The sequence below is a fragment of the Muscardinus avellanarius genome (assembly GCF_963383645.1).
Source record: "Muscardinus avellanarius genome assembly, chromosome: 12".
NCBI classification, from domain to species: Eukaryota; Metazoa; Chordata; class Mammalia; order Rodentia; family Gliridae; genus Muscardinus; species Muscardinus avellanarius.
In genome coordinates, this window is record NC_137798.1 from 98,609,338 (window position 1) to 98,752,385 (window position 143,048).

General features: G+C 50.7%; 2 protein-coding genes across 7 annotated transcripts; one reads left to right on the top strand and one right to left on the bottom strand.

Annotated features, from left to right (window-relative positions):
- Positions 1-16,089: 16,089 nt before the first annotated feature.
- On the bottom strand, positions 16,090-69,549 carry SYNE3 (spectrin repeat containing nuclear envelope family member 3; the record flags this gene model as incomplete). 6 transcript variants are annotated; one of them, XM_080708037.1, is made up of 17 exons in its annotated part: positions 16,090-16,293; positions 28,449-28,487; positions 29,526-29,675; positions 34,250-34,408; positions 36,117-36,246; positions 36,688-36,860; positions 37,619-37,774; positions 41,766-41,900; positions 43,055-43,198; positions 44,544-44,726; positions 48,569-48,743; positions 50,606-50,739; positions 51,578-51,925; positions 54,323-54,484; positions 62,312-62,621; positions 63,758-63,930; positions 69,406-69,549. In XM_080708037.1, 17 exons carry the CDS (start codon positions 69,547-69,549, stop codon positions 16,090-16,092), a joined length of 2,919 nt encoding a protein of 972 aa, XP_080564163.1. The 6 variants fall into 6 exon arrangements, with proteins under 6 accessions (XP_080564163.1, XP_080564164.1, XP_080564162.1 ...); XM_080708038.1 differs by having other exon boundaries at positions 34,250-34,396; positions 37,613-37,774; XM_080708036.1 differs by having other exon boundaries at positions 37,613-37,774.
- A 58,720-nt stretch (positions 69,550-128,269) lies between these two features.
- On the top strand, positions 128,270-135,412 carry GLRX5 (glutaredoxin 5; the record flags this gene model as incomplete). The annotated part of the gene is made up of 2 exons (XM_080706902.1): positions 128,270-128,613; positions 135,234-135,412. The coding sequence occupies exons 1-2, from the start codon at positions 128,325-128,327 to the stop codon at positions 135,410-135,412; spliced, it is 468 nt and encodes a 155-aa protein (XP_080563028.1). The 5' UTR covers positions 128,270-128,324.
- Positions 135,413-143,048: the final 7,636 nt, after the last annotated feature.

The following is a 143,048-nucleotide window of genomic DNA, read 5'->3' on the forward strand; positions in this document are numbered from 1 at the left end:
TCTTTCTTTCTGTCTTTCTTTCTTTCTTTCTTTCTTTCTTTCCTTTTGGCACTGGGGATGGAACCCAGGGGCATTCTACCTCCAAGCTACACCCCCAGCCCTATTTTTTAGTCTTTATTTTGAAACAGGGTCTCACTGAGTTGCAAAGAACCTAAGTAGTGGAGGCTGGCCACGAACCTGGATCCTTCTGTCTCAGCCTCCCACCTCCTCAGCTTTTCTGGTTAAACATGAATGACCACACTGGGGCTGTAGGACATTCTTTCAAGCACCCAGGTGACTCATCCAGGGACATCAGTAAGGAACATAAATGTGTAAAGGGGTTTACTATCAAGCCCAGCACGGTGTCTTTCATACATGCCATTGGTAGTTATTATAATTTTTATTCTGATTGTTGTAGCACAATGATCCAGGACAAACTATTCCAAAATCCAATGGCTTAAAACAAGAAACACATATCTTAACTAATGACTACATGGGTCAGTGATTAGGCTGGGCTCAGCCAGGTAGTTCTTGTGGTCTTGGCCGGGCTCATTCACAGGCCGGTGTTGACTGGATGGTGTTGACAGTCGGGGCTGATGGGCCACACCTCTCTCACCTCCTCAGGCTAGTCTGGGCAGTGCTCTGGGGGCAATGGAGGTAAAGTGCTTTCAGTTATTGTATGCCAGGCATTGTGTGAGGTGTTCTGTATACATCAGCTCACTCGGTGCTCACAGTGAACCTATGAGGTACCGGCTTAGTTTCCTATGGCTACTGTCACAAGTGGCTTAAAATAACACAAATCTTATGGTAACAGATCTTAAAATAACACATTATCTTATGGTTCTGGAGATCAGATGCCTAAAAATGAGGCTAAAGTCAAGGTGTCTGCAAGGCATGTTCCTTCTGGAGGATCCAGTCACAATCCATCCCTTGTCTCTTGTAGCTTCTAGAGGCTATGTGTATCCTTTCCTTGATGGCCCGCTTGCATCAGGGGGGATAAATGCGTGGATGGGTGGATGGGCGGGTGGCTGGGTAGGTGGGTGGATGGACAAATGGATGGGTATATGAATGGGTGGATGGGAAGAAGAGTGAATGGGTATATGAATTAATAGGTAGATGAAAGATTGGATGAATGGGTGGATGGATGGGTGGACAAATGAATAGACAGAAATCTGCAGATAGATATATTGACAGATCAATGGATCAGTGGGTGGAGGATCAGATAGATAAATAGGTGGATTAATGGGTATATGAATGGTTGGATGGATAGCTGGACAGACAGATTGATGAATGGACAGACAGATGAATGAACAGATGAAAAATGGATGGATCAATAGATGGATTGGTAGATCTATGGATCAATAGATGGGTAGACGGATGAGTGGATGAATGAAATGCGTGCATGCATGGATGGATGGAAGCTCAGAAAGTCTTCTGCCTTCTCTATTTTTTTTTTTTTTTGGTGGTACTGGGGTTCCTGGAAGCCCGTCTACCTCCGGGCTACACTCCCAGACCTCTTTTTACATTTTATATTTGGAAACAGGGTCTCCTAAGCCAGCGCACACAGCTGCCTCCGAACCTGCGCGATCCTCCTGTCTCTGCCTCCCAAGCGCGGGGATTACAAGCGTGCGCCACCACGCCCGGCCTAATGCCTTCTCTATTTTGAGAACAATCACAAAGCATCCTCTCTCCCATCCCAACCCTTAGAGCTGTCAGGTTTTTTTCTACCTCCATCAGCATCAAAATGCTTCCCACTTGGCTTCGTGGGTGAGAGTCTATTCTCTTTCCAAACCTCCCACAGCACGAGTCCGCTCCAGTTATGAGAAAATAAGTATGTCGCTTAATCACCAGTGATGTCAGTCAAGGAAACTTAAACAAAGCGATTAGCTCTGCTTTTCTTTGTTGGTACAATGGAGAGCATGAAATATTTAACAGCATCATAATGTGGAACAGATGGGAAGGACACTGGCTTTCAGGACTGCTCCATCTCTCCCACCTTCTACCAGAGCCAAACCCGGCGGCCCTTTAGGACGATTTATGGGCTGGACAGCGCCATGGGACTGCTCGCCCAGGCTGCAGGTACAAGCCCATCAATAACGCCTGCTGGGTTATTCATTGAAGTGGATCAAGTTGCAATCCTTGGGAACACTGGGAATGCCACGGTGGGTCTAGATGTGACACTGGGGTCAAGTCTTCACACACTTTATGCATCTATCTTTATTTTCCCCATGAAGTACTGATCGCGTCATGGAATTCCCACCCACAAAACCCGAAAGCTTTCAAAAATCACCCAGGATCAAATTTTGATTTCGATATATGCTGTGCAGCCTTGGGCAAATCAGGAATATCTCTGAGCCTGTATTTTCAGCTTAAAAAAAAAAAAAAAAAAGGAGAAGAGCTGGCTGGAAGAGGTGTTGCTTAAGTGAAATCGTGTGTGTAAAAACCTGATACACACAGGGCAGGGGTTCAGACGAATCTTGGGCCGGGGCGGTGGGAGAAGTGACCAAATCTACAACTGTGAGTCTCTGGAGAAACACTTTTTTAAGTATACTTTTATTGGTAACTATACATCATAATGAGGTTCCCAGGGATAGAAACATACAGACACACAGCACGTGGGTGCTTTCCTTCCATAACTCCACCCTGCTCCCTTCCCCTCCTGGTACGTGTTACCTGAGATTTGATAAAAGAACACTTCAAATAATGCTATAACAATTATCAACATTGAGAGACAGTTTGATGCACGTGGCCAATGGATCTGCAGCCCCCACAGAAGTCTAGAATTTTTAAACCAAAACTTGCAAAGTGACGGCCTAAGGGCCACATTCAGCCTGAAGATTTGTGTGCACACACACTGTTCGCACAGGTACTTTTTACATTTTGAATTTATTGCTACGTTAACATAGGCTTTGGGGGGTAAACATTGAAATCTGAAATCTTGATTAGAGAAGTGTCTTCTGGTTCAGTAGCCCAAAGCTCACGTACCCACATGGTAGTGACTGGACAGGTTCCCACCTCCCTACATGGTATCCTGGGTCTAGACTTCTGTTTGCATTTCCTGTCTAGCTTCTATACGCATATGAGTTTGTGGATTCATGTTGAGAACGATCCCCTCACAGGTAAAGAAACTAAGGCTGAAGGATGGACAAGACCGTCCCTCCCGCTGCTCACAGTAGACATCTCGGGGAGATCCTACAGCTCTTTCCTCCACCAGAGCCCCAGAGTCCTTTTCTCAGTGCTCTTGGCAGTCACTTAGTTAACCTACCAGGTCCTCAGGGCTAAGAGGTTTTGTTCAAGATTCCCTGACTCTGCTGTGTCATCCTAAAAGCCCTGCTGTTCCCTTGGCAACCAGCGATCCTGAGAGTCAAGGGGAGAGATGCCAACGGTGAGCTTGCCTTGTTGTGTGTGGCAGGTTCTTGATCTCACGAGGGATCACAGGAGAGCCGGACTGGGGGCTGGGGGCCACTTTCTGGCTGTGACCCTGGGGAGCCCTTCCAGCCCTCTCAGCTCTGTTTTCTTCTTCAGTGGAACAAGCAGATGAAAACTTAGCCGGCTAGGGCGAGAGGCAGGTGAAGCACCACAGGTGGAGGTGGCCAGCAGGCGGTGCCTGTTGCCTTTCTGCTTTCTTCAGCCTGGTGCGCGTCACCCCACAAGCCAAAGGCTCCTTCCCTGCCTGCCCCATTCCAGGATAACTTAGGATTTGGACACATAGAAAAATGTAGCTTGTGGGAGATGTTTGGTATTTGGCCTCCTGGGCCTGTGGCCAGGGTGGGGACATGCCTTTCAGCAAGAACATGACTATACAGAGATGTTTTGTTAATTAAATTCTCCCTCTTTCTTTATAGCCCCCATTATCAACCCCCATCTGACCCCAAAGCTCTGCTTGTGGCCGCTCAGATGCCTGCCTGGCTGCTCCAAGCCCAGCTCCTCCTGACCCCCACAAAACACTGCTTAACCCGGCGAGTTTCCCTTTCAAATCCAGTTGTTATAAAAGAACAGAGCCCATTCTCCTTCCCTGGCCCAGAGTAATCCCTGAATTATGCACAATATCCGGAACAGAGAAATGGCCCCAAATTTAATTTTCTGGTTTCTGAAAAGTTGACTTAATCAGACCAAGCCCAGAGGCAGCAGTCCCCAGGCGGGCGCCCCAGAACCGTGCTGCACCTAGCCTGAGCACCTGCAGACACAGTCACACCACCTGGCAGGGCGAGCCACCTGCAAGCGTCTGTGTGCACCGTGGGTGAGTGCACGTGTGTGCTCTGCATGCATGGCAACTGTGGACAGTGAGTGTCTTACCTGTACATATCTCTGTGGTATCTGTGTGTCTGTGTGTAGCACATAGTATGTCTGTAGTGTGGCGTATGTGTGCACCTGTGTTTGCTGTGGGGGTGTGCATACATGCAGGTATTCATGCAAAAAAAATGTAGGCATCTGTGATGTGTTTCTCTGTGGGTCTGCCATGTGCATGTGTGTGTCTGTGTGTGGTGTGATACATGTGGCTATGTGCCTATGCTGTGTATCTGTGTGTGTCTGTGTGATATGTGTGTGCATACCTATGTGTACGTGTGGCCTGTGTGCAAGTGTGTACATGTGTTTATGGTGCACAGCGGGTGTGTGTGTGAGCACCCATGTGTGTCTGCATAGCACAATGTCCATGCCAGGTGGGGCCAAGCATGTGCTCAACCCGGGCTCCTTGGGACCTCCCGGTGCGCGGTTCTATGTATTTCCTGTGGTTGTGCAGAACCATAGTTTGAAGGGACACGGCGGTGCTGTGTGATATTCTAGGATGATTGTCATCCACATACTGTCTGAGGTGCAGAGAGGGGAAGAAGCAGGTGCCCACTGCTGGGGCTGCAGCCTCTCCTGACTCCCCGAAGTCACCGAGCAAATTGATACCCAATGCGTCATGAAGGGGCAGTGTGGTCCAGGACTGGAGCTTCTCCTGAAATCTCAGTAGAGTCTACTCCCTTAACAATTTTGTGAGCCGCCGAGTACCCTAGGATAAATCCTTTCTACCCTAGGATAAACTCTCCTCCATCAGCTAGTCAGAGTGGACTCGGTTGTCTGCATCTGAACCTGGTTGGTTCTAGAATCTCCCTACAGTGGGCATCCCCAGGACCCTTGTTAGTCCAGAGTGGAGACCCCAGACTCGTGGATGTGAGTTTTCAAGGAGAGGGAGGAACTTCCCTGAGATCCAATTTCCTGTAGCTATGATCGCTAGAGCCAAACACTGATCAGGCGACCCTGTTCCTAGAACAGATTCTTCATCATTTTAATTTTCATTTTTATTTTTTTATGCTGAGGGTGGAACCCAGGGAATTTCTGCCACTGAGCTCCATCCCCAGAATTTTCTTATTATTTTATTTAATTCTTTATTTTTTGTGGTACTGGCAATTGATCCCGGGGGCATTCTACCTCTGAGCTATACCCCTAGCCCTTTTTTTTTAAAAAAAACATTTTTGTTTTTAATTTTAGAACAGGAGCTTGCTAAGTTGCCGAGGCTGGTCTCAAACCTGTGATCCTCCTGTCTCAGCTTCCCAAGTACTTGGATTATAGATGTGCACCACAATGCTATTTTTTTCTTCCCGGTTTTGTTTTGAGATTGAGTGTCACTAAGTTACAGTCCTGGTCTCGAACTTATTATCCTCCTGCCTCAGCCTCCCAAGTTGCTGAAATTACAGATCTGTGCCACCATTTTAAAGAAAGCCAGTAAGGACTAAAGGAGAACCCTCCCATCTTTCCAAGCTCATAAAATCCATATTATCAAAGTTAAAGTTTTGACCTGAAATAATTTTAGAAAAGTTGTAAAAGTAGGACCAAGTCCCGATGGACCCAATCTCCCCTTACACCTTACATACCCACAGGACAGTTGTTAAAAGCATGAGAACGTTAACACCGGCATAACTGCAAAGGTTTTAACTGCAAACTTTGAGTTTCATCCTGTCTTTTCTTTTAATGTCCTTTTACCATTGCAGGATGCAGCCCAGGCTGCCATGTTGTACTCTGCAGCTGTGTGTGTGTGTGTGTGTGTGTGTGTGTGTGTGTGTGTGTGTGTTAACCTTTCTCTTTGTTATCCTATCACCTCTTTCCAACAGAAAAGTGCCTCAATTATTTGCACATGCTCAAGGCCGGGAAACACGCTTGCAATATGAGACGGGCCATGTCTCAGAACAATTTAGGGCAATTTCCCCCCACGTCCAGCGCCAGTGGAGCCTCCTGTTAGAAATTGGCAGGGGGAGGCCACGGTGAAGACCACGCTGGAGCAAGATGCGGGACGCATGCCAGAGAGCAATTGCCACACACCACTCCAGCCAAGGAAGCGGGGAGCAAGCCGGGGTCGCTCCCCCGGAATCCTAATCGAGGGAAACAGGCTGGAGAAGGTCACTGCAGGAGCCGTGGGAGCCAGGCTGGCGAGAAGGTGACAGGGGAGGTCAAGGCCAAGTAGCGGAATAACGTTCTCAGCAAGAGGGTTCCATGAGAAGATGATGAATCTCCCCACTTCAACATGTCACCGATGGGCTTGGAAGCCACAGATGAAAACAGAGGTAACATAATTATTTCCATGGGCCGCCTGGATGTGAAAAGAAAAAAGAAAAAAAAGAAAAAAGAAAAACACCACAGGGTCATAAAAATGAATGAATCACCCAGCCAGGGAGATGAGAGAGCTCTGTAAAGATTTAGAGAATTCGTGTGTGTTTAATGTTACTTTCACAGCGAGCTGAGTGCCCTCAAAAGGTGCTAAATTAAAACGAGACAGGCTGAGTCCAATTTTCTCACTAAAATGGTTTTTAGCACTGAAGCTCCTGACCCAAGGTTCGATGCTTCCACTGTAGGAAAAACACATGTATACCCGATTTGGCTCATAAAAACGGCGAACAGCACACCTTTCTGTCTTACGGAGGAATGCTCAAATCCACCTAATACTGCCCTGCCATAACCAATTCCATACAGGCCCAGGGGCAGAGCTCTGCCTTTCTTCACAGAATATGTTTCGTTTTTATTTTTCAGACAACTAATTAGAAGGCAAGGGGCCTCCTTATTCAGGGCCACAAGACTCACAAAGGTTTCTCGAGGGTATTTGGCAGTATTCTAAGACTTTAGACAAGGGAGCCACAATGCTGGGCCAAGCCCCCCTTTTCAGTTGAAAATTATTTTCAGCAAACATGAGTCTCACTGCAGTCTGACCAGAAAGCTCATACACTGCTGCATGAGCCGCAGTGTGGACGGCTTCCCTACGTCTCCTACGCATGGCTGGCTGGGAAACCAAGGTCCCCTTCCCTCCTGACGGGACGGACTCTGGCTATGCTTAGCGCTTCCTCTGGAACCTCTTCACCACGTCAGATCCAGGTGTGTGATGTTTAATTCCAGGGTATGTGTGGACCACGTGGCACCGAATCTAGAAGGTTCCACGTCTTCACCACTCACAGCCCCGGATGAAAACCACCCAACGAGGGAGAGAAGAGACCTCAGACATGACGCTTCCACCAGGGGATTTCTTCTCTTTCCTCCCAAAGGGTGAGAAGGATCTCTAAGATAACAGATATAAAAGCATTATTAAGATGATGCATAATATATAAGACACATTATTAAGATGATGGCAGATTTTTTTAAATCCTCTTTTTTTTTTAAATTCTCATTTTGGGAAATAAATGATACAACACAAATCCTATTTATTTATTTATTTATTTGCGATACTGGGGATTGAACCCAGGGGCATTCTACCTCCAAGCTACCCTCCCTAGCCCTATTTTTTATTCTTTATTTTGAAGCAGGGTCTCACTAAGTTGCTGAGGCTGGCCACGAACTGCAATCCTCCTATCTCAGCCTCCCAAGGACTGGGACTACAAGCACGTGCCACCAGGCCCAGCTTCCTTTTTATTTTAAATCCTTCTACTGGTAGGTATTCTAAACTAAAGTGTATACCTCTCTGTACCTTTGTAAGCAGAAGATTCTGGACAGAAAGCCTCCTCGTCTTGGCCAGCCAGGCTGTCATCAGCCGGGGTCATCAAGAGCCTTCGTTAACGGGGCAGAGCTGGGTTCACGTGAGGTTTCTCCGACCTCCCTGCCCACGCGAGAGCCAGCTCCTCTTTGTCTGCCTCTGACAATGTTCTTTCTCCCCTCTGTTTTTGTAGCTTACAATGCACTGGGGGTTGGGAAACCAGATCTTCAAACCTGGAATTGTTTGATAAACGAATCGTCATAGTGAACTTTGATTCACAGGGTTGGGACAAAGGAAAGCTCTGATTTCATCTCACTAGTGCCTGGACCTGGCCTGGGCCTGGGTCTCTGAGCTGTGCACTTTAGAATTTCCAAAGTCCTCATGGGGACTGTGGCTGAGGAGGCCTAGGAGATGCTGGGAATGTTTCTGAAGATGCCCCCAGGGGCTGGTGATGTTCCCCTGGGGTCTTGTCTCTGTGGCCTAGAGTTCGGCCTCTGCACAAATGCCGACTAAGGCCATCTGGAAGCGAGGATGTAGTCAGCAGCCAGCCCTTGTTCTCCTCACGACTGCTTCAGATAAACCCCTTGACTTCAGAAAAGGAATTGCCAGACCACACAATAGTTCATAGACCAAAATAGAAATTTTTATTTCCAAACATATAGCAGATACTTAAAAAAACATAAACAACAATAACAAATCAAACCATCTTTTAGAACACTGTTACTTCCAACTTGAACAGGAGAAGAGGATTGGGAACCTGGATATAATTTTAAAATAGAGCACTGAGAAAAATCGAGGGGTCTTCGTGTCCCTCCCCACAAAGCCAGGAAGGGGAGGAAGCCCTTGGTCAGCTTTGGACTTGATATGACCCGAGATAACACACACACACACACACACACATGTTCCAAGCCCATCACGTGGCTTCAGCGCTGCTAGTCTGCCTCCCGAGAAAGCTTAATTCATTGCAAATGTGTGCTCCATAATTACAAGCACCATGACAAGAGGATATGGTCCCTCCGCACACTGTTTATATAACAGAACATTTTAAACAATTCAATTCGTTTTTGACGCCAAAACCCACTTATGCAGCACCTGCACACAAGTACCCCCCCACACACACACACTCTCCTCCTCCTGGTTTGCACTGCATGAACCACACCATTTTAGCCACATGAACTGGTCAGTATCAGGTTAAGAGTGACCAGAAGGTGGGGCAGAAGGTGGAGTGGATCCAGGCATGGTGGCGTGCACCTGTAACTCCAGTACTTGGGAAGCTGAGACAGGAGAATCACAGGTTTGAGACCAGCCTCAGCAACTTGGAGAGATTCTCAGGAACCTAGTGAGAGCCTGTTTCAAATAAAAGAGCTGAGGTGTAGCTCATAGGTAGAATGCCTCTAGGTTCAATCACCAGTACCAAAAACATCAGAAAGAACAAAAGAAAGAAGAAAGAATGAATGAAAGAAGAAAGGAAGGAAGGAAGGAAGAGAAAGAAAGAAAGAGAGAGAGAATGTTTGCTCCTGTAGACTTGGCTGAGGGTGGAGTGCGTGCCTTAGGGAATGGAATGTCCAGGTTGGTTCTGGGAGACGTGAGGCTCTGTGGCTACTGCACCTTTTCTTGGGAGGAAAGACAAATGAAACTAACCAATCCTGTGGGGTGAAATCTTTGGAAGGAGAGGGCTGGCCTCTTGGACTTGGAATGAAGGAGAAAAGTACTCATTCTTCCACACTAGTATTGAGGGGAAGGGGAAGGAGAGGGAGAGACGATGGAGGGAGGGAGGGAAGGAGGGAAGGAGGGAGGGAGGGGAATACACACACACACACACACACACACACACACACACACACACACACGGGCAAAATTGGGACTCACAAAACCCTCCTTTATAAGCAGGTTATTTGAGAAAAGAAGGCAGCATTATTTCTGCACCAGCCCAAGGAGGTTTCCAGGTAACAGAGACCTAAGGTGTCAGTCGCCCTTCCCTGGTTGGAGAATGTCAGGGCGGACGACCTGCTCCGAGAAGATGCATCCAGTGCTGGACTTGCAGAAAGGGTCCAGGGTCCTCGTGGTCTTCCCGAGTTCCCACTGACTGGGGTGGGGGCTCTGTTGCCCTCAGGCCCAGGGCTGGGAGGCAAGGCTGCCGGCTGGGCTTCTGCATGAGATGTGTGTCTGGTACATGCACATGTCACATGTACACACAGTGCTCGTGAGCACATGCAACTCTCTCTGTCCACTTCCTCATCCCAGTGAAACTTCTGGAACACACACAGCCATTGCCTGTTTGCTCCCTCCACGAAGGAGCTGGAGCCACGCAGCAGGGTGTGACCTGGCAAAGCAGACTCTGTTCTGCCCTTCCCTGTGGGCAGTGGGCTGTGTCTATCTCCGGGGGAGGCAGACGGTGTCCACATGCCCTCGCCCCTGGCACGCCATCCCAGTGCTGCCAGCTCCTGCTGGGGCAGGAGTCACGGTGCTGGTTGGTGGGCATGGGCCCGGGGAAAGAGCCCTGCAGCCCTGCTCTGGTGTGACACCGCCAGCTAACCAGCTGCCTAACTAGCAGTGTTCCGTAGCCTCCAGAGGAGAGAGCAGTTCATCAACAAATGGGTCACTGTACACCAACCCAGAAAGTCCCAACTTGCTATTCTCAACCACAGTATATTGTCATGGTTCTAGACTATTTTTGGGGGGGATACAAATTACAATCAACTCTGCAGCATTTAGGGGCTTGCTCACCCACAGCCCTGGGCCTCCTTCTACGCCTCTGCTCTGAGACCCAGCACAGTCCTCAGAGCCTAGCATGTGTTTCCTTCTCCTTCTGCCAAGCCCAGGTCCTTTCCCTGTCCTGCCCAGTGCCCTGGCCGCCCTGATCCGCCTCCTCTGCCTGTATGGCTCACAGCATCATAGCAAGACACCCGGGGGCTGCAAGATGCCCTCACGCAATGCCCTGGCCTGGCTTGGCCTCTTCTAGGGTGCAGTCCTGATTTCTGGTCTGTGAGCTGCGCCAAGAGCAGAGCTGCGCCAAGAGCACAGCCTAGATTTTATCTATCCTAAATTTTCAAGTGCAAAGCCCAGCACAGAGATGGGTCTCAGAACACCTGTCACATGGAATTAGAATGAAAAGAGGATTTGGATATTTCTGTCCATAGGAAGAGGGCCACGGGGACAGGGTGGGTCACACGAATGGCCAGCAGGTATGCGAACCAGTGGGATCCATTGCTTTCTCCAAAGGCCCTCTTTTTTCTCCCCTCCTCCCCCAGGGTCCTGCACAGAGCATGACTTGAGGCATTCCTCCTCCCCACCTTCTCTACCAGGAGTTCCTGAACCCGAGCACTGTGTGTTCTTCTAGAAAGAACACTCAATTTCAGGGTGAAACCAACATAGAATCAGGTATTTTTAAATTTTGTCCAACCTGGACCCAGAAGACAGGATATAAACTGTAAAATCTCTCCCAGCCCCTCATTTCCTAAAGGCCACCAAATGCCACTTACTGCAGGAAGGACGGAATCTCAGAACACAGGAGCATCATTCAGATGAAATTAAATCTTAGGTAAGGAAAAACTCAAGGTGTTTATCCTGAATTTTTCCTTTTGTTTTTGGGTAGTAAAAGCTTTGCCACTGGGCTTTGTCCTTGAGTAAAAGTTGGGAGCTCTGAAGGTACAGGGTGACAGTCTCTGTCTCTGTCTCTCTCTCTCTCTCTCTCTCCCACCACCCATCTTAACTCATCATAAATATGGCATAAAGTTGCGCATCTTAACTACTTCAGTGAAGGCTCAGTGGCACTGAACCTGACCTCGACTCTGGCCTCCGATTCTTTTCCACTTCCCTGTTCTCTCCAGCTAGACCCGCTCGCTCCAGCGCAGACCTTCACATCCCCACAAAGCATTTTAGTCACCATCAGGCCCTGCCTCTCATGGAATGGATGGAGGAAGGATCGCTGGTGCCATCTCACAATCAGCGGCCTGAGCAATCCTGCCAGGCAGGATGGTCCCAGGCCTGGGCGCCTGTCATTCCTCTGGGCCCCCAGGCTGCACAGGCCAGGCTTCCTTCTCCTGAAGCTGCAGGTATAAGCATTATTTGACCCCTCTGGGAAGTCTGAGACAAGTAAGGCCTAAGAGATGGAACTGGGTCACATTATCCAGAGCCCATTTCCTCTGTGCCCAGGAGCGCACCAGGCATCTAGAGACACTCGCCTCTGTTTTCAATGCAATTCAGCACACACAGCTGAAGTTGCTGCCCCTGCTGGGTGTCATTCATGACCATGGGCCTCACAGTGGGCGGGAAGTGGGATGGTGTGGGATCATAGATGACCTGCTGAAAGGTACTGCCCATGGTGACCCTCTAGGGGCTGAGGGCCAGGCTGCAGGAAGCTGGTCCAGAAGGCTCTGCCTGGTCCCACCCACTGAGGTCCTTCCTTAGAGGCTGCGGGGATTGCAACCAGCAGGGCCAGCTGAAGTCCTGCCTTTCAGCACAGGCTTTGGAGCCAGACAACCTTAGGTTCAAATTCTACTTTGGCCTGGGCAAGTGTCTATCTCTGAGTCACATAGGGCTAAAGTTCTTTCAAACCCTGGGGGGAGGGAGGTTGTGCAAACTAGCTACCATCAGGCCCTGCCTCTCATGGAATGGATGGAGGAAGGATCGCTGGTCCCATCTCACAATCAGTGGCCTGAGCATCCCCTGCCAGGCAGGATGGTCCCAGGCCTGCTCACAAAGCGCCTCCACCAAAAGGGCAGGCGTGCGGCACGCTCTTTGTTCTTGTGGTCAGCGTTCCCGCTGCCCCCTCTGCTGGGCACCTCCAGGCTCTCCTGGCCTCACCTGCCCTCCTTACCTTCCCGCCCCACCCACTCCCACCTCTATAATCACTGGGTCCTACAAGAGCCACTCTGCACCTGGAGAACAGATGACTACAAAAAGGGAGGGGAGGCCGGGCGTGGGGGCTCACGCTTGTCATCCCAGCACTCGGGAGGCTGGAGGATCGCGGTTCTTGGACAGCCTCAGCTACTTAGCGAGACCCTTCACAACTCAGTGAGACCCTGTTTCCAAATAAACTATAAAATAGGTCTGGGAGAATAGCCTGGAGGTAGAAAGCCCCTGGGTTCCACCCCAAGTACCAAAAAATTAAAAAATTAAAAACTAAAAAAAAAAAAATAGAACTGGGATGTTGCTCAGAGGTACAGTGCCCCTGGGTCCCATCCTCAGTACCAAGAAAAAAAAAAAAAAGAAAGAAAAGAAAGCAAAGGAAAGGGAGCAGCAGGGACAGATGAGAGGGGCCACCATCACCAGTGATCTTCCTCAGCCGGCTCACACACACACACACACATGCATACACGCACGCACATACCCACACTCACACACATGCTTGGACCAGGCTGTGATAGTCGCAGGTCTTATCAACTCTAAAAATCCTGTCTCTTTAGGGCCGGGGAATAGTGCACACACACAGGTTCCACGTGGCACCTTCCTCTACTGGCACCTTAGCTCACAGCGTGGCTATCATTAAAGAGGCCACAAAGTCATGTCATGTCAAGAACAATTGTCTGCATCCACTTTAAGCAAAAGAGATTACACTTGTCAAGCACCTGTCAATGGGCTATTGTAGCATATACAACTGTTTATATAAAAGTAATGAAAATACAATTCTCTTTTTAAGAAATAATTATACAAAAAAGTAGACTTTAGGGCATCATTATCAAAGTTTAAAAACAGACAGACCTCCCCACTCCCAGGTCTCTTTCTCTTTCTCTCTCTCTCTCTTTTGCAGTGCTGGGGACGGAGCCCAGGGCCTCACCCGTGATAGGCCAATGTTCCACCAGCAAGGCACACCCCTGCCTTCTCTCCTGGAAGGTGCTGAGGGGGCAGGATTGTGTTGGAGAGAGCAGGGCTCCCCCTGTGGGCGGGCCTCAGTGACTGGGTCAGCTCTAGTGGAGCAGCCTCTCGCTGTGTGGCCATGGGTAAGTGCCTTCCCCTCTCTGGGCCTCAGATTTCTCATCTGTGGAGTGGGAGAGCAGCAGTGGAAGCCTCCAGAGTCCCCTGCCTCAGTTGGACCAGCCAACTCAGTGAGCACCTGGGCTCAGCCGCCTGGGCTGAGGTCCAGGTTGGCCAGCCTGATTGTCCAGCACAGTTGGCCTTGTGGCTTGGTTTCCAAACATCTGGAGGAAAGTGTGCTTTCGGAGTCAGTGCCGGGACCCCTCCCTGCAGATACCTCCCTCTTCGCTTCTGGGGCCACTGAGAGAGCTGTGCCTGCCATCGCGGGGCCTGATGCTAGGAAGGGAGGGACCTGCCTGTGTGCGAAATCAGTGCTCTGGGACTCAGGACCCTCTCGAGCCTCAGTTTCCCCTCTGTATAAAGTGCCTCTCTGGGTTTTGAGCACTGCATGATTCCAAATCTGATACAAGCCTGAGGAACTGCCCTCTGGGTGCTTATTCATAGCTGAGCGGATAAAATCTATTTGTAAGCGGTGGGCACTATGTATTTTCTAAAGAGAAAAAGTTTAGTGTCCACTTAGGGAATCATGCTCAGTTTGAAAGCATGTAGGGACCCTTCCAGAATTCCCTGGTAAGGAAGAGCCAAGCGTTTGGCCTTGGTGCCCAACAGGAAGTCACCTGGCTCCTTCCCAGGCTGCCTAGACCTGGCTGGAAGGGGGAGATTGGATGGCCTGGGCCCTGGCCCCTGAGGGGTGCTGGTGGGACACTGGTTGCCAGGGCACCTCCTGTCTGTACAGGCCCTTCTGGGGAGGGGAGGGAGCCCTGTAGACAGGCCGAGCTCTGTCTCTGTCTTGTGCCCTTGACCCCTGACCCCTGACCCCTGGCATGGCGGGCACTTCCTTCTGCCCTAGGCTCAAGGTCTGGCACGATGGGGACAGAAGTGTTGTGTTTCTCCCCGGCTCTGCCGGGGGCTGCTGCACACAAGATATGCTTCATCTTCTTGATGGATTTACTTATTTACGTATTTTTTTAATTTAATTTTTTGTGGTACTGAAGATTGAATCCAGGGGCATTCTACCCCTGAGCTACCCTCCCAGCATTTTTAATTTATTTTTTTGTTTTCAAACAGGGTCTCACTAAGTTGCTGAGGCTGGTTTAGAACCTGCCATCCTCCTGTCTCAGCCTCCCAAACGCTGGGATTACAGGCTTGCACCACCGCACCTGACCTGATAGAAATTTTAAAAAGTTCATCTCCTCCCCTTTCTTCTTGAACAAAACACATAAACCAAAATCTAACTCTTTCCTAGACTGGGTGCCAGGATCATGGGCATTCAGCAGCGGCCCGAGCAGGGCCTGCGAAGGCTCTGCGCGCAGTGGCACCGTTCCACGGCGCTTTTGTGGTTCTATGCTCTTCTCTCCGGTTCTTCTTCTCCTCCCTTCATGCCTCTGTCTCGTCTCTTGCTGTGTCTGCCTCTGGTCAACACGTTTCTACCTTTATCCCTTTGTGGTTTCAAAACCTGGACACAAGCAGGGCATGGTGGTAGACCACTGTAATCCCAGTGCTTGGGAGGCTGAGGCAGGAGGATTACAGGTTTGAGGACAGCTTCAGCAAGCACTGAGAGAGACTGTCATCAACCGAAAAAGACCCTGTTTCCAAATTAAAAAAAAAAATTGGCCTAGGGTTATAGCTGGAAGGTAGAATGCCTCTGGGTTCAATCCCCAGTACCACAAAAAATAAGATAAAATAAATAAAACCTGGACATGTATATTTGTTCTCATTCATGTGTGAAGCAAGAGCCCCTGGGCTCTGAGTGGGATTCTTGCTCTCCCATGCTGGGGGATCTATGCTAACATCCGGGTTCTGGGCTGGCTTCGGGTGCCATAAAAGTAACATGACATTGTTCCCACTTTGCAGGGTCAAGATACAAATGCTATCAAATCCCGCTGGAGAAGCGCGCTGCTGGGAACTTTCTCAACTACAAATAGACATCAGGTATGAAATTAGAATACTGGGCACTTACAGAAAAGGATATAAAAATCCTATACATTATTCCCCAATCTTACATAGTACACATTTAGTATAAATACAAAGACAACACTGTATAAAAAGTGAGTTCGCTCTGGGAAGCCCGACACAGATTCACACAGCTGCAGCTCTGCTGGTCTCCGGCTTCCAGTTTACCCAGCGGCCACCGCAGGAGGGCCCTGGGTCTGCAGGAGCTTGAGAGAGAAGGTCACCTGCGTGTCCCCGGTGGGCTAGGTGGGCGGGGGGCCGTTGTAGCGGAGCATGAGCATGAAGGAGCGGGCGAAGTTGTTGGCCAGCGTGCAGCTGCGGTCCTCGTCCCCCACGGGCAGCAGGAAGAGCAGAAGCAGGAAGAGCAGGAGGAGGCCCTGCAGGGGCAGCGCCACGCAGCAGGCCTTCCGGAGCAGGGAGCAGGGGCCCCGCCAGCGCCGTCGAGTCTGCAGAAACAGCACAGGATGTTAGGGTCCGAGAGTCGCCCCCTTACCCAAATAACGAAGGACACACCAAGGTTGCAAATCACAAGCAGAGTTTATGGCGCTGCGGCTCTTACTGGCAAGCCAGTGGTCGGAACGCCTTCACTGGCTTGCCTGTCAGTAGAGGAATTGCCCAGCAGCTACCAGAAGGAGCCTCTGGCCGAGCTAGCGTTCAGCCTCAGTAGACAGCAAAGAAAGTGGTCAGAGCTCGACCCAGAGCTCACTCCAGGGTCCAAATTTATAGCCCCAGAAGGGAGTGGTCACACATGTCATGGCCCGCCAAAATTAGGATACGACCAATCAAATAAGAAGGTAAAAAAGTACAACCAATGATTTTAAAAGCAAGCACACACACACTTGAATCACAGCAAATGGTTTTAAAGAACAGCCTTTCTACGTCACCGCCCGCCAAGGAATGACTATCTCCCTCATGCAGGGTATGTGCTCGGTTACCATGGTAACCTCTAGCCCGGGCTATGAACCGCCAGATGTTTGCTTGCAGATAAGACGGTGGCAGGCTCAGAACTCATTTCCAAGAAAACTAGCTTTAGGTTCTAAAACATTTTAAAATACTTCAGAAATATTTCAAACTCTAAAGAAACGGCTCTTTAACATCAAGACAAGAATCTTAAAAGACAGGTTTAACCTTAAAACAATACTTAACAGCAAACCAGGCTCTTAGATTAAAACAACTTTTAACATACAAGTAAATGAGGCATAAGCAAGCAGTTTTACAGAAGCCAGAACTTGAGCAGGCAGTTATTAGAAGCAGGAACTTGCAAGTTTATTCTAAATAATTCTAAATCCAAATATCTTAATTCTCAAAAATAACTCCTAACATTACTAACATTACTTCGACTTAATTCTATATCTTAACTCTATATCCTAATATCTTAATTCTATAAGGGGAGAGGGATTTTCCTAACTTAATTCTAAAAAGGGAGGGGGATGTTTTTCACAGCACTCTTACATGGACAGACATGAGGGCGGCCAGGAAAGACGCACTTGACCCCTGTGTCGTCGCATGCATCTCAGTTTGCCCATCTGTGATATGGGGCTAGTGCAAGTTTTTCCAGAAACAAAGATCTCCACAGTGTTTTCAAGTCACTTGAGATGTGAAAGGAAGAAAATGAATAAAACCCCAGCCTTTGCCAGCGATGGCGGGGATCCTTACCTGGCGCATAGGCCAGCTTTAATTTATAGTGATCCGACTTAAAGGTTTTTCAGCATTAGAGTGGCGTGAAAGGGATACACAGTCAGTAGAAACCATATTTTAGTTTCTGAATCTTGCTCTTTTCCTAGGCTAGAGGCACGTGGTCCCTCGGTCCCTCAAGCTGTTGGGCAGCAGCAGCGGCAGCCAGGTGAGCTGACGGGCGCTCCCCGGTGCGCCGTGTGGCTGAGCGGGATGTGCAGAGGGCAGGTGTACTACATGCATTTTCAACTTGATGTTTTCAACTTACGATGGGTTTATCAGGACATAAACTCATTGTAAACGGAGAAGTGTCTATATAAGAGCGCTCGCTGTGACTCTTGAGATTAACTTCTTCAAATTAAAATTTCCCACCAGGCATGGTGGCACACTCCTGTAATCTTAGTACTTGGGAGGCTAAGGCAGGAGGATCACAGATTCAAAGCCAGCCTCAGCAATTTAGTGTGACCCTGTTTCAAAATAAGGGCAATGGGCGTGGGGTGTGGCTCGGAGGTAAAATGACCCTGGGTTTGATCCCACGTACAAAAGAAAAAAAATCCAAAACTCCCACAAATTTCTCATCTTGAAATCGGGTAATAATGGTAGTGACTTGATGTGATGATTACATGATACAGACCCTGGCAGATGGCAGGCCCTCCAGAGCTCCAGCCCTCATTAGTGTGTGTTATTAATGTCCCCACCATCTGTTACAATTTGGATATAATGCCACCCCGAAGAGCTCAAGTGTTGGTAATGCAGAAATGCTCAGAAAATCATTGAAACAAGGATCTGACTCATCAGTGGATTCATCTGATGGATCCTTCTGAATGGATTTCCTGGTAACTGTAGGCAGGTCTAGTATGGCGGGGGAGGTAGGTCACTGGGGGTGTGGCCATGGGGACTACATCTGTCCCTGGTTCCTTCTGCTCTCCTCTGCTCTGGCTGCCCTGTGAAGCTCTCCCCGTCACACCCTGCTGCCGTGATGTCTCTGCCTTGAAGCCAGCCCACCATGGACTGAATCTCTGAAACCGTGAGTCAGATCAATCTTTCCTTCTCTAAGTTGTTCTTATCAGGTATTTTGGTCACTACGGGACTAATACACCATCCAAATAATCACCATCACCACTGTCTCCAGGATAGGTAACATCATCAGCACCATGTCCATCCTCCTCCTCCTCCTCATCATCATCCTCATCATTTCCTTCCTTACTTCCTCCCATCCTTCCTTCCTTTTACTGTTTTTCTTCTTCTTCATCAACATCATTACCACCACCAGTATCACCTGAAGGCCATCTCACAAGCCCAATGTCTTGTGGACTCCTCTGCTACAACACCCATGGCAAGTCCCAAAGGGCATTTCAGAAGTTCCACAGGGACTGGCCAGGTTGGGGCTTCACGAATGTTCTGACTGTCAAAGAGTGGAGGCCAAGAGCTGGTCACTTGGGAAAGTGGAGGCTGAGCTTCAGCATGGTGCAGGGCAGGGACCATTCCTTCAGACCTGGCAAGGTGGGTACCAATCTAGATTCCACTGCACATTAGCTATGTGACTGGGCAAGTCAATAACCTCTCGGAGTCTCCATTTCCTTCTCTAAAAAATAGGGATAAAACACCTGCTCCTCACTTGCTGGGTTGTAGTGAGGCCTCACCAGAGTATATTGATACCACTATTAAAAGCTGTGCCAGCCGGGCATGGTGGCGCATGCTTGTAATCCCCGCACTTGGGATTGTAATCCTCGCTGGCTTAAGAGACCCTGTTTCCACATAAAAATGTTAAAAAAAAATAGGTCTGGGAGTGTATCCCGGAGGTAGAAGGGCTTCCAGGAACCCCAGTACCCCCCCCCCCAAAAAAAAAGCCGTGCCAGCTTTTACTATTAGTAGTATTAGTAATAGTGATAATAACACTATTGGTAACTATTTGTGCTATTATTTGCTACTAATATGATTAATAACAACAGCCTTGGTGCTATCATTATAGAATATATCTGCTGAATCCCCAAAGAAACAAAGGCTCATCCTCTGGAGAAGCAATAGCCAGTGACCGGTGCTGATGGACATGGTGGGGATGATGGCACTGCGCTTGCTGGTGGTGGTGATGGGGATGGGGATGGTGGTGGTAGTAGCGGTGATGGTGATGATGATGAAGTCAATGGTGATGGTGGTGAGGTTCTTAGAGATGAAGATGATGGGGATGGGGGTGATGATCGTGATGTCAGTGGTAATGGTGGTGGTGATGATGATTAAGACTCATTGCTAAACACAGGTATTTCTGTGACATTCTGAGCTGAGCACTTCTGTCTCTCTGCCTCTCCTGAGATCTCATCCACTCTCCTGCCCCAACTATATCTTCCAAATAATAACACTGGTCCCTCTGCCTCTAGCCTCAAACATTTGCACCCACCAACACCCATAGACACTAATTTTGTGAAAACAGACTGCTTATCACCCAAACAATAAACACTTACCTTGGCTAAAGTTACTCAGTAGTGACTTCAGGAGGGGTGTGTGTGTGTGTGTGTGTGTGTGTGTGTGTGTGTGACATTGTTTAAGCAGCTGAGCGGCCTGAGTTCACAGAGACAGCAGCTCTCCCCCAGCAGCTGGGCTGGATGGGACCTGGCTGGGGCCTGCCCACCTCAGTCTTGGGAGGCCCTAACTTCACTCCTTGACATTTCATGAAGATTTTGCCTGATTGCAAATCTCTGACTCATCCAGGAATGGGAAGGATTCGGGTAAGGGGCCTAAGACAACAGGCTGAAGGCCCACCCCAGCTTGGGTTTACACCATGACCAACACCTGCAATTGCTGGCCTCCCAAATGGAGCACCTGTCTACAGTTGTCTTCCGTGCCCTCCTCCACCCCCAGGCCGACCCTCTGCCTATTCAAGTAAGTGACTCTGCCTTGGCCATGATGCTCTAGGGAGCACATTTTTGAAGGTGCAAAGTGTGTTTGCACTTATAGGTATTGGCAGGGGTGGTCTTCAAGGGACAGGCTGCCCGCCTAGCCACTGTTCACATGGAGCTCACCTCTTCCCTCACAGTCCTAAGTTTTAAGTGACCTTTGAGACACAAGACACATTTGAATATAATTCTCAAAGGCTCAGGACACACACACACACCAAGAAACAAAACAAAAAAAAAACCCAAAACAACAATAACAACAACAACAACAAAACCCAAAACGCCTGAACTACCTTCTAAGAAGCCAACAAGGAAATTGACAGTCTCTGCTTTCCCCAGTTCCAAAAGTTCTTCTGTGCCTTGGTTTCTCCACAGAAAGCATTATCTGTCCCTTAGTCAGAACTATACAAAGAGAAAAAGAAGTCTTCCTCAGTCTGTGATGAGCTCCCTGTCTCTCCAGGCATAGGAGCGGAGTGTGGAAGAGTGCATGGTGGCAAAATGGCAGGCTGGGTGGTGTAGAGGTAAACAGATCATGAAGGTGCTGACCTCATTCATGGGTTACTCCATTTGATGTATTTTTACCGCCTAGGAGCTTGTAAAAACTATAGGCAGGTAGGGCAAGGCCGGAGACTGTGGGTCACTGGAGGCATGACCTTGGGGCCCTGGACACTTCCTACCCCGGCGTGTTCTCCCCCCCTTCCCCTTCCTCCCCTTGCTTCGCAACTGCCATGAGCTGAGCACCTCTCTTACGCCACAACCTCTGCCATGATGTTTCTGCCTTGGAGCCAGCTGACCATGGATTGAATCCTCTAAAACCAGAAGCCAAATAATTCCTTCCTCATGTTGGTTATTCTTGTCAGCTATTTTGGTCACAGTGATGAAAGGCTGACTAATACTTCTGCTGCACAGAGGGTTCTTGGGACCCAGGTACACATGTACCAGGCAGAGGGACCTGGGACTGAAGCTAGGAGAGACCTATATTGGAGGGGAACAGAGAGATGGGGTGGCCCAGGGGTGCTGTATACAGCCACAGGAGTAGACAGAGCTGCCAGCGAGACCATGCACCATGAGGAGATGGCGTTATGGCTCTCAGTAGTCCAAGGCAAGCTTCACTAATCCAGTGTCTAAAGTCTGACCAATCCTGGGATACCACCAGTGAAGAGAGAGGCACTGTATTTCCAGTGCTTCATGTAGCTCCCCACAGGTTACTTACTACCAAAGAATTGACAGTGACTTCACAGGAGAGACCAGCAGGATGTTACCATGTTAGCTGAGTGCTCAGAGCTGCGTGGCCCGTGTTGGGCACATTGGCATCATGAGCCTCTTGATTAGACACAAGAAGAAGACCCCCGCATGGCTCCTAGACATTCCTGCCAAAGCGGCATACCCAACCCAGTCACAAGAAAACACCAGGAAAATCCAATCAGAGGATGTTCCAGAGTCTCTGCCTCCACTTGAAAAGGTCCAGGTCAATTAACAGAAAGAATACCTTAACAGGTCAATTAACAGTAAAAAAAAAAAAAAAACAGTAAGGGACCCAGCTCAGGGGAGACCAACAAGGCATGCGAGCTGAACGTAATGTGCAATTCAGGACTAGACCCTGGACTGGTAAGTAATCTATAACAGGGGCTCTACGTGGTCTGCCCAGACTATGTGCTGTCAAGATTAGCTAGTCCTGAAAACAAGGGGGAGACTTACATGTACACTGTTGAGTATAACATTCTGGAAAAAGCAAAACCATAAAGACTGAAAAAAGATCAGTGGTGTCCAGGGGTTGGAGGAGATGGGGAGGGATACCAGTGGAGCACCAAGGGCTTTAGCCAACAAAACGATTCTGTATGATAGCAAAGGTGGATACGTCATCACTGTCCATTTGTCCAAGCTCCGAGAATGTACAGCCCCAAACTGCCAACTAATGACTTAATGACCAATATTGGTTCATTTGTAACGAGGGTACCACACAAATGCAAGATGCTAATAAATGGGGAAAATGGAGAGGAAGGATGGAAGAAGAGGGAGTAAATGAGAACTCTGTACATTCGGCTCAGCTTTCTATAAATGTACAGCTGCTAAAAATGTAGTCTACTAGTGAAAAAAGACTACTGAGACAGCTTAAGAATTGTGAATATGAACAGTGCAACGGTTAGACAATCATGTTTCTTCAACACTGGGTTTTATCAGCACATTTAAATAACTGAAAAAAATAAAACAGAGTAAGAGGCACCAGGAGAGTCTGAGAAGAGGAATAGGAAACAGCTGTTGGAGGAACGTGGTCACCGCCCAAGGCTGCCCAGAGGCCGGGGAAGATTCGAACAGAAATATACCCGCCGGGTGGAGGGCCGAGACAGCTACTGGTTACCCGGGGTAAATTTCAGGAGCGCGGGTGGAGGGCAGACTAGAAAATGAGAGGGTGAAGAAACAGGAAGGGCAAGGGAGGATAACCTTCCTCTGGGTCTCAGTAGTCAAAGACAAGGTTCAAACATCCAGGGTCTAGCATGCATATTTATATAGAGAGCTGCACAATGCACCACTGTCAAACTGTGGAGCCAGCCAAGATGTCCATCAACAGATGAGTGGATTACAAAACTACGGGATATGTACACAGTGTAATTTTAGTTGGCCATAAAGAAGAACAAAAGGGAAATAGATGGAACTGGAGGACATTATGCTAAGTGAGATTAGCCAGTCACAAAAAATGAGAAGTCAAATGTTCTCTCTAATATGCAGAAGCTAGGGAGAAAATGGGTCATAGGAGGGACTCTAGATGAAGAAGGAGAAACCTTAGATGAGTGAAGAAAGCGGCATAACTGAGGGAGATGGGTGGGGGGAGAAGGAAGCTCCCTAAAGCACATGATACACAGTCACAGACTTTCCAAAGTCAGCCACTGCGCTGAACAGGAGAGGGAGGGAGCGGGAGGGAGCAGGCTGGGAGGTGGGGAGGGCTAAATGAGTTCTGTGTGCATGTCTACCTCCACCATTCTATTCCTCATGATGATGTATGATTGCAATGCCCCGATAAATAAAAAAAACAAAAAGAATAAAAAATAAAAATCCAGTGTCTAAAGTTTTAGCACCAACACGTTCATAAATCAGCAATGCCCAGTTGCCTCTGGACTCAGGAGTGACAGGGTCCTGGGATGCTGACATAGTGCACGGTCTGATGTCTGTCCTTGGCTCTCCTCTTTCAAAAGTCAAAGACAGCATAGCCCCAGTCAAGCCCAGGCCTTTGGTCGTGACCAGGGAAGAACCAGAGGAAGTTGTCTCCAGAGTTGCAAGGAGAATTTCTGTGCTACAAAGTCATATCCTATTTATTAGCTGCAACCTGGCCCTGGACGGTAGCTGAGCAAAGAGGCCCAGGGGCTACTGCCTCCCCCTGAAAAAGAAGAAAGTGGTCATGAACATTAAAGACCAGACGCATGGGCATCTATGCCAGTGTCAGATGTACAGGAGGATTTTTTAAAATCATGGTTGTGAGAGCTCACTAATGCTTTCTGAGATGTGATATGATAGTATGTCATCCAGTTTAAGACACCAATTAAAAGGAGCACCATTAGCCGGGCGTGGTGGCGCACGCTTGTAATCCCCGCACTTGGGAGGCTGAGACAGGAGGATCGCACAGGTTCGAAGCCAGCCTCAGCTACTTAGTGAGGCTCTCAGCAACTTAGTGAGACCCTGTTTCCAAATAAAATATAAAATGGGTCTGGGAGTATAGCCTGGAGGTAGAAGGCCCCTGTGTCCCAGCCCCAGTACCACCAAAAAAAAAAAAAAAAAAGGAGCACCATTATTTTACTTATCACTAAATAAGAATAATAACTACCACCAAGACAGAGTGTCTGACTGGGAAGCCCCTATAAAGCTGGGTGCGTGGGGCGCCACCTTCAGGGTAGGGGATGAGGAATAAACTCTCAGAAAGGAGAGGTAAGGACGGGTCAAGCCTTATCTTGGGTAGGTTGAAGGAGGGGAACAAAAACGTTCCTGAGAATATGAACTACAGGCTAGCGCCTCCCCAGGATGGTGGTCTAAGTTTGTACCATCAGTGTGGTCTGGGGAAAATCAAAACAAAACCTGTAAGCAGAGATTTTAAAGAAATCTCAGAGTCGGGAGTGGTGGCGCACACCTGTAATCCCAGTACTTGGGAAGCTGAGGCAAGAGGATCACAGGTTCGAGGATAGCCTCAGCAAGTATGAAGACTCTCAGGAACCTAGGAGACCTTGCTTCCAAACAAAAAGTAAGAAAAGGGCTAGGGGTGTAACTTGGAGATAGAATGCCTCTGGCTCAACAACAACAACATTAAAGAAATTCAGGTGGGTTGCATCCTAAGTAGAGAAGGAAAATAATTGCTAGAAGCCTTAGGCTGTAATAAGATGCCCAAATTGCAGAGATGCAAAACTGAAGAGTCTCAAATCTATGAAATATAGTCAAGAGATACAATGTGACCCTCAGGGGCCCAGCCGCGGTCTGTGTATGGAGAGCCTGCTCTATGCACTAGGTGGCAGGTGTCTGTGCCCCAGTCCTGCATCCTCCCCGCCTTGCTCAGGCAAGTGGCAGCCTTGGCCAATCTGCTCCTAAGTGAATGTATGTCCAGGGAGGGCAACGCCACTTCCCAGGCCAAGGCGGGACTTTGGTTAACTCACAGCCCACCTGCAACTCCAGTATCAGTTATGCTTCATGGATCTGAGAGCTGCAGGCAGCACCGGCGGCCCTGAGCTGGCAAGTGCAGAGGCGGCTGTGGATTTAATAAATCTTAATTATCCTGTTTATATAAACAAGCAAGCTGAAGCCTCTGCTGTTGCTGGAGCTTCCAGTGACTCTGGGCCCAGAGAGAGAAAAAAAAGCATGCAGAAGCGACTGCTCATAAATAATTAGCTCAAGAGCGGACTTTTTCCTTCCCTCTGGACTAAAAATAATATGTGGAATGTTTTTAAGTTGGCAAGATTACAACCTCTGCAGACAGCCCTGTCGGGCCTGTGCGTGTGTCCGTGCACGTATGCATAGTCACACACATACATGTTCATACTCTAGCCAGCGAAAACAAACAAACACAACCTACCAACATCAGGATTGTTAAAGTTTGAAACTGGAATGCCCCCAAAGGCCTGGTCTCCAGGGTGGCACACTGGGAGATGCTAGATCCTTTAAGAGGCGGAGTCTAAAGAGAGGCCCTTAGGTCATTGGGGGCATGTCCTAGAAGGGGATTATAGGACCCTGGCCTCTTCTTCTTTCACTTGCTGGCCGTAAGGTGAGTGGATTTTCTCTGCCACCTGCTGCTCCCTGTTACGATGCTCTGCCTCGTCACAGGTCCAAACCATGGGCCAAACGACCATGGACTATAGACTCCCAAACCACAAGCCAAAAACATCTTTTCTCTTTGTAAGTCGATTATCTCCTGTATTTTGTTGTAAGTGTAAACAATACATAAAGCCGACTAACACAGATCAACTAAACACAACCAAGGACCAAAGCACAGAAAGGCTTGCCCTCTCTGAAAGTCATGGCTTCCCCTGCTGCTAGAAGGAGAAGCAGGGACAGCATCCTCATCTGCGTAGCAACAGGGAGCCTACTGTGTGTCAGCTGTTGCTGTGGGGACTTTACTAATGGTCAGCTTGGGCAACTCTTGTTTTATTCACTGGAAGATGGTGGTTAAGTGATTTGCTAAAGGCCATGCATACTAAAGACTGGATATGAATCCAGAACATAAAGTAGGAGTTTTTAAAGTGTGATCCCTAGACCCCCAGCACCGGTCTCACCAGGATACTTGTTAGAAATGCAAATTTTCAGGCCGCTGTAGCCCTGATGGGTCAGAGCTCTAGGGACGGGCCCAGCCACGTGCTTTCCACACGCTCCCTTGCAACACAGCTCCTGTCAGCTCCTTGGCTTACTTCTTCAGAGCAGGCTGAGGTCTCTTTATTTTTATTTTATTTATTGGTGCATTGTATTCATACATCATAATGGGGTAAAAGACTTGTGTGGACATGCCTGTACATATCACCCATTTAGGCTGAGGTCTCTTAGCTCAAAAGCCAGTCAACACCAAAGTAAAAACTTTAGCTACTTGTTATAAACATAGCCCAAGGAAGCAGACTGTATAGCCACCTAGGACCTTCTTGCTTGTGTACCCCCACAAAACTGCGCCCAATATCTGCTAGCCATAGATGAGCTGAAACTCAGGGATGGAAACCTTGCGGCTGCCCTTCAGAGCTCTCCGACCCAGAGACTCCACCCTGCTGCAGGAACACTCGGACCCTCCGCCCAGCCAGCCACATGGTCGCTCCTCTGTTCACTGATACGTCAGAAACACTAAAACAGAGCTTGACACAAAGTCAGCACTCAGTAAATACGGGTGGAATGAATGAATGAAAGAGGAGACAGCCAATGAACACACACCTTCACAGGCACCACAATGGTGTATTAAATATGGGCTGCAGGGGGCCTGGGTCTGCACTGCAGGGCTGATGTCTCCAGCCAAGGTCACTGCTCTAAGGTATTTAGTGAGTGCTTACCATGTGCTAGGGACCATGGCCAGGCACCAGGAGACTCACAAATGACTCCTGCACGGACCCTGGCCTGGGGGCTACATAGGTGGGGACTTAGAGCACAGGAACTAGAGGCAGGCTGGATGCCTGGTCCTGCGTCCCCTCTCCCCAGTCCCATTAGAAGCCACTTGCTGAGCTGTATGGGCCACCTGTCCTTCCTGGATGCCCTGCTGTATTCTATGAGGAAGCTGCTGTTATTCTAAACTACGGGGAGAGACCAGGGCTGACATTATAGGACGCACTTGTGCTTCTCAATATAACTGTTCATACAACCTCCAATATTAATTTGGGAAGTAAAGTTGTGGTAATGGTTTCATTTTACAGATGGGCAAAGTGATTCCCCAAAGGCAAAGCAACTTGCCCAGTGACATCAAGCCAGTTGGCGCTGGGCCCAGAGCACAGCCTGGATCTCATGATGACCCTACTCAGTACCCCTAGGTCACCCACTCTCCTGCAGATGCCAGACATGACGCCAGCCCAAGTCAGGGATGATTCTGAGTGTACAGAGCATCCCGGAAATGCAGATACCACGGAGTGAGAGATCTCAAGCAACTTGGAGCTTTGGACTAGAGCCCGCCAGGGTGGGGGTCCTGTCATTGCGGAGCAGTTCTTGGCAGGAAAACAGGAGCGTGCCTTTGGAAGCGGTAGCACTGGGGACAACCATTGACAATTGGCTCTTCCAGAAGTGGGGAGATTGATCCTCCCGGCCAGGAGGTCCCTATTGCTGAAGGTTAAAACGTGGGCTTTGGAGCCAGAGGCCAGACACCAGGCCGGAGCTGCAGGCCCCATGGACCAAGTCAGCTCAGCTTGCTGCATCTGTTTCTTTGGGTTTGAAGCTGAGAGAAGAGTGCTGCCTGGGTGTCAAGGGGAAGGTGAAATGAGGTGCCCTAGCCACTGTGAGCACACGTGCGCGTGCACGCGCGCGCACACACACACACACACACACACACACACACGCACGGGCGGCCAATGTTTCCCATCTAGAGCAATAGGATCTGTCCCTTTTTTTGGTCATTACTGCCATCACTGCTGTGGTTTCATCCTGCAAACACCTGGGAGGCGGCTCTGAGCTGTCTCAATGCGCAAACACCTGTGCAGGAGAACGTGAAAGTCTCCGCCAGCCCCATCATGTGCCCCTGGGCCCCAGGCACCCCTCTATCACCAAGGCAGCCACACGGCCTAGGTTCCTGGGACGGTCCTGACTTGCGCCTGTTGTCATTCCCCAGTGGGCTGGTTCAGGAGGACAAACTCCAGGGCCCCTTGTTCATCATGTTCCTGCTAAGGCTGTGCACTCAACACAGCCCGGCCTGTCACCTCCCCTCCCCAGCCGGGGCCCCTGGGCAGATCAAGAACCCCAGGACCCAGCCTGTGTGGCCCACAGCTGATCCCCACAAATGCTCCTTAGACCCCACAGAACCTTCCAGGAGGCTGCCCCGGCGACACAGGCACGCCAGCCCTCCAGGATCCCCTTCCAGCCATGCGCAGCAGATGGCCCACAGGTACCTTTTGGAATCCAGTCGGCTCCCCAGGAGAACTCGGTGTCTGTTATTTTAGAGAAAGAGAAGGCAAGGGGAAACCAGATGAGGTGCATGGCGCTTGAATTCCAGCAGAGCCCGTCAGAGAACATGTGTTTTGTCAGGGAAGCGCTGCTCTAAAATTCCTGGTCACCAGGAAGGACCGCCAGCAGGGGCCTCCATCTAATGGGCGTTTTACCACACTTCAGGACAAGGCTGCGCCGCCCTGTCTCGGGGCATGGCCTGCCTGGCTTGGCCTGGCCTGACACCTAGTGGCTAACACAGCTGTTTTGGGGCCAGGAAAGCCTGCAGGCCTCAGACTGGGCTGGTTTGAGGCCTGAAGGGGGCCGAGACCACCTCACCTACTGCTTCCTGGGGCTGGAGATGCTCAACTCTGTGTCTCAGTTATGTCCTTGGCTCAGACAGTAATAGCTATCGCCTTTACAGGGTTTCTTATAAGGACTCAGCATTTAATAAGGGATATTATTGCTAGTATAGCTATATTATTATTATTATTATTATTATTATTATTATTATTAATTATTATTTTGTGTAGGAGATACAGGGGCCCTAAGGGGAGAGTACTTGCTCCAAGTCATAAGGAAGCCAGTGGGGGCGTAAGGCTGGGTCCCGGGGCTCCTGATGCACAACGCCCTGTGTCTTTACCCCACGCCGATGTCTCAGGGTGTTTTGAATGCTGGCTCTGATGTGTGACCTTAGGAAAGGTTTTTAGCTTCCCAGGGCCTCAGTTTCTCCTCTGGGGACTGGACATAGGGCGTCATAGGGACTGCATGGCGCTGTAGGCATGGGAGGCAGCAAGTGCTCCCACATGATAGGAACCATGAGGTTTCTGCCATTGTTACTGGGATCGCAGCCTCAGAAGAGGCGGCCCAATGACATCACATAAGTCAAGCACCTGGGACCCCGGCATCTCCCTCCCCTAGGTCAGCCCAGTTGCGGCTGCACAGGGCAGAGCGCACGCAGGCCGAGCTCTGTTTCCCCAGGTGGGTCTGCACCCGGGCATGGTCATCCCAGGGTCCAGGACCTGCGCGTCCTCAGCACCTACCAGCAGGTGGCCAGAGTCCTTGAGCTTGGACTTGTACAGCATCCAGCGGTAGCGCAGGTCTTCCAGCTCATCCGAGGTGCCTCTTGCTGGCCAGAGATGAAGGAGGTTCTCGAAGAGATGCTGGCCTTCTGGTACTCGAGCCTCCAGCTCCTGGGGGAAAGGGCAGCATCGATGACAGTTTCCTACTGGCCAAGCCAGCCCACCTGCCTGGTAGGGATGGGTCAGTCCTGACTTACTCGACAGAACTGCACACTGGGAGGTGAATGGGACCCATAACATGGGAATTTCACCTGTGCCAACTCAAGCATCCAGAATGTTACAGAATGGCCTTCTGCATGGGTGGGGCAGAGGACAGTGGACCACAGTGGTCACTTCCAACTCTGACACTCGGGACCAAGTCCTCCGAAGGCTTGTCATAGGTGTTCCCATCCTTACAAAAGCGAACTCTGTTGAACATGCCTTCCCACTGGAACTTTCTAGCTTGGCAGAGTAGTGTTGAATTGGACATATTTTTCTATCAAAATACAGTACCATTTTCCCCTACGATAATACCTTTTATTCTCAGGATCCTGAGAGGCAGGTGCCTGGAGTTAAACCCTGGCTTTGGACCCTGGCTCTGCCCTGTCCTACTAGCTGGGCTATATGGGACAATTTGCTTAGCTGCTCGGAGCCCACAAGTATGTGAGCTGGTCACATCAAAGGGCTTCAGTCAGTGACCAAAGCAAAGGTCAGCAAAGGCTTCAGTCAGTGGATCTAAAAGTCCTTTCTAGCAAGGTGTGGTGGTGCACACCTGCAACTGCAGCACTTGGGAGGCTGAAGTAGGAGGATCACAAGTTTAAAGCCAGACCCAGCAACTTAGCGAGGCTCACAGCAACCTGGAGGGACCCTGGTTTCCAAGTAAAAAATAAAACAGGGCTGGAGGTATAGCTCAGAGGTAGAATGCCCTTTGGTTCAATTCCCAACCACACACACGCACGTGCGTATGCACACACACACAAACACACACACACACACACACACACACGTCATTTCTGACACGGCTGAGGTTGGGTGGTGGTGATAGAAACCAGAGGAGAAGCTGAATATGAGATAAGAGAGAGAGAGGTGGAAAAGACTTCCTTGTAATAATGGTCAACTGGATAATTGAGACCAAACTCCCGCTGAGGACAAAATATTTCATCTGAAAGTCATGGAAGGCTTAAGAGAAGAATGAGGCACATGAAGAGGGGCAGGAGGTAGGGTTTGGTGGTGGAGCACTGGCCTACAATGTGCTTGGGACCCAGCTCCAGCACTGTAAAAACCCAACAACAACATCAACAACAACAACAAACCTCCCTGGGAAAGGAGAAGAGCACAGAGAAACAAGCCTGGTGTTCAGGCCTGTTTTTGCCCTTAGGATATCTGCCAATCTGAGTGCAGATCTGAACTTCCTGCAGCCTCAGGAGGGCAGAGGACAAAGGTCAGAGTCTGGGCTCTGCAGAGGTGGAGACTCTGATGGACAGCCCCCCACCCCCTTTGTGTGTGTAGTACTGGGGATTGAATTTAGGGACATTCTACTTCTGAGATACACGCTCAGCTCTGTTTTTTTGTTTTTGTTTTTTTTTTTTTCCCCAGTACTGGGGATGGAACCCAGGGGCATTCTACCTCCAAGCTACATCCCCAGCCCTATGCTTTATTCTTTATTTTGAAACAGGGTCTCACTGAGTTGCAAAGGGCCTCACTAAGTAGCTGAGGCTGTCCCCTAACCTAGATCCTCCTGTCTCAGCCTCCCAAATGGTGGGATTACAAGTATGCGCCACCCCGCCTGGCTCTCAGTTCTATTTTATTGTTTTATTTTGAAACAAGGTCTCATTAAGTTGCTGAAGTTGGCTGTGAACCTGTGATCCTCCTGTCTCTGCCTCCCAAGTATTGAGATTATAAGCATGCGCCACTGTAGCTGAGACTCCTATAGGCTTCACCCTCAAAGTAAAGGTGACCCAGGAGTAAACTTGGGCCTTGTGGACTTGCAGCCCAGCTCCAAGTCATCTCAGTGGTCCAGAGAACTGGAGCCTCGAACCTGGATTCAGCGGCCCCAGAATAATAGAGCCCTATTTCTTGGCAGTAGGAAACAAAATCCTCTCTGGTGGAAGAGATTATCCTAAATCTCAAATTACTCTTAGACACATTTTGTCAAGCACAATGTCCAACACACAATCAAAGCAGTTTCCTTCAGGTAAAAGACTTCAAGAGCAAGAAGTGGCAGAAATAAAACACGAGAAAATCATTCCTAAAATTCCTGATATATTGGAATTATGGGACATACTGTAAAACAGGTGTTTACCCTATTCAAAGAGAGCCTAAAGATTTAAGTGGGGGTCTGGGATCCAGACGAAGTGACTGAGAAAAAGACCAAATAGAAGTTCAAGAACTGAGAATTACAATAACAAAAGTTAAGAACTCAACAAAGCTGGGCGTGGCGGCGCACACCTGTAATCCTAGTACTTGGGAGGCTGAGACAGGAGGGTGGCAGGTTTAAGGCCAGCCTCAGCAGCTTAGCTAGTCCCCCAGCAGTTTAGTGAGACCCTGTTTTGAAATTAAAAATAAAATGGGGCTGGGACTGTAGCTCAGAGGCAGTAGGCACCTGGGTTCAATCCCTACTACCACAAACAAAAACAAAAACAAAATCAAAACAAATAGACACAGGTAGCAGCTAAAGAAGCAATAAATAAACCGGAAGGTAGGCCAGAAAAAAATACTCAGAATGAAAAATGCACAAGAGAGGCCAAGGGACATAAAGCACATTATGAGAAGGAATGCGTGCTTAAATGACACTGGAGAAAGAGAGGGAACGTATCAAGGCAGAGGCAATATTTTAACAGATGATATCAGAGAATTTTCCAGAAAGACACAGATCACAGCAGTTTATGTGAATCCCAAGCATGATAAGTAAAAAGAAACGCAGACCCTAATATATCCCAGTGACATTTCATAAAAATAAAAAAAGGAGAGGTTGAGAAAACTCTTGCATGATAAATGTGGGATTTGAACTCTACACTAAAATATGCTCCCCTGGAAGACAGGTCCATTTTGTGATTCTGAAGGGTCAGGCTGGCGGCAGAACAAGCCATGACCTGGGTCGGGGGCACAACAGGAAACTGCGAGGGGGGTGGGAGATGAAAGGCTATACCTATGATCGAGGTAAAACAGGGAGAAACAGAAGCAAAAAGTACTCAGGTAGAATCCAGGAGGACCTGGGGGCTGCTATGGTCCAATGCTCGTCCCCTCCCCAATTTAGATGGGTGTTTAGTTGCTGTTGTAGCAGTATTAGGAGATGGGCCTTTGAGGTGACTAGGCCCCGAGGGCCTCAACCTCAGGGGTGGGATTAATGATGTCAGAAAAGAGTTCAGCCCCTCTTGCCTCCTTGCCCTTCTGCCTTTTTCCAAGTGAGGTCCTTGTAGGATTCTGGCACCTGGATCTTAGACTTTCCGGCCTCCATTATTGCGAACCCATAAATTCTTGTTCATCATAAATGACCCAGGCTCGGGTACTGTGTTATAGCAGCAGCAGCAGCAGCAAATAGACTAAGACAGCAATTAAGCAAATGTGGGAGAGAAGGAGAAAGAGTCAGGGCAGATCAGTTACAAAAGTGGCTGCGATTCCCTCCTCTGTGCCTCCCCTGCCATCTCCCTGCTCTTTGTAACATGACTCTGCAGTATGACTTTGCTCCCTTCCCTTGCAGTCGGGGCTGGCCTTGTGACTGTCCCATAGCCCCTCATCTAGCCTTCCCCTGGATCCCTCAGGCCCTGCCTCTGCCAGAGAATCTGGCTGTCACACAGGAAGAGAGATGTGTGGTCCTTGTCACTAGCAGAGCCACCTGACTGACCTACGACTGACCCCAGGCCAGGGAACCCGGCAGACATGTCTTGGCCCCTAGCACTGGCCTAATCCCAGCTGACCTCAGCCTAGCTCTCCAAGAGTCAGAATCAAGAGTTAGATACTCAGCTGTTTTTTTTAGCCACGAGCTGCTGGGGTGGTGTGTTACGCAGCAATAGCTGGCTGATACAGGGACCAAGTGACTGGTGCTGACATTTTCCACAAAGAGAAATACAGAAGGAGGCTGAACAAATGAACAGGTAAATGAACGGATGCAAGGAAAAGGCTTACAATATTTGAATCGAAAAGGTTTCAAAACGAGCCAGAAGGAGTTGTGCATGGTGGCACATGCCTATAATCCTAGGACTTGGAAGGCTGAGACAGGAGGATTACAGGTTTGAGGCCAGTGTTCAAAAACTTAACATGACCCTGTTTCAGATTAAAAAATGAAATAGGGCTGGGTTGTAGCTCAGAGGTAGAACCCTGCTGGGTTCAATCCCTAGTAACACCAAAAAAAAGTTTAATAATTATTATACCCAAGTGAGAACTGCTCACCAAGGGCTGCGTGTTTGTGTTCCTGTTTTTTGTTTGTTTGTTTGTTTCTCAGTGTTTTGTTTTTTGTTGCAGTACTGGGGATTGAACCCAGGGTCATCCTAATTCAAGCTACACCCCAGCCCTATTTTTTGTTCTTTATTTTGAATCAGGGTCTCACTAGGTAGCTGAAGCTGGCTGCGAACCTGCAATCCTCCCATCTCAGCCTCCCAAGTGCTGGGATTACAAGCGTGCACCACCACCATGCCCGGCTTCTGCTTCTTTGTTTGAAGAAGGCCCCAGTGGTCCACACAGCTGTGAATCATTCCTTGGGAACACACCTGGAGCTTTGTCTCTCTGGTCCTCCAGTCCTTGGCTGTGGCAGCTCTCATGGCGAGGATCCGAACCAGCTTGGAATTTTCCACTTGCAGCCACTGCTCAAAGCTCCGCAGGAGCCGGGAGAAATCCTCCTGGCGGCCTGCCTCTTCCTCTCCCGCTAGCTGGGGTGCCTGCGGGGATCAGCAAGCCCGAAGAGGCAGGGGTGAAAAGGCCCACCGGCCACATGTCCTGGGGTTCCACTGAGGCAGAATGTGGAGACCAGGATCCCAAAGGGTAAGGGAGAGGCCGGGGGCGGGGGTGAGGGACACAGCCACGTTTAGGGGCCACTGTCACCTCTGGTTCCCTAGTGGAGGCCACTATCCCGGCTCCCCAGGGGGCTCTCCAGTGGTCACTTCTACCCCTCTGTGACCAGAGTGCAAGGCTATCCGGCTTAGTCCTCTTGTATATACTGGTGGTTTCCCGCGCATTCCCAGAGTGGCCTTACAGCCTCCTGCTCAGGCTCTGCGGCCTCTGAAAGTCAGGCTGCCTCCTCTCTGGGGGCCAGAGGCTGCGGCATGCCTTGCCCCTGAACTTGAGCTGTGTCTCGGGCTCTTTGCACACACGGTGGCCCTGCCTGGAACACAGCCCCTCCTGTCCTCCACTCCCACATGGCCTCTAGGGCTCAGGTGAGAGCTGGCTGAGCCTGGAGGGCCGCCTGTCCTGGAAATGGGTGCCAGCCGCTCTGCTGCAAGCCACCTCCGCATCTGGCACATCTGCGCACGGGGACCACGCTGTGTGTAAACCATCATTTAACTGCCTGTGGACACTACTCCTGGTTCCTCAAGCTGTGCTGCGAGACCCAGCAGCAAGGTCATGTCCTAGCAGCCCAGGACCATGGGCCCCGGCCAGGCTACTGGATCAGAACCTGCATTTGTGTGTGCGTGGTACTGGGGATTGAACCCAGGGGCATCCTACCTCTGAGCTATACCTCCAGCCCTTTTTATTTTTAATTCTGAGGCAAGGTTTTCCTAAGTTGCGGAGGCTGGCTTTGAACCTGCATTCCTTCTATCTCAGCCGCCCAAGTATTGGGATAACCTGCATTTTAATCAGGTGTACATTTCAGCCTAGAAAGCTCAGCACCGCACTCGAGTTCTCTGTGGTCCCAAGTGTTAGTCACAGTTATACCCCAGCTCCAAGCCAGTCTCAGGAACACAATAATACTCAATAGATGTGCTTTGGATGCCTGAAGGAAGGAATGAGTGGGAGAACGGATATTTTTTTTTTTTTGATACAGAGTCTCGTAATGTTTCTCAGACTAGTCTTGAACTCCCGGGCTCAAAGGATCTTCCTGCTTCAGTCTCCCAAGTAGCTGGGACCACAGGTGCACCCTACCATGCCCTGCTTTGATGGATTGCTTTTGAAGAACAATGAATAATGTTCTTTTTGGCATGATTCAATTGTTTTAAAGGCAGTAAGAAGATATAATGATGGTATCACATATTAAGCTCTTTAAAAATATATAGCTATGGAATGAAAAGTTACCCATCTTCAGTCACCTGACATGCTATCTCGGGCCAGGGTTGAACTCTTAGCCCTGCTCCTCTCCTCCCAGCAGTGGTGTGCTTTTGTCTTTGGGCAGCAGGATCTGCTAGGGATTCAGCGAGGCCCAGGGATGCTCACAACCTTCTCCTGTGGCCTGGCTCTGCAGCCTGGGACCCAAGTTCCTCTCTGCTGTGGGTAACATTGCTCCCGGGACCACAGTAGGAGTGAGTGAAACAGGACTTGGCCAATCCTGGGAGCTGACCATTTGGTCGTGGGCAGGAAGGGGGCTGTGCCGGAGACCCTCATCCCACTGTTTGATCCTTCTCAGAAGCCCTGCCAGATGCTCACCCGATGGCGATGCCTGGGGATAGGGTCCATGGGGTCGATGAGAAACCCAGACTTTGGGATGTTGTTGGTGAAAACCAGTTTCTTCCCTGAATCCACCTCTGTCCTCTGCAACTGCCGGTTTCTGATGAGGCTGCGGAGACAGGGCTCAGGTCACTCAAGGCGGGGGTGTGATGGGGACTCATCAGGGCACAAGAGAAGTAATAGCAGGGGCATCAGGGTGGCAGGAAGCGCCCGAGTTTCACTACTGATTATGAGTCAGCAGCCACCCTCGGGTATGTCAGAATGCTCCCGAGTCTTAACTCCCACCCGGTTTCTTACTTAAGTCCCTACCTCCCTGTTACAAAGACATGCATACCCATTGGGACAGATGACAAAACTGAGGCTCAACCAGAATGAGCTGGAGGCTAACTCCCCAGCCTGGGACATTTCCCAGTGGGACAAGACATGAAGATGCTTACGGGCTCCTGGGGCCACGCCTGGCACACAGCCCTGCCATCTGCTCTATGGATGCTTGGAGCTGGCAAGGGGTCATTGTCCGGGACAAGGCTCAGAGCTGGGGAGGGCCCCTCACCTCAGCAGGCTCTCCTCCAGCAGCCTCAGTGCCCGCCAAGACTCTGTGAGCTCCTTCAGCTCCTCCTGGATCATGGCCGCCCCCTCCGGAGAAGACTTCTCCATCACCAGCTGGCCGTGCGCTTCAATCAGGGCCAGCTGGGCCTCCTTCTCTGGGATTTCAGCCAGCAGCCTCTGCAGGACACAGGGACACACAAACACAACACACACACACACACACACACACACACACACACACACACACACACGTCCCAGGGTGAGTGTTATGGTTATGTAAACGGTCCCCTGAAGCTCACCTATGAATGTTCACAGTTGCTATAATTAAGTTGTGAGTGTTGTAATCTCATCTGTGGATGAATCCAGTGTAATGACTTACTGGGTGGTAACCTAGGCAGGTGGGGCAGGGCTGGGGGAGGTGGGCTCCTGGGGTGTGCCCTCAGGGACTCTGCTTTTGTCTCTGAATCCCTTCCTCGCTCTCTCTTGCTTTGGTCTCTGTGATCTGAGAGCAGAGCTTGGCTTTCTCCCTCTCTTGGCTTCTCACCACCATGCTCTGAACTCTGCACTCAGCCTAACACGAACCGAACCTATTAATCTCCAAAAACTGTGAGCCTGCCCGAGACTATGTATATACATGTGAATATAACACTGTGAACCTGGACACTCGTTATTGGGAGGGAGGGGAATGGGGGGTCCACCAACTACTGTGTGAACACATGTCATTGGCAACATGATCTACATTATGATGTGAGACTGTAGTGCACCAAAATAAACCAAAACCTGTGGCCATATAAGTCTTCTTTCTTCTAAGCTGTATGGTCAGGGCTTTTGGGTCACAGCAATGAGAATGTGGGCTAAGAGTGAGGAAGGTTTCACCTTCCCAGGTGAGGCTGCTCTGGGGGGATGAGACGAGGGAACCAGCACCTTACCTCCACCTCAGCCTCCCGTGCCTCTGCATCCCAGGGACCCACATGCCCCTGGTAGGATTCCAGTGTCTGGGTGACCACGGAGATCCACTGCCGCAGCTCCAGCAGCTGGTGGCTAAAGGTGCAATGCTCCCGCACGCTCTGCCGACGCTGGTCCACGAGGTCCTGCAGCACAGCGCCGGGGTTTGGGGGTCAGGGCGCCCTGAGCGCTGGTGGAGACAGGCCCCGGGTACCACCCTAACCCTGCCAGGCCATCTATTTCCTTATGCAGCAGGAATGCCACAGGTTAGCCCTCTCAGTGCACAGCACAAATCGGCCAAGAAGATCAGGTCTGGTTGATTTATTTTTTTTCGGGTCTGGGGATGGAAACCAAGGACATTCGACCTCCAAGCTATACCCCCTGCCCTATTTTTTTTTTATTCTTTATTTTGAAACAGGTCTCACTAAGTTGTGGAGGGCCTCACTAAGTAGCTGAGACTGTCTGCAGATTGCAGTCCTCCAGTCTCAGCCCCCCAAATGCTCGGATTACAGAGTTGTGCCGCCATGCCCAGCTCAGGTCTGGTTTAAAATCCCTCTTGGCTGCTCTGACTTCTATGGGACCACCAGGCCCAGGTGACTCTCGTTCACCTTGACACCCTGTGAATGAACTGGTACCAGCACTTGGGAAACCTTTGCAGGTACTGGAAAATGGAACACAGGCACACCTTCTGACTCAGCCGGGGCCCCCGCAGAAGCGCCGACTTGACTTCTCCGGAGGCGCGCCTGTGACATCCCTGTTCTATCTCCCAACAGGAGGTTTCCCGAGTGCCCGTCAACAGTAGAAGGCCTGGGCACGAGGAGGTAGATCCACTCAGAGGAACACTCCACGGCGACAAGAAGCGTGTGCAACACCAAGGAAGAATTTATAGCCATCCTGTGGAGGGCTGGAAGCCTGACACACAAGAACATTCTGTCTGATCCCATCGGAGGTCGGCGTGAGCCTGGAAGTTTGGAAGTGGTGGGCGGTCACTAGTGGGCGTGGAGGGCTGGTATTGCTCTGGGTTCCAGTCATTTAATTTTTTTTTTTTTTTGTACTGAAGATGGAACCCAGGGGCATTCTACCTCCAAGCCGTACCCCCCAGCCCTATTTTTTAATATTTATTTTGAACAGGGTCTCACTGAGTTGCAAAGGGCTTCACTTAGTAGCTGAGGTTGGCCATGCACGGTGATCCTCCTGTCTCAGTCTTCCAAATGCTGGGATTACAAGTGCATACCACCACGCCTGGCAACCATTTAATTTTTAAAAAACTACTTAGCTGCCCTCTTCATGCTAACTTCTCTGCATGTGATTATACTTCAATAGAGTTTTTCAGAACAGCCGCGCTATTTTTCTCCTTTCCTGGGTCCTGTTTCCAGAGCCAGTCTGTTGCTCAGTTCTCTGAGACCAGGGCTGTTCCCTGTCTCCTGGGCACTGTACCTAGAAGGGCAGCCATTTTTCAACCTTGTGGTCACCTAGCTTGGGACCCTGTGAGCCCCTTCTTCAGACCCTAGGGCCTACGGCCCTCTTTCTTCATTTGCCCACTAGCTTAGGGCCTTGTGGCTCTTGGCTGGGCCATGAAGGACCCTGCCTTCTGGCACTACACACACACACTGGCTGACATGGCAGGACCCCAGGCCTGCCAGGGGCTGGGGACCCAGAGAGGGACTCAGCAGCCTCTGGGTCTGCGGAGAATGGGCTACATCTGTCCCCAAAGGACCATGAAATGAGGGCCTGAAACATTCCCTGAGACCCCACTCCTCTAAGCCTTCCCTACCACCATTCCCCCAGCCCTTAGGTACCAACATCAGGCCATATGCTTCAATGGCTCCCTGTTGTACAGAGCTGTGACCTCCAACAAGGGGTACACAGCCCCAGACAGACATGAAGAGCCCCTCTGTCTGTGGGAGAAGGGAGTACTAAGATCTGGACTAAACAAGTACTGCATAAATAACAAGAGGGACAACTTCTCCTTAAAGAAGTGTAAACCATAAATTGGGCAGTGTGGTGGAACTGGAATGTCACCTTTTCGCAGCTCCTGATGATGCTGGGAAATCTTACGGTGATTAAACTAGCTCCTCCTTTGGTGGGGTCATTGGAGCCAACTCTTGCTGCGTCTATGGGCTTCGGTGGGCTCCTGAAGGGTGAGGCTGCTTTCTCTTTCTCTACTCCCTCGCTCTCAACCTGGAGACCACCGGCTGCTAGTGTACTGGGTAGAGTTAAGGAATCTATCCAGACCGTGTGCTTTGGTGAGACCAGGGCCTCTACGCGTGATGCTGTTTCCTGGAGGTGCGTAGAGGCGCCTGGCTGCTGGGGTGACGAGGACGTGGGTGGAGGGTTGCAGGTACAGTGAGTGATGGGTGCTCCCAGACCACCCAGGGAGGACCACGCCCTCCAGGACGGTCTCCTCTTCTACCATCTTTACCACTGAAAAGCCTTTTCATCTGACCTGGGCTTAGACTGCCCCATTTCACACACAAACATGAAGAGTTTTGCAGGTTGAACAAAGGATAGGAATACACCTATCATCTGGGTAGATGGAAGACAGTGCTTTGCTTTAATCAAAAATATATCACATTCCAGAAAACTGCCTCCCTGTAGACACCCTGGCCGTGGGCACTGGTGTGGCATCTGTGACCATGGAATGGTGGGTACATTTTGACCACATCCTCCTGCCCTAAGTATGACTGTCTGGGAGCACTGAAGGACACTAGCTGATTATGACTACTTTTATGAAATCTCTCTTTTCTATTCTAGAACTTTCTAAGTTGTCTGCGAGCAGAACTTTTATTTATTACCTATGAGCTTCAGGATTGTCAAGGAGGTGTTGGAAATATCTGCTATTAAGACAGCGTGAGCAAACGGGGATTGGCGGCATATGTTATAATGCCAGAACTGGGGAGGCTGAGATAGGAGGATGGCGGGCTCGAAGCCAGTCTCTGCAGCTCAGAGGGATCCTCAGAAACTTAGTGAGACCCTGTTTCAAAATAAATAAAAAGGGATGTGGGGTATAGCTCGAGATAGGATGCCCTGGGGTCCAATCCCTAGCACCAATAAAAATAAAATAATAAAATAAAATAAAACAGCACAAAGCAGGCTCACACACACTGTTTTCTTGAGGCATGGCTGCCAGAGACCGGCTTCTACTCCTTGGGCTTAATAGAGCCAGGTAGACCCAGGTCTCTGCCTAATGGGATCAGTGTGAACCAGAGTCTACATTTTAAGTTGTCTCCTGCCAGGTCTTTCCTTTTCTTTTTCTTTCTTTCTCTCATTATTTTATTCTTTCTGGGTTTTTTTTTTTTTTTTTGGTACTGAGGATTGAATCTAAAGCATTTTACCTCCAAGCTATACCCCCAGACCCACACCCCCATTCTATTTTTTATTTTTTTTATCTTTATTTTTGGTGGTACTGGGGTTCCTGGAAGCCCTTCTACCTCCGGGCTACACTCCCAGACCTATTTTATATTTTTATTTGGAAACAGGGTCTCCTAAGCCAGCACACGCGGCTGGCTTCGAACCTGCGCGATCCTCCTGTCTCCGCCTCCCAAAGCGCGGGGATTACAGGTGTGCGCCACCACGCCCGGCTCTATTTCTTATTTTGAAACAGGGTTTCTCTAAGTTGCCGAGGCTAGCCTTGAACCTGTGATCCCCCATCTCAGCCTCCCAAATACTAGGGTTCCAGGCATGCACCACTGCCCTCCTGCCAGTTTTGAAGGAGCTGAACACAGGCCCAGCTCGAGTGGCCACTAGGGGGCACTGCAGGCGAGGCTGTGCGGCTGCTAGGGCCGGGCAGGCCTGGCACAGCACACTGCCCGCTGCCGCTGAGGGTCTGTTCTGAGGCTCTGCCCTTGCTGCGCCCTCAGCATGGTGTGGATTCCTGCGTTATTTTGCTTGCTGATTCATTCTTCATCTACCCAACTAGAATGTGATTCCCAGCAGAGTGGAGGCCCTGGCTGTCTTGTCCACCTAGAACAGTGCCTGCATACAGAAGCTCGGCAATCATGTCACACAAATGAGGAATGGAATAAAGGGAGGAAGAAAGGAAAAAGGAAGGGTTGGAAGAAAAGAAAGAAAAAGCCGCCCAGTGTGCGGGATTCCCGGCGGGTCTCTGCAGTGACGCAGGCCCTGGTAGCCTCTTACCTCCAGCGCCCTCTGCAGAGCCTGGTAGTCAGAGGAAAGCTGGTCCATCTTGTGCTGGTGGTTGGAATTGCCCTGGACGAGCGGCCTTGCAGCCTCTATCTGTGCCCCCAGCTCCAGCCCCTCTTCCTGCAGCCCCTGCAGAGGAGAGAGGTGCAGGTGCATTATCCTGTCTGGGCAGGAGAGTCTGGGCTGGAGGGGGCCCCCACACACCAGTGGCGGGGCCCCCACACATCAGTGGCCGCACACTATGCGGCTAGTCTGATGGTCTTACTATCCGGGTTGGTAAAATTTTTGGAATCACTCAAAAATATTCTAGAACACCATGGAAAGAAACTTGGTGAAATATCAGATAGCAGCTTGAGGGACAAACTTGTATCTGGACTCTCGTTTGATGACCGCCTCTTCTTATGAAGAGTCACATCCCAATCTCAGGCTGAAAACCCCACAAGCACCATGTCTGTGGCCTTCCAGGGAACATTCTCAATCTATGTATGAGCCGTGCTCAGGTTTGAAGAAGATGAGGGTTGTGGCACATGCATTTTGAAAACCAACAAGCTCATTATGCAGCCGGCTATTATCACTGATGAACCTACTTACAGTCTACATGTGACTTAAGACATGCATTCTTTTTTTTTGTTTGGTTTTTTTGCAGTAGGGGGGATGGAACTCAGGGGCATTCTACCTCCAAGCTACACCCCCAGTCCTATTTTTTAGTCTTTTTATTTTTTTGAAACAGGGTCTTACTGAGTTGCGAAGGGCCTCGCTAAGTAGCTGAGGCTGTCCAGGAACTGGGATGCTCCAGTCTCTGCCTCCCAAATGCTGGGGTTACAAGCATGCGCCACCACACCCAGCTAAGACATGCATTCTTAATCTCAAAATTAGTTTAGTCAACTGAAGGCTGCTGGACTAATTAGCAATAGTTGTCAAAGCAAGTTTAAAAAACAAATAGCAATGTTAGACTTTGCAACTGAGGGGTAAACAAGTGTCAATTTGGAAGGCCTCAGCATGGGCACTCTGGGGGTGCTCAAGAATCTGCTGAGGCCAGGAACCATCAGATAAATAAAAGGCCCTACAGAGACCAGGACCCATCAGATAAATAAAAGGCCCTATGGAGACCAGGACCCATCAGCTGAATAAGCAGAGATTCTCCTGGGGGGAATTCAGATCTCCAGTAGGCGTCTAAGCTCTGGCTGAGCACCCCGTCTCTTTGCTCTTTGCTGCCCGAGGAGAGCTGCTTCTCTGCCCAGCAGAACGCCTGTACGGGGGGCCTTGGCCCACAACCTGCTTACCTGCAGCCTCAAGAGCTGGGCCTGTTTCCCGGGAAGGTTCTTTTGAAGCCCTTTCTCAGCTTGGGTCCTGACTTGGAGGCTCAAGAGCTTCCTCTGCAGAGGTTCGAAAGCAGCCCCAAAGTCCTTGTGCTGATCCAGCAAGCTCTGCAGAGACACACGAGGGGGGGCTACGGGTTAGAGCCTTCCCCGCGGACTCCAGACTTGGCCGCCTGTGCTTCCGGCCAGCTAATGGGGCCGCCCCTGCAAAAGCCTTCCCTGATCCTTGGTGGGATGCAGTGCCACCCCTGAGGGTCATCACAGTGACCTTGCATGACACGTCCTCACCTCTCCAGAACAGGGGTTGGCCAACCACTCTGCCCCACAATCCCACCAGGGGCTCATGGGAGTAGCTCTGTTGGAACACGGCCTCCTCTATACTGACCGCATTGCTCAGCAGACCCCCGCCCTGCATACCCTGACTTGCCTAGCGCCTGGCCCTTACAGACAGGATGTGCACACCCTCGCTCTCCAATGGCACCTGGTAAGGGCCTCTCCATCTCCACTACCCGGCTGTGAGTGTTTGGGCACGAAGCACTGGCTTCCTTCCTTTGTCCCCACACCTCCTGAAACCCTGACTGGCCCCGTTTTAGAGGCAGCAGAGCACGGGTGAGATTTCAGGCTTGGAGTCATGTGGTGTGGCCCTGATCCCAGCCCTGACACCTCTGGACCTGGAGCCATTTACTTGAGCTTATGAGTTTATTCATCAGCCTTTCTTTTGTTTCGTTCTTTTATTTTCTCCCCCTGCCCTTAGGTGCTAGGGATTGAACCCAGGCCTCTCAGCAAGAGAGGCACACTCCTCTGAGCCACACTCCTAGCCTGAGTTTACTCAGCTGTAGATAGGGAAAATAATAATACCTCCCCCATAGTCTTGCTGTGTTAGATAAGATCATGGGCGTGAAGCTCTGGGCAAGTGCCTGGCCCGCAGCCAGTGCTTGTAGATTGCAGCTATTATCATCATTAGCTGCTCAGCAGCCATTTATTACCCAGACACAAGAGGCTGTCCACTGTATGCCAAGCTAGGTCTTTGATTTAGTATAGTCAGTGAGAAGTGTGTGTGTGTGTGTGTGTGTGTGTGTGTGTGTGTGTGTGTGATTAGCAACACTGGCTTCCAATGTCATGGTGGTTTAAAGTTTACAAGTGCCCTTATCTGAACATTCCTGTTTACCCTCCATCAGCTCTCTGCAGAAGATAGTTCACTTTGATTGCAGTGCGGAGAGGGTTGTGGGGATAGTCAGGGGGCAGACAGGTGGACAGGAACCAGTTAGAGGGAGCTATACACCAGTTATACAAATGCAAGTTATACACCAGTTATTCATAAAGAGCATGAGACTGTGTGGCAGAGGGCCACATCTGGGCCACAGGAGCACGTAGCTGGGATTATAACACCGTCAGCACCGGCCCCATACCTGTGGCCAGGCTCCGGCGCCGAGCACAGGCTGCCAGTGCTCACCTGCAGTTTGCTCTTCCTCTGCAGAAGACTGTTATGCAGCAGGTCTCTGTCCCTCACGGAACTCGCCACCTGCTCCAGGAGGGTCTCGGCTCGCTCCTGGCCAAAGACGCTGCTCAGCAGATCCGTCTTCAGCTGCAGCATCCCCAGCTGCTCTTTGAGGCGAGAGCTTTCCGCCAGGGCTGCCTGGGGGCGACAAGACCTCCAGTGAACCACCAAGCGGGTCAAAGCAGGACCAAGCCCAGAAGCGGGCCAGGAGCATGCCTGTTCTGGCAGCTGCATCTCCTCGCAGGTGTCCCGGGAAGAAGCCAACATGGTAGAAACCAGAGTTGGCAGGAGGGTATCGGGAAGACCCTAAACTTCAGGGTCTACTTTGATTCTCCTCTCTCCAACCTCTATCCATCTTGTTACTGACGCCCAAGTAATAATTCTACTACCTCTTACCTGTCTTAGAAATCGGTCTCCTCTCCATCACCGTGGCCACCAACCGAGGCATGTCCTCAGCCTGGCTCAGCTGGACACCCGGGTCCCGCCTGCCTGTGGCCTTCCTGTTGCTCCCACACGCCACCAGCCTGATCCCCGGCATCTCCATGATTGACAGACACCCTCCTCCAACCAGTGTTTCAGGGGTGCCTCTGGGAGCCAGAAGGAAATCGAGAAGCCTTCCAAGAGCAGGCGGCTCCTGGGGGACTAGGGTGTGGGAGCTTACCAGGCACAAGGAGACTTGAGGGGGACTCAGAAGTAGCCTTGTTTAATGGCAGCTGGCCTCGTGCACCCTGTACCCTGCCCAGCCCAGGCCCCGCAGCTCCTGGAGGCGGCTCTGACCACCTCCCTGACTCCCTCCCTCCTCCTGCCCCAAAGCCCCACACCTCCTCGGGGCCTGCCGCTCCCTGGCTGTTCTGCTTTGGCACTTTTTGCCTCTCTAAGGGGCTAAGGTTCTGGGAGCTGGAGGATGCTTCTGCAGCTGGCCAGAGTCCTTCTGTTTTATACCTGATGATGGTACTGGGACCCCACTACTGGGCTTAAGACCTCGAGCACCACAGGGGCTAACAGGGAGAGGATAACACCCCAAGGCAGGCAGGGAACTGCGGTCCAAGGTGGGAGGCAAACCTCGAGCAGGGGCCAGGGTGCTCCAGGCAGAGGTGGAGACTCCTGGCCGGGGAGATTGAGAGGCTCCCTGGAGGAGGCTGTGCTGACGACAGCCCTCCCTGGAGGGGCAGACATGTTCCTGCAGTAGGGTCCTATGAAGGCAGCGAGCATAGCTGCACTACATAACCTACACGTGAGCATGTGGTCTGGATAAACCACGGTGGGACCACGCCTCAACTGTAGCCTTTGTGTCCAGCCCCTTGTCACCGAAGGTAGATGTTCTAGCACAGAAATAGAGAATGCGGTGCGGGGCTGGGGATGCAGCTCCGAGCCAGAGCTCTTGCCTAGCATACCCAGGTCCCTGGTTCAATCCCTAGTACTATGAGAAAAGAAAAGAATTGAGTGTGGAGGTGAGTACAGTGGTGCAGGCCTATAATCTCAGTATTTGGGACGCTGAGGCAGAATGATCGTGAGTCTGAGGTCAGCGCACAGTAACTTAGCAAGACACTGTTTCAAAGTAAAAATAAAAAGAGCTTGGGATATAGTTCAGAGGTAGAACACCCCCAAAACACTCCTGGGTCCAATTCCTAATACTATATGCTCACTCAAAAACACACATACAAGAAGAAGAAGAAGAAAAAGAAGAAGAAGAAGGAGGAGGAGGAGGAGGAGGAGGAGGAGGAGAAAGGGAAGGAGAAGGAGGAGAAGGAGAAGAAGGAGGAGGAGACAAAGGGAGGAAGGAAGGAAGGAAGGAAGGAAGGAAGGAAGGAAGGAAGGAAGGAGAAGAAATGATTTTTGGTTGGGGAGAGGAGGCTTTGAATAATTCAGACCTCAGTTTCTTCCTTTGTAAGATAGGCAGCCACACCTGCCCTTGGGTTGCTATGAGGTTTAAATGAGATATCATATAACATTTAACATGGTGTTCTGCCCACGGTGAACACACAGAGAAAGGCGGCTCTTTTTGGCCCTTAGTACTTAACCAGCTGTGATGGGTTGAGCTGAGTCTATCTAAGATATGGCAGAGTCTGAACACCGCCCAAGTCCTCAGAATGTGGTCTTGCTTGAAAATAGTCTGAATAGAGCTGAGTTTAAATGAGGTCATGAAGACGGGCTCTCACCCTGCATGCCCGGCACCCTCAGACAAAGGGGAACTTGGAACACAGGCATTCGCAGAAGGGAGAGGACAGCAAGCACGTGGAGAAGGCAGTCATGGATGACAGACCCCGATGCTGGGATGAGCAGCCTACAAGTCAAAGAACACCAAGGGCCCCTGGCAAACTCCAGCTAAAAGGGGCAGGGACAGCACCTCTTCAGAGCCTCGGAGGGAGCACGCTCCCCCGACACTTCATTTTTTTAAGCCACCTAGGTTTTGACACTTTGCTATGGTGGCTTCAAAAGACAAAACACTGGCTCAACGTGTGGGTCTCAAAGCTTCAGTTCTGGAATCCACAGAGCGCTCTGACGGCGAACTCAGGAGCCAAGGCGGGAGCATCCTGAGAGGGCGGTGTGGGCCGTGGCCTGTGACAGCCACCCTGCTGGTACACGTCAGCCAGGGTGACGCAAGATACGCTCTCACACAGCTGATACATCCAAACACCAAACACAGACAAAACAAAGCTCCTCCTGCTCCCTCCTGAGGCTACGCTAGGAAGACGCTGCTTTTCTCTCCGGCCTCGCAGAGGTCTCAAAAAATATGGAGGGAGAAAATAAATTCTTGCTCCAACCCGAGCCCCACCTGGGAAATCACAAGGTTAGATGCTCCAAAGTGCCGGCGCTGGTCTATGGCCAATAGTGTTCCCCAGGGCACGCGGGGCCAACTCTGCCAAATTATTCTTCTGGTAATAGTGAATTAGACCGGGGGAGGGGGGGTAATAATGGAGAAAGGATCACTGCGTGTTAACGGTGATCTAATTGCTTATGGGATTGCTTATGGGATTGTGGGAGCTTTTGGGTTCTTCTTCAAAAATCCTTACGTTCTTTAAGTAGGAATACCTTTTATGTTAGGAAGGAAAATTAATATGAAATGAGCTGACAGCTGACACATTTTTGTGTCTCTTCCCATTCGGTGGGTCTAATAATCTGTGGAGAAAAAAGGTGACTTCTAGGCTTCAGGGCTCAATGGCCGTGGGCAGCAGACAAACAGGAGCCTCTCTGGACAGGCACGGTGGCGGACGCTGCCCACTGACCACCCCACAGCCAGTCTTCCTTCTTTCATTACACAACCAGCATTTTGTCTGGGGAGCAAAGTGCCAAACTGGGGCTCCAGGGTTATTGGATAATGGCTTCAAGCCAATCATAGCCACTCCATCATCGCCAGCCAGTGATTGGTCCAAGGGTGGTCATATGACCTTGTCTGACCAATGAGACATGAGGGGAGTGTGCCAGGGCTTCTGGGAGGGATTTGCCTCCTTGTTGACAATGGAAGTGGTGATGGAGGAAGCCCTTTTGTCCCACATAGTTCCCTCCGTGACAGATGTTGTTCTTGGGTAGAGTGGCAGCAGCCATCGAGGGCCAGGAGGAGAAATGAGTCTTTGAGCTAGAAAGAGCCTGGGTTCTGAATGACACTTCTGGGCCTGAACATCTCCGCGTTTTAAGTCACCATTGGTCAGGTTTCTGTCACTTGTAGCCATAGTAATGACAATGGCCTGATACATTGCTCTCTCACAGAACGGCTGATGCTCCAACAGAGGACTGCCCGCAGTGGGGCCCCAAAGGAGAAGGAGACACTTCTGAGTGGGAGGGAGTCAGTGGGGAGTCCTGGGCCACACTGGCCTTCTATCCAAGAATGAGGTGACCTTTGTCACCGATAACAAGTGGTGACATTTCCTATGCACTGAGGACCCAACCCAGCAGTGAGTTCAACCAAGATCCCTGAAGGATCGCAATAGGCCAGCAGCCCCCAGTCATAGGAGCTGGTCCCCCGGCTGCAGCCCACCTACCTCGATCTGGGGCAGGAAGGTGTGGATGGAGGACAGGTCTGGCAGGCTGGTGGTGACATCCAGGAGCCGCTGGGCCAGGGCCCTCCACAGCAGCAAGTCCTGCAGGGGCCGCTGGAAGCGCTGCCACAGCTCCGATCCGGTGGCGTTGCGGAGCCTGGTGATCTTCCCCTTCATGCTGCAAGGACGGAGCCAGGGACAGACAGACAGAGGAGAGGTGGGGTCAGCATGGACGGAGCCTCTGCCCACTCACCAGGGAGCCCGGCGGGTGCTGCTCTGGGGTGGACCCCCTCCTACCACAGGCTGCTGGACGTGCCTCTGGCAACGGGCATGGGTATGAATGAAGGGACCTCGGTTAACTCTGATTTGAAAAGGCACTGGCCATCCCTAAGGTCTTCCTGAGGACAGATACCAGGCACCCTGGGACCTGTGGACTCTTATATAAGTGAGACATGGGCATGTCCTCCGAGTCTGGGGCAGGTATACAGGGCTGGGAGTTTGAAGTTGGGCAGACTAGTCATGTGACTTAGTGACTTAATGTCATGGATTCTGTTTCCTCACCTGGAAAGGAGGGGAACACAGCAACGTTTCCTAGCACCCCAGTAAGTGTTAAATGAGATAATACCTAGAGACTTCTTCCAACAACAGAAGAATAGTTAATTCAGACTGGACCTCCTAACCAGGACCAAACAACAAAAGCTGGATCTAACTTTAAAAATAACAACAGAAATGTGCATCTAATATCCAAAACTACTCTGACCCTGAAAGCTCAGCCAATCAGGAATAAAATAGCAGCCAACCTGGGCTAAGCTTTGGTAGCCCTCCCCCCCAGAGCAAGGGAGCACCAGAGGTGACAGGTTCTGATAATTGCACCCCCAGGAAGCTGGGACCCCAAAGGTCTATGCTTTCAGAATAAAAGGGCACAGCAAGGGAGCCAGTTCTCAAACAGACTGGCGGCCCTGGTGTTGGGTCAGGGCCTGCAAACCTCAAAGCCAGTGAGAGAGATCTACCAACCGGCACAAGTGCTGCCCTGGCGAAGCCAGCACAACCCTTTCTTAAGATGCCATCTTCTTAGGCCCAACTAGATTGTGTGTGTGTGTGTGTGTGTGTGTGTGTGTGTGTGTATTGGGATTGAATTTGCAATCCCAGAGGGGCATATCACCTCTGATCTATACCCCCAGTCCTTTTTATTTTAAAATAGTCTCGCTAAGATGCTAAAGGTCTCATTTAGTTGCTGAAACTGACCTCAAACCTGCAACCCTCCTGTCTCAGCCTCCCAAGTACTGGGATTACAAGTATGCGCCACCACACCTGGCTCCACCCACCACACCTGGCTCCAACTAATTTCTTGAAGTAGTTTTTTGGACATGAGGTCCAGCAACCAGACATAGAGACCCAGCCTGGAAACCTCAGTAAGACCTAGCAGAGGCGGAGGAAGCCCCGTGGGCACCCTATCCCTCTGCCTACTTTGTACCCAAGAAACCCACTCCACCCCACCCCACCTTAGCATCCCACAGGGAATCCAGGCCACCATCCCAACTTTACAGATGTGGGGTCTGAGCTCAGCTGTGGGGTGAAAGACACATGCAAAGGTGGGGCCCCTATGCTAATATGAAGTAGCCGCCATATTAAGCAGAGGCCAGTGGGCAGCTGCGCTGTGTCCAGGCACCTTTGCATAGAGCAAATAGGTACTCATTGAAGCTGGCATGTTGGGAATCGGCAGAGGCTTAGGTCTCAGGGGGCTCAGAGGCAGGGGCCTGGGGTTTATCTATTGAGACGCTAAACTGTGGGAAGAGACTGGGTGGAATCAGGGGAATGAACAAGGAGACAACAACTTGTGGTCTCTTTCTGGGAGAAAACTAGAAACTAACTCCAAAGGGGACAGTACCTATACCGAGGGAGGGCCGGCCGTAGCCGGTCACTGAGCGGGGCAGGGATTATCTGAGTTACCAGGCTGCAAGAAGGAGCCAGCCCACTTTCTGGGGGTGGCATGAGGGTTCGGCATGCCCCAGTCCCACCCGCCCTCGCCTTCCCAGGTACCTCTGATACTCCTGGATGGCGGCTACCACGCTGTCAGAGAGCGGCTGCAGGTCAGGGAAGGCCAGGAGCCCCTTCAGCTGGGCCTGCAGGCGGTCCGCACGGGGCTCCTCAGAGGCCAGCGCGGCCCGTGTCGCCTGCAGGACATGACACCCAGGGAGTGGGTGAGTGTGACCAGGATGGGGAAACCTGTCCCCAAGGGCAGGGACGGGGCCACCTCCAGTTCTGTTGCCTGGAACCTGGCCTTTCCCGCCACTGTGCTGCAGGTTTGTGCTACAGGGTCACCTGCAGCACTGTAATGACAAATGCTAGTATCTAATAAAGGAAATACCCAACACAGAGGAACATTGCCCTGCCGAGGGCTCTGGGGCCCTGTCCATCCAAGCCTTGCCATGAGCCTGGAGGGATCTCTGGATCCTCATGTTCTATACTAGGAACTTGGACTCAAAGGGGTTTTGTTTGTTTTTTTCAGTGCTAGAGATTGATTCCAGGGCACTCTACCAATTAGCTAAACCCCTGGTCCCCCTCCCTGCATGGGCATCTGCTGCTCACCCCCCCCACCCCCACTAGGGTTGTCCCTCGTCATGTCTCCCCCTTCTGTCTAACATCCCTGTTCCCCTCTGGAGAACCCGCCCTTGCCCCTCCGCTGGGCAAGGGCCAGGCGAGACCCCAGCCTGCCTGCCTGTCTACCTCTGGGATCATTCACTGGGCATCTCATCATGTGACCTTGGGAACAGTGGATAAGAAAACCAAATGAAAACCTCACCCAGCCTCAGTTTCCTCATCTGGAAAAATGGGGGTGAACACCCACCTGTCTACCAGCCCTCAGGGAGCTTAGACCCCAAAGATCCAGGGAAGCCCGAGGGGGTGCTGAGGCTTAGTGGGATTCTCCCGGCCTGTGGAGGGGCTCCGAGGGGCAGCCCCACGGCCCTGGCACCCCTGGGCTGCTCTGTGGCTCGGCCAGAGCCTGCTTACCGAGTGGAGCCTCCAGCGGGCCACCAGCTCGTCCTCGGTCCCTGTCCTCGCTGCGGGCTCCAGGCCTTCCTGGGCCAGCCTCCGAAGGCCCTTCCGGAACTCTGCGAGCTCAGCCTCCAGCCGCCCAATCTGCCCCTCACAGGCTCCCTGGGACTCGAGCAGGCCACTCAGCCTCTCCTCCTCTGCCTCCCAGAGGCCCCGCAGCTTCTCCAGAACCTTCCGCATCTCCTCCAACTCTTCCAAGATCTTCTCTGCGCCTGAAGGAGAGGTGCTCTGAATGACGCCCACAGACTGCTCCTCCAGCCTCTTCAGGGACTCCTGGCCCTGTGGAAAATCCTTGGCGATGTCCTGGAGCGGGAGGGGAGGGGGAGGGGAGTGGAAGGGGGAGGGGGAGGGGGAGGGAAGGGGAGGGAAGGGGAGGGGGAGGAGGAAGGGAGGGAACACCAGAGGGGAAAGCAAACGTTTGCTGGGTGTCCACCACAGACCTGGATTGCCACAGAAACACTGATTTCTGGGTTCCGAGGTTAGAGGCAGGGAAAGGCCTTCCCAGGGTTGACCGTCTGCCCAAGTGGACTTGAGACGGGAGAGGTCTTTTTCAAGCTGTTTGATTAGTCAAGGAAACATCTCTGCTGGTCGCCTCTTTGTCTTCAGCATTTTCTGACATGTGTGAATCTCTTTTTTTTTGTTGTTGTTGTTGTTTTTGTCTTTGGTACTGGGGATGAGGTATTTTCTCTCTAAGCTGTACCCCGAGCTCTTTTTATTTTTTTTAATTTGAAACAAGGTCCCACTAAGTTGTTGAAGCTGACCTCAAACCTGTGATCCTCCTGTCTCAGCCTCATAATACTGAGATTACAAGCATGTGCCACCATACCCGGCTAATCCTCCTTTATTTTATTTATTTTATTTTATTTTATTGTACTGGGAATTGAACCCAGGGGCATTCTACCTCCAAGCTATGCTCCCAGCCCTATTTTATTTTATTTTATCTTGAAATAAAATTTCACTAAGTTACAGAGGGCCTCACTAAGTTTCTGACGCTGGCCATGAACCTGTAATCCTCCGGTCTCAGCCTCCCAAATACTGGGATTATATACCTGCACCCCCATGCCGGGATCTCACCCTCCTTTTTAACAAACAGGTGCAGAGCCATCAGTAGAAGCTAATGGTACCATGTGTTTTCACCATATTTATCTGCATTATGAATGTTGCTGGAGCTGGCTTTTTCATTTAGGACAACATAAGCTTCCTTTTTTTTTTTTTTTCTTTTTTTCAGTACCGAGGATTGAACTCAGGGGCATTCTACCTCCGAGCTGCACCCAGTCCTATTTTTCATTCTTATTTTTTGAAACAGGGCCTAAGTAAGTCATAGAGGGCCTCACTAGGTAGCCAAGGCTGGCTGCAAACCCGTGATCCTCCTGTCTCAGCCTCCTGAGTAATGGGATTACAAGCATGCATCACCAAGCCCCACCTAACCTTCCTTTTTAAATAATGTTGATCAGTTTTTAAAAGGTGAGTCAATTTGAACACAGAACTAAAGAAATAGCTCGGGTACTGTGCAGATATTGCAAATGTGACCCAGAGGCTCTGAGATTCTGAAGAAACTGACATACTCGCTTGCAGTGGGGTGGAGGCCTCCAAGGGCTGGTATAGACCCTGTGTCTCAGGACTGAGGGCCCACTAGGACTCTTCACCCAGTGCTCTACTGACATTTGGGCTGAGTGATCCCCTGCTCTGCACAGTCCTGGGTATTGTGGGGTGTTTAGCGTCATCCGTGGCCTCCACCCGCTAACACCCATCCCCAGGCACGACGAGTAAAAATGTCCCCGACCTTGCCACAAACCTGCATTTGACACTTGTGCTTCCCTTTCTTTCTTTCTTTCTTTCTTTCTTTCTTTCTTTCTTTCTTTCTTTCTTTCTTTCTTTTAATTGGTGCATTGTAGTCATGCATCTTAATGGGGTACAAGATGGTGGAGGCACACATGCACACATCATCCAATTAGCCCTTAACCAATTCCCGCCCCATTCCGCCTCCCTCCCTCCTGCTCATGCTTGGCTTAGTGATGGACATTGATATGTCTATTAAGGTACATCATGTGCATTAGAGCGTTTCCCTCTCCCCCTCCCATCCCCTCAGTTAGGTCGCCTTATTTGCTCATCTATAGTATCTCCCTCTTCGTCTAGAGTTCCTCCTATGACCCATCTCCTTCTTCATCTGGAGTTCCTCCTATGACCCATTTTCTCCCTAGCTTCCGCATATTAGGGAGAGCATCCGATTTCTTAATTTTTTGTGACTGACTAATCTAATCTCACTTAGCATAATGTCCTCCAGTTCCATCCATTTCCCTGCAAATTATGTAATTGTGTTTTTCTTTATGGCTGAGTAAAATTCCATTGTGTACATATCCCATAGTTTTGTAATCTATTCATCTATTGATAGACATCTTGGCTGGTCCCATAGTTGGGCTATGGTGAACTGTGCAGAGACCTGTAGTTTCTAGACCACGCTGCCGTGGTCCTGAGCGTCCAAATTCCCCACTGGCTCAGGGATCTCCATCAAGCCACTGACACCTGAAGCATTTTGTACTGGTTCCTTGCTTCTGCATTGGGGAGGGTCTGTTTGCCCATGGAAGTCTGTATCCTACCCGGCACCAGCACCGTCCTAGTAAAGAAGCCGAAACTTCAAACCTGCCGCCTGGGGTGCATCCTCCGTGGTCCCCAGACTCCTGCCAGGAAGCAGTGGCTCACCTGCAGCGCTGAAAGGCGGAGCTTGGCTGGCAGCTGGCAGCCCCTCCCCAGGCAGCCCTGCACCTTCTCCACCACCATCCTCAGCCACAGCTGGAACTCCTCCACGCTCGCCTGGTACTGCTCGTGCTCCTGGGCCACCCGGGCCAGCAGGTCCACCCGGTCCTGCAGGAGGGAGATCACAGGTTGTGAGGGTCCCCGCGTACATCCTGGCCGGGCATGTGGTGCGTGTGGAAGCATGTTAGAGATGAGCCGTCACTCAGCCCCTGAGCTGGAGACTCCCTGCAGGCTTTGGAGATCCACCCTCGCCACACTCACACCCTCCCCTCCCCTCCTCTGCTCCTGCGTCAGGAATGGCCCCCCTGGGGCGCAGCAGCAGCAGCATTACTGCAGCAGAGCACTCACTCCGCCCTCAGTGCACCCCGACACTACTGGAACCTCACATGGCCACCCGAGGCGCCTCACATGGCCACCCGAGGCGCCTCCGTTATTATTCTGCTTTGACAGAAGAGGACACCAGGGAGCCGGCGTGGTGGTGCACGCTTGTAATCCCCGCGCTTGGGAAGCTGAGACAGGAGGATCGCGCAGGTTCGAAGCCAGCCCCAGCTACTTAGTGAGGCTTTCAGCAACTTAGTGAGACCCTGTTTCCAAATAAATATAAAATAGGTTTGGGAGTGTAGCCCGGAGGTAGAAGGCCCCTGGGTTTCATTCCCGGTGCCGCATGAAAAATAAAATTAAAAAAAAAAAAGGACACTGGGATTCAGAGGTGAAGAGACTTGCACAATGTCCTTGGCTGGCCAGCGCCGAGAGGCAAATCCAGGAGGCAAGGCAGGCGCTTATAGCCCCATACACAGTGTCTCCTGGGTTTGCAACAGAGGCCAGGCCACTTTTACCCCATGAGTATGGTGATGCCTGTGTACAGGTTAGGATCTTCTCCGTCTTTGGTCAGTCCCACATGAGGTCTAAGCACCCAGGGGCAGCATGATGTCCTGGAGGTGGCCGATACTGGGGGAGATGACAGTATCCCACCTGTGAGGCCTACTATGCACCCATAGACTGTTTCTTTTTCTAAAATATCTCCTGATTGAAGCGCTTTCTCTTTGACCCCCACCCGCACCCCACCCAAAGCAATGACAGTATGCCGGCTGTGAGGCCCACTAGGAACTCAGAGATGGTTAGGCTTTCCAAAATATCTCTTGATCAAAGCACTTTCTCCTCAACCCTATCCCCCAAGGCTCCCTACGGACCCAGGCTCCCGTGCAAGTTGAATCCTGGCGTTCAAAGGCAGGTCCTCCCCATCCGGTGCTACGGTCCAGCGCTCACGACCCTGGCCTCACCGTGGGCAGGGGTCAGGGGCCAACTCCTCTGTGTCTGAGTCTCCTCTTCCTAATAGCAAGACCTGCACTGCTGGGGTTCAAGGAGGTGAGAAGAGCCAGTGCTTGTACCACCCCAAGAACAGTGCCTGGAGCTCATAAGCACTTAACAACTGTGAGCCGTTCCTGTCTCCTGCTTCCCTCTGCTGTAGTCATGGGGCACAGCAGGTGCTCCCCCAGCAGAGCTAAGTAAGGCTAGGCTCACCTTTCTCTGAAGCTCCGGCCTCTGGCCCAGGCTGAGCTAGCTGCTTTCCCTCAGTGTTTCACCATTCTATCCCAGCATCCCCTATCGAATCGCCACCTGCCTGGGGAACCCCTCTGGGATAACACTGCCCCTTGCTTCCTCTGCCTGGTCCAGCTCAGGAAAGGCTCTGTGCTTGCTTTCTTGAGTGTCTGCCATCTGAGGGGTTTTCAAGGAAAGTCAATAAAAGGGAAAGATACGTTTAAAATAGTTATGGCATTAAAACAGGGGGACAGGGGAGACTCTTATTGAATAGACATTTGTCCGTGATTGGAACTTAACAAGCATCTTTAAAAAATTTGTTGTTGTACTTGGGATTGAATCTTAGAGGCACTCTACCTTTGAGATACACCCCCAGTCCTTTTTATTTTGAAACAGGGTCTTGCTAAGTAGCCGAGGCTAGCCACAAACCTGTCATCCTCCTATCTCAGCCTCCCAAGTACTGGGATTATGGCAAGCATTGCCACGCCCGGCTGTAAGCATCATCTTTAACACACAATCAGCACAAAACACACCCTCCTGCCGCTGTCCAAACTGGACTTGGGAGGTCATGGAAATCTTTTGGGGCCAGAAAGTCGAGATTCAAACAGCAAAGGAGGTTCTGGTGTCAGACTCCACAATCCTCACTCAAGATGGGAAGTCAGGGGCTCACAGCCTGTTCCTAGCAAGCGTTTCTCACTTCGCCCTCTGTATGGTTCTGTTACAATTATTCAACCACTTCAGGGCTATTTTTTGTTGTAGGACATAAGCAGCCATAGGCACTGTGTAAAGAATGGCTATGTTCCAATAAAACTTTCCCTTTGGACATGGAAATTTGGATTTCATGTCATTTTCACACCTCATAAAATATTTGGCTTTTAAATTAAAAATATATGCAAAAAATTCTTAGCTCATAGGCCATGCAAAAACAGGTGTGGGGCTGGGTTTGTTGCATGTGCCGGAACTGCTGACACAGGCTTTTGGCCACGGAGCAAGGCTATGTCCAGGAGGGCCCAATTTCTATGAGGGCAAGTCAAAAGGTCTCAACTGGGAAGAGAAGACAGGCATAAGGACTTGAGACTGTCCGCTAGGAATTTGTAACATGTATCTCCTCCCTTGGGATGCTCCTCACACGATCTAGAAATACCAATTCATTTACACTGTTGAAGCCCGGCATGGTGGTGCACACCTGTAATCCCAGTACTTGGGAGGCTGACACAGGAGGATCTCAGGTTCGAGGACAGCCTCAGCCAGTAGTGAGACTCTCATCAACCTAGCGAGACCCTGTTTTCAAATAAAAAATAAAATCAGGCTGGGGGTGTAGCTCAAAGGTAGTTCAATCCCTAGTACCATAAAAAATAAAAATAAGACCTTTGAAATAAGCAGGCAAACTCTCTACCCCTCCAACGGAGGGAGCCCAGGCTTGGGACCAAGCCCTTCAGAGAAGAGCCAAGTTCTCTGGAAAAGGTCTGAAAGTGGACCCTTGAGGGGAACTGTCCCTTTATTTCTGGCCCGTATCCCTGGCAGGTGCTGGAGTCTCCCCAGTTCCCTCATTGGCTCCTCCCACCTCAGAAGGATTACTTGCATCCAGCAGAACCCTGGAAGGGGCCCCCTGTATCCCCAGGAAAGGCTCATCCGTGGCGCACAGTCAGTAAGTACAGTAGGTCTGAACTGCCAGCAGAGGCTAATCTGGCCCCTGGTTGGCTGATGGTGATGGGTGTGGGGGAAGGAGAGCCCTGCAGGCCTCTGTGAAGGACGAGGTGCTGGCGCTCACTGAAGTCCAGATAAATAAAAGTCTCTGTGATCGGGCGCAGGCGTCACAAGGAGCAGGGCAGGGATCCAGAAGAGATGGTGCCGGGCCCAGCGATCACAGAGCACAGTCTAGCTCTGGCCCTGGGAGGCTGACAGTGATGGATGAGGGCGAGTTCCGCCTTCTCGTTAGACCAAACAATTAAACCATCTGTGGCCAGCAGAGCTGCCAGAGATGTCACAGCCCAGCCAATTAACCACGTGGATTTATGTCCTGCAAAGAGCTGCAGAAACAGCTCTGCCTTGTGGCCTGGATGTCAGACAGATGCCCCATCTCTGAGAGATGCCGGAGACCAGAGGAAAGAGGATGCTGCTATTTGGTGCTTAGGAAAACGGAAGTAGTGGATTAAAAACAAACAAGACGTTTGGGCACCGCCTGTTGCCTGCACTCTCCTCCCTTCCAATGCTTTGGGTTGCAGGTGCCGCTGTACATCTCTTGGCTTAGCCTGATGCCCTGACCGAGGACCTCCCCCTAGGGTGGGCTCACAGAGGCCACAGCCCAGAGGTTGCCGTGGTCCCACAGCATCAGAGGCTTTGCTAGTTCACATGCTCCACGTCAGGAGCAGATATTTTTAGGCAAAACAGGGCCTGTTAACTAACAAGGGCATCGTGAGAAATGGGGTGCCACTGGTGAACGTGTCAGTACCTACTCTCCACTATGAGGTGGAGAGTACTCTCCACCATGAGGGTAGGCCTGGTCCCCACAGGCCCACCCCGTCACTGGGTGGCACTGCCTTGAGGGGGCCCTCTGTGAAAGCTAGGATGTCACCAGGCATGCAGATCAGGTGACCAGGAGACATCTGGGCCACCAATGACCTCTGGGGACACTGGATACGCCCACTCCCCACTTTGCTTGGCTTGTCCTTGTGTCCAGGGCTGGAAGGCTGGGTGTGCCAAGGAGGTAGGTGCCTGGGACGAGATCCCATGTGGGCAGGAGGACCTGGGAGCGTAGAGATCACCCCCTTAGTAGCTTCTCCATGTTGTGCACGTCACGGTGCCCTCCAAGGATCTGATGGAAGCCCTGGCTCCTCCCTGACCCAGAATGCTCGCTCATGCAGTACTTGAGTGGAACTTTAGAGCCCTGGAGGGCCTGGGGCAGCCCGCACAGCAGCTCAGGGAGACGCAGGGAGCAGTTCTGGGGTGTTCCATATCCCTCCCCATCTAAAGCCAAATGAGCTCTCTCTGTAGGAAGGTGTCCCCACATCTCTGGGGTCCAGGAAGAGGAAATCAAGACCCAAGAGTTTGAGCCAATGGCTGAAAGAGCCAGAGAATTCGCTTCTTGATGCAGGACCCAGTTATTCCTGCATACCAGCACCCCATTTCCACATCTGGGTCAGAACTGACCAGCTCACCGACAGCTAAGGGAGCTTCCACTGGGGACGCAGCCTCCTCCCCGTACCACTGCTGCTGCTGGTCCTCCCTGGAGGGAGAGCCTGCGCTCCTGTCCCCCAGGCCCCTGTGAGCTGGGCCTCTGCCCTATGACACCCCTGGGAACAAGTGCTCCCTCTTTCAGGAGCCCCAAACTCCGCACCCACTGTGGTCTTTTGCTTTCTCAAGCTGACCCATAGGAGCATGAGATCCCTGGTTCTTTGCTGATGGGCACGGGTGCAGTGATGTGCCCAGGACCTGAGGCCCAGCTAAAGGTGGAGCCCCAGGTAAGAGGAGGAAGAGGAGGGAGAAAAGGGGGAGAGGAGGAGGGAAGGAGGGGGAGGAGGGAAAGGAGGGGGAGGAAGAGGAGGGGGAGGAGGAGGGAGACAAGAGGGAGAAGAGGGGGAGGGGAAGAGAGGGGAGGAGGAAGAGGGGGAGGGGGGACAGAAGGGGAGAGGAGGGGAGGAGAAGGAAGGGGGAGGAGGGAGAGGAGGAGAGGGAGGAGGGAGAGGAGGAGAGGAGAGGAGAGGGAGGAGGAGGAGGAGGAGGAGGAGGAGGAGGAGGAATCAAATGAGGTCAGAGACAGGAAGAGTCTTAGAGAAGACTGTGCTTGCTGATGAGAGCTGTGATTTCTACAATTTTATGGGTCACATGACGGGAGAGGCCCCTATGACAACGAGCCTGTTTGAGGTGATGGTTCTGTGTCTGGGCAGAATGGCAGCTGGCCCAACGCCCTGGCACCCGCCCTCCACAGAAGCTCGCACGCCACCCAGCACGCCACGCTTGCGCTCTCCTCACCCTATGCTGGGAGCCCTCCGTTGATTGGCATGAGCAGCTGTTTGCTGACCAGTCCCCACAAGGAGGCTGTGGGCCAGGCCCCTTCTCTTCCAGGCCCCAGGGTCAGACATGTGGACAGAGGGCTAAGCTTGCCCTGACCACTTGAGAATTGGCAACACCAGACAAGGCCAACTGGCTGCCTCTGCAAAGCCACACCCGATACCCACCTCCATTCTGACCCCAGTGCAGCTGCCCTGGAAACCTCTTGCCACCACCCAGGGGGGAGGCCCTGGGGGTGCTCGGCTTCACAATGCAGGGGTGAGGCTCTGTATTCAATAAATAGCCCTGAGCACCTGCTATATGTCAAACACGGACACCGTTCCTATTTATTCCCATGGCTACCGAGAGCAGAAGCGGTCCTTCCTGCCAGGAAAATGCCGGCCAGTTTTGGAGAGCTGGCAGGTAACTCAGTCAGACGGCATAGTGCAAGCAGCACGTGGACACACAGCCGGGATGCAGCGGAGCCTGGCACCGAACCCAGTCCCCACCCGCACACTCAAGAGCCAGCATCTCGATCCTTGTGGATGCCCCATTTCTACTTCGTACAGAACTTATTTCCCCTATACCATGAGCATGAGGAACTCAGGAAACTTCCAGTCCCAACGTGCCCACGGGACCATCAAATACCTCCCTCTATGCCAGCAGGAACGCGAGGAGGATGGGGCAGGCCTTGGGCCTGCACACCTAGGGCACCACCAGAAGGGATGTCCCCAGACAGGAAGTACTGAGCGAAGGGGACCATCCGTCACACGCGCACGGGCCTGGCATCTTGGGTGCTCGGAGCTGGGGCTCACGCTCAGGTTGGAGTGGGAGGAGAGACCCAGAGGAAGCAGAGACCACAGAAAGGCAGAGCTTTGGAGATGCTGACGCCTCCACCAGCCAGCAGGGAACCAGAGCAGCACACCTCCACAGACAGCGTGAGCAGAGGCTTGTGTGTCTTTTTAGCCTGAGCTTAAAAACCAAAACAAACCAGATACCTTTTGGCATATGGTGCTAAAGGCCTATTGCATGTTTTGGGCTTGGGTTCAAGTGCAGGGAATCCACCTGATTCAGGACTGCCTAATCCACTACACGGACGTACAAATAGGAATAGGTGCTAAGTTCCCGGGGGGGGGGGTCTTGCTAAAGGCACCCCACAGGTGTGCTTCAGCCGCGGGAGTGTGCAGATCCCTGCTGGGGGTGAGCTCACAGCTCGAACTCACAAAGCCCCCAGGAGACACAAGGACAATAGCACCAGAGGCTGAAGCTTCAGGCACCCAATCAACTGCTGTAGACCCTCACTAAACTGCTTAGAGTGGCTGAGAGGTGATCAGGCTGGCGCAGTGGTGCACACCGTGATCCCAGTACCTGGGAGTCTGACACAGGAGGATCGCAGGGTCAAGACCAGCCTTTGCAACTTATCCAGACCCTCAGCAGCTTAGTGAGACCCTGTATCAAAGTAAAAAAATAAAATAAGGCAATAAGGCTGGGTTGTAGCTCAGAGGTAGAATGCTCCTTGGTTCAATTGCCACTAAAAACAACAACAAAAAGAATATAATCGGTATCTGTGCGAAAGTTAAACTTCAGGTAATGTTTTAAAAGAAAACAAACAAACATTATAATTTCTAAAATATAACATTGGACTCTGTGAGCCATTTTAAAACCAAGGGAAGGATGAGGTGAGGGAACGCAGGCAATGGAGGGGCAGAGGGACCGGGGCGTGAGCGAGAGAGAGAGCAGAGGGCCAGCCAAGTGGGCTGGTGAAGGACTAAAGCGGGAGAGGAGGAAGGAGGGAGGGAGGGAGAGAAGAGAGGAGAGGAGGGAAGCTGTGTGGGTAAAAAATGAATACCACAGTCCATGGGTCAGTCGGTTGGTGTACATGTGTTAAGCTTCCATGTTTGTATTTAGCCCTGAACAACTCTGAGCGTGAGGGTGATGGGTGGGTGTGGAAGGACAAATGTAGGTTAGATGGTAGCTAGGTGGTGGGCAGATAGCAGGTGGGTGAGGATGGAGAGCAGGCAGTGAGTGAGCAGGCGTTGGGGAGGAGTCAACGGGGAGAGGCGGATGAGTGACGGGTGAGGGAAGATGTGGAGGGGGGATGGAAGGTGAGTGGTAGGTGATGGACAGGTGGGTGATCAGCTGATTGAGCTGGAGACTAGGAGACTGGCTAGTCTAGGGGGGTAGATGGATGAGCGAGTGGACAGATGATAGGAGAGTAGGTGGATAGCTGGTTGGGTAGGAGGTGGACAGGGAGACTAGTGGGTTTGGCTGTGTAGAGGAAGTTGGTGAGGAGGAGGCAGACATGGTTAGGAGGGTGGCTTGGTGGACAGTGGGCAGTGGGTGGCTGGACAGGGAAGCTGGGTGGACAGGTAGGTGGGTGGACATTGACAGCCCCCCACGTCTCACCTGGGCTTTGGCCTTCACCGCATCATACTCGGCCTTCATCCTCCTCTGGGCATCCTCATCCACACTGGGGTCCCCAATCCTGTTGAAGAGGGAGGCCGCCTCCTCCAGCAGCCGGTCCAGGAGCACGGCCTGGTTGTCCACGTTGCTCAGCAGCACCTGGGCATGGCTCAGCTGCCACTGCTTCTCCTTCAGGCCCAGCTGCAGCTCCACCCGGGGCTCCAGAGTGACCAGCATCTTCTGGAACCAGCGGTAGAACTCATCTCGGGCCAGCAGGTACTCGCTCCAGTGAAGCCACACCCACTCGATGCGGCTGTGGGCACAGAGACCGGAGGCCGTCAGGGAGCTGCCACCTGGCTCCTGGGCCGGGAGGACATGCCACTACCCTCCCCAATACCAGGGCCGTGTAACAGGGCACAGTGATGCCCTCTCTGAGCCCAGAGAACCTGGGCAGCTGGTTGACACTCCAGATGCCAGACCCTGCCTTGGACCTACAGGAAGAGACCCTTCCTGTCCTACAAGATGGACCCTCAGAGCCCCCAGCAGCCCCACTCCTGGCTCTAAGCTCCCACTACCAATGCAGGATCTTTCCACCTACTCCTCTCTGGCATTGGGACTCAACACATAGCACTAGGCCCTTACCACCTGGCACCCACTAAGTCGGGAGGAGACTGGGCCTGAAACGTGCCAAGTATGGTTGTATCTGTGGGTTGTTAGTTACCAGCTAGTAGGGATGGAAGGCTGGGGCCCTGCTTGTGGATTCTGGGGTGCCATCTGTGACATGGGGATGGTTCTATCTCTCCAGCCAACATCAATCTACTTGGTTTGAACGCGGCTGCAGAGTCCTTCCAACCTCCGCTCACATTGCTGCCTTCTGAAGATGGGAGGGAGGGCTGCTGGCCACGCCTGCTCAGTGAGGCCTGCTGGGTGCAAGCACCGTGTCTTGCTCTCCATACCTGCCACCCTCCCATCCTCCTAAGTGCCTTCTTCAAGGAGCACTTGATTAACGCACTGACCAGAGGCTCAGAGAAGTCAAGTCACTTTCCCAAGGCCACACGAGAAGTAATCCATAGGGCAAGAACTAGTACCAGGTCTGACTGTCTTGTCTGTCCTCCCTCGCTCCTCCCCCTGAATCTGGCTCCCTAGCGCAGGCAGAGAATCTGGCTAACTTGCCAGCAGGGCCAGGCCTGTTTACTCCAGAGTCATTCTGCTGGAGGCATACACATGGGCTGTCTATTAAGACTTTGTTGGCAAAACGGGATGGGTTCCCAGTGTCTATTATCACCATTAAGCTTGATGATAATTAGGAAGAGGCAGGCAGAGCTGGCCTGGTCCCAGAACAACATCCTGTTCCGGGGAATGGGAGGACTGCAGAAATGTGTCTTGGACAGAGGTCGCAGCCAACACGGTGGTGGGCGAGCTGACGCCCAGGCCTGGTGGGGGCCCCACCTGTGACAGTGAGTCATGTAGGTGACCGTCTCCTCCCACTGTGCCTTGATGTCCCTCAGCCGGGCCAGGATCTCCGGCTTCTGGTCCTCTCCACAGCACGCCAGGAGGGCTTTGGCTGCCCGCAGCACCAGGTCCACCTTGACGCGCCCCTCCGGCTCCAAATGGCAGATTTTCTGTTGTGGACACAGAGGTCGGTTTCCCGGGATTAGACCCAATGCAAACAATGGCACGTTGAGAAGAGACTGGCAGCTCGTGGCAGGTCAAGGAGCCAGGGCTCTGGGGCCAGAGGAGCTGGGGTCATCTGTGACCATGGACAGCCAGCTAATGGCTCCGGGGGGGGGGCACCCGGGAGGCCACTGGCACTGCCCAGCCTCGCCCACTGGGCCTGTCTCTTCCTGTGAGCTCAGATGTGTCTCATTTCCTCCCCTTGCCCTTGGTTTTCTCATCTGTGAAATGGAGGCACTGGTGTATCTACTTCTCAGATTCTTTTTCAGGGTATAGTGGGTGTCACAGTGTGTGTGGCTGCGGGAAGCCACCTCTCAGGTCTGCTGCGGGGGACAGTGTGGCCCGGTGCCCGAGCTGAACTTCAGGAATCAGCAACTCGCCAGCCGGCCACCAAGGGCCCAGGCACGCCATGGCAGGGCCATTCCTGGGAGATGCAGGAGTCACAAGGACACCTTGGGCCTTGCCTCACTCCCGGAAACCCGTGGAGGCCTGAGCTGCTGCTGCCAACTCTCCTCTCTCCCTCCTCCTGGCTCTCCTGGCCTGGGGTCCCTCTGTCTGCCTCTCCCAGCTATCTCCGTCTTCCTGCTCCCTGCTGGTTCTCCTGGGTATTTCCTCTACCACGTGCTATGCACACGTAATCTCATCTGGGCATTAGCTTCTTGGAGAATACAGACTGGCTCGCAAGGTCCAGCAAATAGTAAGTCTCTAGCTAATGTAAGCTATTGTCATTATTCCACTATTCCAGTCTGTTGGCAGCTAAAGTATACTCACTGTAGTCAGATATGACGGTATTCCAGTTCCGGACCCACTCCTGCTACCTGTGTGACCTTTGCACTGGACTTAGGCCTTCCAGGGCCATGAAGGGGGGTGGTCAAAGTTATGGCCTAGAAAGGAGGGAAGGCCACAGCTCTGCTGACCCACACTGAGCTCACTAATTGTTCACCTTTACGTAGTTGACTTGTGTTTATTGGCAGCGCTCATTTGCCTAAACCCCAGCTCAGCTCCCCAGCCTGCCTCGCTGGGGGCAGGCGGTCACTTTTCCCAGACGGATGGCCCAGTGGCCTGGTTGCCTCTGACCTTCTCTGTGAACGGAGCGACAACCGGCCTCCTGAGGTGTCAAATGCAGCCTCGCTGGCCTGTGTGACCCAGGGAAGCCACTGGCTCCCTTGCCCTAAGACAACACGAAGAGAGCCTTCTTTGTCCTCCTCATGTATTGATAGAAAAAGTCTCATTGAAGTCGGCGCAGTGGCTTGGGAGGCTGAGACAGGAAGGCTGCAGCTTTGAAACAAGACCCTGTTTCAGAACAAAAACTAAAATATAAAATAAAAAGTGCTGGTGTATCTCAGAGATAGAACACGCCAAGGTTCAATCCCCAGGACCAACAAAAATAAAGACCTTTTTTAAAACATCATATTGATTAAAACGTGGATATGAGTACTTGGTAAACTGTTGAGCAGTTATGTAAACGTTTCCCCGACGTGTGCAAATGAGCAACGGCCCCAAGCCCATGATGATGGCCAGCGATGGGAACCACGAGGATGGTGTGGAGGGAGCTCCCCGTGTGATGGTCACCATGACGACGGCAGTGGGGATGATGATGAGGAGGAGGTGCAGAGGGACCTCCCCACCTGCGTGTTATCAAGATGTGAAGCTGAGTGAGCTCCCCACCGGCTGCTTTGTGTGCACGAGAGGTGCAGGAACGGGGGCCCCATGACGGAGGAAGAGGCTTTGTTGTGCCAAGTGGCAGGATTATGAGTCCCCTGGGGCATTGGCTGCAGCAAACACCCAGGCAAGGACCCTGTGTCCTGCTCACAGCGAGCAGCAGTGTGGACGACAAAAGTGCCTGGTGGCCAGCGGAGACTGAAGACTGGGGGCTACTGCGGACTGCTTCAAACTGAGCCTTGTTGCCCTTCTCACCACGACAGTTCACAACACCTGGCATCCTGTGCCCACCATGTGGCGGAGGGTGAATTTTTGCCATCCAGAGATTTGATTATTAATAATAACTAATAGTTATTAATTATTTATGATAACTACTAGATATCTCTGACTCCCAGGCTTGTGAAGAGGACTGCATGCTCCCATACTAGCAAGGTGGGTAGGATGGTAATTCCAGTTTAACAAAGGAGGGCTCCGGGGGCCCCAGAGATTCATAGAAAGACTGTCAGAAGCAGCCAGAGAGGCTCCGGCTCACCTGCCGCTCAGGTCCAGCTCAGGGGGACCACAGCTCTGTAACTCAAGGCGCCAGCAACTTGGGGAAGAAGTGAAATCTGATTTCTCTCTGTTTTTGTTTGTTTGTTTGTTGTGTTAGAAATTGAACTGAGGGGCATTCTACCTCCAAACTACAACCTGGCCCTTTTTATTTTGAAAATCTTAATAAGTTGCTGAAGCTATCTTCAAAACTTGTGATCCTCTTGTCTCAGCCTCCTAACTCCTGGGATTACAAGTGTGTACCACCATGCTGGGCGAAACTGTCTCTTGCCACATCTGGCTGGAAAGATCCACCAGGACTGAAAAGTCCTCATAAGGACAATGGACCCTTGCCCAAAGCTGAATGTTCTGATCACGTGATCTCCCCTGGGCCTCTGGGCCTTTGTCCTCCTCATTCTTCATGAAGTAGGTATAGGCTATACTTGGGGATACCTAGAGACCCCAAGATTCTCTGTTCTTTTCAAATGAGTAAGTCTAGTGCTGACCTGCAAAGGAAGAGAAACTGGCTGGCTGCCAAGGAAGGCAGAGCACCAAGCCCCCTTGGCCTGAAGCAGAGACCCCTGCCCCCAAATGTCAATGAGTGTGATGTTTGCCATGTGCCTGGGGCAGGAGAGCCCAGAGGCTGTGGCAGAGTTGGCAGAGTCAGATGGGGAGAAGTCCACTAACTTTCCTTGGCTGCCCTCCCATTATGCTCTTTGGCCAGTGGGAGGTTCTTTTAGAGTCCATCACTAGCAAGGGTGTGTTCTAGGGATGCTTAACAAGGCAACCCTCAGCGGCAGCCACAGTTATTCCTATGGGAAGCAGCCAATGAGCCCAATATGGAGAGAAAACCCTCAACTAGGAGGAGAATCAAGACACCAGGAAAGCTGGAGGAATGGGGGTAATCATAGTTTCTCCTCAACCTAGCTGAGATCAGCTGGTCACCAGCTGGGCACTGTGCTGGACACAGGCCCAGACCAAAATAGAGCCTGGCGTTTCCAGGCTACACAGTGGGATGGCTGTGGACCAGAGTCCAAATGAATACAAAAAGGGCCAATGGAAGCTCAAGGAGAGATCTTTATGGATTGTTAGAGTTTGGATCTGAAATGTCCCCCAAGGTCTTATGTGTTCCTGGTACAGCAATGTTCAGAGGTGGGCCTTTGGGGAACTGCTAGGATCCTGATGGCTATGACCTTACCTGTGGGTTAATCTTTGGATGGCTGAATGCCACTGGGAGGTGTGACCCAGGTGGAGGAGGCCTCTGGGAGCATGCTCGGGGAGAGTTTATCTTCTGTCCAGCTCCTTCCCTCCCTCCCTCTCTCTCTCTCACTCTATCTCTCTTTTTCTTTCTTTTTCTCCTTCCTGACTGCCATGAGCAAAACATCTTTCCCCTGCCACATGCCTCTGCTTCCCCAGACTCAAAGGAATGGAGCCAGCTGACTGTGGATTGAGTCCTCCCAAACTGAGGGCCAGTCAACACCTTTCCTCCTCCAGGTTGTTCTTGTAAGGCAACTGACAGGGACACAAGGCTGACCAACACAGAGGAGGAGGATGTGGCTTTGACTCAGAGCCTTAGAGATGGTGCGACACTGGAGAGGGTAGAGAAGCAAGACGTACCCAGAGATGGGTGCATTTGCTTTCGGAAGCCAAGCCCCAAAGGAGCTGGTTGCCTGTGGAAACAGAGGCCAGGACCCAATGCAGGGCCAGAGAGTGGAGCGAACAGGACACGGGGACTTGGAAGAGGAGCTGGAAGCCCTCAAGACACCTCTGCTTGGCAGCCAGTGTGGCGGGCACTGGGCCATGCTTGTCCAGGAGTTCTTTGCCTTAATGGGCCCTCCCTCCTGCAAGCAGGCCACTGTTGCTTTCCCAGGAGCAAGATGAATTCCTGGAGCACTGGGAATTCCCTGAGGTGCCGTGGCCGTGGCAGGGATCAGAGCCCAGGCTGCCGGCCAGAAGCCCGGCCTCCAGCTTCTGAAGCCTGCCTCCGGGAGCCAGTTCTCTCCTGCCAGCCTGGATGGAACTTTACAGATTCATGATGGGGGGGGTGCTGGGAAAGATGAAGGCCAAGGCCTCACACATGCCAGGCCTGCGCCCTCCCTGAGGATCCTGGAGTTTCTGGCAGCACGAAGGTGAGGGGCTCCTTCCTGCTTTGGGGTGGAAAATGAGGTTCCAGAGGGTGCAGGACTCGCTCCTGGCCACGTAGCGGCCAAGCGTCAGAATAAAATTGGAACCCATGTCCCCGGCCATAACCGTAGCCCACGCACTGGAACCGCTCAGCTGAGCTGGGGCAGGAGTCGCTGGAGACCCCTGGGCACAGGGACAAGGTCCCACGGGCAGGGGAGGTTCCTGATTCTCCCTGTCACCGCATGGCAAGGGCGGACTCTTCTCTTCCTTATTGCGAAGTCGGTTTTGAAATGCCAAAGCGCACTGAGCAGGAAGCGCCTGAGCCCTGTGGGAACAGACTCCCAAACGGCCAGGACACTCCCCGCTGCCGCGGCTCCGGGTCCACCTCCCGGGAGCTCGCTGGGTGAGTGTGCCCTGTCCGGCTGCCAGGGCCTGTGCACCCTGGCCCAGCCCACAGCTCTTCCTAAAGACCACCCAGCCCTAGCTATGGGAGCGGAGGCCATGACCCTCCAGTGATGGAGACGAAGTTTCTGGTGACAAGCACTGTAACAGAGGTCAGGAGCAGGGGCAGGGAGGGGGAAGGGGTCAGGAGAGACCCACGGACAGGGGGCGTTTCCTTTCACATGCACGCCCAGACCTGGCCAAAGGGCATCCCCTGTGGAGGCAGCACATGGACACAGGCGAGCTGGTGAGCTTGCCGGTGGGGCAGTGCAGGGAGCTGAGACTGGGACACAGGGTTGTATATATAGTGGGCAGCTTTTGGTGCCAGGTGGTTCATTTTTCCTATGGTGGGCAAAGGGGAGCCATGCAAGGTTTCAGAGGAGGAGAATAACATCATGAGACCCCTATCAGGGGTGATCTTCATACATGCGTGTACGTTTGTCCTGGTTATTTGAACATGTCTGCCATTAGGCTGTGAGCCTGGGACAGCAGGGCATGCTTCTCCCACCTGATCAGAATCTGCACTGAAGCAAGCGTCCGGGAGGTCTTTCTACACTTCAGAGTTTAGGAAACACTGGCCAGCCCGCCTCTGCCCATTGACAAATAGGAAACCTGAGGCCGAGGGGGCGGGACAGGGCCTGGCCGTGGGAGGCCAGGCCTCCACCTACCTCGGTCTCCCGCAGCCGGGCCTCCAGGGCTGCGCGGGGCCCCTGAGTGTTGTCATTGACCTGCAGCTGCTCCTGCACGGCCTTCATCCATGCCTGCGCGTCCTCCACGCTCCTGTCGAAGCCCTCGCGGGGCTGCTGAGTCATGGCACCTTTGAGGCTGGGGAAGGAGGCAGGGGTCAGGCAGGTAGGCAGAGTGCGGGGCTGGGCCGAGGACCCCAGGCAGGCCATGCCCCCGACATGCCCACGCCCACACCAGCTGAGATCTGCTGAGATCAACGTCTCAGGCTGGGGTGGCCCGAGAGCAGGCAGGATGTGCCCACTTCTCCCCACCCTGAGTCCGCAGCAGGTGTTTGTAATGTAATCAGCCCGCTCAGCCCATGAGAGAAGCCCACCCGCTCCTCCTGCCTTAGGTAACACCTGCCCGCAGCACAGGGCGCCCACCCAAATGCCCCTCTTGTGCTGGCCCGCCACTCCTAGCCTTGTCCTGGGCTGCAAAGGCCCAGTCTCGTTGTTTTCTCTTGGGACTTTCTTAAGATCCTATTAGGCCCAGCAAAACTTCTGCATCCCAGCCCTGGTTGTCTGCCGAGAGCAACTGCAAACCTGCTTTGGATTAAAGTTATTTATATCTGCATTTTCTGTGCAGGGATTGTGTCTGGCTTATCCCGCAGTCTCCCATGATGCCTGGCAGAGAGTAAGCCCAGCACTGTTGGGTAGAGTGGCCCAGCATGTGGACCAAGTCTAGCCCACCCATGGCCTCACCCAGCTATTATTTACAATGGCGGGACAAAGCAGTCCTAGGAATGACCTGTGTGCCTGACGACTGGGGATTAGTTCAGTTAATTATAATTTTAGAATTTCACTTGAGAATATCATGCCGCCAACAAAACATTCGCTTCGAATGAAGAGATTGTCAAGTATATAATAATACCAAAAGGTGAGATAAGGTGACATATTTGGTGATCGTGACTCTACACCCAAGAAAAGCAAAATAAAACATCAACAACGAGCCAGACCTCTAAGGCCAGGGAGTCTCATCCTTTGAGGACCCGTGAGACTACATGGGAGCCGGGAGTGTGGGCGGAAGTGGCCCAGCTGCCCCAGGCTGGCCCTTCGGGACACCCAGGGGACCAAGGGCTTCTCTCCCTGTGCCCTCTGGGGCTAGGGGGTCAGAGAGGGGTCTGTGGCTGGTGGCACCACAGGTGGAAGCTCTCTCCCGCTTATTTTTTTTTTTCTCTTAGGTACTTTGATTTTTCCAAAAAGGGCAATCGTTACTTTATTATAAAGTAATATTTATATTATAAAGAGATACTATATTACTTTATTATAAAGTAACATCATACAGTAAATAAAACCTTTTCTGCCCGTTGGCTAAGCTGCTTGTTGGCTCTTTGTTCCCATTACCGCTGGTTGCTCAACAAGCGTTTACTGGGAGCTGGGCACTGGCCCTGGGCCTGCTCTGCGCGGGGAAGCCTTCAAACAAATGAGAACTTGTCAAAGACAAAGAGACCTCCAGAGGCCACGGGCAGGGGTAGAGGACCTCTGCGCGGGCTCCGACTCCGAGTGGGCCGGGCTCTGGGAGCTGGGCCCAGAGCCGCTTGGGATTCAGGGCACAGCCTCCCGATGTTTTTCTTTCAGAGCTGTTTTGGTTTTTTCTAGCAATTCAATATGCTCCCTGCAGCCACGCCCTGTCTTTGAATGGTTCTTTTGAAAAGCACATTAGAATGTGCAGGCGTTTAGATCAGTTCAGGGTGGTGGTAAACTGCTGTCTAGTGTGTGTCTTGGCTTCCAAAAGGTCTGCTTTTATTTAATAAAACAAGGAGTGGGGGGACTGGTGGACATCGGCGGGTTTAGATGCCAGGGCAGGAGGAAGCTCAGCTCTGCTCACTGCAAGGCAGAGGTTCTGGGGAACCTCACTGGAAACGCGGGGCCCAGAGAGGCACGGTGGGTTGGCGATCCAGAGGCACGTCAAATGGGGCACGAGGGGTCTGGCGGGCAAAACCAGATCTCAGATCTCAGGTGCCTCATCTGAACTCACAGTGGGCCAGGTGGACTGACTGGCCTCTTGGCCAATCCTGCCAAACCGTTGTGTCAGTTCAGTACCACACACAGGAACTAAAAACAGCCCTGAGCCCCACGAGATGTTCCGACCACAGCAGCGAATACACACAGCCATCCCTGCTCCCAAGGAACTCTCTGCCAGGGAGGGACAGCGGAACGTGGGGCGTGTGTGGCTGCAGGTGGACGGCCCGCACGCCGGGGTGCAGGGGTCTCAGCATTTCCCGAGAGCACCTGCTCAGAATAAAGACTGTAAATGCCAAGAATGAAAATCCAGGAAGTAAAGGAAACCAATCATATTAGTCAAAGAATTCAAGGAAACCAATCATATTAAGACCTAGGAATCAAATTCATGAAGTACGCGAGCACATTGGCACTGCTTTCTTAACACCTTAGATCACGAGCTCTAACACAGCACATTGGCACTGCTTAACACCTTAGATCACGAGCTCTAACACAGGGCCCAACAACTGCCAAAACCCTGCAGTAGTGCTGAGCACAAGTGGCCCATGGAGACATCAGTAACAACTGCAACACAGTCTAAAAATACATGGACAAAGCTCCAGACACCGCAGATACCACAGGGGGCTTGGCTCGTCGGCGCCTTGTGTGTAATTGAAGGAGAGCCATCGGTTAGAGTTGAGCAGACGCAAGCGCATGGCTGATTTCCTATCCAAGTTCACGGACCCCTGAAATTTTAGCCACGGGTGCCTGTCAGTCTGTGGACTCCAGAGAAAAATCCTTTTTTTATTTAAATATTTTTTTATATATTTTCAGGGCTGGGGATGAAACTCAGGGTCTTGCGCATGCTGGGCAAGTGCGTGACTACAGAGTTACTCCCCCAGTCTTCTAATAATGGAAGGACAGCCTGTCTCTGTAAGAAAGGGAAAACTTGATAGATTAATTAAAAAACAAAGTGAACTGGGCGTGGTGGTGCATGCTTGGAATCCCAGAGCTTGTGAGGCTGAGACAGGAGGATCACAGGTTCGAGATCAGCCTCCGCAATTTAGGGAGGCCTGTGCCTGTAATCCCAGTTCTTGGGCGGCTGAGACAGGAGGATCACAGGCTCGAGATTAGCCTCCGCAATTTAGGGAGGCCTGTGCCTGTAATCCCAGTTCTTGGGAAGCTGAGACAGGAGGATCACATGTTCGAGGCCAGCCCTCAGCAACTTAGTGAAGCCCTCTGCAACTTAGTGAGACCCTTTTCAAAATTAAAACTAAAAAGGGCTGGGAGTATAACTCAAAGGTAGAATGCCCTGAGTTCAATCTCCAATACCAAAATGATAATAAATGCAAACAAATCACTCAACAGAAGCCCATCCCTGATTGATGGGGAGACCAGGAAGGCATCCTCCCAGCCCCCACCAGAGGCCCACCAGGGAGCTGCAGACCCGGTCCCTCTGTGGATGCCAGGGGTGGAGGTGGGGGTGCAGCGTGGAGGCCCCGCCGCCCCCAGAGCCACCCTGCTCCCCACCTCGCTCCCTCTCGTGCCTGTCCTCACAACCACAGCCGACCTGCCATCCTCGGCAAGCTGCCTCCTCGCTGACACCGAGCCTGTGGTCCCCGAGGGCAGTGAGTCCATCCCCAGAGCATCGCCACTGGGCATGGAGCCCCGCGGCACTGGTGCTGACCCCGCATTTCCTCTGCAGGCTGACCACCTCTGCACCCCAGAGCTGAGAGCCATGTTGTACATCCCCCTCAGTGCAACAGGGGGTGTGGATGATGTACAGTCCCGGGTCGGGAGGGCAGGGGAGTCGGGGCTTCCCAGACGCCCAGGCCGGGCTGAGATGGGAAGGAAAGAGCGCTGGACTCTGGAGGCTGGATAGTTAGCCTGAGCAAGTGCCTCTGCCTCACGGGGCCTCAGTTTCCCCATGTGAGTGTTGAGCCGTGCCGTGGTTTGGATGTGATCCGTCCCCAGGACACGCTTGCTGACATTTGGTTCCCAGTGTTATGTTGTCCTGGGGTAGTAGGGGCTTTAGGGAGCGCTTAGGGTGTTACGACGGACTGATGACACTCTTGGGGACCGGGCCTATTCTCAGGGGAGTGAGTTCTTGCTTTCCAGGTACTGGATTAGTTATCTTGAGAGCGGGTTGTGACAAAGCAAGGCTATCCCGTGCATTTTCTCTTCTGCACGTACCTGCCAGCTCTTTGCCTTTCCCCCCGGAATTGGAGCAGCACCAGGCTCTCACTGGCGTGATGCTCTTGGACTTCCCAGACTCCAGAATCACAAGCCAAAGTAAACCTTCATGCTTTGTAAATCAGCCGGTCTCCGGTGTTCTGTTACAGCAACAGAAAATGGACTGACACACAATCTCTGAGGGACCTCTGAGATTACAACCCTGGTGAGCCAAGGCAAGCTAGACACCAAGCCTTCTCTGACCCTGGCTCCCTTTTTCTGGCCACGAGACCCTCAGCTAGCTCAGAGCATCCTTTTTGCACTACTGTGCCCCATAAGGCAGACTGAAGAGAGCCAGTCCCCCTGGGCAGACTACATGCCGCTGCCCGTCTCCAAACCATAGCTGAGGGGGAATGTTCTCTCCTCCTCCTCCTCCTCCTCCTCCTCCTTCCTCCTCCTCCTCCTTCCTCCTCCTCCCTCCTCCTCCTCGTTCTTCTTCTTTTTCTTCTTCTTCTACAGCCAAGCAGTAATACTTTCAGCCTTTGTGGTTACACGCATCTTCTGTTATAATTCCTCTTTGGCTTTCTGACCCTTTAACAATGTAATCCTCATCCCCAGCTTCCCAGATGTATGAGAACAGCCTGCTGATAGGTTTGGACTGTGGGCCACAGGCTGCCGTCTCCCACTGTAGACGGCCCAGGGCTGCAGCCCACAGCTGCAGGCGACCATGGCTGCCACCTGAGCGAGCAGGCAGGCATCCGGGATTGGGCAGCCATTGGTCCTGACGGGCCAGGCCTCATGCTTCCCTACTGTGTGCCACCTGGGCACTTAAGCCCTTGGGTGTGTAAATGAACAAAGCCCCTGTGTGGCGCCCAGAGCTGCACACCTGGAAGCAGTTCCTTGTCACCTAAACACCCCGTGTGCTGGGAAGAAGCTTCTCCTTCCTTAGGATTCTGCATCCAGAGAGCAGCTGCCAAACCATCTCCAAGGGGAGCAGGAGGGGTGCAGGACAGCAAGGGGGCTTGCCGGCTGTGAGACTGCTAAACTTCTGCACTCAGGGAACTGCCAAGTGCCAGGGGCTGGGGACGTGGAGACTTCCAGGTGTGGCTCTGGCCCCAGGGACTGCAGGTCCAGATGGGGGATGCACAGACGGTCAGGCAGTTACAGCTCGGGCTTTAAAAGACAAGAGCATAGGGCCCGGGACCATAAGGAGAGGCCATCCCTTGGCTCAGAAGGGAGGCTGGTGGGGGGACCGCATAGCAAGGGTGAAGGACGGGGCTTGCAGCTCCTGGGGGATGGGGAGGCTGGAGCCCGGGGACAGGGAGACGCCAGGTGGTCATCAGCTTCTTCCAAGATGCTGGACTTGAATCTCAGGGCAAAGGGAACCAGCAAGGGTTTAGGGACTGATGGAGGACACGGACAAAGCCTAAGCAACGGAAGGTTCTGGAAAGAGTTAAAGGAGATTCTATGAAAGGTGGAATTCTCCAAAACTCTGGGTGTGACCATTGTCTTTCCAGAATTTGCCCCACAGGACCCACCCACAAGGTCAGGGGGCTGATCTTAGAGACCTGTAATCATGGGGCTAATCACAAGACCTGTGACGTCACAGAAAGAAGGAAGGAAAGAAAGAAAGAGAAAGAAAGGACAAAACCTAAAATTGAATAAATAAAAAAGAACACTTTTGAAGCATTTGGTGAGTTCCGCATGTTTCAAGTTAATTAGTTATATGTGGTGTACTCTTTTAAAATCATATAAAAATCTTTCCCTCTAGTGTTTGACTACTTTCTTTTGCATTTTTGTGAATTAACTTTAAGTGTTCTTTAAGTAGTTCTCTAACAGGATGTTCAACATGTTTGTATGGGTTTCAGTTCTTGATATACTGATTAAATATTTTCTTATTGTGCCCCTATCTTATTATGGTTCATAATATAAAGAAATTTTTAACAATTTATATAAGCCAATTCATACTCGGGGGTGGATATATATTTGTCCCCATGCTTCGTTCATTGCTTTTTGATGTTCTCATGCTTAGTACTCTAATCCATCTAGATCTTATTCTCTTGTGCTTAAAAAAAAAATAACCAAAAAAAAACAAACTGTGCATTTTCTAAACACTTCCAGACCTCATAGCAAGAAAAATGTGCTCAGAAATCAGAAGTAGAGGTTAAAAGACACACACACACACACCCACACAGACACACACAGACACACACACACAGACACACCACACACACACAGACACACACACACACCACACACACATACCACACACACACACAGAGACACACACACACCACACACACACACAGACACACACACCACACACACAGACACACACACCACACACACACAGACACACACACACACACCACACACACACACACACACACACACATGAGCTGCTTACACGCCCAGGCCCCTTCCTTCTAAAGCAACAAAAGGGTAGCCCAGAGGATGGACATTTTTTGGCTCAGGCAAGCACTGGCCTGCGAAAGAGACAAAAGGGAAGAGCCTTGGGGTTCAGTGCCCGCATGGGTATCACAAATGGCCAGGGAAAGAGGAGTGCTGTTTTTCTCTTGACGGTAGAAGACCCGGGTCTTGAGAGATGATAGAGGGGAGATGATAGCGCACACGCGTAGGAGTTGGAAGCTGGGTAAAAGCGAGCCTCCGAGAAGAGCAGTTCACAGGAGGTATGGGCATCGCACACAGGAGACGGGCTCCCAGGAATGCCGTGAGGTGCACTGTGGGAGAGGCCAGGAAGCTTCCAGAATCTGAGCTTCAGGCCTGCGCTGCCCCCTCAGAAAGGGAAGCCTTAACGAGAGCCATAGGAAAAGCTCAGGGGGGATTGAGGAAGCAGAGGTATCACGGAGAAGCGTGCGGTTGGCAGAGGTTTGGGAAAACATGACCTAGACCTACAACAGCGGCAGCAAACAGCCAAGACCAGCACCGAAGAGGAATGAAGGCCTGCATGGCACTGGGTGGTTTGTGGAAGCACCCCACCGAGCCCCCAGCACCCCAGTGTCAGGTGGCTTCCCAGGAGAGGCAGCGGGGGGTAGGCTGGCGGGTCCCCTCTCAGGCTGGGCTCCTTAGTCCATCTGGGGGCCTTGGCAGAGCTCCCGGTCCCCAGCACAGAGGCAGCAATGGTGGGATGCTGGAGGGCCATCACAGTGCACACACAGAATGGAGTGACCTCCCAGGACACAGGGCGAAGGCGGCAGTGCTAAGGTGTGAGACCTCTTCTGCTGCTGCAGAAGTAAAAGTAAAGTCCAACCCCACCCAGCATCGGGGCACTGGACAGAACTGCCGGGAGGGAAAGCGGCCCTGTATGGCCCGGGGTCCAGCCAGGAGGAATAAACCCATCCTGAGTCCTGCCTGCTACAGACCAAAGGATGTAATGTGGGCTGAAGGAGCTGAGAAGCCACCAGGAGACAAAGAAATACCTGTGATCAACGTCCAAGCTGGACAGAAGAGCTGCAGGTGATGTCACCAGATCCAGGGTGGCAGCCGCTGAGTAGCAGAACTGGAGTCCAGAGGAGATGCAACCACAGCAGGAGGCCCTGAGCAGGGTGGAGGCTGCAGGAGGAACCCCAGCCTTCTCCCAGCCTCAGCCCTGCGGGTTTACCTCCAGCCCACCCAGAAGTCAGCACTGGGGAGCCTGGGCAGCGCAGCCCGCAGGGGCCATCCTCTGTGGCTGAGGAGTGGACGCGGGGCCCCAGGCCACGGCCACACAGGAGGTCCATCTGGAGACGGCAAGAACGCAGCCCCCTTTAACCTGGTTCCAGGCCCAAGGGCAAACAGCCAAGCTGCAATGCGGTCTCCAGGGGACCAGCCCTGCAGGACCAGTCCTAAGCATTTCCAAACGTCACAGAGAGAAAAATGCGCTCAGAGGTGACAACAAAACAAAAATAAATAAAGATCTACTTCCATTTCCAGGCCCCTCTGCCGTCCCCCTTTTCCTGAGGCCTGCGATGCCATGCCGCAGCTGCAGAGGGAGGCCCCTGCTGGACTCTGCAGTGCCACTGTGAGGGGCTGACACCCAGAAAGACCAAATCAGGATCGTCTCTGCCTCCGTCCCCCCAACACCTTAAAGGCGAACCTTGAAATTCTCTGGGAACTGGCAGACTCTGCAATATGGTTTGCCATTCCGTGATCCAGGGCTCCCAAGAATCCTGCTCAGCATCAAACCAAATCCCAGGAGGCACCCTTAGAACAAGACACCAAACCCCTCTCAGCAAAGAAAGGGGCAAAGTCAGGCCCACAGAGCGGCTGGAATGATCAGTCACATCATACAGAGAGGAAAACCACGGCTCAGAGAAGCAGCCACCCACCAGAAAGCAGAGGACCCTTAATTAACAATGGTGGCAGTAACAGCCAATGGTGGCAGTAACAGCCCATGTTCATCTGACATTCTGAACCTTGTGATAGAAATCTCTAGCTATTAACTTGTTTGTTTACATCCTGAACTTTGTGATAGAAGCTATAGCTATTCACTGATTTATCCCACAAAGACCCACTGAGGTACTTACTCTTCTCCCTACTGAATAGCTGAGAAAACGTGAGGTTCATGGATGCCAAGAATGGCTAAGCAGCAGAGGCAGGACTTGAACTCAGAAGGACCCAAGTCTAAAGCCTTTGTTCTCAAAGCCCATGGCCCTGACTGTCCCCCAGAACCCAGTGAGAGCCGCCTCGTTGTGGTGGGAGCCTGGGCCAGCTGGCCTCTCCGGGTCTTCTTCGGTAAGTATCCAGGGTCCAGAAAAGCACCCTAGGGACATCAATCTAGCAGACCTATAGGGCTGAGGACCACCAGCTGAACCCTGGTTGCCAGGCAGCCCCAGGCAGGCTGTCTGGCCACCCCAGCCCTGCGCCAACCCAGCTGCCCACTGACACTTTGTTCTGGAACCCAGAAGATATCGGGACTGTGGCCTGAGAACCGCCCAACTCCCACGGCAGCCCCTGAGCTCCAGCCTGGTGCTCCGGCTCAGCTCCGTCAACGGGCCAGGGGCCGCCCATCACCAACCCACCCAGAGTCCTGGCGGGGCGGCTCCGGCTGTGACTCAGTCCTTCCCTGCCACACTTCCCACTCTTCCACCCGCCTTCTCTCTGCCCTGCACACTCAGATGGAATTTCAAGAACTGAGCCCCAGCTGGTTTCAATCCCAACCCTTATTCCAAGTGGATTCTGGGACGGCTCTCTTGTTCACCCATTAACGGTGATGGCAGACGGTGCTGCAGGAGGCTGTGGTCCAGAGCACCAAGAGAGAACTATGGAGGCATAGTTCTCTCTCCCATGGCATTGGCAGAGGGCGATTTTCAGAGCAAAGTGTGTAAAAAGGAAAATCAGGTGACGCATCACTGAGCATAAACTGGCCATTGGACAGACACTTATAACACTGTGATGTTCATTTACAACGGTCCTTCGTGGCAGCTCATTTGAGAGTTAGAAAAAAAAAATGCCAAGGTTGATCCCATCTTAGAGGTAACCAAACAGAGGCTTGGCGAGGTTAAGAAACTGTACAATAGCCTCCCAGGCTGCGGGGCCTCTACCTTCTTTGGCCCAGTGGCTACACAGCCAGCCTTCTCTATTTGATGACTATCCATAGATTCAACCAACCACGGGTCAAAAGCACTTTTAATTGAGTTTGTACTAAAAAATGTAGACATCTTCCTTGTCGTTATGCTCTAATAAATGCAGTATCACAACTATTTAATACCATACAATTATATTAGGTGTTACGAGTAATGTGGGCAAGAGGATTGTGTAGGTTCGATGCAAATTATTATGCCATTTTATATAACAAACTTGAGAACTTGTGTATGTTGGTATCTGTGGGGACGATATGAATACTAAGGGAGCTAGGTGTCACCAGGTCTGAGTCAATGTGGCCCCATGAATAGGGACGATATTGATACAGGAAACCCCACTTTGCTGGGAGTGCTGGCACAGTCTGGTAATCCCAGCCACGTGGGATCCTGAGACAGGGGATCAAAATTTCAAGGCCATTCTGGGCAGCTTAGCAAGACTCTATTTCAAAATAAAATAAAATAAAATAAAATGGTCTGGGGATGTAGTTCAGTAGTAGAGTACCCTGGATTCAATCTGTAGTACCACATAAAAGAAAGAAAAGAAGGAGAGAAAGAGAGAAAAGAGAGAAAGAAAAGAAAAAGAAACCCCACTCTGTCGTTTCTGTTTTGTTTTTGTAGTGCTGGGGATTTAAGAAATCCCACTTTGTCAGGAGGTTATAAAGGTCCACTTTAAAGTTATGCTGAGAAAGAGGACAGGCCAGCGACTGCTTTCAAGACAAGTGCTCTGAAAGTGATTTTAAGTCAGCTCCATCATCACAGATAAATGGATTTTGGCAGTAAAACCCAGCTGCTCGCCGGTCCACCTCCTTCCCCAGAAGTACCAACTGTAAAACATCATCTCCAGTGGTTTCTAAGTGAATTGGATCCAGGCTCTCCATCAACAGGGCCGAGGATGCCAAGATTTCCCTGGAGGAAACTCAGGCCTTGGCAACTGACAGTCAAACTATAACTGACAGAGAAGCACTGGGACCATTAAGAAAGACCAGAGTTCAGAGCCAGGTCTGTGTAGCCACCTGGAGGAGCAGCCCCAGCTAGAGGCAGGGGCCCTCAGAGGGCGGGGCCTTGGTTCCTGAGACCAGGTGTGATTGGCTCAAGCTTCAGGAGAGTGGCCAATCAGATGGGTTCTAGGAGCCTTGGCCACCAGGTTCCCTGGCAGGTGCCTACAGAGTGGGTGAGCAGAGAGTCAGAGGATATCAGAGCCAATCAGTGCTGGGCAGTGTTGGGGGCCCCCCGGGGCCTAGTTGGGACCCTGAGTGCCCCATCACCGTGTGCAGGCCAATGGGGCACCCAGGCCTACCTCTGATTTGGAAAACAAAGCAGTATTACAGGGTGCTGGCTCTTAGTTCCGGGGCCTGACCCATGGGAGGGGTGAGAAAATAACGGGGGATTCTTGTGTTTGGTAAGGAAGAAAAAATAACTTCAAATAGAAAAATATCACAGTGCATTTCAGGAACTAAGGATTAATGTTGTTTTGTGAGACTTTGGTTTACAGATGTGCAAAATATCTTTAAGTGTAGAGTTTAAGTCTCACTAAGAATTGTCTCACACACACATACGTGTGCACACACACACACACACACACACACACACACAACAACAACCACTCTTTGAGGAGCACTGGACCACACCCGTGGTTCTCCCCTGAGCCCCCTCGCCCCGGATCACCTTGGTAAAGCAGATTGCTGGCCCCACTCACTTTAGAAAGTGATTCTACGTTCTAAAGCAGCCGAATGGGAGCGGGCCGAGAATTCTCTAGTTTCCAGATACTGCTTGTGAACGGCGGACTAGAGATGCCCGGGCTCCCGTGGGGTGCAAGTCGCTCTGTGGGTATTTGTGTATTTGGCATATTCATGGGGGAGGGGACTGGAGCTAGGTATCACCAGGTCTGAGTCGATGTGGGCCAATATCAGACCGCAAAAGCATCTGAAATCCACCTTGAGTGCAAAACACTCCTGCTGCTGGAGACATCTGCTCTTCCAGAACTGCAAAGCAGGCTTCTGCCTTTACAGAGGGGCCCGGGCCACGCCAGCTCCCTCCCAAATTCCAACGTATTCATTTCCAATACTCCCCATAGCAGGGCCTAGAGGCTGCTATTATTTAATCAATTGGCCTGCGGGCATTCACCGATTCCTCAGAGGCCCTGAAGGTAAACTGAGGGCACCGGCAACTTTCTACCCAGGGCAAGGTTCTGGGAACTTACAGGAGCCCCCAGCTCTCTCTGGCCAACCCCGCCCCACAGGCCTGACCTCCAGACCCCAGAAATGGCCCGTGTGTGTTTCCTCCGCAGCCACCAGACTGTCGCCACCACCATCCCCGTCCCCCATCCTCTCTGGCCCCCACTTCCCCGTAGAGCTCAAAGTCGGCTCTGGGCAAACAGAAATGAACGGAACGTTTCCCATCCACTCCTAGCACCGGCAGAGTCCCACATGGGATGCGGGGTCAGGAGAGGGAGGAAGGAGGATGAAGACAGAAGCCTGAATTCTTGGGGTTACTCTACCCTCTAGCCTCTAGCACCAGTCATGCTCCCAGGTACCCAGTAGGTGGAATCCCTAGGCCCCGTCTGGGGAGCAGGTCTCCACTGGCCTCTAGCCTCCCAGGGAGCTAGGAATTCTGGCCCAGTGAGGTGGAGCCAGCCGGGAAGGCAGCTTCCTGTCCCTGCACCTGTCTTCACCTTCCCCACCCAGCATCCCTGGGGCGCGGCGCTGACAGATGTTCCCCATGCTGTGGGTTCCGGCCCCCTCTCCCTGGTCTTATTAGCCCTGGAGTCGGAGGTATTTACCAAACCCAGGTCTGACCCTCAACCCTGTCTTTTCAGGCAGCAATCTTCCCCGCAGAGGGAAAATTCCTGAACCAACTAGACCTGCCCAACTGGCTGGTCACACCCTCCCGGGCATCTCCCCTGAAACCAGCCGCCTCCTCTCTGGACTGTCAGCCACGGTGACCGCTGACACTGTGACGCACAGACAGGCCCTTCAAAGGAAAACTGGGCAGCTCAATTATATGGTCTGGGACCCACTCTTATCAACATGAGCTGTAGAAACGACAGCTTGCTGGCTTTCTTCTTAATTGGTAATAAAATTGTGTATAATAGTAGGATTCATTGCCACACATTTGTACATGCTCATAAAATATACATATATATATTTTGTACGTGCACATAATATGCGTATAATTTGTACATGCAACACACGCGCGCGCGCACACATACACACACACACACACACACACACACACACACGCACTAGGGATTGAACCCAAGGAAGGGCATTCTACCTCTGAGCTACATCCCCAGTCCTTTTTGTTATTTTGAAACAGGGTCTTATTAAGTTGTTGAGGCTGGCCTCAAATCTGTAAGCCTCCTGTTTCAGCCTCCCAAGTACTGGGATTACGGGCATATACCACCATGCTCGGCTCATAATACCATAATTTGGGAGAAATGACAGGTTTCGACTAGACGATTTGATCAAAAAGCACTGCATCTGAATATAGGATTTTAAATTTGTTATTTTTTATTACACAAAAGTTTTAAAACTTCCCATAGAACTCTGGAGAAGCTTCCTCAGAACTCAATTTGAGAAACCCTGGCCTGGAAGATGATGCCATCCATCCAGCCCTGGGGACCCTCAAGGATGGGGCTCCTGCCCAAGCCCACAGCCCTGCCGGCCAGGGCAGCCTTGGCCCCTGCTCAGCAGCTGGGCCACGCTGCTGGACTTTCTAGAAGCTTAGTCTGGTGTCACTCCCAGTTCGAGCTAGCTCTGCCTCGGAAATTCTCCCCCAGGCGCCTCTGCACCTCGTGACAGCTGGCTTTCCCTTTCTCCTTCTGATACAGCTCAGGGCCACTCTGGGATGGCCAGCCTCCTCTCCTCCTGGCAGGAAGACCCTCTGCCTTCCTTGGGTCTCCAGGGCCCTGTGCACGTGCTACTGATGGCGTGTTGAGCAGCACTTCCTGCGGGCTTGCTGATGCCCCCGCCAGCAACCAAGGAGCTGGGCGCCATTACGGGTCCTGTCTCTCAGTGGGAAGGCTGAGGCTCCAGGCGGCACAGCAAGGTGGTAAGAGACAGAGAGTGGGAACGGGCTGGTCCACGGTGCTGTTTGACACAGGGCTGTTGACAGCTCCTGTCTGATAGCACAAACAGCAGGAGGCTCCTGAAGGAGGGAGAATCAGATTTGTCTTATGGATGACTGGCTAGAAATTGGGGTAGTCATTATGTTTTAAACACCTTTATCAGGGTATAATTAATAAACAAGAAACTTCACACAGTCAAACTGCATGAGTCGGGAAGTTTTGACATATACAGGTCATGTGTAAACCACCACCCTGTCAAGGTGGCGAAGCTGCCCGTCACTCCTCAGAGTTGCCTGACTCTCTCTAATCCACCCTGCTGCCCACACCCAGCCCGAGCAGCCGCTGATCCGTTTACCATCACTCCTGAGCAGTGTGCATTCTCTAGAGTTTGGTACCTGAATGGAATCGAGTGATACGGTACGAACTTTCTCGTGTACATTTATGGGAAGGGCCTCACCTCGTTTATCTACACGACGACTATGAGATTCATTCACAATGTTGGCTATTTTGGCGGTTCATTCCTTTTTATTGCTGAGCAATGTTCCAAAGTATCTCTAGACCACAGCTTGTTTGTTCATTCTCCCACTGATGTACAGTTTGGTCATTACAAATAAAGCTGTTGAGCCGGGCGTGGCGGCGCACGCTTGTAATCCCAGCATTCGGGAGGCTGAGACCGGAGGCTCCGGGTTCGCGGGCAGCCTCAGCTACTTAACGAGGCCCTTCGAAACTCAGTGAGACCCTGTTTCAAAAATAAAAAGACTAGCCGGGCGTGGTGGCGCACGCTTGTAATCCCCGCGCTTGGGAGGCAGAGACAGGAGGATCGCGCAGGTTCGAAGCCAGCTGCGCGCACTGGCTTAAGAGACCCTGTTTCCAAATAAAAATGTAAAAATAGGTCTGGGAGTGTAGCCCAGAGGTAGCAGGGCTTCCAGGAACCCCAGTACCACCAAAAATAAATAAATAAATAAAAATAAAAAAAATAAAAAATAAAAATAAAAAGACTAAACAATAGGGCTAGGGGTGTAGCTCGGAGGTACAATGCCCCTGGGTTCCATCCTCAGTGCTGCAAACAAACAAACAAACAAACAAACAAACAAAATAAAGCTGTTATAAGCACCTGTGTATGGACATAGCCTTCACTTCTCTTACACATATACCTAGGCATAGAATGTCTGGATTGAATGGTGGTGTGCATTCACATGTTCAAGAAAACTCTGAACGGTTTCCCTAGTGGCTGTGCCCTTTGTACTGCAAGAGTTTGTAGTATGTGAGAATCCCAATCCCTGTACCTCCTCTCTGGCACTCTGCATGCTTGGCTGGCTGGTCTGTTTGTTTATTCATATGAGGGACTAAACCCAGTGGTGGTCTACTACTGAACTACAGCCCCAATCCTTTTTGTTTTCTATTTTGAAAGAGCGTCTCACTCACTTTCGTGCCGGCTTCAAACCTGTGATCCTCCTGCCTCAGCCTTCCTGATACTGGGATTGCAGGTGCTGCCACAGCACTTGGCAGGGTTAGTCTTTTTAATCTTAGCCCTTTAAGTTTCTGTCTGATATCACACTATGATTTTGACTTGTAGCCAAAAGGGCAAACCCTCTGATTGATTTTTGCGTTTGCAAAGGAGGACACGCTGGCAGAGCCTGTGGCCTCCGTGCTAAGCACTGGCCAGGGCTCTCCCCTGTGTGGCTCCTTCACGCGCTCAGCACCAGGCCTGCGGACCAAAGGCTAGGGGGTAGGGAGTCGAGTGACGGGGCAATGCTTAGCCAACAGGGATCCACTCCAGCTCAGGGGTGCTGCCAGCCAATTCCTTGAACGGTTGGCTCCCTGAGGACAAAACCAGGCACCTTGAACCAGCAGCCAAGACTGTGTAAAATCAGAAAAGCAAATAGACCTGCCTACATAGAGCACGTCCATGGGGCCTTTCCTCCATCCTCCTGCAGGTCCAGACCTAGACTCCTGTACAGCCCCTGCAGCTGCTGCAGGGCCTCCTGGCATCACTGTTGGAAATCAACAGCCTCTCAAGCTAGTCGCTCTGGACTCTGAGCTTGTAGAGCCTGTTCTCACGTGAACATTAACTGCTCCTGTGCCCTTGCTCATTTTGATTCTAATACCAAGGATAGATGCTGAAATACCGCAGGTGCATACAAATATATGTTAATGGAGAGAGAAGTCTGGTAAATGCAAATAAGAATGCCTGCCTCCACTGGTGCTTAGAAGGTTTTCAAATGTGCTCAGGTTCTAAAAGTTATTATTATTATTATTATTGTTATTATTATTATTATTATTATTATTATTATTATTAAAGGAAATTGTGGAATGAGGAAGAACATCTCTCTGTTGGTATCAGTCCTTGATATATTCACATGCTACTTGAGAAAGGCAGAAACCAGGGATGAGAGTGGACATCAGAACAAGCTCTGTTTAGCTCCAAAGAAGATCCTGCCTGCAGGCCAGGGGTGAGGGTGGAGCAGGCTGTGGGGTGGGATTAGGGGACGTGGATTTCAGTGCGGGCTTTGCCACCGACTGGCTCCAAAGCTGCAGTCTTCTCACTGCTAACCAGGAGTGGCAGTTGCCACCAGACTTCCATGCCCTCTGTGACTGGGTGAGCTTTCAAGTGGAGGGTTGTGTGAAAGGAAGGGGCACATCTGCTTCACCTCAGGACTTATTCTGACAGAATCATCGTAATGATAGGAAATGCATGTTACTGAGAAGCCCTGCCCTATCCAAGTACAAAGGACGATAATTGTCATCTTCTGTTCTAACAGTTTAACAAGGCGAATTGTACCATGTTGCCATGTTACAACATGTCATGGCTCTGGGCTAGAATAACCAATGTGGAGTGGGCATCACACACTGGAGTAAGTGCTAATTGTTCCAAGGTAAAATTCCAGCCCATAACAGCAGTGCCAGGCCATTTTCTAAAGCACTTTGCCAAGCTTTAGAGACAAAAAAGAATACCATCAGGCAGATACTATAGTTAGTCCTATAGTATAAAGAACAAGGCACAGAAATGTTAAGTCTTTCACCAGCATGAAAAGCCAGGATTGAAACTCAATTCTGGCGCGAGAAGCTTCCAAGCCCTTCTCACCACTGTGCCATACTGTAGATATGTTCTCAACACCCGCTTGGTCAGTGGGTTGTGGCTGGTCAGAGCTAAAGAGGAGAAAAATCAATAGCTGCTGGGTGGCAGGTGGAAGGCTGTGAGGAGTTCTCCAGGGTGTCCTTACTCCATAGCTCCTGATGCCTGTCAGATACAGCCCAGGGCAAGTGCTCACCGTGTGGGCCAGGCCTAGGGCCCTGTCAGCAAGGCCGTGTGTTGCCATCCTTCCGCCTTGTGCGTAGTAGACAATGCCAGCCAGCATGCCCACCTGCTCTGGATTGCTCACTGATAAGACTGTTTTCCACTTTGTATGCTCAGGCCTAGGACACAGCGGGCACAGAGGAGGAGAGATGTGCCACTTCCTAATGAATGACCACAGCACCAACATTCCTGGAAAGGTAGGGCGGCTTTCAGGGCAGGCCAGAGGAGGAGCTGCTGGGCTGCCCCCAGAGTTGAGAATGGCTCTCAATCCAGCCTGCGGAGGGCCAAGAGAAGGTGCAAGGAGCGGAGGAAAGGTCTCGTGAGAAGCTCCTGAGCATCCTCCTGCCACAACTGGACCAGTTCTTAGAAATCCTCTCCTCCAGCCTTCTGTGTTTTAGGTGGAGAGACTGCAGCTTAGTGAAGGAAACAGACACACCCAAGATCTTCCAGGAGCAGAGCTGTGACCAGAACCTAACTGGGTGTGAAAGCATCCTGTTCCTCTGAGGGAGAGACAACCCACAGGTAAAGAAACAATCACTCCTCGAATTTGCAAACAAAGATTCCAAGGCAATCTGATGGAAAAAGGATAAACTTTCAACAAATGGTTCTGGGACAACTGGATATCCACCTGCAAAAGTATGAAGTTAGATCCCTACCTCACACCATACACAAAAATGACCTTGGAGTAGATCAAAGGCCTGAATGTAAGAACCAAGACTACAAAACTCTAGCTGGCATGGTGGCACGTGCTTGTAATCCCAGTACTTGGGAGGCTAAGACAGAAGGATCGCAGGTTCACAGCCAGCCTCAGCAACTTAGTGAGGCCATCTGCAACTTAGTGAGACCCTGTTTCAAAATAAATGAATAAAAAAGGGCTGGGGGTATAGCTTGGAGGTAGAATGCCCCTGGGTTCCATCTCAAGTAACAACAACAAAATAATCTCTTAGAAGACAACACAGGCATAAGCCCTCCTGACCTCACATTAGGCAATTTTTTTTTTTTTGGATGCAATGCCAAAAACATAAGCAACCAAAGAAAAATAGACGAAAAGGACATCATCAAAATTAAAACTTTTTGAGCTCCAAGGAACACCATTAAAAAGTGAAAAGACAGCTCATATAGCAGGAGGAAATCCTTATAAGTCACATATCTGGTAAGAGACAGGTATCTAGAATATTCAGGGAGCTCTTACAATTTGATAATAAGAAGACAAATAATCTAATTATAAAGTGGGCAAAGTATCTAAGTGAACATTTCTTGAAATCAGATGTGCATATGAATGGCCAATAGGCACAATGAAAAATACAGACATCACAGAAAAGATGTTCAACATCATTAGCCATCAGAGAAGTGGGAATAAAAACCAGATGAGCTACCACTTCAGAGTTACTGTGTTTTATTGGCTATAATTAAAAAAAACAAAGGCCATAACAAGGATTGGTAAAGAGAGAAATTAGAACCTTCATATGGCGCTCATGGGAATATACAATGGTAAATGCCTGGGAGTTCCTCCATAGATTAAATACAGAGTTACCATGTGACCCAGTAACTGTGTGCATTCTGCTGGAGACACCCTCCGGAGCTCACATGACAAGTGGATGGGGCAGCATGAGCAGGCCCTGGGAGGTGGGGAAGCTCGGGGCCAAGTGCAGCCTGTGGAGGGATTTGGAATTGCTAACAATGGGAGATGGAAGGGACCATGCTGGAGAGGAGGCCAAGAGGTGTGAGTATTTGACTCTGTGGGCACTGGGGAGCCCCTGAGGGTTCTTGAGCAAAGGACTGGCATGGTGGCCTGGTCCAAGACAGATCTCACAAGCAGCTGAGGCAGCCTATGACTGACTATCTGAATATAGTGTCAGACTAAGTAGGGTCCTGGCCACAAGGCAGCTTAGGTTACATATTAGGATATGCCTGAAGGTTTTGTGCGTGTGTGTGTGTGTGTGTGTGTGTGTGTGTGTGTGTGTGTGTGTAGGCCTGCTCTTCAAAATAATTATCCAGGTGTCTTGGTGCATGTCTGCAATCCTAGTACTTGGGAGCATCACAGGTTTTAGTCCAGCCTCAGAAACTTAGTGAGACCCTGTTTAAAATTAAAAATTAAAAACAATTAGGGCTGGGGGTGTAGCTCAAATGTAGATTGCTCTGGATTCAACCTCCAGTACAACAACAACAACAACAAAAGCCAAGCATTCACGCAGAAGGCGGAGGTGCCCAACGAGCTGTGGCCAGCAGCCCCTGCTGCTTCCCCGGGCATCTGCACCAAAGTCCCTCCTCACAGTTCCTCTCCCAGAAAAACGCTCACTGCACACAGCTGGCCGGGGCTGTTCGACAGGTAACAAGGTCCCAGGTCCCCCAACATCAGTTCATCTGTGGCCCTGTGATTGCCCTGCGTGGACGCCGGTGTCAGTCATCTTTGGCCATCAGAGAAGGCTCCTCTGCTTAGAACTGCGACCAAGAATCAGCTGCGACATTCAGAGTCCCCGGATGAGGCCTAGGTGGGGATGCCATGCACCCCTCCCTTCGCTGGAAGCCTCAGCAACTGCCTGGGCAGTGGTGACTGTGCCGCCTACAGGTGGATAAACTGAGGCTTGGACAGGCTGGCTCTCCTGCCAGGTCACACAGCTAGGAAGACACTGAGTTGGGAACCAGCCGGGCCTGTCTGGCTCAGGCCCCTGATTCATGTTGCAAAACGGTCGCCCAAATGAGGAAATGAGTCAGGAAGGCAAGAAGGGGGGTTCCTTTTGAGTCAGAAGGACATGGTTTCCCATCACACCCAACTGGCTGCAGAGATAGGCAGGGTGCGGTGAACCCCAGAGGATCAGCCCCCAGGGCACCCACCTGTGCAAGGGAGCCCCCTCCTTGTAAGCTTTCCTGGGCTGGGGAGAGCTTGGGGTCATTGCCCACAGGCCCTCCAAGCCCGGGGCCTCTGGTTGGTACTTCCTGGAGCGCAGGTCAGAATGAGGCAGGCAGAGCAGCCCAGGCAGCGACAGAGACTTTGGCCGCGGGCCTCTGCCTGGGCTCTGGGAACTGACCACCGAGGAAGACCAGCTCTCTGCACTCGGTCCCTCTGGGCTGTCACCCCACCCAGTCAGGCCTGGACAGAAGACAGCAGTGCCTTCAAAGCACAGAGTGAGCGGGCAAAAGGGACCTGAGTTCATCATTTTCCAGTCAGGACCACCACAGCGGGGTTTGATTGCCTCCTCTCCAGAGCTTGGGAGATGCGGAATCCATTTAACAATGAATCATGCAACCAGTGCCTGCTCCAGGCTGTGGTCAGCCGTGTAGATCATAGGCACCGAGAAACCCAGGACCTGCCTCCCCAACTCAGCGTGCAGTTTTGCGGGTGACTCAGAAGTCAGTCTTTCTTTTGTCTTCTGGAAAGTGGGCATTTTGCGTATTTTCAGCAACTGTGTCCCCCTCTCCCACAGTGTCTACAACAGGGAGCACTACAACAGGGACCTTGTGGGAGCACTCACTAAGTTTACTTTTCAAAATTTCTCCATGGACTCGAATTGCACGTTGGACCCTGCCTGAACCACAAGGGCCCCACAGACCGGCTGTGCCCCCAGGCAGCATTGTGTGTGCTGGGTCTGCAAGAGTTAAATTCAGTAACTCTCCCAACTACCCTGAGGCCCCCTGACCCAGGGAAAACCCAGAACACGCTTGCGGCAAGTGGTCCTTGTTACTAATCGTGACATTGCGCATTGTAAATGGCCCAGAATGTTCACAAACTTTCTCTGACTTCTTCCTTTTGCTGCGTCTTTGTTGTTTTTTCTCAGTCCAAATAAAACATTTCGAAATTCTCATTTAGTTAACAATTGAGCAAGCCCCGGATCCCTTGGGCTACCAAGCCAGGGCCCCCAACTGAGCTCAGCCCTTCTCCTGAATTCTTACACCCCAGGCACATTTTCTGATCGGGGCCATTATTTTCTCAAGTCTATGCACTTTCTATTTGGCATGCGCAGCTTCTTGTCAGAGACATTTTAGACAAAGAAATAAATGTCATAGTCACAAACAAATCTGGACCCTGTGGGGATGCTGTGCTGGGCGGGGTGGGCAGGGCAGGGTCCAGTCCTGGTGAGTCACCGCGCCAGGCCCACCCTGCACACAGATTCACAAAGCCTGGTTTCCGGGGACACATCCAAAGCCCTCCTGCCTGGATGTGAACCCGACTTTGTGACCCAAAAGCTATGCAGTTGACTCAAATTCTCTTTCCTCCCCTGCCTTGAGCTTCCCTTTGGTAAAATGGGGCTAATCCTAGTCTGAATTGACTGCTGATCTGAAGATGGAGCCAGCGGTGTGGGAAAGGGCTTGGCGTGGTCCCGGTACACGGCAGGTGTTGTGTGTGCATTAAGTCATGCATTTGCAAACGTGATAGTCCCGCTGGGGGCAGGGAGCGTAGCTGGAGTATAAGAGTCCCCCGCAGAAAGGAAATCGTTCAGGAAAGTCTGCGACATCCATTCCACGGGATATTTTGGGTTGTCTGCTGCAAGAAACGTAATGATTAACAATACCCTACAGTCATGCTGGGCACGCAGCACAGCTTCTTGTATGTACGTCTCCCTGGGCATCGGCTGGATTTTTCTGGAAAGGATCAGATAGTAACTATAGCTTTAGGAGCCACACGTGGTCTTTGTTAAAACTACATCAGTCTGGCCATCGATGATCCACAAAACTTGATTTATGGAAGCAGGTAGCATTTGGCCAGTGCAAATTTATTGAAAAACTAATTTTTCAATAATTATTGAAAAACTGTAAAAAAAAAAAAAAAAGCCCAGGAAAATAAAAACAAACCTGGGGGGGGGGGTAGAGTTTTCTTAAGTAGAGCAGTAGAATCATTGGTTTTTTTTAATTTCAGTTTTCTTAAGGGGATAGTAGTAGATTTATTTTTAATCAAAGGCCTTTAAAGAGACAGTCTAGTAACAAATGAGAAGCCTTCATAGTTCCCTCGGACGTTCAGAAGAAGTCATAAAGAGAAATCCAGTGCTCACATGCTGTTACACAGGCTTTGAGGAGCGGGCAGGCTGACACTGAACCTGGCTTCTCCACCAACAAGCTGTGTGACCGGAGGCAAGTTTATTAACCTGTCTGTTCAGCTATTTTCATTAGTAAAATGAGGATAATGATGGCGCCTATCAGCACACAAAGAGGCAGGGAGGGGGAGGTCCCGGGGAGGAAGCCACCTCTTAGCTCTGTAGGCTGACCCCGCTGACCCTGGGTCGAAGGCGGCAACAGCAGGTCGGGTTTAGAGAGCGCACAGAAGACTGGGATTGAACTTAACCAGGGGCACCCAGCTGTGGGGGAGCAGGGGGACTGCGGGCCGGGCAGCAAGTCCCTGAGATTCCTTCTCAGGAAACCCTCCGTTTGTAAGAAGCAGCGTCTGCAGGCCTTTCTGACCTAACCTTGCAGAACCAAAAAACTCCCCACCAGGACAGCCAAGATGCTCAGCAGGACAAAGCCCACCTCTGTGGTGCTCCCAGTCTCGCCCTCCCTGCCTCCGCTTGTGCTGGTCCTTCTGACCGGCCATGTTCACCCATCAGCTCTGGTACCACTGCCTCCAGGAAGCCTCGGGATTTCTCAGAGGAACAAGACTGGGAACTAACATTGCTAAATCCCTATAAGGTACTGTTCCCGGCTCTGGTACACATCCGCTCAGCTCATCCCTCCCTCCCACACACTGTTAGATAGGAATGACCAGGTTCTTTTTATAAAGAAGTCAAGGTCAGGTTCAGAGTGATTAAGTAACCTGGCCAAGCTCACACAGCAAGTAATCTGGCTGCCTCGTTCTCCCCAATAGTCCTTTAGGGAAAGCTGAGAAGTTTTTAATGGCTTCTATTCTGCTGGGGTTGCAAGGTGGTGTTGGCCCAGCCGCCTGGATGTCTTGGAAGTCCAGCCTCTAAGTCACTAACACCTGCCTTTCAGCCTAGACCTTCAGAGCATCCGGAGACCTTCTCCCAGGAGCCTTCACGCCCGAGTCCAAGGGCGATCATTAACAGGCTGCGCAGATTATAATTAGAACGTGCCTGTTCTTGCCAGCGCCTCAGATGCCAGCTTTACGAGAGAGAAGCCAAGGGCGCCTGCCCTGCGCGGGAGGGCTTTCACTCTGCTCTCTGTGGCCCCATCGCGAAGGGGTAGGCTGTGGGCGTGGCTTCCCTGGAGGCTCAGGGACCTGAGTCCCCGTGGCTGCATGCCCAGGCAGCCCAGGCAGCAGGAGGCTTGGGAGACACGTGCTCTCCAAGCCCTGCGGCTAGCGGCTAGCGGTGGAAGAGGCTGCCTCCCTCCTCAGGGGCCTGTGTCTGGGGCTGAGCTCCCCGTCATCCCTGAGGACAATGCCCTCTGTGTGTGTGCAGTGCCTGGAAGCTGACCGAGCCCCCGCCCCCATCACCCCAGAGCCTCTCCCTGCCAACCCGCTGCACTGCAGCCTGGAGGGAACCACAGCCCAGACTCTGGAGGCGCCTGGGTGCTCCCATAGCCCCAGGCAGAACCCACAGACACTGCCTGGCGTGTGGCCCCCAGGGCGCCCAGCAGAAGAAGAGGGACCGTCAACACAAGAGCCCTGCCCTTTGCACTCCCATGTGTAACATGCGCACAGACACAGCACGGCTTCCCAGCACCAGCACAGAAGCCCCGCTGGCTTTCTAAGACGCTTCTCCCTCCTCGCAGACCAGGCAGGCTTTGATGGGTTTCCTTGAAGGGACTGATGGTCCACTGTCCCCATGTGGACCACAGGAAGCAGGGGGGCTGTCACCACCCCGGGGAGGACCCTTTCTCTCTGCTTCCAGAGAAGGCGCCATGCCACACCACTTGGGGGCTGGGAACAGGAGCCCCCCATCCAGGCGCCATTGACAGGTACCCTGTAACTCAGCTTCTTCCTTGTGAGTTCATACAAGGCATATTTATTTGCATGTTAACTCCACAGATGCTTGTCATTCATCTGAAATCTGGTCCATGGCTCCTATCCCCTGCCTCAGACTCCAGAGACCTCAGGGAGGAGCAGCCCAGGGCAGAGAGGGCACTAAGCTTGGGGCCTCCCTTCAGCAGCTCCCACCCAATCAGGGTGGCACGATGCACCCATGGTGCCCTGTTTGTCTTGGTTTGTTGGATAGCATTCAGGTTTTAGTCTCGAAAGCCCAGAGACTCCCAAGAAAGCCCTCAGTTCTTACAAACTGGGGACTGTGGCCACCTCTGTCCACCTTCTTTTTCCCTCCTGATGGCCTCCCCTACCCCCTTCTCAGCCACTCACGGTTTCTAGCAGCCAGTGCTCTAAGAGGAGCCAGGGTCAGGGAGCTCTCCCAGGGCACTGAGGGAGGCTGCTCCAGGTTAGCAGGGCAGGGGACTCCCACCGAGTGCCCTTCTCTTACTAACAGTCTTTGGTGAGATCAAGGGTTACGGAAGACTCAGGCGCGCCCATCCACCCTCTGGCTCCCAGCTTCGGCTGCCACGGGCTCTGATCCGGCCACTGTTTCTCTTTATCTCCCGAGCTGCGCAGCCCAAGGACAGGCTTCCTCCCCAGCCTTCCTTTGTCCACTCAGACCCAGGCTCATTGTCGGTGCCCAAGGAGCCGCCAATGAGGACGTTTTCATCTCCACTTCACAGAAAATAAAACCAAGGCCTAAGGCTGCTCAGCGACTCACCTCCCCTATGTGTTTCACGAGACCCTGAGGATCCCATTCTTCAAAGCAGCTGCCCCAGAATCCTGTCTTCCAGAACCTTCGATAACCTTCCCCACAGGCCTTGCAGGAGACTCAGAAAAACCTCCAGTCTTCCTCCCCAAATGATTGTTTCAAGGTCGGAGCCTCTAAACTAGAGCTCCCTGCAGAGGAACAAGGTTCACCCAAAGGTGTTCACAGAAAACCCTAGCCTGGTGCCAACCCATGCTACAGGTCTGTGAGGTCCCCCAAACAAAGCCGGTTCTCCCAAGAACGGGAGACACAGCAAGGAGCTCTGGGAGCCCAGGCTCAGAGGAGGAAGATGCTGGTGATTAAGTTAATCCCATCAGCAAGCTCCGGGATAAACTAGACATAATCTCCTGCAGGTTCCCAGCAAGGCCGCTGCGTGGGTCTCTCAAATCACACGGCCCTCTCACTCAAGCATTTATTACTAGATGCCAACGCGGGATCTCTACCTCTCTGGGCCTTCTTTATAAAGTGCGTCCTCTACGCCGGCCTTTGTAAAGGGCCTCTGGTTCCTGGGACAAGGCACTGCTGTCCCCCTTTTACGCCACTCTTGGCCTCTAGAGGTGAGGGAGTAAACACCAGCCCTCCCTGAGCTCAGCCCTCCCGGGACGTCTCACTGATGCAGTAGGTCTTGCGATCATTGCCTCTTTACAGGGGAACCAACCGATGCTCAGAGGCGCTAAGCCATCTACCAGGGTGCCCGGCCGGTAGATGAGGAGTTTCCTCCACTCTTCACCTCTGGACCATTGACTTGCTGAATGAATGAATGCTTAACGGTAGGTTCTATTTTTATCATCAGACATAAAGTTGAGACCTGTTTCAGAACTTCTCTTCTATAATAATAATATGACGATACTAAGGATTTAGTCCAGGGGCAATCTGCCACTGAGCTACATCCCTAACCCTTTTATTTATTTTTTAATTTTGAGACAGACTCTCGCTAAGTTGCCCACGCTGGCAAACTTGTGATCCTCCTGCTTCAGTCTCTAAGCCCGTAAGATTTCAGGTGTCCACCACCAGACCTGCTTCAGAACTACGTGTGTGTGTGTGTGTGTGTGTGTGTGTGTGTGTGTGTAACTGGGGATGGAATCCAGGGGCCTTCTACCTCTGGGCTACACTCCCAGACCTATTTTATACTTTATTTGTAAATGGTCTCACTAAGTTGCTGAGAGCCTAAGTAGCTGAAGCTGGCTTCGAACCTGCGCAATCTTCCTGTCTCAGCCTCCCAAGTACTGGGATGACAAGCGTGCACCACCACCCCCGGCTCCAGAACTACAATTTTAAGAACTGAAATGATCAGTACTGAATCTGAAAAACCCATCCTCCACTGCAGAGAGGGCATCTAGAACCAGGGCCACCAACCACAACTCACTGCCCACTTCTGCGGAGCTCTTGAGCCAAGAATGACTTTGACATTTTTAAATGGCCTAAAAGAAGTCAGAAGAAGAACATTTCCTGACACCTGGAAATCATATGAAATTCAACTCCCAGTATCCATAAAGAGAGTTTCATGGGAAGACAGCCAATGTCTGCTCATTTACACAGTGTCTGTGAAGGTGCTTCCTTGTCCAATGGGAAGATAAAAACAATTTACTTTCTGGCCCTTTACAGAAGTTTGCCAACCCTCGTTGTAGAAACTCCAGAGTCCAATGCTCCATCAGCTCCAGGGAGCCACCTCTTCTAGCCCCTGCCATTAGCAAGGCTTCCATAGACCTGGAATCCCAGAAGATCCCACAGTCCAACGCCTGCCTCCCTGCCTCAGAGGGGGCTAATGGCGGCAACCCCCAAATGCTGAGGCTTTCCTTCCGGGTCCCTTCCTTACAGGTGTCTGGGGGCATTTGCCACTAAGCTGAGGACCCCCTGCACCATCGGGGCTGTCCTGCTGGATGCACACCATAAACACACATCCCCTCCAAGACAGAGTCTAGATCATTGCTGGTCCCGAGGGTCAGCAATCAAACATCAATCAGGAGACCAGAGGAGCCCCAAGAACTCACAATGCAAAGGCAGGGTGCCCCTCTGGTGACACAGGTAATTAGTTAATCCTGTAAATGAAAAACTTGCATGCATCCTTTGCAACGGGTGATGGAGGTATGTGGACCACACCTGCATGGGTATGCAGGTACAGGGTACACACCTGCATCCCCTTTAAAAGGGATGCTGGGTTTGGCTTTCTGGGTCAACTCCTGCCCATCAGGCCTCCCTGACCTGTCAGAGTGCTGGCCTCAGGGCCAAGATCATCTGAGACCAAGGCGGACTCACCAGCAGCTGTGCCCGACTCAACTTGCTGCAGGTGCTGGGGGGCAGGGGTGGGCAGAAGCGCCCGCTTCCTTCCAAGTGACCTGCATTGCTGACATAGTTGCCTCCCCAGCACCTCCAGAGAGTTGGGCTGGAGATTATACATCTGCTATCTCGTCTGACCTTTGCAACACACCAGGGGAAGGTGCGGCCAGCCCCTCTGACAGGTGTCAGTCACACCCCAGGGAGGTGACCTGAGGGATCTCGTGCCTAGGTGTGTCTAATTGCACCTCAGGCACAGGAGCAAAGAGAGACTGATGAAGTAGAAAGTTGGACCGTCTTCAGCCTAGGAAGGGGGGCCATGCAAATGACGCCTCACTCCCCTGGGCAAAATGACACCCCGCTGAGCCTCAGCCCCCATGCTGTGCTGACCCTGGGGCATGCTCACACAGGCCCAGCAAGGTGACTGCACCACACACACTGCTGTCCGTTTCTTTACAAAGAAGGGAGTTTGATTGAGACTGTGTCCTTGGGCAAAATCAAAGGGTCTTTTCCTGACCAGGCAGAGTAGTGCACACCCGGAGTCCCAGTTACTTGAGAGACTGAAGCAGGAGAATCTTTGGAGCCCAAGAGTTCACGACTATCTTGGGCAACATGGTGAAATCACCCCATCAAAAATTTGCTAGAGAGCTTGGTATCAGACAAATGAAACTGTTATGTGAGATTATCATCGTTAATATTGGATAAATTGCTATAAAACTAGATGTCAACCACTAAGCCAAGCATGGGAAGGAGGGATGGGGAGGGAACGGGGTGGGGATCGGGTAAGGGCTAACTGGGTGATGTGTGCATGCATGTCTACAAAAGTATTTTCTTTATACCATTATGATGTATGAATACATTGCACCAAAAAAAAAATAAATTTAAAAAAAATTTGCTAGAGCCGGGCATGGTGGCGCACACTTGTAATCCCCGCGCTTGGAAGGCGGAGACGGGAGGATCGCGCAAGTACGAAGCCAGACTCGCTGGCTTAAGAGACCCTGTTTCCAAATTTAAAAAAATATAAAAAATAGGTGTCTGGGAGTGTAGCCCAGAGGTAGAAGGGCTTCTAGGAACCCCAGTACCACCACCACACACACACACAAAAAAATTGTTAGAAAGCCGGGTGTGGTGATACAGGTTTGTAATCCCAGCATTCAGGAGGCTGAGATGGGAGGACCACAGTTGGCGGACAGCCTCAGCTACTTAGTGAGGTCCTCTGCAACTCAGTGAGGCCCTGTTTCAAAATAAAGAATAAAAAATTGGGTAGGGGGTGTAGCTTAGAGATAGAAGTCCCTGGGTTCCATTCCCAGACCCACACACACACACACACAAAAAAAAAACTGTTAGAACCAGGAGTGCTGCCACTTGTCTGAAATCCCAGCACTAGGAAGGCTGAGACAGGAAGATTGTCGGTTTGGAACCAACCTCAGCAACTTAGCAAGACCTTGTTTCCAAATAAACAATAAATAAGGCAAGCTAGGCATGGTGGTGCATGCTTGTAATACCAGCTCAGACCGGAGGATCACGGTTCGCAGACAGCCTCAGCTACTTAGTGAGGTCTTCTACAACTCACTGAGACCCTGTTTCAAAATAAAGAATTTTTAAAAAATAAGGCTAGAGGTGTAGCTCAGAGGTAGAATGTCCCTGGGTTCCATCTCCAGTACCACAAAAAAAATAAATAAAATAAAAATAAATAATAAATAAATAAGACTAGTGGTGTCTCCTGGAAGTAGAAGGCCCCTGACTTCCAAACTCAGATGGTAGAGTCTCTTTTTTTTTTTTTTTTTTTTTGCCAGTTTGAGCTTCCCCCTCTCCAAGCCTTGGGGAACCCGGATAGGCCTGTGTTTAAGGGACCAACCTCACCCATCAGACTCCTCCCACAGGGCAGGGATGTGTCTGGCAACTTCCCAGGGGCCATCCACATCCATCTCAGCCCATGTCACAGTTGAAGGAATGTGGTTGCCAGGGCGTGTGGGTTACGGGGCGGAAGGGCCGAGATCCCAGCCACAGACATGTGCCTCGCTGGCTCCCCAGCCGAATTCGGCTCCAGCTCAGGCTGCATGACTAACCCCACTGCTTCCTGGAGGGGACAAATACCGGAACTCATGGGGGCATCCTCTCACCTCAAAGGAGCATGCCAGGCTGGCTGCCCCTCCCTGGGCATCTGGGTTTTACCCAGAGAGAGCAGGGGCAAAAGACATCATAAGACAGAGCTTTTAAAAATTCGTTTCCTAAAATTCATTCCTGAGCCAAGTTGAGTTTGAAATCCACAAACATAAGTGGGCAAATAACCGGAGCCAGGCTCACTCTCTGCCCGCTGCCAGATGAACAGTTTAACCTGGCAGCCCCAGCCGGCTCATGTGCACCCGCTAACCGCCAGCTTGTGGCCACCCGCTTCTCTGTCGCTAGGCGGGGCTCCCCGGGAAAGAGGATGTGGGCAGAGGAGGGGGGGCGGCGCTCCAGGGTGGACCCTGGCTCAGGAAAACCTGTGGCATTCCGGGACCCACGTAACGCTGGCCACGCAGAAAGAATTTCTCTGGGGAACAGCCTGGCAATGTAAGCACCACCGGTGAGGCAGAGGAGACGCTAGATGTCTGGTTGGGAGTTTTAGGTCAGCCGCACCGCATCCTTCCCCAGCCTGGGCGGCCAGGAGCCCGAAAGCTACCAGCCTTGACTCTGAGATCAGGTACCTGAATTCATTTCCCAACTCCACAGCTACAGGGTGGATTATTCAACCTCTGTCAAATGGGAATAATATCAGAGAACACCTCGCTGAGCTATTGTCGAGATAGAGAAAAGGCAGGGAGTATTTTTTTTTTTTTCTCTTGGTACTGGGGATTGAATCCAGAAACATTCTACCTCCGAGCTACACTCCAGTCTTATTTATTCATCTATTTATTTATTTATTTATTTATTCATTCATTCATTTATTTATTTTGCAGGCCTGGGGATGGAATCCAGGGGCATTCTACCTCTGAGCCACACCCCCTGCCCGATTTTTTATTCTTTATTTTGAAACAGGGTGTCACTAAGTTGCGGAGGGCCTAAGTAGCTGAGGCTGTCCACAAACTGCGATCCTCCTGTCTCAGCCTCCCAAATGCTGGGATTACAAGCGTGCACCACCACACCCAGTTTAATTTTTTTATTTTGAATCAAGGTCTTGTTAAGTTGTTGAGGCTGGCCTAGAACCTGAGCTCCTCCTGTCTCAGCCTCCCAAGGACTGGGATTACTGGTGTGCACCACCACACCTGGCTGCTGGGAGCATTTAGCACAAACAGGTAACGGGCTTTGTGATGAATCTTGCAAGGAATCTTAGATGCACCCGGTCTACCCCGTCACTGCGTGGGTTCATCATTCATTCATTCATTCATTCATTCATTCATTCATTCCATGCAGTAGGTCCTCCTTATCCATAGGTTCTACATCTGTGGATTCAACCAGTCTCAGATAGAAAATATTTGGAGCAAAAAAATTGCATTTGTACTGAACATGTAAAGCCTTTGCAAAAGTCATTATATTACCTAAGCAATATAATAACTATTTTCAAAACATTTACATTGTAATAGGCATCATATGTAACTGAGTGGTCATTTAACGTGGGAGAGCTATGTAGATTATACATGGATGCACCGCACTGTATATAGTTTTAGCAGCAGGGACTTGGTATCCTAGGGAGGTCCTGGCGCCAGTCCCTCAGGGATATCCAGGGTCAATTGTATGCAGAGCAGGGGTGGGATGGGGACAGAGAAAAGTTCTTCCCCTTATGGTGAGGATACTCTAGGAAAGGAGAGGAGACTACAAATAAATACCTGACATAACTTCAGATAAGGGTAAGTCCAGGGAGACAATAAACCAGGGAGATAGGACAGGGAGGGGGCAGGCGGGACAGGTGCTATCCTGTGGGCGGGAGGCCCGCCTGGCTGGGACTGTGAGCTGGGTCTCAGCAGAGAGAGGAGACTCCAGAGGAAGCCTTCCCGGGGAGGCTCAGGACCAGGGGAGGGTTGGGGAGGGAGACGGAGGGGAAGAGCTTCAGCGCTGGGGGAAGAAGAACTTCACACGTGAGTCTCAGGGAGGCTCAGACCAAGTCAAGGTCCAGCGCTGGTCCTCAGAGATCCCAGGAAGAGAAGAATTCTCCAAGAGGGCGACAAGACCCAGAGGGAGATGCCGCAGGGTGCTACACGGCGCCTCGGGTCTCCGCTCCAGGGCTCACATCTGTCCTTCGCGTCCTGGACACTTTGGGTCAGGCCGCCCACTTCATTCTGTGGCGTGAGCATCAGCCCCCTAGAGCATGTCAGGCCCTGTTTTAACGTGTAAAGCCTTTTCATTAAATAGTAATAATGACGAGCACCTGTCTCTGGGCCAGCAGAGAGCGTGAGGACAGAGAGGAGGGCAGGGGCTGGCGGCAAATCAGAGCTGCCAAGTGTGGGTTAAATTTCAATGGTGAGGTGTTGGGAAAGGAAAACAGAAGCCGCCAATGCTGGGGAAGCTTCGCGCTTTTTGTTTGTTTGTTTGTTTGTTTGTTTCCTTTTTATTCAGTACTAGGGATTGAACCCAGGGAGATTCTACCTCCGAGCTACACCCCCAACCCTATTTTTTATTCTTTATTTTGAAACAGGGTCTCACTGAGTTGCAAAGGACCTCACTAAGCAGCTGAGGCTGTCCATGAACCTGGATCCTCCTGTCTCCACCTCCCGAATGCTGGGATGACAAGCGTGCATCACTACACCTGGCTCGACCTTCCATTTTCAACAGCAGGTACTCCAGGCCAAGGCTGGACCAAGTGAAGGTCAAGTGCCAGCCCCTCCCATGGTGCAAGAAATAGGCTACTCCAGTGAGTCACCTGCAGCCTGCTTCCAGTAAAGAACACTGCGGTTCAGCCCTTTCCACATCTCCAATAAAACTCTTGCCTTAATTAGAGTCCAGCCACCCACGGCTTGGAGATGGCCATGTGGGCCTCACCCTGGGACTGGCCTTCCCCTTTCCTCAAGTCACCATGGTGTCCCCCCCCCACCACAAATGACAGGCACTGGGGGGGGGGGTTAAAGAGAAAGCACCAGCCTGGAGTCGGGAGATCCCGTCTCTGCCCAGGGGCACCAGCAACACTTGGGCCAGTCATTTCTGCATGTAGAGAGACTCTGTCTCCCCAAATGTAAAATTATAGGCTCAAGTGGGGCGTGGTGGCACACAATTGTAATCCCAGCATTTGGGAGGCTGAGACAGGAGGATCTAGGTTCATGGACAGCCTCAGCTACTTAGTGAGGTCCTTTACAATTCACTGAGACCCTGTTTAAAAATAAAGAATAAAAAATAGGACTGGAGGTTCCATCCTTAGTATCACAAAAAAAAGAAAGAAAAGAAAAATTATAGGCTCAAATTATATCATCTCTAAGGACCCGACAGCTTCTGGCATTCTCTTAGCCCTCATCTGAAAATCTGAAGTGTTTCCCAAAGCCAAAAGCTTATGAGCGCCGATACCAGGCCACAAGTGCAAAATCCCACAACTGCCCTCACGTGACGGGTTGCAGGCAAAATGCAGGCACACTCAAAACACAGCATAAAACTCCCTTCAGGCTCTGTGGTAGGGTGTGTATGAAAGAAAGACAAGTGACTTTTGTGTTTAGACTTGGGTCACATTCCTAAGAATCTCATTATGTATTTGCATATATTCCCAAATATGAAAAATAAAATCCCAAATCTGAAACACTTCCTGTCCCCAAGCATTTTGGATAAAGGATATTAAACCTGTCCTTTTTATCTTTTCTTTTCCTTCTCCTCCTCCTCCTCCTCCTCCTTCTCCTCTTCCTCCTCCTCCTCTTCTTCTTCTTCTTCTTCTTCTTCTTCTTCCTCTTCCTCTTCCTCTTCCTCTTCCTCTTCTTCTTCCTCTTCTTGTGTGTGTATGTGGGATCCTGGGGATTGAACCCAGGGACATTCTACCTCCAAGCTACACCCCAAGCCCTTTTTACTTCGAAACAGGGTCTTGCTAAGTTTCTGAGGGTCTCACTAAGTTACTGAGGCTGGCCGTGGACCTGTGATCCTCCTATTATGACAGGCCTGTCCCACCACGGCCAGTTTCAATCTGTCCTTGAACACCCACGCACAAGTCTCCGGGCCTGCACATTAAGCATTTGTTTCTGCGTCTTTGAAAAATACGCCTGTTTAAGGTTCTCTTATATCGGGTCCTTGCAAAAGCTCTGCCTTCAGAGAAGGTTGTCAGCTGTACCTTTAGACAGATGGCAAAGGGATTTGCAGTGCTGTGACTGTGGTTCCTAGGCCTAGACAGGACAGGGATCTGCACTAGGTCCCCACCACCCAGGTCAGCACCTGTGCCCCAAAACAAAGGTGTGTATCAGGAAGCCACCAGCTGGAGCCAGCAGTCCTTGGACACCTGTCCCTGTGAGCACTGTTGGCCCCCGGGCAGCCCTGCAGAGAGAAGGCTGGATGCTCATCTTTGAGTGTGCGCAGAAGGTGGCTAGGGATCTGAGCGTGCAGAACCACAGGACCAGGGCCCACAGGCAGCAAGCTCTGTGGAAGGAGGGCAGCGAGGCTGGGCTAGAGCCGGCAGCCCTCCAGGCCTTGGTCTGACATCTGCCACAACACAGCCCAGCTACTGGCCACAGGGGCATTTCCCCAAGGCCTGTCCAGGCTGAGCAGGGCTGCACTGCCTGGGGTTTCAGTTTCTAAGGAGTATAAAACCTATTCACAACATAGCAGTCTGGAAACAAATGTATTCTATCCTTCCAGTTATCTCTCCAGGGGAAATTCCCCGTTCTGTTCTTACCTTGGGGCCAGGCACCTCTCTGAACCTGTTTCCCTAACCCAAAACAATGGGAGTAACCATCCCCGGCAGGGATGTGTATCTCACAGGTGCCCGGCATAAAGCAGGAGTGAGAGCCTCTCTCCCGAGAGGACTTCCAGGAGAGGAGATTCTGAGCACTGCTCGTGTTTTCCTTGGTGAGATTTCTGTTCATGTAAGTTCCAGAAGTGTGTCCCGCCCATGCTGTAGCTCTCCTCTGCCTTGTCCAAATTCAAATGATCGAATTAGTTTAGTCACAGGTACGCCACCCATCTGCCTCCTGGCCTGCCCTTAGGAGGAGGCTTGTGACCCAGGAGTCACACTGGTGTGACGGGCAGAGAGTCATATACAGGTGTGGAGGCCAGGGCAGACCGTCCTGCCCACCTGCGAGTCCCGTGTTGACCTTGGCCAGGGACTTACTCTGGGTTGTTAAACCAGCAGACCGGCCCAGCTGACTCGGGGCTCCTCCCAGCTCAAACATTTCAGGGTTTTATGATTCGGAAGTATAAATCATTAGGCCAGGACTTTATAATATCCTGTTGATAATCTGAGATCCTAGATTACTAATGTCTTTTTCTTGTATGACTTGTGAAGAGAGAGATCATGTCTCCCAAATAAGGGAAATCATGTGTCAAACAATGGGATATCTGTTTATTTTTTTAAGTCCAGTCAGATTAACATTTGAAGCAATGAAAAAACCTGATTTTCTGAGACTTTCTGAAAATGCTGTTATCTCTCAATTTGGCTTGCATTATGTAAGATTTGATATATACATTTATGTGCATATATATAATGAAATATATATGTGCATGATGCTTCTATTTGTGAATGATGATTAAAAAATATTTTAAAATAACACCAACAAGTTTCCCCCAGAGCTGAAGGAGCAGAACAGATCCCCTAAGACTGAAACAGGCTTCTTCCCCCTGACTTCTGGCCCCAAAGATAGTCCCACTGAATTTGCATTAACATACCCTTGCCTTATTTATAAACCCACTTAGATCTATAAAACAGAGTGGGTACGGTGACATCCACCATCCACCTGGCCTGTCGTCTACGCAGGAGGCTGAGGCTGCAGGATCTCAAGTTGGAGGCCAGCCTGGGCAACTTAGCAAGAGCCTGTCTCAAAATCAAAAAACACAAAGACCTGGGGATATAGCTCAGTGGTAGAGTACCCCTGGCTTCAGATCTCTAGTCAGGCAAATAAGTAGATACATAAAAATAAATTTATATAATAGAGTCTACGTAGAAAAATATAGACACACCTAACAAATAATTACAAAGTGATTTCCTTTCGTAACTGCTCCCCTTCCCCACTGTGGTATCTGACTTTCATTGAAGAAAAGCTTTCCAGCCTAGCCATTAGCTTATTTCTGAGGTGTAGACTCCTATACAACTCACTGTCAAAGTGCTTGTGTTCTGAGCTTTATCATCTCCATAGCAGCAATCTACAAGGACTTTACATGTGTAAAGATGCTAGGGTTCTCTGCCTGCGATCGGCAGCCTGGAAATCTGGGCAGGTGCTATTAGTGAAGACAGAATCAAGGCTTCATCCTGGGGACTTGTCCCCACCGGCTTCCAAGCTGCTCAGCCCCAGCCAGCAACACTGAGTCCCAAAGCTGAGACTCCTTGGGGATGGAGGGCTGGCAGACACTTCCCTGTCTTCTTTCTGCGCCTCCTGGCATTCTGTCTTGGTTCCAAGAGCTTATAGGTATTACAGGGAGAAAAAAAAAAAGTTGAGGATTCATTCCCCTTCTTTCTAGCAATGACTTGGTGATGACTGGGGTCCTGCCTGGTCAGTCCTGTTTCCCCAGCGATTAAGGCGCAAGATCATCCTTGGCTTGTCCAAGCAGGTGCAATGAAGAGCATCAAGTCAAAGGCGCTAGAGTCCAGATCCCGGCCCCACCACACCGTGCCACTGGACATCGGTGCTCTGGTCTACAGGTGGGCCCTCAAGGATGGCCTTGTCCGCTGCCAGGATGCAAAAGGAGAGAGATGGGGGACGCTAGGACCCTGCAGACACAGCGTGTCCCTTCAGGGGCTCCTCTCAACTCTCCCTCCTGAGGGTGAGGGCAGCTTTCAGTGCTGGGGGGCCCTGAGGGAGTTGACCTTTAATAGATGTGGGAAAATCAAGGCTGAGAGGGAGGAAGAGCAGAAGGAGCCCCAGGTACTCTGGCCATGCCTCTCCAGGACCATCCATCCCTTGACAGACAGGAAATCAAAGCAGAGACGGGAGCAGAAGGAAACCCAGGTACCTGACCAGGCTGCCAAAACCCTACTGTGACAGCTGGTCACCTTTGCTATGTCTGGCACCACACAGAATATCTGACAAAATATCTCACTTAAGCACGGTGCACGGACTATCCCACTTAATGCTCATGGCACCCCCTTTTCCACAGGGGAAGGACACTGACTCTCAACAAAAACACCTTTCCAGTGTAGCTAGAAAAGGGCCAGGGCAGGACTGGACTCAGGAAATCTGGTTTGGCTAGCTGGGCGGCACAGGGGCCCGGCTGTTTCTGGGCTCCTATAGATTCTAGGGTCCCATGGAGCCCCCCCCCCCGAACTGCCCGGCCTTGCTTCCCAGAAGCCCCAGCCCCAGGTTTCTGCATCTGGAGGCAAAGGGGCCACTCAGGCAGGCCAGGTCTGCAGTGCCTAGAGAACCTGCAAGGCACCCCGCTGCGGTTCCCATGGAGACAGAAGGACCCTGAAGGTATCTGCAGGGACAGGACACCAGCCTGCATCCCGAGGCAGAAACCTGAGCTGGGCTTCTGTACCACCCGCAAATCCTTTGGCCTTCTCCTCAGGATGCCCACAATCAGGAGTGCCAGGACTATGGCTTCCCAGCCGACTCCCCGCTCAGCCACCCCAGAGGGGCCTCTCTGGCGGAAAACCACGCCCCGGCCCGAGGCTTGGCACAGCTGTGGCTGTCGCAGCCCCACTGTTGTCCTGCCCGAGGAATGTGCAGACCCACACGTGTTGGAGCGTCCCACGGGGCACAGTTAACAGGAAACAGAGCAAAACAGCCCCATGGCACAGATGCACGCCTCCCACCCCCAGCTCCTGACCCCTGTGGGCAGCCTCAACGCCAGCTGTGCGAGAGGCCGGGCCCTTCAAGAGAGCCAGGTCCTGTTTGTGTCAAGCCACATCACCGGGCTTGGGGCAAACCGCCTCTCCTCTTGGTGGATGCAGGAGGCTGCCCAGCTAAGTGCAGGGGGCAGAGGCTTTGTGACATACTCCCCTTTCTGGAAGGACAGTCACTTCCCACCAGCGTACCTCCGGGGAGGGTCCCAGAGCTGCCCTGGGGTCACAGTGATACAATAATAATTCAGTAAGGTCCACCCCAGGATGGAGTTTCCTGGCTTCCCTTTTTGAAGCTGAGCGGCTTGGGACTCTGCTCCTGGGTTGCCAAGGGGCCACATCAAGGTATCTGCGCTTGAGGGGTCCAAGCTGAAGACCCCAAGGGAAGTCAACGCTCATCTGAGGCTCCTTGAGTCCTGTGGGCGCTTTCTGGCCTCCCTACTCCTCCTGCAGAGGCGGGAAGGCGGCTCAGGGAGGCTGAGCAGCTTGCCCAAGGCTGCACAGCCCAGAGGCCTTAGAAGGGACCCGAGCCAGCGGGGTGGGACCTCTCGGCTCTCCCTGGCACTACCCGCGAGCTCTCGGTCGCCAGCGCGGGCTCACCACCGCGCCCGGTGACAGGTCCGCGGGCCCCAGAGGAGGCGCCGGGCCCCTGGGACGCGCCGCCCATGCGCTGGGCTTCGTGGGCCAAACCTCCGGGGCGGAGTGGAAAGGCTGGGGATTTCGCAGCCAGCTGGGACGGTTGGATTTAAACTCAAAACCGCGCCCGCGCAGCTGTCACGCCGGCCCCCGCCCCCACGCCTCCCCAGGTCCCAAGACTTTGGGCGACGCGGATCCCGGGCCGCGCCAGGCGGGGCTGGGGGCTCAGCCGACCCTCCCGGCCCCCGGCCCCCGGGTCTCCCGGTCCCGGCCCCGAGCCACTTACCCGGCCGGAGGGTGCAGGAGCGGCGCGCCGGGCAGTGGGGCCAGCCTCCTCCCGGCCCGGCGTCCCGGGCGGCTCCGGGGCGGGGCGGGGCGGGGCGGGGCCGGGACACCACGACCGCCACGCCCCGCCCGGACCGCCACCCTCGGCCGGGACGCCCAGCCCAGCCCGCGATCGCCCAGGACCAGGGCGCAGACCCAGGGCGGGAACGCGGTCCCCCACCCGGGCCTAGAGGGGCGCGTCCCTGCCTGCCTCCGCCCGGGTCTCACGCTAAGGGGGTGGGGGGGGGCGGGAGCTGCCTCTCCCGGGGAAAGTTGGTCCTGGGGAGGGAGTTTCTGCGAGCAGGTCAGGAGTCAGGTCTGGCCCCCATAGAGCCCAGCTGGAGACGTAGGAAGGGGCATTCTGCCCCGAGAAGGAAGTGACAGCCATCAGCCGGTCTGACGCTGAAGGGGGAACCCTGCTTGTCCCCTCCCACCCCACAGGAATGTGAGTCTCACCCATATAGTGAACCTCCCACAAATCCCAGGCCCCAATCCAAGGCTCCTCTCCCTTCAGTCCCCTCCTGGGCCTCCAGCCCCAGCCCAGCTAACGCACCCTCTCATGCCTTTGCCCCCTGCTCCAGTCTTCCAACCCCGAACCGTTCATCAGAAAGTCTCAATCTTTTCTGCCTCAGTGCCTTTGCGCTCGTGCGTTGCCCCTGGCCTGGGGCTTGCTCTGCGCACCTACCCAAGTCCCACTGTTCGATGGCTGGAAGCCTTCCACCTGCCCCCACCTCCAAGCTCCCAGGGCACCCGGGCCTTCCAACACATCTGACAGCACTTTTTCCAAGAAATGACAAATGTGCATGATTGGTTCTGCCTCCTCTGGCTGGAGAAGAAACCCCCCAATGAGGATTAGGACTTGCAGAGCTCCTACTATGTGAAGCCCAGTCTTCACAGTTTAGGTGTGGCTTGTCCCCTTTACCCATGACAAGGGTGCTCCAGCAGCCAGCGGGTCCAGATCCAGTGCTTCCGGGAGTTTTCCTCCTGTGCTCTGTAACAGCGCTGCCATCACAAATCAGTATAGGAGTCGGTGTCCTAAGAGATTAAACCATCAAACAGAACCAGAGTGTGAAGGTGTGTGTGTGTGTGTGTGTGTGTGTGTGTGTGTGTGTGTGTGTGTGTTCCAGATAAAGGGAGCGGTAGAAGAATGATCTGAAACCTAGTATTAATCTTGAGTTGGCATGCCAGAGTGTCAGCCGCACCTCCTTCGTGGGATCCCACTTATTAAGTGGTGATTACTGCGCCATCAGGTGAGGATGCACATAAAGGACCTCTTCTGTTCTTCCGCCCCATTTGCTCCAGGTGGCCTATTATGTGTGTCTCTATCATCCTGACTCCTCCCGCGCTGCTGTGTTGCCGGGGCCCCGGGTTACAACAGCCACGCCTGAGGTGTAGGGAGTGATGAACAGCTTTTATGGTCCTGGCAAGCGCAGAATGCTTTTTGCTTTCAGAATGCTTTTAAAGTATCTCCTTGTTAAATCTCTCTGAAGATCTTGCAGGTAGTTAGTTAGGAAAAGCTTAATTAGTTATGTCTTTAGAGGGAACCAAGGAATGGGAGGTCAGGGAACTCGCAGGGCAGAGCTGCCCCCGTACAGGACACAGAAGGGCAGGGTCAGCACCCTGCCTGAGGGATGCTTTGGTGCAGCGAGTTAAGAGCTCATACTCTCACACCAAATTGCCCCAATTTGCAACTTTTGGCTCGTTGCTCATACTTGGCTTCCTCTTTGGCTAAAGGGGTCTAATAATAGGAACCTGCCTTAAAAGCTTTTGTGCCTGGTATTGTAAGCACCTGCCTCCTGAGAGCTATTGCATTATGATTCTGATTCTTACTTTTTTTTTTTTTTAGGGCTGGGGATTGAACGCAGGGGCACTCTATCTCTGAATTACACCCCAGCCATTTTTAATTTTGAAACAAGGTCTCACTAAACTAACTCAGGGTCTCGCTAAGTTGTTGAGGCTTGCCTCAAACCTGTGATCCTACTGTCTCAGCCTCCCAAGTACTGGGATTCCAGGTGTGCACCAGGCATTATGATTCTGAACCAAGTCTGATCACCCAGGTCAGCAAGGTGCACAGTGGCGAACTGTCCCTCCCACTTCTAGGGCAGAGCTGAGCACCAGATTCTGAGCAGCGGGGACTCCACTTCAAGGTGCACCTTTTCCCGTTGCTTATTTAACTGAGTGAGCCTTAGGAAGTCATGTGGCCTCTGAGAACATCAGATTTCCCATCTGTTATGGGGGAAGGCAATAATATTTCATATTTGAAAATATATGTGATAAAATTTTTTTCTGTGTGTCGTACTGAGGATTGAACCCAGGCGCATTCTACCTTCATGCTACATCCCCAGCCCTATTTAATTAATTTAATTATTTTTTCATTTTGAAACAAGGTCTTGCTAAATTGCTGAGGCTGGTCTTAAACCTGCGATCTTCCTGTCTCAGCCTCTCAAGTACTAGGATTACAGATCTGTACCACCATGCCCGGTGGCTGATAAAAATATTTTATAAACTACAAAATATAATGCAGATGTTAGTAGTTTTAGTGTTGGTGTTGTTATTTGGGGCTTTATGGTAGTCTCTGCTCTTCAGGACACTCTCGTTTCTTATCAGCCTGACATCAACATCCATCAAAGCCAGAAATTTATTATTATTAATAAAATAATGTTATAAGTAATAAATTCACAAAATATTATCATAAGTCATTGTAATGATAAATAATAGGTTCCTGTGTTCTACCGCTGAGCTACTCTCCCAGCCCCTGACTTTTTTTTTTTTTTTTTTAATTCAATGGTGGACTTTTTCGACCTCAGAGTAGACCAGATAGACAGAAAACCAAAAAAGTGTACTAAGCGCTCTGAGAGCTGAGGACGTTCCCGACTATTCGGAAGGCCACAGACACCCGGCTTCATCCTCAGCACAAACTGCAGTGACAGAAAGGAGTGCAGATGCAAGCCTCTCTGGAAGGAAAATTCTGGCAAAGGCCTGAGGGAGAGCCCCTCTGTCATCTCTGGAATGGAGCAGAGGAAACCCCGCCCGAGGCCTCCCGCTCCGGCAGCCTGGAGAGGGAACCACAAGAAGAGGCGCTAAAATTATGCCTTTCGGAAATTCTGACTCACTTGGCAGCAGCAGGGGCTGTTTGTGCGATGTACAAACGTCTCCCCCAAAGCAGGGTTTCACTGCTCGGTCTTTGGCTGCAGCAGCCAGTCTCCACTCCCACCCGCTGGGCGGGAAGATGCTGGGGAAATATTCAGTTGTGTTTTCTACTGGTGCTTAGTTAGCCAAGCCTCACCAGCGACCTGCACTGTTCTTGCTTTTTAAGTGTGATTCTTTCTTTATTTATTTATTTTTTACATATTCTGTCTTCACAGAAAGATTAAGAGAAAAGCTGGGATGGGCCTTCACAGTATGAAGAGGTAAACTGAGGCAAGAGGGTGAGAAGGAGGAACCCTGCCTGGGATTCCAGGGTCGTATTCTGACTCTGGAAATGTACCATCCCATCTCTTCATCTCTAGTCTGGCTTCCCCATTAGTGGTGGGTTAAATAAATGCTGTTAAACTGGGTGTGATGGGCATGCCTGTCATCTCAGTGCTGGGGAGGCTGAAACAGGAGGTTCACAGACTGTAGAACGGCCTCAGCAAGTAGTGAGACTCTCACCAACCTAGCGAAACCATGTTTCAAAGATAAAATAAAAATGAAATAGGGCTGGGAGTGTAGCTGGAGGCAGAATGCCCCTGGGCCCAATCCCCAATACCACAAAATGAATGAATGAATCAATGAATCAATGAAGTAAAGTAGAACTGGAGGTTCCCAGTAACCTCCATACACAAAATTAAAATTTGTCATTTAGCTAAACATAGGTGAAAAGTTCCCGCCGGGGTGCCTATTTCTGGGGTTTCCTATTAGAAAAGTCCTGGCCAAGGTATGGCGGCTGCTTCTCACCCCATCTCTGCCCTCAGCTTCTCCTCTGTTGGTTGTTTTCTGTCTTCCGGTTCTGCAAATGTCAGTCTGTCCTTTCACACTGGGGTCCTGCCATGTGCTTCCAGGGTGTGAGGTCCACCACCGGTGTGCTGACTTCTCTGGGTAGGTTGCCTTCCCCGTGGGCAGCTGCCACTCAGCAACTGAGGGGGCGTCCCTGCTGCATGGTGTGAGCCAGAGTAACTCAGGATGTTCCTCTAGGTACGTTGAATTGCTCTGCTTCTATAAAATAGAACTTTAATACAGGAAGCCCAGGACTGTCTCCCAGGATGACTGGGTGCTGGCCGGTATTCATGTAGCTAACAACTGTGTGACTCTGGGTCATTTCTGAGTTTCTGAATCTGCGAAATAAGAGAAGTGGAAAACATCATCTTTATGAGATTCCTTCAGCTTAAAAAAATATGAATCTGGGCATGGTGGTGCACTCTTGTAATCCCAGTACTTGGGTGGCTGAACCAGGAGGATCGCAGGTTCGAGGACAGGCTCAGCAACATAGAAAGGTTTTCCGCAACCTAGGAAGACCCTATAAACAAAAAAATAAAAGGGCTGGGGATATAGCTTTGAGGTAGAATGTCTCTGGGTTCCATCACCAGTACAAAAAAAAGGAAAGAAAGAAAGAAAATCTTGGTTGTATTAAACAATAACATCTCCTGCCATGACTATTACCATGGTCAAAGTATAAATACTAGTATAAATAAAAATTTTAAAGTACAATTTGTAAACTTTGTTTTTTGTTTGTTTCTTTTTGCAGTACTGGGGATGGAACCCAGGGGCATTCTACCTCACAGCTACACCCTTTTTATTTTTTATTTTGAAACAGGGTCTCACTGAGTTGCAAAGGGCCTCACGAAGTAGCTGAGACTGTTCACGAACCTCGCTCCTCCTGTTTCAGCCTCCCAAATGCTGGGATTACAAGCGTGCCTACCACACCTGGCTCTAAACTTTGTTCCTAAAAAAATAAAATCTTAGAAAAGGTTGAGCTCTTTCAGGTTTGTTGGGACTATTTTAGGAGTGTGTGTTTTAAATTAAATGTTGTATTTTCAAGTTATTGTAAATTCACACACAGTTACAAGAAATCATGCAGAGAGGTCCCTATACCCCCTGCCCAACCTCCCCCCATGGAAGCATCTTGAAACCATCCTAGTGATATCACACTAGGATGCTGACCGTGACCCCATCTATATGCAGCATGTCTGGATCCCCTTCTCCCCTGGTGACCGCGATGCATCCTCATTTCTATGATTTTGTTATTTCAAGACAGTTATGTGGGATCCGCAGACTGTAACCTTTTGCGATGGGCTCTTTGCACTCAGTTCTCCAGGTATTGGGCCAGGGAGTCACTGGGCCATCTTCCATGGTATGGACATACCGTGGGTCAGGCCACCATTTCCTCGTGGAAGGACGGTTTCCAGTGTAGGGTTATTCTGTTTAAAGCGCCTCTGAACATTTTGTACCTAAGTCCTCACATCTTAGGTGTGGTCACGGCCGTGTCTACAGTCCCACACCTGTGGATTCCGAGGGTGAACTCTCCCAGGATGTCTGAGTGTCAGTGACAGCCTGCACTCAGCTTTCAGTTGTGGAAACTCAAAAAGCCAATTACATGGTTCCTGCTGCCAAGGAATTTAGTCTATGGGGGACGCAACACTAAAGAACAACACTGGATATTGTCCAATGCCAGGCTGCATGGTTCAGAACCGACTCAAGGAAGAATCCAGAGACACAAGAAGAGGGAAGGCCTGAGGGCTTGGGGGGCCCCATGGATACGGGGGAAGGGGTCACAAGCTAATTTTATTTTTATTTATTTATTTTTTTGATGGTACTGGGGGTGGAACCCAGAGGCTTTCTACCTCCGGGCTATACTCCCAGACCTATTTTATATTTTATTTGGAAACAGGGTCTACTAAGTTGCTGAGAGCCTCACTAAGGAGCTGAGTCTGGCTTCGAATTTGTGCAATCCTCCTATCTCAGCCTCCCAAGCGCTGGGATTACAAGTGTACACCACCATGCCCGGTCACAAGCTAATTTAAATGATGGGAAAAAATAGCATATTTAGCACTTATTAAGTAAGGGCTTACCATGGGCCAAGCACGATCCTAAACCTTTCCCTCTGTTATTCATTTAATCCTCATCACTGTGTTTCATGTAGGTACTGCCACCATCCCATTTCACAGATCAGAGGGCAGAGGAGGCGGTGACCTCACAGGGCACCAGGGACTCACCTGGTGCAGAGCCCCGGGGGGTCTAACCCCAGCCCCATGCTCTTAATCACTCCAGATCTGTCGGTCTGCTAGCGACAGTGGAGAACCATTTTCTGGTCATGAGTAAATTCCAGTCTGTTTCTGAGGCTGTTTTCACAGAGAGCTCTGTGGCGCCTGACAAGTTAAATCAGTTTATTCCAGGTCAAGGTTATTGACGAGTAGTTAAAATACTTTTGCAAAGAAACAGCACCAGCTTTATTGACAGACCAGAGAATTCCCTACAAGCCGTGTGTGTGTGTGTGTGTGTGTGTGTGTGTGTGTGTGTGTGTGTGTGTTTGCAAACAACAGGGCTGATGCCTCCGGGTATGCTGTCTGTGTACGCAGTGAGAAAACTGATTTGCCAGTTTTAGGGTATAAAAACACACGGGGCCCTAAGCCCGTTTCAGATAATGCGTGTGGTTTTGTATTCTCGGAATTGCTACATACCAGGAAAGTCACATCTGCACTCAGCTCCTTCCTTCCTTGCTGAATGCACAATTTGCCTATTTCTCTTTGGCCTCGGCACTGAGTGCTGCTCGCCCTTGGAGCTTTGCTATTCTGGTTTCTGCAGCTGCATGCTATGAACCTGGCTTGTTCGCCAGTTGTTTGTTTTTGTGTTGATGTTGTTTTGGAATGTAAACGCAGCCCTCATAATGTCAGTGTTCCCAAGCTAGATTGGAGCAAAAAGCTCCCTGGATCAAAGTCTCCAACTTGGTGTCTCTCTGGGCTCCATGTGGCCAGCCAGCTGAGCGGAGGCCAGCCATCTCCCCTCCCCTGCCACCAGATCCGTGAAAGAGGCCAGGCCTTGCTCTGTCTTCCCTGTGAGAGCTGTCCTGAGGGTCAGAGAGAGAATGACCACCAAACCGTGCCACAGACTTGAGGATCCGAGCCAATGTATTCTCTCATGGTAAATTAAATCCCCACACAGAACTTTCCCAACAGAGACTGGCTCAGGAAGGAGCTGCAAGCAGGACTTCTCTGCTCTGGGGGAAGAGAACCTTCTTTATTTTGTTCCCTGGAGACATGTTTACGAAGCCACAGAAGCGCTGTCTCCTGGCTTTTGGTAGGCGTGGCTGTGCGGAACATGTGATAATATTAGAAGCGGTGTGATAGGCAGCGTGCCCAGGAAGCGGGGGAGGCTCTGGGCCCAGGCCTGGCGGGCACCAAGAGGCGTGGCCTCGCCCTCCCAGTTCCGGCAGTGGAACCCACACAGGTGCTCGGGCCACCCCCACCTAGCCCCAGACAAGCAGGCGGCATTCTGCTTTTCAAAGAGACCAGCCTACCCCTTTATCCAAGCAGCAGGGACTTGTAAACATCAAATAGATGTGTGTGTCTGTATAAAGCCCGTTGCTCTTTGTGACAGTTCTTTTTATTAAGTACTGGGGAATGAACCCAGGGATATTCTTCTACCGCCAAGTTATACCTCTAGCCTCGCCCCCCCCCCATATATATAATTGTTTGTGTGTGGAACTGGGGATGGAACAGGCATTGTACCTCTGAGTGACATCCCCAGCCCTGTTTTTTAGTCTTTTTATTTTTATTTATTTATTTTTGGTGGTACTGGGGTTCCTGGAAGCCCTTCCACCTCTGGGCTACACTCCCAGACCTATTTTATACATTTTTTGTGGGGGAACAGGGTCTCTTAGGCCAGCGCGGCTGGCTTCGAACCTGTGTGATCCTCCTGTCTCTGCCTCCCAAGAGTGCGGGAATTACAAGCGTGCACCACCACGCCAGGCTAGTCTTTTTATTTTTTAAAACAGGGTCTCACTGAGTTGCAAAGGGTCTCGCTAAGTAGCTGAGGCTGTTTGCAAATCACAGTCCTCTGGTCTCTGCCTCCCGAATGCTGGGTTTTAAGCATGAGCTGGCATATATATATATATATATATATATATATATATATATATATATATATATATATATGTAGTGTGTGTGTGTGTGTGTGTGTGTGTGTGTTGCTGAGGTGGGCCTTGAACCTACGATCCTCCAGTGTCAGCCTCTGAAGTACTGGGATTATAGGTGTGTGCCACCAGGCCCTGCTTCCTGATGATTCCTGATGGGCCAGGAAGCTCCCCTCAAAACAACTGCTGAATTTCACCACCACAGCGTAATTCCAGACAAACCTTCGAATTTTGCTGCAGATAACATGTACCAAACACATGCAGAAAGAAAAAAATGCTTCTAGTTGGGTTTCTAGAAGTCCTGTCATCCCTGATAGCCATTGACGATTTTGAGGAACTTTCATTCTAGATTTCCTCTAGAATGTGCAGAGTTAGTGTATAGAGAAAAACAGCAGGTGCCACTAACTGCACACCTTGGTTCATTGAAACTCATATTCAGCCGATGGACGTATCCTCATAAAAGGGGAGAAGATGGCACCCCCATCCAGGCTCCTTGGGCTCCGCCAGCACCATGCTGATGATGGCTTTAGTTCCCCAGCCTCAGCAAGCCAGGCCACTCCATCACTCGGAGGGAAATGGTGGTCTTTTACGTGGAACCTGGATGGAATGGCGAATCTCTGTTTATTTCACAGCTATAGACATGGTCTAAAATGAAGGCTCACTGCAGGCAAAAACAAAACAAAAGGCCAGAAGATCCTTGACAAGCTCACTGGCCACCTCCTTTAGGTCGTAGAGCCCCTGAGAGGTCAAGCGAGGGGCCCAAGGTCAGGAAACACCGATCGCTTCAGCCCACGGCAGGCTTGCTGCACTGCCAAGCCCAGCTCTGACATCCTCGCTCTCTCCCTCTTTCTAGAAAGCGCTACTACTGTTCCACCACTGCCTCCTTTGCAACCCCCCGACGCCCCCAGGGGTCCTTCTCGGTTCCCTCTTTCCCTTGCTTTCCCTGCCCACATCTCTTTCATTGAAAGACCCACATTAGTGGAGGCCATCATCAGGCCTGCCCCTGTGTTTCAGAGGAAACCTGGTGGCTTAGATGCCCCTCCCATACCTGGAGAGTCAGGATGCCCAAAGGTGCCCACGTACCTTGGCATCGGCCCGTCCTCTCATGGTAGAGACGCCACCAGGAGCTCAGCTGACACCGGCCCACTCCCTGCAATCAAGCGGTCACCAGTGCCGTCATTTCTACCCTGAGAATATCGGCTCTGCTGGCAATGATCCCTCCACCCTCCCGCACCACCGGGGACCTAGCATGGTTAAATTGTACAGCGGCCTCCTAACTGCCTTCTTCTGCCAGTTCAGCCACCTCCCAAGCACCCTCCGCATTCCTGCCAGGGTGACCCCTCCACTCTGCGGGTCTTCTGGGACCTTTCCTCATCCAAAAGAAGAGTTCCTGGGCCCCAGCCGCTATCTCACGTCTGCATTTCTTTTTCTTTCTTTCCTTCCTCTTTGTACTTGGGCTTGAACTCAGAGGCATTCTACCTCTGAGCTACATTCTCAGTCCTTTTAGGGGTTTTTTTTTTTTATATTTAAACAAGGTTGCACTGAGTTGCTGAGCCTGTCCTTGAACCTGTGATCCTCCTTTCTCAGCCTCCTAAGTACGGTGTTAACAGTCAGGCACCAGCACTTTCCCTAAGGGTAAGTGCTCAGCTTCCCCCAGGGTACCGCAGCTGGATGCTGCCCCTCTGCCTGGTTTGGAGTGCTGTTCTCAGTCCCAGGAAAGTACTTTTTCTTGCAAGACTCAGTTCAACTGCCACCCACTGCACTGAGCTTGATCTGGTCCCCGAGGTACTGAGATGTACCGAGAGGCCTGCCCCTAGACCCTTCTCCAGGACTTAGTGCCTTTCTTGGATAGGTCCCCATCACAAGACTATGAAGCCCTTGTTATCTGGGAGTGTCTTATTCCGCTCTATCCTGCCTCGTGCAGTAGCACAGAACTTGTCCACGCTTTGTTTTTGGTGCAGAGGATTGAACCCAGGGCCTTGCACCTGCTAAGCACTACTACTGAGCTACTAACCCATGAATGTTTTTTCACATTCCACGGCATCTTTGGTCAACATAATAGTATACCTCTTCTATATTTCTGTTTTCCAAAACAGTGGATCCTTGAGGTCCAAAAATATGACGTGAAAAAGTTCCAGAAATAAAATTGTTTTAAATTGAACTCCAATCTTAGAGTGTGACGAGATCTCTCCTGCCATCCCATTTTGTCCTGTGTGAAAAGTGAATCCTCCTTTGTGCAGTGTATCCAGGCTGTATATGCTACCTGCCCGTTACTCAGTAGCCATTCAGTTGTCAGATCTCCAGCTGTGGCATCACAGTATGTCTATGTCACCCTTTTTTTTTCTTAATAATGTCCCCACAGCATCAGAGCAGTAATGCTGGCAATTCAGATATGCTAAAGAGAAGCGGTAAAGTGCCTCGTGTGAAAAGGTGAACACATAGTAAGAGATCCTGAGAAACCACACTCACATAAAATACATACAGTATATTACTGTATTTGTTTTATTTTATTATTAGTTATCAATCTGTTACATGGCTAATTTATAAATTAAAATTTATCATAAGTATTTGGGGAGGTATTGGAAATTGAACCTAGAGACATTCTATCTCCAGCTGTATCTCAGCCCCAATTTTTTTTTTTTTTTGAAACAGGATCTTACTGAGTTGGTGAGAGCCTCACTAAGTTGCTGAGGCTGGCCTTGAACCTGTGTTCCTCCTGTCACTAGCCTCCCAAGTACTAGGATTATAAGTGTGTGCTACCACACTCAGATTATACGTACGCTTACAGGAAAAACACAGTGTAGATGGTTTTCAGTACTATCTTCACTTTCAGGCAACCACTGGGGGCCTTGGAAAATATCCCCTATGGCTAACAGGGACCACTGTACAGTATCTCACAATTTGGAAAGTGCTGAGATACAGTTCTGTACTAATGACTGTGTACTATGTTCTTTATCTGAAAATTATGTATTGAGCATATACTAAGTGCCGGAGATTGTGCTAAGGTGCAGGGTCACAAAACAGAATCTTGCTGGTTCAGAAGCTGATCGTGTAAGGAGCAGGGGATCATCAGTAAGCAAAAGCCTAACAATACACTCCCTTAAGGGGCCTTGGTCCCCATCAGCAGTGGAATAAGTCCAAGTGTCCCTCTAGGCTGCTATGGGCACTGCTAAGTTGGAGTGAAGTGGTCATAGTCTTTGGTGCCTCTAATTGTGCCTCCAGGACTGAACAGCATAGTATCCACAGAACTGCTTTACAGACAGGCATCTTCTTCAGCTCTAATGCTAGCTCTCTGTCAAGCTCAGTGTTTAGCTTCCAGCTAGAAAAACTCAACTTCATGCCAGTATCACTGAGTCCCTCACTGCCCGATGAATGCAGTGTTCCTAAGGTGCTTACAAAACTGTTGGATATAAGCTGCAAAACTGTTTACCGGCAAAATGAAGACGTCTTCCTCTGAAGTTTGTTTTTAATTTAGCCCCTTCGAGCCATGTGTGTGTGCTCATTGTTGGCAATCTGAAACACACTGCACATTTCCTTGACTTCTGGTCCACAGCATGTGGAAGGTAATTTCCTTTTCCATGTAACTTGGAAGTATCACACGAGGCTTTCACGCACGAGGAACAGTGACACGTGAAAGCCATTTTCTCCTACATCAAATGATTCCAGCATACTGTTTTTTATTTTTAAAATCCTAGAATGTCTCCTTATTTTTTAATTTTTTAGTATCAGCCTTTTAAATGTATTGCTTCTAATCTTTAGTAGCTTTAATATCAGAAACTAAGCTAAGTATTTATTCCCTAAAGTAAGAATAGGTCCCAGGGTGAGAACTAGTTCTTCCTAGAATTGGGCAAAGTGATGGATTCTCAGAATCTGTAAGTAGTTACAGGACGGCCCCTACTGGCTCTGGGCTGCCTCTGCTTTCTAAGGACCATAGACTAGTGCCCCCTACCTGCCTTGAAGGGTAAGGCAGAAAGTTACTTTTTTTTTTTTTTTTTTTTTTTTTTTAACTGAGGATTGAACCCAGGGGCCTTCTACTTCCAAGCTATATTCCCAGCCCTTTTTCTATTTTTGAAAGAGCCTGGGTAAGTTGCTGACCTGGCCCTGAACCTGTGATCCCGCTACCTCATAAGCTCATGAAATGCAAGTTTCTCAAAGAGTGATTTAAAAAGATAACAGAGGGTATTTCTGAACATAAGCAAAAATTCCTTCAAGTAAAAGGATGTTATTATTGGCCTGTCCCCAGCACGTGTCAATTATCACAAGGGAGACAACTGCATGTGTCAATTATCACAAGGGAGAACTGATGGGAATATCACAATGGGACTGACAGGCACACTTGGAGAGCTGCATCTATAGAACTTGGTGTAAAAACACCAAGTCAGGCGCAGGGCGCACGCCTATAATCCTTGCACCTGAGGCTGAGACAGGAAGATTTCAAGTTTGAAGCCAGTGCATGGTAACTTAGTGAGATCCTATCTCAAAATACATAAATAAATAAAATAGGGCTGGAGGTGTAGCACAGAGGTAGCGTGCCCTCGGTTCGATCCCCAGTACCACAAAACAAACTCCCAACAGAGTAAAATGAGACGGCCAGTCCTCCGTCCACCTGGAGAAGGCGGGGATGCCAGCATGGTACCTTTTCCTCCATTTTGCTTTTCATGTAAAATTATTTTGGTTGGCCAAATTGGCAAGAGAGGCCTATGTAAAAAAGCACTCTCCTTCTACTTTTCAAATTGGTTTATAATATTCTTGAAACCCTAACTCCCTGAAAAAGTATAAAGTTCAGAATTAACACATGGTATTCTTCTGGCCAGAAGAGCAAATATATTTTTAATCCTCCAATTTTCTTCTGCAATGGAAATGAACAGTTAATGTCTCACCCGTTTCTAACTAAAACCACACCACCCACCAACGAGGCTAGGGTGAATTTCCCTTTCTTCTCTAGATGAACTGTTGAAGGTTGGCACAGCGGGCTCCCAGGACGGCCAGACTTAATTTTGAGGGCATGAAATTATTACGGCTGGGGGAGAGGTACAAAGGGAAATTGTGACACGTTGCAGACGGCATTTACAACCTTGGCTGTACATCATAACAATTGTTCAAAAGAAATCAAACTTCCTAAGTGTTCTTGTGGCCACCAACTCAGCGATTGTGGAAGGAGACATGAAGGAGACTTGAGCTTGGCTGACGGGTCCGTCTTCCCAAGGCCGGCCCCTTGCTTTTGAGGCTGTGGCCGAGGCTCCTTGTCAAGTCTTTGGAGGCCACAGCTGGAGGTACAGGAGCGGCTGCGGACTGAAAGTAAAGCATTAACATCCTTCATTCCACAGGCAGCTGGGAACGCCGACAACTCTTCATCACCTCTAATGAAAAGGTACAAGTTTTGTGCTTACCACTGAATTCTTAATACAACCTTACTGGAGATCTATCTGATCTGGGCTCCTTGCCTCGGAAGAAAACAAAGTTCTCAAAAGAACAAAGGCAAACAGACTTTGAGTTTTTTAAGGCACAGAGCCAGGGAGCTCGGGCCTCAATGAGAAAGAAGCAGGAGGGCAAAAGGGAAGCCAACTTCCAGGGGAAGAACTATGGCTTAGGATTAGTAGCTCTTTGGATTAAAATTGTTGTAATTTTACAAAGCAAGCGCAAGCGCGCACGCGTGCGCGCACGCGCGCACACACACACACACACACACACACACACACACACACACACAGCAAGGATCACTCTGATTGCTTTCTGTAGCATCTGCTGGTTAGGCTATGATTTGGCACGAAAGCTTAAGATGCACATAGTCAGGTGTGGTGGTGCATGTCTGTAATCCCAGCTACTCAGGAGGCTGAAGCACGAAGAAAGTTAGTTCAAGGCCAGCCTCAACAACTTATTTTGACCCTGTCTCAAAATAATCATAAAAAGGGCTGGGACCAAGCATGGTGGTATACACCTTTAACCTCAGTACTTCAGAGGCTGAGGCAGGATGGCAGGTTTGAGGCCAGCCTTAGCAATTAGGGAGGAGGGGCCTCAACAACTTAGACACTGTTTCAAAATAAAAAAAATTTAAAAAGCTGGGGGTAAGCTGGGCATGGTGGTGCACTCTTGTAATCCCAGCATTCAGGAGGCTGAAACCGGAGGATCACAGTTCTCAGACAGCCTCAGCTACTTAGGCCCTTTGTAACTTAGTGAGACCCTGTTTCAAAATAAAGAATAAAAAAACAGGGCAGGGGGTGTAGCTTGGAGGTTGAATGCGCCTGGGTTCCATACCCAGACTTGCAAAAAAAAAAAAAAAAAAAAAAAAAAAAGAAAGAAAAAAAAATGTTGGGACTGTAGCTCATAGGTAGAACATGCCTGGGTTCAATCCCTAGCACCACACATACAACACAGACACACATACACAAGACACACACACACACACACACACACACACACACACACTGGAAGGAGGGGTAGAGATGTAGTTCAGTGTTAGAGTGCCCCTGAGTTCAATCCTTAGTACTGGGAGGGGGAGGGAATAGCAACAAATTGTATAGGGGAACACGAAAATGCTGAAGGCCATCAACAATTCATAAATACTAAGGAAACACAACCTGGAGATCAAAATGTCTGAGAACTATTATCCTAGGGTTATTGTGAGGTTCAAATGAATTCTGCACACAAAAGCTGTTGGAAGAACCAAAATTACAATATGTACAAAAGATGCTATCACGTTGGGGAATAATTTAGGAGCGGGGGCATAGTATTAATGGATTCCCTTCAATAAAGAAATCCAGAAATGTGCAAAACACAAGTACATCTGATTTTTTTTTTTTTTAATCTTGGAAGAATAGGAGGTGTGGGGGAAAAAAAATCCAAGAATCAAAATTCCTGAGCATTTAGGAATGCTTAGGACTAGAACCAAGGACCACATTCCAGCCGCCGAAGCCCAGGTGAGAATCGGGTTGCTGACCCTCAGCTGACCCTAAGTGCCCGTTTTTCTGGTCTCTTCGGGAATGGCCTAACCCCACCCACAGCACGGCGACTCTCCTTACCCAGTCACTGAAGGCGGGAACTGTGTGCCACAGTGACAGCTGGGTCTAATGAGGCTTGCTTTCTTGCCTGGAGGCTGGGTCCCCATGGTGGTGGTGTGGACAACAGTAATTAGTAAAGCCAAGGTCCTTCCCATGGCCACACAAGTTTCTACAGAATCAGCTGCCTGGAGAGAGAGAAGTAGACAAAATCCAAAGGCATCTCTGGCTCTGTGCTGGGGCTTAGGAAAAATGCCCTTGGGGGCCGGCCTGGCCTTCTCAGGTATTGGATTATTTTTGATTTGAGGGAGTTAATTCCGGGCTTGCAGTGGGCAATGCTCTAAAGTTACTGGATAATAGCTGAGCGTTCCACAGGGAAAGGTTTCAAGTTCCGGCTCAGCTCCAGGGAACTCTGGGTCTCCAATGCTATTTTAGCTCAGGCATGCTGGGTAGCTCCGCCCCTGTGTAACCCAAGCTGCCACTTTTCTCTTAGAATGACACTTGCAAAAAGCTCTGCCCAACTAGAACAGGCACTGTCACAGGGTCTTATGAAACGTACCCTCTAGGCTGGCATAGTGGTGCACGCCTGTAACCCCAGCATTCGGGAGGCTGAGACAGGAGGGTCACGGTTCGTGGACAGCCTCAGGTACTTAGTGATGCCCTTTGCAACTCAGTGAGACCCTGTTTCAAAATAAAGACTAAATAATAATAATAAAAAAAAATAGGGTTGGGGGTGTAGCTCAGAGGTAGAATGCTCCTGGGTTCCATCCCCAGTACCTAAAAAAAAAAAAAAAAAAAAAAAAAAAAAACCCAGCCCACATCCTCTATTTTAAAAGCTGACCATTGTTTTGAGGAACAAGAATACAGCACTGGGTCTGAAAGCAGGGGAGTTAAACTTGCTGAGTGTTCAGGTAAAACCTCCAGCTCTTTATCTGGCGACAAGATACAGGAAGAGGCTATCTCAAATTTGCGAGGATTTCCAACATGGCTTCAGAAATGAATTTGCTTTAGGAAAAGTGGATTCTTACTAAGTTTAGCACAGCCTTATCTGTACAGAAGCACACAGGGGAAAACATCTCTAGAGCTTCAGCGTCAGCATGTTTGTGAGGTGTGGTAAGTTTGGGGCTTAATCGATTTGTGGCTCAAATCCTCAGGTTTTCATGAGTTTAGTTTCTGCAATCTTTCCATCCCACCTCCCCACTCATGTTCACAGAGATCACAGGCTGATGCACACCTTCACGTAAGTGTTCAAAACACCCAAAGTGCTGCGCAGATGCAAATTTCTGACAAATGTTTAAGCATATTTCATCATGTTTTCATTATAAGATTTCTAAAAAGAAAATTCAAAACCAAAATATCAAATCATATGTAAGTTTGATGCTTTGGAAGAAGTATTCTGAACGGTTTCTGTTTGGTTGCTTAATTTCACTGATGCCTGGTGCTAATAATTCAATGGTAATGACACTGGAAACAGAATCTGCGCCACACATACGGTATTTCATTGTTTTTGTTTTTTACTATAAAGTGAATCCTTTCTTAATATTTTATAGTGCCAGGGATCAAAACCAGGGCGATGAGCAGGCTAGGCAGGTGTTCTACCACACCCTCAACTCCATAAAAATTCAAATTTAGATATCGTTTCAGTTTCTTTGGCTTAGATACACAAACTGCTTTCCTATGCTTGGTCATGCTATCAACTACCCTCCTATGTCCCTGAAAGACCACCAATATACTTTTTCAAATCTTTAGCATTTTATTTATTTTCTAATCTTATTCTCTGAAACACAGAAGCTCCGCTATGATTTCAAAAAACATAGGCATTGTACCCTTCTTGTTCAGTGATTATGTTTACTTATTTTTATGTGGCACTGGGCTATGCTCCCAGCCCTTTTTAATTTTGAAGCAGAGTCTTGCTAAGTTACAGTGTGCTGGCTTCCAACCTGTAACCCTCCTGACTCAGTTTCCCAAGGACTGGGATTATAGGTGTGTGCCACTGCACCTGGCTTCGTTTAATTTTTAATGGCAGCTGTGTTCTCCACTTAGCAAAACGTCTGACAACTAATAAAGACAACCTCTGATGCAACCAACATTACACGCACTAGGTTAGGGATAGGCTATTCCCCATCACTGCTTTATGTCTTGGATCCTTGGAATGTAAATTTCCAAACTCTTTCCCCAGTTTAGAGTAGGCAGTTTAGAGTAGGACAGTTTAGAGTAGGCAATGAATAGATTCTCAGAAATGAACTGCCAATATTTATTTTTTAAAAAGTAAAAAATCCAGTGCAAACATTCATTAGAGTGAGATGACTAGGAAGGAAATGAATACACTGCTGCTACAGGCACCAGGTGCCTGCCTCTGAACACGCTTCTGCCCATGACAACGTTTTCTCTTTACTTCTTCTCATGATACACGCTCTTTTGATTTACCTGGAATCAACGGATCTGCAAAACAAAAAGATGCTAATTTGGGGTTGCACAGTAGAAAATCAGCGAACATCAGTACCAACGAGGGGGTGAAAAGCCAACAATGAAAGACACTTCTGGGAAGCGTTCTGAATTTATTTTCGGTTTACTAGAGTGGGGTGTCACATGGAATGATTGATTGATAGACTCCCCTAGCTGACCTATGCCGATTTTCTTAAATTTGAGTATTCCCCCAACACAGCAAAACTTAGCAAAGTAATTTGTAGCAGTACTTAGTGTCCAACAGAAACCACTCTGTCTGCTAAACAATATCTCGACTGCAGAGCTTCTCTTACTGTTGGTGGATAGATAATGACATGGCATGGTCATCATCACCGTGGCAACAGTACCCAGGCGCTATCAGAGGAAAATTGCACATGGACCGCTGGCTCTTGAGCAGGCATGCCTCAGCTTCCTCTGGAGTCTGCTTTTTCTGCAAGTCTGGGGTGCTCTAGGGTACCACCAACCCAGCGCGGCTCCAAGACTGCAGACCACACAGCATCCCACTGAGTCCTGCGCTTTCTGACTGCTTTGTTCTGTCATGGGAAAACACAGAAAATTTGTGGAGAGTCCTGAGGAGTTCCCAGGTTTGGGGACAGGAAACTCACCCCAGGACCCTCAGGGTCCTTGGCTGCCATGGGTGAAAAGAATTTCAGTCAGAGACAAAGACAGAGGTTTTAATTTTAGGAAAAGTGGGGGTACCATTCAAGGGAAAATGCGGGCCACTTCCAGTGTGAGATGCCTTTGGGATATTTGCAGTCCTTTTCTTATAGGGGGCCCAGAGAACAGGGTGGCAAGGGGCACAGAGCAGGAATGTGGTAACATGGGATGGCCCCTCCCCTTTCTTTGAATTTTCAGGTTTTCACCATTTCAATGGTAGGTGCTGGGTTTTGACAAAAGGTAGAACTTCCTTTGGAAATTTTTTTCTTCTATTTTTTCTTTTCAAGAATTCCAGGGAGTCGAGGCTTGAAGCCCAGATGCAAAGCTTGACAAACATGAGACTTCCTTTGGGATTTTTGTGTTTGTCAGGCATCTCCGGAATTTCAGATGTGAAGCAAGGCCAATATGATTAAACAGCATAGGCCAGGCCTAAATAGGACCCAAGTAAAGGACAGGCCAGATGGGTTTTATTAAGAGTGTATGGGCCAGGCCTATTGAAGATCTTTGTTTAATAAATGAACAGGCCAGATTTGCTACTATAATTAGAAATATGGTCCAGTAAGGGCTTTTGTCTAAGAAAGAGCAGACTCTATCCGGTAAAGCTAAGGATTATGAAGTTTTTAGACTTTAAAACTATATTTTCCCTTTCTTACCCAATTCGTTTCCATTCTACTAATATTTTATTTCTTTTACTCTACCTCAGTTGCACCATCAGGAGCACCTATCAGGTTCCAAGCATTGCTTTTGCAAGTAAATATGTGTCAAGTAATGAAATGCCCGGTGGAGAGTAAAGCCAACAAGCTACCACCAACGGGCCTAAAGAGGCTCTTCATCTCCTCCGCTCCCCTCACCCACATGGCTTCATATTATCTTCCCATTTCTCCAGCTAACTGTGCTGGTATTGGAAAACTGCTTTGTTATTAATTCTAAAGATGTAAAAAAAAAAAAAAAATAGCCAGGGCCTGGATGCTGTGCGGGTGCTGAAGTTACTACAATGCAGAGCCCCCCTTACCTTTTGCCCTTTGTTCTAATGGTTTACCTAGAGTAAAAGCCTTAGAAACAAAGCCTTTAGCCCTAAAAATGTATAGAGGCAGTCAGTGCCTCTGTTTACCTCCTCTCCTCTGTGACCTGGCCTGGGTAGAGGAAACATAAATTCCTGTGCTGCTTCAAAGGACCCATAGTTGATGAGCAGCCAGTACTGCCCAATACAATAGAGGCAAAGGCCAGGTGGATTCTCGACCCCAAGCGCACTATCTGGAGACAAGCAGGCACCATCTGGCTAAGGAATAAGATATTAGCCCATTGCCTTGGTAACGCTGATAAGAAGATACAAAAATCCATATAAAGGCTGGGGTCCCAGAAAGGGGCCAGAGTTCCATTTTTGGGATCTCCAGCATGAGTGCCAATATGCTGTATTTTCCTTCTCTTCTCTATTTCCTACCGGTTCTGCAATAAAGATTTGTTAAAGCGGCACCGAGCTGCCTATTAGCTTTTAATTTTTCTATTCAACCAACTTTAGTTGAATTCAAGAACAAGAATCCTCAGCACCATTTAAACCGTAACACTAACTATAAGCTTTGGGCACCTGGAAAATCCGCGCTGTATCCGCACCTTTCTTTTTCTTTTTAAATTCTGAGCTAGATCTTGCCAAGCTACCCAGGCCGATAAAGAACTCCTGCGCTCAAGCAGATCTTCCCGTCTCAGCATCCTCACCCCGGCCGAGCGAGCGCTGTGACTACATCCATTCATTCCTCAGCTGTCCATTCAACGAACCTTTCCTGAGCCCAGGCTGGAAGGCCAGCAAAGCCCGAAGTCCAAGCCGGGCGTGGTGGTGCACGCTTGTAATCCCCGCGCTTGGGAGGCTGAGACGGGAGGATCGCACAGGTTCGAAGCCAGCCTCAGCTACTTAGTGAGGCTCTCAGCAACTTAGTGAGACCCTGTTTCCAAATAAAACATAAAAAAAAATAGGTCTGGGAGTATAGCCCAGAGGTAGAGAGCCCCTGGATTCCACCCCCAGTACCACACACACACAAAAGCCCGACGTCCAGCCACCACGCAGGCCAGAGACTTCATACATTTCAAAGCTAAGTTATTCTAGAGAAAATACTGGCGCGCCGGGCCGGCCGGGGCCTGGGGCGGGCTCGGGACCAGGCGCCCACGTGCGCGGTAGTGCGGAGGTGGGGGGTCTGGACCCGAGGCTTCCGCCCGGGCGCCGGAGCAGGCCTGGCCGCAGCTGACCCAGGTCCGACCACAACGGCCGCGGCCCTCCAGAAGAATGGAGACGCTCACCTGTGTTGGAGAGGCGGGCGCCGGGCTAAGTCCCTCTTCATCACCGCCTACAGCCAACACAGGGTTAACGGCCGCGTTGCCAAGGCACTCAATCCCCGCCGACACCGGAACAGGAAGCTTAGGCCGGAAGTGACCCCTTCCCGGCGGTCCGCGGAGCGGCCGTAACTCCGCCTTACCGCTTGTCCTAATCATCCCGGTGTCTGGGAAGAAAGTGGCGCTCCCTAGTTTTGCCCGTCTTTGCCGCGCTGCGTGACTCTGATGGACAGCCACTCTCTCCAATAATCTGACAAAGAGGTTGCCGACGGCCAATAGGAAGGCCGTAGGGGGCTGGCGTAAGGACCACCTTCCATCTGAGCGGGCCGGTGTTGTCCAATCACGAAGAGCCGTTTGGAGCCGGTCCAATGAGGGCCTCCGGGGGGCGGGCCGGGTCGCCGCGCGCCGGGAAGACTCAGGGAGGCCGCGGAGGCTCGGGGCCGTCGAGGGCTCCGGCGGGCGAGCGGTCATGAGCGGGTCTCTGGGCCGGGCAGCAGCCGCCCTGCTCCGCTGTGGGCGCGGCGCGGGCAGCGGCGGCCTGTGGGGGGCCGGCGTGCGGGCCGCGGGCTCGGGGGGCGGCGGCGGCCGGCCGGAGCTGGACGCGATGGTGAAGAAGGACAAGGTGGTGGTCTTCCTCAAGGGGACGCCGGAGCAGCCCCAGTGCGGCTTCAGCAACGCCGTGGTGCAGATCCTGCGGCTGCACGGGGTCCGCGACTACGCGGCCTACAACGTGCTGGACGACCCCGAGCTCCGACAAGGTCAGGCCGCCGCGGGCTGGTGGCGGGCCGGCGAGGGCTTCGCGCGGGCGGGGGTCGCGAGGTTTCCGCCGTGGACGGCCAGGGCTCGCCCTCCGGGCTCCAGCGGCGTCAGGGCGCGCAGTGCTGTCCTGGGCAGACGTTTAGATCAGGGCGAGGGAGTAATGGACCTGAGCAGTTTTTAAGGTTCAGGGGTTCAGTCTTAGGGGAACACAGATTCTTTTCACTTTGAGCTGAAACGGTTTAGGGGCGAGTTGTCCCTGGCAGGGTCCGTGGCGAGTGGTCAGCAGCGTGACTTCCCGCCCCTTAGGGTTGGGGACGTGGGGCAAAGAGGGCAACTCCGAATGAGTACCCACTAGGAGGTGGGCACTCTGGGGAGCACTTTGACCTCCTTTGTGGATAAGGGGCTGTGTTTTGGATGGGGAAGTAGGGCCAGGGTTGCCCTGGCTTGCGCCTAGTGAGGTCAGAGCCTGGCCTCAAGGTTCAAGGCCTAGGGTGTCAGGGACCATGCTTTGTCATCGCTGAAAAGGTTGGCCCTGTTCTGGGAGTATGGGGGAAAGGCACGACATTTTCGAATTCTCAGGCACAGGGAGCAGTGTGTGTGCGCTGGTGGTGAGCTTGTGGGGAGAGGGAGCTGTAAGGACCTCTGCACTCCAGGCTAACTCCATACATACCTCAAGTGTGGAGTCCAAGGAGTAGGGACCAGAAGCAGCAGGACCTGTGGATCTGGGGTGGCCTGGGAGGAGAGAGGGCCGTGACAGCTAATTAGCAGTTTATATGCCATGTCGGGGTACCTTACAAGCATTTTCGCATTTTGTCTGGGGGCAGAGGTGGCTTCTTGGCCAGGCTTGGTGGTTCTGCATTCCAGTGGAGGCTTTGCGGGATTGAATCTCCTTAATTCCCCTGGTCACAGTGTGTGAAGAGTTACTCCAGACTCTACCTTCAGAAGGACTGCTAGTCCATGTTTGAAATTACTAAGTGCAGTCCTTCCTTATGTTGATGAGACAGGCCGGTGTTGTGGAAATAGATTTGCTTGCACCGAAGCCAGTCAGCAGTCAGGGAGAGCCTTCCACAAGCCACCTAACTGCATTTTCCTTTTCAGTAAAATGAAGATAATGAGACCCGACTTGGCAAGAGAAAGTAAATTACAGAAAGTACATATCATCTATTATCTGGCACTGAAGGCACCCAATAAATGGTAGCTGTTTTATTAATAGACCTTTATGGTTTCAGAGTACTTCTTCCTCACATTGTCAAATCCTTAATTAATCATCACATTTCGTGGCCTTTGAATTTCATCAGGTTGTTATTTGGGTTACTAACTAAATGTGCTGCATAGCTGGGTGTGGTGGTGCACACCTATCATCCAGCTACTTGGGAGGCTGAAGCAGGAGGGTGAAAAGCCAGAGGCCAGCCTGGGCAACCTAGTGAGACTACTTTGAAATAAAACAGTAAAAAGGGCTGGGGTGTAGCCCAGTGGCAGGGCTTGCCTGGCATGTGTGACACTCTGGGTTCAATCCCTAGTACTAAAAGAAGAAGTGCTTTATTAATATTGAATACAATATACATTCCTTCTTCTGTTGCTGGCAAAAGGGAAGAATAGTGGAAATACTCACACGGGGGCCAGGGCAGGGAGAGAGTGGGGACCACTTTAGCCAGGTTAGGACTTTACAGTGCAGAGACTCTTCTCTTTGTACCTCGTGTTTGCCAAGAGAGGCTTACAGGCTGCCCATGCTTGATTTTTGTCAGTCAAGGCTATGTCTGCTTACCTTTATTAGCCCCTGCTTGCCCCTAATAATAGCAGCTGGGCTCCTGTAAAATTGACCCTTGCTTTTTTTCTTGTGCCAGGGAAGGCTGAGCTTCACAAAGAGCCAAAAGCCAAATAATACACCATTGCCTGGTTCCTGTCCAGGAAGTGTGCTGCAGAGGGACCTTCTTGCCCTCCTCTTTATCAGGAGAACACACTTAAGGCCACCTCGTGGTTATCTTTTCCCTTGGGTCAGGACCTTAAGACTTCTCATGTAATTGAGATCCTCTTGTCTGTACACAGTATTTTATTCTCTGGAGAACAGAGAACATGTCTTATGCAGCTGCCTGGGCTCTGTGTATACTGTGTGTGCAAAGTAGGTTTTCAATAAATACTTTAATGAACAATTGAAGGCTTTTATTTATATTACAGACTTTCTTTTGTGCTTGCTACCTCCTGAGGCTGTCCTTAAACCTGCAATCCTCCTGTCTCAGCCTCCCAAGTACTGGGATTGCAAGCATGCTCTACCGTGCCCAGCTCTTAAATGTCTTGCTTACATCACCAGTATTCCTTGCATTGGAAATAGTGTCTGACAGAAAGGGATTCAAATATTTGTTGAATAAATAACCAGTATCCTGTTGCTTTCTTTTTTTTTCTCAGCAACTTAAAACATTAACACATACTTGTATGTATTTGTAGGGGACAGTGTGATGTTTCGATATATGTATACAGTGTATATTCAGATCAGGGTAGCTGGCATATTCATCACCTTGGACTTTATTATTTGTGTTAGGAACATTCAGTGTCTTCTCTACTATCTAATGATTGTCAACCATAGTTATCCTACTGGCTACAGTGTATGGCTTAGAGGTTATTCCTCATACCCACTGTACCCCATACCTGTTAGCCAGCCACCCTTTCTTCAGGTCCCCACCCTCTTTCCCATATCCTACTGTGTAAATTGACTCCACAGTTGGACATATGCCCAGCCTCTCCAGTGGCATGGGGTTTAAGGCGCTAGTAAAGTACTTTCTACACTGGCGGATTGAAATTGGGTTATAGGTTGTTGGGATGTGCTTGTCGGTGGACAAGTGAGGCGATATGGGTGTGAGCAGAAAATGGTACCGCACTTTGGAGGAATGGCGGTCAGTATCTGGCAGGTTGAAGGTGAGCAGAGCCTGGGGCCAGAGGCTTCACGCTCAGGCGGATATCCGGATGGGGATGGCGCACTTGCTCCGAGAAGGGCCAGAGGAAGCACTGGAGGCTGTGGCCGCGTGGCCTCTGTTGTATCTACTCAGCTTTGATGTTGAGCAGTGATGGCAGTTGTGGTAATGTGCAGAAGATGAGTGAGTTGGCCAAGTTCAAATAAGACTTTCTTACAAAGGGAGAGGGAGTGGGCTAGTGCGGCCTGAAGGCCACGGTTTGCCACCCCCAGGCGGGGGAGACTGGCTCCTGCCCATGTGAGTGAGGATCCATAGGAAAGGATGTTCACAGGCGAGGCCTGTGATGATGGGACACTGACAGAAAGGGGTCTTGGTGTCTTAGCAGCAGACTGGACAACCAAACTGTGGTGCAGCCCCATGGTGGAGACTAAACTGTAGTTAAAATGAACAGGAGATAGTTGTATATTAAATATGCCAAATGTTCAGCCCAAACGCAAGATGCAAAAAGTAATTGCCTCATTGGTCCACTCACTCGTGTATATAAGTGTTAGACACACGGGCATCAAGAGTCCCGTGTACTAGGGATACACACTCAGAGCGACTGTGCTCGCAGGCAGGCGGACACTGGCTCTCTGGAGGGATGCTGGGCTTTGCACTCCTAGAACCTGGTTACAGATACTGGCTCTACCACGTGCTAACCTGCGACTCAGGCTAATGCACTTAACTTCTCTGAGCCTGGGCTTCTTCACCTGTGAAATAGGAGTAAATATACCCACTTGGAAGGATATTTGTAAAGATTACGTAAGACTATCTGTGGAAACATTTAACGAGTATGAAGCCCAATAGCCTGTGCTAGGAGCTCAAGTCAAATCTCATTTAACTTTCATAGTAAATCTCTGAGGCATAGAGTATTCATCCCATTTTGCAAATAGGAACTGAGACCGAGAGACTGACAGGTTTCTCGGAGGCTGTGTGCAGGAGCGTGGCGAGCTGCGCCTGCTGGCCCTCCAGCCCGAGCCCTGGCCACTCCGTCGCCATGGTTTGCTCTTCCTCTAGGGAGGGTCTGCTGGCTACCGCACTGATCATTTCAAGTTAGAGGAAGAAAATGTGACCCAGGGCGTGATGTGACCTCCCCAAGCTCACAGAGCCTAATAAGTAAGTGACAGAGTTGAAATTAATCCGTGTCAGAATCATGTCAGTATAAAGAAAGCTGATTATAGTGCTCGTAAGTAATTGAGTGTTCAAGCCAGGAGAAAAATCAGTGTTCTGAGATGTGATGGATTTTGGAAAGCAGTTTTTTTTTTTTTTTTTATGGTCATGGGAATTGAACACAGGCCTCACACATGCCAGGTCAGCACTGAGTGCACCAGCCCTCCCCCACCCCCTGCTCTTTTTTTTTTTTTTTTTTTTTTTTGCTGTACTGGGGATGGAACCCAGGGGCATTCTACCTCTGAGCTACACTCCCAGCCCCCTAATTTTTAGTCTTTATTTTGAAACAGGGTCTCACTGAGTTGCAAGGGCCTCACTAAGTAGCTGAGGCTGGTCGCGAACTACGATCCTCCTGTCTGAGCCTCCCAAATGCTGGAGCTACAAGTGTGCACCCCCACGCCCGACTCAGCGCTTTTTATTTTATTTTGAGTCGGGTCTGGCCTTTAGCTTGGGCTCTTCCTCCATGTGTTGGTGCACCTGGCTGCGATCATTTCCTCGTGGGTGAGGTCTGGAGAAGAAAGATAAAGCTGGTGCCTTGGGCTTTCTCTAGCGCTGTCATTTAGAGCAAAGTCACTGTTTTTTAGGAGGCAGTAGCTTTTAAGAGAAAAATATGTTGTATCTCGGGACAGTTATTTGTAATACAACTCAAATTGGTCATTTTGTTTGGAAAATAAATAATAACAAATGATTGGGGATCAAAAATAAGTTTTGAGCTGGGCGTGGTGGCACACACTTGTAATCCCCGCGCTTGGGAGGCTGACACAGGATCGCACAGGTTTGAAGAAGCCAGCCTCAGCTACTGAGTGAGGCTCTCAGTAACTTAGTGAGACCCTGTTTCCAAATAAAATAGAAAATAGGTCTGAGAGTGTAGCCTGGAGGTAGAAAGCCTCTGGGTCCCACCCTCAGTACCACCAAAAATAAATAAATAAGTTTTGTATCTTTTGTTTATCTGCATAAAAATCACCACTTGGCTGAATTTTATTTGCATAATATTGTATTTTACTTGAATATTGTTCACTTTTTTGTTTGTTAGTTGTATGCTTAAAACTTAAAACTTAGAAAGGTTAAGCTGGGCATGGCGGTGCACACCTGTAATCCTAATACTTGGGAGGCTGAGACAGGAAGATTGCAAATTCAAGGCCAGCAGGTGGTAACTTAAAAAATGAAAAGGGGTTGGAGGCGGAGCTTGGTGTTAGAATGCCCCTAGGTTCAATTTCAAGTGCCACAAAATAATATTTAAAAATAAAAATACCCATCCATATAAATACAAAAATATCACGTGTCATCTGTGTTCATTAGATGGATATGCCATGCTCTTGGCCATCTTCTGTTTACAACATTATCAACACCAAATGTGGTTGAATATGTATTTGAAATACATTTGTATCAACATAAAAATAGAAAGAAAGTATAATGATGAAGAGGAATAGTAAAATAATGTTTTTGCTTTTGAGATGGGATCCTGCTGTGTTGTCTAGGTTGGCCTCCAGCTCATGGGCCAAATGATCCTCCTGCCTCAGCCTCCTGATTGGTTGGAAATACAGGTGCACACCACCATGCCCAGTTTATGAAAGAATAGATTTTTATATCCTCACATTGTCATACATTTCTTTCCTATTAGAATTTTGTTACAAAACCATCATCCTTTGAACATAATATCCATTGAACAGAGTAACTGCCTCTTGTGTCTCTTCTGTGTCCTTGAAACCTTTTGTCGTAGGACTGTCACGTAGGTGCTGGGTGGTGTCTTGTGTGCTGGGAGCTCTTGAGAGCAGAGAGGGTCTCACTCACCCGTGGCCCTGGGCCAGCCCGGGACATGCATGGCCGTGTTGGCTTCGGGCCTCTGTTCCCTGCAGCAGTCAGTTTGGGGTCTCTGCTGAGTCACGTAACCTTTCATGGAAAGCTCACCTACATGACTGAGCAGGAAGGGGCTTGTGGTCAGTAGCTGCCATAAGACGGAGTGTTTCTCTGGGTAAAAGTGCTCACTAAAGATAAAAAATCAGCGACTGGGCATCTTGTGTGTGAGAGTGGGCGTGGCAGGCGAGCACGCCTGGGTGGAGCTCTTCTGATTAGGCGGTCAGCTACCGTGTGCTGGGTCCTGTGTCCTCCCGGAAGGAAAGCCCAGACATTTCTTCTGCTTTTGCCTCCCTTGAAAACATGACTGGAGGTGGTGGAGAGTTGTGGCTTTGTGTAGCTCACATGGCTTAGTTTAACCAGTCTGGTCCTCTGCCATCAGCCCATGGCCACGAGGTGCCGTACTCACCTGATTCTCATGGAAACCTTGGGAGATGAGGGCGGAACAAGCGGAGCGACCATGCGACCTGTCTGAGGTCTTACCATCATCCTTTAAGCGCTGGTCTGCTTGGCTCTCAGACACACTGCTCTCGAGAGTGGGGCAGCGAGGGAGGGACATCGGGTTCCTGCTGAGGGTGGGCAGACGTCAGACTGCTGTGGGAGGCCCGAGTGTGACCACTGAAATAACACGTCCCTCTTGCTTCCCGCAGGCATTAAGGACTACTCCAACTGGCCCACCATCCCGCAGGTGTACCTCAACGGCGAGTTCGTGGGGGGCTGTGACATTCTTCTGCAGATGCACCAAAACGGGGACCTGGTGGAAGAGCTGAGAAAGCTGGGGATCCGTTCCGCCCTTCTAGATGAAAAGAAAGACCAGGACTCAAAGTGAGGGTGCCGGGGCCTTGCTGAGCAGAGGGGCCGCTCAGAGACTCACCGCCAGGAAAGCCTTACCCTGCCCTCTCCCGGCACAGGCGCTCCCGCTGGAGGTCAGCGGCCGGGTGGTTTTGGTCTGTCCTGTCTTTGGGCTAAGAGTATCCTCTTGTGAACTTCATCATAACCACTGCACTGTAATAATTCAAATGTTATATTATGATGTTGCTGTAAACAAAATTTGTTCTCCTATTTTATTCTTTGCCTGATTCAGGACTCATGAATGTGTCAGTCCACACAGGTCAGATATGCCCCAGTTTTGGTAACTTCTATTAAGGAAAACAATAGACAAAGAAGAAAATGTAATGGCTGGGGTGTTTTTTTGTTTTTTTTTTTTTTTTTTTACAATAAACTGCCAACACAGACCTGTGTGTGTTGTTAATCTTGCAGGGCATGCCTCCGTAGGGACTTGGAGTGCCTGTGGCCCTTTCTTTTGGGTAATTCACAGTGATGCTCACACGCTTGTGTTTACTGCAGTCAGGCTGCGCCCCTGTTTCTCTAGGAGCGGGTGTGTGTGAGTGATGTGCGTGGTGGAGGAGAGTCGGGGGGTGGCCAGCCTGCCTGGCTCTGAACCCTGTGCCCGGCAAACTTCATTATGGGGGTGGCCAGCCTGCCTGGCTATGAACTCTGTGTCCGGCAAACTTTATCGTAGTTACCTCGGGAAGAAACCACCAACCCTTATGTGCTGCAGGATATCATTTAATATTTTATTTCCTAAAACACAGACCTTTATGAAAGGAAATGCTTGGAGCCATGCCGAGATTCTTCTAGTGTATGGTGTCGCAGTGAGACTTGTCACGCTGCCTCTTCCTCAGGCTGTGGCGGGAAGGCTTGTACAGTGTCTGCAGGAAAGGAGCCCGTCCTGTGCAGTGTGTCTTTGGCTCTGCAGGAAGCTGTCGTTCATCTCCAGGGACCAAACGGCATCTGTTTAGAAGTGCATCTTTATGATGGCAGAGGCAGGAGGAAGGATGGATTTTCTGGGGAAAAGGGCTTGAAGAACAGCTGCTTCCTGAACCCCTTCTGGGGCGCATTCTCCGCTTTACGTCATCGGATCCCCTGAGCTCTCCTTGAGAGACAACTTCCCCAAGGGACTTCCTCTGTGCATAAGTGGACGTGGGGTAGTCCTCCCTGCGGGCAGTATCTGCCAGGTTGCTTAGCTGGCAGTTCCTGCTGCCACCCCTTCCTCAGAGTTTTTGGGATTCCTGAAGGAAAGCTGCCGCCCTGCCCTACCTCACTGGGGCCCGTTGGGCCAAGTCAGGACTGACCTTTACCAGTCGCCAACCTCAGGGCTGCAAGAAGAAAGGCACATTACCCTCAGAAGGCTTGTACTGCAGTAATTGTCCATACATGTCTTTTGAGTCTGCTGTAAGCTAGGCTCCTGGGAACCTGAGAGGGGCTTAGTGTTCCGTGAACCTTTTTATTGTTCAAGTGAGGAAGGGACGTTGGAAGGGAGGCACTCAGGATCTTGCTGTGTGACTTTGGAACGAATTTCACTGACAGATCACTTGGCCGCCTCTGTGGGCCGCACACCTCAGTCCACATGGTGCCCCTTGCCTTTCCGCCTAGTGCAGAGGGACACTTTTCCATGGTGTCACTGCTGCTTCTCTGGATCTTCCTGTATTCCCTTAGAATGCATGAGAAAAGAAATGAAATAATGAGACACTTATTAGAGGTTTTATTACGAGGAGGAGGAGGAGGAGGCGGCTCACGTGAGCTATTTGACTCGCTGCTGCTGAACCATACTGAGATCCTATCAAAGTCATACAGAACTTGAAAGCTTAAGGAATCACTGTGCTCTGTAAGAAACGTAATGTTCTTTCCAGAAACTAAGTAATACTTGTTTTCTACATGCCTAACAAGTCTTTACAAAATGGGAGGTGCTATCTGATGTAATTTGATGGTCTGCCTAATTAGGATTCACTGTGGTGATAAGAACTTTGACACAGAGGTTCCTCATCCAGACAGCAGGATTGCACATCTCTTGAAAAATGCAAGGTAGCTTTACAGGCTTCCAGAGTGGCACTTTAGCTTGTGTCATTGTGTTCATATTGGATTTTTGTGACCGTTTCCAATTCCAAGTTGTGTTCTAGACCCCTTAGGAGTAGATGAAGTTATTTTAGAAAATCAAACATTTTTATGATTTTAGGGAGTTTTTTTAATAGAGTGCTGGTTACATAAATATCATGACACTTTGATTAAACTATAAGTTTAACTCTTTAGAACATAACTTTTCTTTGAACATGGTGCTTCACGCATGCTAAGTTTGCTCTGACCACTGAACTATAACCCCAGCCAAGGTAACTTTTACATTGAGTTTGTTTTTACTGGCCTTACTGAATTCACAGGCATAGATTGGGGACCTGAAGCTTTCCTATAATGATGATGATAACAACAACAACAATAATAACAACAATAATTTTTAAAGAAGGAAAGGTTTATTTTGGCTTGCAGTTTTAGAGAGCCCACGGTTGGCCGGCTCTGTTGCTCTGGGCTTGAGTGAGGCAGAACATGGTGAAAAGCTCTGATGGAGGAGAGCTGCTCAGCTCCTGGCAGCTGAGAGAGAGAGAGTGAAAGGGGGAGGGAGAGGGAGAGAGAGAGAGGAGAGAGATAGCCTATAATTATTAAAGCCATTAATAGCCACCTTGAGAGAACTCTTGATCCATCCACTAAAACCACTTAGTGGATGTATCGAGTTCAGGCAAATCATATCTCAAGAAGTAAGGGGCCGTTGGTGGCAGGAGAGACTTTGTCAGGGGTACAGAGGCGTGGCATCTGTGTTGAAGTACAGTCAGACTCACCCATCAGAGGTGAGAAAGCTTCATGTTTCTGAGTCACGGATGGCATGGTGGGGAGATACATCATTGCCTGGTCACTCAGAAGGCTGGTTTGTTTTTATAAAAGTTTGAAGAAATAGATTGAATATTCCACTTAATTTTCGAAATCTGAAGATATATCTTTAAAATTAGATACCTATGGCATGTGTAATAGCTAATTTGAGGGAGAGCAGGGGAAGGGAGAGGCAAGGGCTGGTTAAGGCCAGGCACTGGCAATGACGGGGTGGCCATGTATAAGTGGCATTTTCGTCCTGTGTCCTGAGCCATTATTAGTCATAAAGCCATGTGGGTGTTTTGCACTCAGAGGGGAGCAGTTTTTTCTTGGCCGTTGCTCTGAAACTCAGTTCTGTTGAGCTGGGAGCAGATGTGGCCGGGATCTAAGCTGGTAGATACCCACAGAGGTTCACCTTGCTAAGAAGACCCTTTCCCCCCTGCAGCCAGAATGGCCCCCTCAGACCTCTCAGCCATTTCACTCCCCTACTTAGAAGTCTGCTGGGGCTGCAGTGAAGTCTGCCTCCTCTCAGAGAGCCTTCGCTGGCCCCCATGGCAGAGCAGACACCGAAGTGCTCCATAGCGCCTTTCTGTCTTCACACTAGTCAAAATTACCCTTTACTTGGCTTCATTCAGGAGTGTGTGTGTGTGTGTGTGTGTGTGTGTGTGTGTTCCTCACAAAATATGAAAGTACATGACAGAGATTTCCTTTTGAATTAGTTATAATAAATGGTAGATTACTGCAGTTTCCCAGCCTACTGACATAGGGCAGGAGCCCAGAGCAGCTCCTGGATTTGCATTCTGGGTCTTGCAGGGTGTGTGACTGGCCTCAGAGAGTTTAGTAATCTCCTTTCCTACTTGTTTGGGGAAAGAGCAAGTGCCACGTACTCAGGCTTGTTCTGACTCTGTTTCAAAATATATATATAATAGCCACGCGTGGTGGTACACGCTTGTAATCCCAGCACTTGGAGGCTGAGACAGGAGGATTGCACAGGTTTGAAGCCAGGCTCAGCTACTGAGTGAGGCTCTCCGCAACTTAGCAAGACCCTGTTTCCAAATAAAATATAAAATAGGTCTGGGAGTATAGCCCAGAGGTAGAAAGCCTCTGAGTTCCACTCCCAGTACCACCTCCCCCTAAAAATACACATTATATTTATATTATATATAATATTATATTTGTATTATATATATATAATAAAAAGGGTTGGGGATATAGCTCAGAGGTAGAATTCCCCTGAGTTCAATCCCACACACACACAAAAACAACAAAAACCAAAAAAGAATGTGGTTCATGGTGGGCATGGTGTCTTACACCTGTAATCCCAGTACTTGGGAGGCTGAGAACACAGATTGGAGGCCAGCCTCAGCAATTTAGAAAGACCCTCTACCTAGTAATATCCTATTTAAAAATTAAAAATAATAAAAATAAAAAGGGTTAGTGGTGTAGCTCAGAGGTAAAATGTCCTTGGACTCAATCCCCAGGACCAAAAAACAAGTAAACAAATAAATAAAAATAATTAAGACTGTGGCCCATGAGCTTTGGTCGACTCAGGACTTCGCACTTCACTCTCATCCCTCACCACTTGGAGACTGTAAGGGGGTAGGAATAAGTCCACTTCTGTTTCGGTTTTTGTTTGCGGTACTGGGATGGAACCCAGGGGCATTCTACCTTTGAGCAACACCCCCAGCCCTACTTTTTATTCTTTATTTTGAAACAGGGTCTCACCTGAGTTGCAAAGGGCCTCACTAAGTAGCTGAGGCTGTCCATGAACCACAATCCTCCAGTCTCATCCTCCCAAATGCTGGGATTACAAGCACGTGCCACCACGCCCGGTGATTCCACTTCTGCTAATGAAGAAATTGTTAATATCTGATTGCTCTTGAACATGGAGATTCATCTTTAAAGCTAAATGACAAGATTTAATATTGTGACAGGCATTGCATGGCATGCCTCAGTTGCTCTAGGGGACAGAAGGGTGTTCAGCCACGAAGATTTCTTGCAAATTATTTCCCCAAGGTTATAGTTTGATTTACTGTCACTGATTTTTTAAAAAATACTACGATGTCAAACTACAGTAGAAGGTCTTTTTTGACCTGATACATTAGGCTTTTATCATGTGGAGTTAGGCTAGAAAGAACAGTTTAACCTTGACCTGATTCTAATATATATCAGTACCAAGTGTTACGGTTTGAAATGGTGGGGTTCTTTTTCTTATTCAACGAAGGTTGGTTGAATAGAAAAATTAACGGGCAGCTCAGTGCAGCTTTCACAAACCTTTATTACAAAATTAGTAGGAAATAGAGAAGAGAAAAAGCAGCCTGCTGACCCGCATGCTGGGGAGCCCGAAAATGGAACTCCGGCCCACTTGGGGACTGCAACCCTTAAATAGGTTTTGTATTGGTATCTTCCTCATCAGCGCTACCAGGGCAATGGGCTAGTTACTTATTCCTGAGCCAGGTGGTGCCTCTTTGTCTCCGGACAGTGCACTTCCTAAGTGCAAGGGTCAAGAATCTACCTGGCTCTCGGCTCTCATATATTGGGCAGTATTGGTTGCTCATCAACTAGGGTGCTTTGAAGCCGCACACAAAGTTTACCTTTCCTATGCCCAAGCCGAATCCCAGAGGAGAGGAGGTAAACAGAGGCACTGGTTGCCTCCATTGTAATTTTAGGGCTAATGGCTTCAATTGACGCTAAGGCTTTTACTATAGGTTAATGATTAGAATGAAGGGCAAAGACAGAGAGGACCTCTGCACTGTAATCGCTGCAGCCCCCTCCCTGCCTAAGTACTTGCACAGCACCTAAGCTTGGACTAGATTTTACATTTTGGAAATTATCAAAGCAATTTTCCAATACCAGCACATTAATACATTTTGATGCCTCTTCCCAATACTGGTATATCAAGGATCATGACATTGGAGCCTATGATATAGGCTCCAATATAGGCAATGATCCAGTGTGGGCAGTGTTTCTAGAATACTGGTGTGCCCGTCCCTAGTCCGGAGCCAGTACGTGATAAGTGTTTAAGCAACCCCAGGCGAACTTGCCCTCCTGGGGAGGCCTTGCTGTGCCCCCACTCTGGCCTCCTGCTCTGGACCCAGGCTGCTCTGGGGCTGAAACTTCAGCCAGCCAGGGACCCAGCTCTGATGCAGGTGTCTCTCAAAGTCCTGGGAACCCGAAGAAGGACTTAAGCGATTGTTGAGTACCCTCACAGAGCATTTGTGGTCCTGGGAATTAGAAGTGTGGCTTTGAGGGCCCTGGTGGAGCCATGGGTCTGGGGCAGAGCCCACAGTATCTGTGCCCGCTTTGCAGTGGACCTCACCTGTCATCCTGCCAGGGTTCCACTGGACCCCTCCGGTGTCCCCCAGATTTGGGGGCCTGCAGGAACTTGTGTGTGACCCCCAACTGAGGTTGTCCTGGCCCACGCTGTCCTGTGCAGACCTTCAGGAAACAGCTGCTCACCTGCCTGGGGTGTCTCTCGCTGGCCTGCACCTTCGCTTTTGCTTAATACCACGGGCTTCCTCTTGCTGCTTCTGGGAAAGCACTTGGGGAACGGAGCACAGTTGGGATTTAAGACCAGCTGCAAGGAGCTCACGGACGGGGGTGGGGAGGCCCACCAGATCCAGCCCTGGGCCTCCTTTCAGCTTGTCTTGGGCTGTTCTATTTTGGCGGTTCTGTGCCAAGAACAAGTCTCACCACGTTCATGACTGCCTGCAGGCTCTGGGGAGACAAATGGATGGCCACAGGACTGGCTGCTGGTAACCACCTGGCACAGGTTCAACATGAGCCTGTGCAGCCGCTCTGCTGACTCAGCAGTCACCCCCCCCCCCCATACCTCCTGGGCTGGAGCACTGGATTTGGTGTCTGTCGCACTAACCAGTGTCTCTTCCGGCCGCCCACAGCTCAGCGGCACTGTAAAGAATTCCCACCATCTCTCATGAAGTGAAAATGGGACCTTTGAGCTAGCCTTGCCGGAGCAGGCAGCCAAAGGTTAACTTGCCTGGGTGCCCAAAACCCTGCTCCTTCCAAAGAAAGACCTGGCCTTTGACCTGCTCTGGAGAGAGGGCCCTGAGCCCTTGGAATACCCTGCCTGATAAGAGTGCTTTTGTATGGGAAGGGAAGGGGAGGGTGCTTGTGTAGCTGTCTGGCCTCTGGGGCTGAAGGCCAGGAGCTAGGGCTATGGTAAGGGAGACCACCAATAAGAACCTGGGCACCAGGTGAGCCTCTGTGGCTGGCAGCACCTTGCCTGTGCCGTTCATAGTCACTGTGAGAATGACACTGACTATGTGACTCCACTGGAAGGGACACCTGGAAGCTGCTGCCTGGCCTCTCTGGAGTCTGCCCTATGCATCTTTAGTTTGGTTTTAAAAGGCAAACATGTGTCCTTTCACTCTTAATAACCCCTATTGTAGGTTTTCTATGCATCCTGCTTGGGTGGTGGTCTTGGGGACCCCTAATACAAGGAGAGAATGTCCAGGTGGCTGGGCTTGGAAGCCTAAAACTTCCTTAAGAGTGACTATTTCTTGGTAGTCTCAGAAATCACCTCCCCCAGTCCAGGCCAGCTTCATGGCCCATGGCCCATGGCCCCAGGACCCTTCCCAGTCAAGACTGCAACACCTAGTCAAGTTTTCTAAAGATTCAGGAATGACCACAGGGACAAACACACGGGGAAGAGAAACTGGCTTATAAGATATAGCTATCAGCAAAGACTTGTGGCCCATACAGGCAGTCTTTGCCAACCCGGGCTCCTCCTCATTCCTGCCCTCCACCCC